General features: G+C 43.3%; 2 protein-coding genes across 8 annotated transcripts; one reads left to right on the forward strand and one right to left on the reverse strand.

Annotated features, from left to right (window-relative positions):
* Window positions 1-25,639: 25,639 nt before the first annotated feature.
* On the forward strand, window positions 25,640-83,822 carry SPEN (spen family transcriptional repressor). Of its 5 annotated transcripts, none has more exons than XM_075605926.1 (15): window positions 25,640-26,114; window positions 38,684-39,004; window positions 42,611-43,084; window positions 58,143-58,303; window positions 58,967-59,167; window positions 61,407-61,558; window positions 63,282-63,407; window positions 64,029-64,142; window positions 64,899-65,012; window positions 66,430-66,530; window positions 68,131-76,075; window positions 78,230-78,616; window positions 79,158-79,352; window positions 80,920-81,078; window positions 82,584-83,822. In XM_075605926.1, the coding sequence occupies exons 1-15, from the start codon at window positions 26,032-26,034 to the stop codon at window positions 82,713-82,715; spliced, it is 10,665 nt and encodes a 3,554-aa protein (XP_075462041.1). In that variant the 5' UTR covers window positions 25,640-26,031; the 3' UTR covers window positions 82,716-83,822. The 5 variants fall into 5 exon arrangements, with proteins under 5 accessions (XP_075462041.1, XP_075462042.1, XP_075462044.1 ...); XM_075605927.1 differs by having other exon boundaries at window positions 58,146-58,303; XM_075605929.1 differs by lacking the exon at window positions 64,029-64,142.
* A 5,727-nt stretch (window positions 83,823-89,549) lies between these two features.
* ZBTB17 (zinc finger and BTB domain containing 17) lies at window positions 89,550-110,550 on the reverse strand. Of its 3 annotated transcripts, none has more exons than XM_075605933.1 (15): window positions 110,451-110,550; window positions 108,532-108,738; window positions 107,553-107,744; window positions 106,982-107,125; window positions 106,212-106,304; window positions 101,068-101,498; window positions 100,610-100,752; window positions 100,149-100,449; window positions 97,767-97,854; window positions 96,074-96,190; window positions 95,145-95,265; window positions 94,783-94,913; window positions 94,349-94,576; window positions 93,524-93,613; window positions 89,550-90,088 (listed from the first exon to the last, which is right to left on the reverse strand). In XM_075605933.1, the coding sequence occupies exons 1-15, from the start codon at window positions 110,455-110,457 to the stop codon at window positions 89,805-89,807; spliced, it is 2,577 nt and encodes an 858-aa protein (XP_075462048.1). In that variant the 5' UTR covers window positions 110,458-110,550; the 3' UTR covers window positions 89,550-89,804. The 3 variants fall into 3 exon arrangements, with proteins under 3 accessions (XP_075462048.1, XP_075462047.1, XP_075462046.1); XM_075605932.1 differs by having other exon boundaries at window positions 106,982-107,110; window positions 110,455-110,547; XM_075605931.1 differs by having other exon boundaries at window positions 110,455-110,547.
* Window positions 110,551-131,820: the final 21,270 nt, after the last annotated feature.

Raw genomic sequence — 131,820 nt, forward strand, 5'->3', positions numbered from 1 at the left:
ATTTTTAAAATTCGCTGCTCTCTGCATGAGGCCCTTAGTAATGGTGGCCTGCAGCATAAATACAGTACACCATTTTGTGTTTGAAATGGTGACGTATTTCCTATATTCGGATGAATATTACATGTAGTTCATTCCTATTTGGTTCCCTTTACCAAATGTCTATGTTTGGCTGTATTCTCCCATGAACGCAGCCAGAGGTCACCTCTCAATATCCATGTTAAACCACAATCAGCTGATTGTCTGCCCTTGTGCCCCCCCTGCAATGCTCTGAAAGAGCAGGCACATGAAACCGGTAACATTGTACAGGTCCTGACAATGGTTTTCAACACCAGGACAGCACAGCAGCCACAGATTATTCAGAAGATGAATGCCACCACCAGCGGGGCTCATTATAGAGAACAACTTTTGGCATCCAAATTTAGCTACCAACGGACAAACTTCTCATGACTCCCAGGAGTGACCATGGGAATAATTTTACCTCAACTCTGGGAAGAAGAAGAAAAGTCCTTTTATGTCTAACTAAACCAACAAAAACAACGGGTTTCCTCGCTCACTTTTAGTTTGTTTTTATATGTTTGCAGAATATGTGATATAGTCGTTTCCACTCATTTTGGATGCACCGCTGCTAAACTGGAGAAACGGTAACCTTTACCTACATTAAAAAAAAAAACTCTCCAATGCATATACCATGGGAAGAGTTAAAGTTAAAACCATATTTTAAAATATTTTTACTTTTTTTTTAATGGTGTTAACTGTGTGCATGTAACGTGTTACACAATGTTTACTTGGGTGTCGAAAGATAATTAAAAAATCATTTCTTTACAACGCCTAAACATATGTAGTAACACCTTTCAAAATTATTTGCATGTCAGCTTTCTGCAACATAAATGACATTGCAAACAAAGATTCTTGATACATGCATTGCCATTGGCTCACTAGCATTTATTCTTTAAATAGTATTAAAAAAAAAATAGGTAAAAATAGACAAGACACCAAGAAAAGGACACTAATAGCCGCATGGCTAAGAGACGAACCTAGTGTCACCATAGGAATACCGCAGAATTAACTTAGAGTTTCCCAGAAAAGGCACCGTCGGCGTATGTTAGGTATAAAGAGGTAACATCAAATGTCCGCCGTACAAATAAAATTCCAATTTTTTTAGGTTGCCCGCTGGAAAAAGAATAATGCCCCACGCCTACACTCTCAACAGGATAAACACACGTCCACAAGTGCCACATGCCCAGAAAGTTCGACATCCTGTTAGAGCAAGGGTACCGTGGGAATTCAGACAGGACCTCGGCAATTACAGTAAACGCTGGGGTGGCCATATTTCACGTCTGGGAATTATATCTACACCCTCAGTGTGGTTTTGCTTGAAGGTAGAGGGTATTTACCTGGTGAGCCGTGCAAATAAGGCACTTGTTCAGCCTTAGGCTACGCTTATAGTGCCGGCGACATCAGGCTGCGGTCGCTGGAAAAAATCAAATAGCGATGACTTCCACCGATCGCGAACCAAGCCGTCGCGTCGCGCTTACTGTCAGCGCACCCGACGGCGGCAATGCATTTGTTTTGACGCGACGTCACTATAAGCTCAGCCTTATTCAACATGGGTAAACAAGGGATTTGCATTATTTAACCTGCAGGCGGATAAATACCTAACCTTTACCCCAGCCACCGGGCACTCTCTGAGCCCTCGTAATCCAGGAGAAAACCATTGCCAGCTAAATAAGGGAGGATGTTACAGGGTTAATGGACACTGCCTTTGCTTGCACCCTACCCATGCGATCTATTAAATGGCTTTAGAAATTCTTCTTCTTATATAGTGCCAAACATGTACGCAGAAGCACCAACAACCTGTCCAGCTCCCCACCTCGGGAGATGGCTGCTTTCGTGTATCTCTGCGGTGTAAAATGGTATAAACAGGGCTGTTGATGCAAAATGTATGCGGCTTCCTTTAAACCTTCACCCCTAGCAAAGGGTCACCAGGACATGTTTCATATCCAACGAGTAAATGAGTACTTTAGTATTAGGCGATATACCCTTGTCATACTTTTATATCCAGGAAATACAGGAAAAATACCAAAAGTGACACCGGAGGCATAGGAACATATAGAGAAAGAAGCCTGCTCTCCCACGTACACAAGCCAACCATTTAGCAGTTCTTTATTTATAGTGCCATGCAACGTATGCAGAATGGAAAAACACAGGCACAGTGAGTCTGGGACATAAGCTACAGAGGGCAAAGGCAAATATACATTTCAAGTGGTGGGCATGGGGTGAACACACTGTTTTTTTATTGTTAATATAATTCCCATCAGCATGTAACTAAAATACCCATTATTATTTGCCTAGGAAAACACTCGCAGTTGCTGTGACGGGTCAAGTTTTTTTTGTATTGTAAACCACCCTCCACAAAAAAACAAGGCAATTATTTGGTCACCAAATGCTGCATATTTGATGTTACACTCTTTTAAATGCAGCCTGTTTGAGGTTTGTTCAAATACTATCTAAATATTGGGGCTTACTAAGCATACACCGGGAGCATATTCCTTGCTTTGTCGCTATACACAAATATGATCATGTAAAAAAAAACAAAAAACAGTTGCCGTCATTTTCTATGTCTGATGTTTTATCAGCAGGGCGTAATGGCAAGCGGTCTGTGCTCGATGTTCTGCGCATGCGCAGCCGGCTCTCCTCGGTCACAAAATGGCCGACAAGAACATTCGAGAAGAATCACAAAATGGCGCCGTGAAGAAGAAAAAAATAAGTACAAAAGAACCGAGCTTGCAACGGAAATAAAGCGCATTAGCACGGTAATTAACCCATTAGAACTCACTCAGCAAGCATTTTCTACACACACCACAGTTATAAAATAAGCAATAAACTCGAAGGGAGTTACTATTGGTATGATTCTATTACCTTGTTTATGTTCCAATGTCTTATTTACTGATGCCAGTCCTTAAAAAGACCGAACTAGCACCTGGAGACCAAATCAAAAGCCAAAACCCGTTTATTTATATCATCCCTATGGATCCGCCCGGCTTGAACCCTCTCCACAGCCGCACTCCACCATAACAGAAAGAAAAACATTTAGCTGTGTATTGGAACATAACTCAGAACACGGCTGTGACTCCTAATATATTCCACACAGGACACTGAGAAAACAACCCAAAGTGAAGAGAAACCTAAAGGTTTTATCGGCTTTTCCCGCAGATCCAAGGATGGGTTGCCTCATTCTTTTCACCGTGTTTTTGCCTCCTCCGTTAAGACTCTGTGTGCTTTATTTTGTTTGTTTTGTTAAGGATTTTGTGACAGGAAAAAAAAAACCAAATGACTCCCCATAAATTCCTCATCATCGTGAGTTTATTAACACCGCAGAGAGAGACTATAATCCGCCGTGTAGTTTTAGGTAATCAGGGACGGGATCTGTTAAAAGCTTTTATTGCTATTCCTCCTCTTTTTCTTTCTCTCTCGACCGCCACCGCTGCCGCCGGACTCTCGGCTCTAGGACTAGGACGCTGCCCTCCGCTTTTCCAGAAGCTTCCACCGCACTCACGCTTCCCCCCTCCCACTTCGCAGACGCGCCACGCATGCGCGTGAGGGGACCGCAGAGGGTCTGTTTGCCGCAGAGCCGCGCATGAGCACTGCAGGTGGGGGGGTGGGGGTGGAGAGAGAGCGTCTCTCTGCGCATGCGTCCTGCGTCCTCACTGCTGACAAGTTGTTGCTGGGTGTTTGCAAACCAGTATACAGTCTTGTTTGTAATACCTGGCTGCTTCATTCGCATTAACCCCACTGGCTTTCCACCGTGTCGAAGCAAAAGGGTGTTGTGATTTTTTTTTATAGCATGTTCTGGATCGAATGCAGACTAGAAACAAGAATCCACCATTGTATATAAGACATTAATTGTATTTATTTATAAAATGTGTTACCTTGAAGTAATACACTTGAGTTACCTCTCATTTTCAAGTATGTCCTAGGCACAGAGTTATAAAAATACATGGAAGCATTAAAAGATTAGAGGTTATACAGACATTTCATGGACAGATAGAGTTGGAAAATTGGGTACAGTGCAAGGGATAAAGGGCTTGTGATTTTCCTATTGAAATAGAGCAGCTTTAACATCACTTTAGCATCAGCAAACGGCTGACATCCTTTGGCCGTGCCAAAGGCTGTCCGCCTTTGGGGCAACGCAGATGTACACTGGGGTGGTTGATTTTCAATGCAGCTGTGAACAAAAAGTTCTTTGGTTAATGGTATAGGCCGTGGTTTATTTAACTTACGCTATGTTAAAAACTGCAATGTACATATTCAGGGATATGTATCAAAGTCTTGCTGCAAAAGCCAGTATACTAATAGCAATCATAAAAAATAAAATCCCAATTACAATGGCCTTTTTTTGTTTTGTTTTTAAACAAATCAGCAGCTGAGGGGATCTTGATATGTAACACCCGTATCTTTGCCGAAGCTGCCAATTGGGCATGTTTTTTGGACGATATTCTACATTGAAGCCCAATTGGCTGGTTTGGCGGACATAGCATAAATCCCATAAGGTACATGTGGCAAGGCAAAAACTCCATATGTATCAGAAAAAAAACTAATTGAAACAAATGGGGTTTTTTCTTTCTTGAACATATCGAGCAATGTTTTTTTTCCCCAAAATGTGCGTCAGTTTTGTCTTGATACATATTATTTATTTATTTATAAAATGTTTTTACCAGGAAGTCATGCATTGAGAGTTACCTCTCATTTTCAAGTATGTCCTGGGCACAGAGTTATGATCACATGGTCATGGTTACAAATACATGGGTAGATTAGGTGAACAGGGTTATACATTATATATAAAGACATTAACTGTTCATGCAAAGATAAAATAAGTTATAGGTGTATGTAATCCTTACAGACCACATTAGATAGCTTTAGTTTTGAAAGAACTTAGACTGGGTGGCAATTTTGAGAGTCTCTGGTAGGTTGTTCCAGTTGTGGGGTGCACGGTAAGAGAAGGCATCCCGGGCGGATACTTTATTGATCCCTGGGTGTCAGATCTCAGGTGATAAGTGCTGTGTGCCCATATGTCAATACATTTCTAAATCAGATTGGTTGACTCGGCAATGAAATCATGTAACAGGCACGTCCTTGCGGAAAGCAAAAATACGTTACACAATCAAAGTTTATAACTTCAAAAAGCGTGCAAGCGGTGTTTAGGATTGTTTACAAGATCTGGGGCTGTTTGTGGCTTGGATTTCTCAACAAAATAATTGCAATGTTCATCCAGCATTGTTGAGCTATATAATGAAACTGAAATACACATGTTACTACAGTTCAAATTATTTTTTGGCTTCGTGTTATTTTTGCTTACATTCTAGAGACTAGAGCAGGGCTGGCCAACTCCAGTTTGCAAGGGCCACAAGGCCATCCCTGCTTCAGCACGGGTGGTTCAGTCATTGACTGAGCCACCTGTGATGAAGCAGGGATATCCTGAAAACCTGACCTGTTGGTGGCTCTTGCAGATTGGAGTTCGCATCCCCTTTTCTCCCTAGTACAGAGGGAGCGGGGATGTTACTGACCTACTCCCTCATCTGCTTAATTAATGACACTGTGCTGATAAAAAAAAAAACCCTTCCCTGCTCCTCTTTTGCTAATCACTAGTAACCAGAACATGAAGAGAAGCAGGGCAGGATTTATCAGCAAACTGGCATTAAGCAGCTGATCGGAGGGGGCAAGGAGAAGCTCACACCCGCAGGGGTATCATGCTTCTCAGCACTGCTCCGAAAAAAATGTAGGAGCCACTGGCAGTGAAAGGGATATGGGGAGAGCTTCACAAAGTGCCAATGCTGGGCACCTCGAGCCGATGTTAAGTGCCATTCAAGGACATAGATAAAGTGGAGACGCTCCTATCTATGGAAAAATACCTTTCCCCATTACCTACGGAGATGCCACCTAAACAGCCACGAGAGGAAAGACACCAGTGGATGTCCCAAACACAGAATGCAGCTCGCAATCTGTGGGTTTCTCTGCAGCAGTTATTGCTGAAGCAGACTCTAGTATCATTACTCTATTTTAATTGAGCCCTTTGATTCCTTAAAAAGTGGGTTTGAGGAGTTTATGGCCACGCTGTCATATCGGCGAGGTCAGATTGCCCACCTTGGACCGAGACCTATTGATTTGAGGACTAAGCAGAGAGAGGAACTCAGCATATATTACAACTACAGAACGCTAACTGCTGAGATGGATGGTTATGAGAATTGCTCTTGCAGAAATAATGTAAGAATCCTAGGCATCTGAGAAGATATTCAAACTAACAAAGGCCTATACTGCCCCTGAGCTCCTGGCTTTGCTGGGGATTGACAAGGGAAAATTGACTTTGACAATTAAACACATTCAAAGGATCGGCTTGAAGGAACAAAATAGTCCCTTAAAGGCAAAAGTAACCATGATTCAGCTCCTAAACTCTGAAGACAAAATGTAACTTTTATGTGCTTATAGGAAAAGAGGCAAATTACGATATAAGGATAAAACATACTTAATACAAATAATACTTATTATCCGGGATTACGCTGCTGAGGTTGGAAAGGAACACATTTTCTGCAGTTTGCCGCATGCCGTTCAAGAGACCGATACACTTTTGGCCTTTCCAGCAAACCCGACACTCTTTTCCAGAGAGGATATACATACCTCTGGTATTCCTGAAGATGCTGATAATATTGTAGAAGACGGTCTGTCAGGGCAGGAAGGAGTAAACCCTATCTCTTATACATCTGTGGAGCCGATGAGAGGCGACTGCAAGTCAAAAATACTCAGATGGCACTGAAATATGTGTGTGTATACACACTATACAGTATTTATCATTTCCCAGAATCCCTTGCTGCAGTAGAGGTGCTGTGTGCTGGGTGATAATGGTGAAAGGCGGGGTTGCAGACCTGCCTAAGACATGCAGATGAGCATACAGTTGTATTTATATTTGCATATATATATACATATATATATATATTTTTTTTAATCAAACACAGCCTATGTTCTAAAAGGATTTACTGTACATGTATTTACATGCTATGTAATGTATATGTCGATGAGATATATTTCCATACAAAAGTTTCAGGTGTTCATTGGAACGTTTGAAATGTTTGTTTGCTGGAGAGTAGAAGGAGGGGAGGTTTGGCTCAGTAGCTCTGGTACTAGCCAGTTGGAACGAGAACAGCTATTGCTCTTCGTAACACGAAACTAGTACAGTATAATAAAAAATAAAATGAAAAATAAAAGCAAGAAAAGTCCCATCAGGTACAAACAAGCCCAACAAAGAAGTAACACACAAGTGCTTGTGATATATTATGCAATGAAAGTGTCAATCAGATATAGTTAGTGGACTCGCGGGGGCATCCTAACACGTTTCACCCCCAATGTGGAGCTTCATCAGAAGGGTTGAGATCAGATAAAGCTTTCACTGACCCTGAAGAAGGCCATTGGGGCGAAACGTTTGTCGTATACCATGTATTCAATAGTTATTTAATCATTGCATAAAGATCTGGAGTGCTCAGAGATCTTCTTTTTAACCTTGCACTGACAAGTAGCTGTTTGTATTTCTTCTGGTTGCACCTGGTAACCACTTTCTATTGTTGTTCTTTTTCCATTGGTGTGCACAATACAGTATATCCTACTATGGAAGTCCTACCATTTCTCTTAACGCTGAGCTTTCTGAGGCATTAAACTCAGCCCATCTAATGCATTTAACGGAAAGTACTTAGCTAAGAAATAAAGGATTGAGGTGCTTTTTACATGTTAGCAGATGTAGATATTTTACATTAGAAAATGCAAAAGATCAGGATGTCTGATGCACACCCAAAAAAAGTAATACGCTCTGATACATTTACCGGTGTGTTTTGGACTATTTAATGTATATGTTTTTTCTTAGTTAATGCCACTTCACTTGAGAAAGGCCAGCAGGCCGAAACGTTGTGTGTTTCAATGGCACAACAAATTCTTTATGATTGAAAATCCACGGTGCCCTTATCCATCCATTGCACTGGATATTTTACAGTAGCACATGAAGCTGGTAGGATGTTGTCATCTGATCAAATCTGCCAAATCTATGATTTTATTGAAGTCATAAATTACCTTGACACCAACATAAAAGAGATATCAGCTCAGTTTGATAATGTTTATTCAGCATTATATGCTCAGGGTGAAATACAGCAATTGATTCTGACTGGTTGCAGTTGTATGGAGGTAGGTGGGACCTCCCCCCCAGAGCTCACTCCTCCTCACCTTTTTAACTTGGGAGGTCTTTTCACTTTGATGCAAGAACAGGATCTACTGTGGTTCTTTCCCCTCATACAGAGGTACAAGGAAGGGTTCACAGTGTAGTGTAGGACCTGCATTTTTGGTTATACCTTGACGTTTGGTCTACAGGCTTATAACGCTTTGGCCAAAGGGTTTAACTAAATAACCAAGTAATTATTATTATTATTATTATTATTGAAGTATTTGAACTTTGTACTTATTACCATATATGTTTTGTCAATTGGATGTAGCATTGGGCACCCCTGTCTTTTGTGAAATACAGCAATCTACAGATTATCTATAGATCTTTGGAAGGGAACATTTTGCAGGTTACTCAGACTTGTGTATTGAGAAAGTAGCTGCCAAGAAATTGAAAGTGTGATTACCACCTTAAAAAGCAGCAATGCTGCAGGTCCAGACAGCATTTCAGTGGAGTTCTTTAAGTTAATCTCACTTCTTTTTTTCTTTTTTCTTTTTTTTAAATGATCATCATAAGGATTTTCTCTCTGAAGGTAAAAGCTCCAGGGTTCACAAACTTGGAAGAGATCCAACATCCCCTCCCTATAGACCCATATCCCTGCTAACTTGTTTTATAAATTTTTTACAAAAATATTAGTGTGAAGACTAAAACACATAGGAGGGTTTTGAGGGCTACTTATTCAGCCAAGATGAGAGAAATGTAATTCTCTATATTACATAGATCTCACTTCTCTCCAGCCATTTATGAATAATGTAAGTGTTTTTTCTGAAGCACAGGGCCTTATTCTATATCTGCTGAAGCATTCGTTCGGGCCCATTATCAGACACAAATCCCTGTACATTTCAATGGTGATTTTTGTTTGAATCCGACCGCTTCTGCAGACATAGAATAAGGCCTCTTATTGTCCAAAGTGTTATGGAACAGAGTAAAATCTTACACATACAGTATGTTATGGTCCTGTGGTAAAATGAATCCATTTTAGAATAAAGTTTGGAAATATGCAGCCATTTTGTTTTTTAATCAAACACAGGACTAGATTGGGGTGTAAAGCCGTCCTCGTCAGAGATACTAGTGCTTGGAAATACCAGGATGAAAATTAACATTTGTTTAAAGAATCATTGCTTTGTTTTACAGCTAGGAAATGTATCCTTAATCAATGGATTAAACCTTCATCGCTGTAAATTAATGAGTTCGATAAAGAGGTTTTTAGTTATGGTTTGGGAAATAATTGATGCCCTAGGCCAGGGGGGGCTCAACTCCAGTCTTCAAGACCTCCCCCCCCCCCCCCAACAGGTCAGATTTTAAGGATATCCCAGCTTCAGCACAGGTGGCTCAATCAAAGGACTGCACCTCTGATTGAGCCACCTGTGCTGAAGCAGGGATTGATTGAGCCACCTCTGCTGAAGCAGGGATATCCTGAAAACCTGACTTTTTGGGGGGGGGGGGGGGCTTGAGGACTGGGGTTGAGCACCCCTGCCCTGAAAGATATAGCAGAAACGTTGGAGACATTTAAAAAACAAAACAAAAAAAATGAAAGAATGATGTCTTCCAATTGTTTAATGAAAAGTACAATTATGTTTTCTTAGCTACTTGCTGTATACAGTCTTTCAGAAGTGATGTTCTGTTGATACTGTAGCTTTGTTTGTACTCTTCCTTTATTTTAGTTTTCTTTCATTCACTTTTCCTTGTTCTTAATTCTCTTTGTTTATTTTTGTTTTCTTGTTTTATCCTGATTGACTTGCTTTATTGTCTGATATTTTCTCTTATTGTACAATGTATTTATTATTATTTTCTCATTTGCTATCCCATTTTTTTTTTTCAATTAAAATTCGGCAATTGAAAAAAAAAAAAAAAAACGAATAGGTGTGAAATATATCAGATTTTTCTCCTTCAAATTGGACTGCAGTTATTTGGATTTTGGGCCTGGAAATAAGCACACGAATGACTGGACTTAATAAGTGTATTTTTATTTTTTTTGTGCTCCCACCATTATCAGGAACTTCCCTAAAGCCGTGTGAAGCAATTTGTACAGGCGCCCCTGGGATGAGGAAGAAAAGAGCCAGCAATTAATAAATCTCTCATGGTCAAACTGTTTGTAGTCGCTTTTCTGATTTTTGGCTCTTTATAGAAGTTTATTTTGGACAGCGGGTGCTTATCTGCGATTGTACACAACGCACACACATTTCACCTGTACTTTTGCATTAAAATAGTTTTGGCTAGTAAGTTGCAAGGGTCATACATGGTGTGACACCCACAAGTTCGATGTCAAGTCCAATTTCCAATTCAATGCATGTTTTCCCCACTTGATTTGGTTTGCAGTGAAGCATTTTGCCGCTCACAACAGGTTGCTTAGCATTTTTTTCTTCTGACCTTCCTCCCACACATTGACTTTTACTGGCTTTAATCTTTCACTTCACTGCTCCACAGTATGCTCGTACATATAATACAAGGAGGAGACACGGTAGACGCACACTTTGCCGGCACGTTGCTTAGCGCTGTTACCTGAGAAACCAAAACATAATGCAGTATGAGTAATTACCAGGGAAGAACTGGGTGTTCATTATGGTTAAGGGGGTAAATATAAAGATGGCTGACCAGTTACAGTTATGAGTATGGATGGATTGCATAGCAATGTTGAAGTGACCTCCAAAACTCATAAAACAACATGGCCTTTTTTATTTATTTATTTTTTGAAACATGGTTGCAGTTATTGCTGTGATGCCCCCATTAAGATGGATATTAGTGGTTCACAATATTCTTCTATATGAGAGTTAGGTAAACACAATATTAATTAACTTGAGGACTACTGCAGTCCCTTTTATTACAGTATTCAAAAGTGAACAAATAAAGGTGATGATAACGCTCAATACCACACAAATAATCTAAAGTAAGCACCAGGTGCATAGGGAAAGTTAACATAGAATGCAAAAAGATGTCGACCGAGGTCACATAAGTCCCTTCTTGCACGCACACATGGTGCAACAATAATGAATAGTAAGGAGGATATAGTAATCCTTAGAGGAGCCTAACTGATGCCAGTCACCCACAAAAGGCAGGGCTATATGGCGACAGGACGTCTAACCTGTTAAAATGAAAATAATAAATGTTTATTAGGATATCAATACGCCGAAACAGGTGAAAAGTATGTATAAGTGGGTTAAAACTTAGAATAAAATATTCCCCAAGCTGGGAGGTGCTAGTGCGGTTAGTGATAGTGCTGGCTAGTAATGACAGGGTTAAATGCACAGCGCTATCATAGTAATGACAGGGTTAAATGCACAGCACTATCATAGCCCTGCCTTTTGTGGGTGACTGGCATCAGTTAGGCTCCTCTAAGGATTACTATATCCTCCCTACTATTCATTATTGTTGCACCATGAGTGCGTGCTAAGAAGGGACTTATGTGACCTCGGTCAACATCTTTTTGCATTCAGTATTCAAAAGTGCCCTTACACAGAGAATCCCACCCCTCACACAAATACACAAGTCATCTACTAAAACACAGACACACAAAACCTTCCCATCCATAACACACTGACAGACTAATCAGAGCTAAGTGAAGAGATTCTCCTGACACATGGACAGGCACAGGACAAGCCAGTGACTCATAGCGTTACATCTGTACTATTTATATTATTGTAATTATATTATGTAAACAATATCAACATACAACATCCCAAGGGTGTCCGCTCTCATATTTTGGGGAATGGTGCTGAAATACATCAACAGCTACACTTTTACAACAGTTACAATGTCTCTATAATTGTTAAAAAGCACGCGTGAGTTGAATTGTTCAGATTATGCCATTTTAACTGCCACGTGGCTCTGGATTTATGGGCTATCTGCAGTGGCCATAACCTGGACGTCTCTCTGTATGGAAGAATTATAATAATTATGCTGTCTATAACCAAAAGCCCTTTCCTGGGCAGAAGGAAAGAAAACGTTATTAAAATCTCTCAAGAGGCAATGAACGGTATGTAGCTTTCTTTCTTCAGGGTTTTGCCATCAAAACAAATGCGCTAATCTGTAATGCAGGTGGTGCCGCTGCGATGTGTGACATAAATCAGAGACAACGCCATGCAAATGCGATGAAATGCAGACAGGCTTTTCCTCAGCCAGCACCGACTGCTTCGGGGCTTCTGGGTTATTTACAGTGTAAAATGAAAAAAACATGATACAGACATTGAATAAACACACTGGAATTACGTGTTGGGAATTATTCTACTTTCATCCTCACCGTCAAAATGTAGGAATGTTTACCAAGACTCAGTTATGCTGTGGGGTAAAATAAATATAACATCTTTTTTTAATTTTTTATAATTTTACATTTGAAGGAATTTTGCCACATGATATATGTATAAAAAAAGACATGGCATACAATGGCCATAGTAAGGGAACAATGGGACTTAACTATGAAAAGTGTCAGTCAATAAAGCACTGTGTATATTTGTTTGCTTTTCCTTCTCTATGGCGACCCAAGACCGGCATGGAAAATACCATGTTTAAATGAAACTAATGTTAAAAGTGAGCTGATGTCCCACGTGATATACGTATATGTAGCACCTCCGGTGAGGGGAAACTGCTAGTTTGTGCCACCGGAGCTCTGCGCAGTATCGGAAGTGTGGGGGCGGCCATTTTGTGCGTCGCCCATGTGCAGAACGGATGCGCGCATGCGCTGTGTACAGAGTGCGGCGGCCATCTTAAAACGGCTCCGCAAGACACACCGTGGGACTACAAGTCCCAGGATTCTCTGGGGGGAGGAAAATACCACCTGGGGCTAGCCAACCAATAGGAGTCGTGCAGGCAGGTGGAAAGGGATATCCTCCGCGCGTGAAAAGCCCTCGAGTCAGTCGGACGGAGGGCGGCAAGATAGTAGGTAGTGTCCAGGAAGCCATGACCTTGGACTAGGCTTGCCCCGTAAGCCCCAGCTAGGCCCTGAGTCACCCTAAGAGGAGTGTTGTAGGGAAGGCCCCAGATAGCAACTCTTCCCTTTATGTGATATTGTTGTCTACACGTGCAGCCCCAATGAGCCATTTAAAAAGCTCTGGTCCCATGGACCTAGTCTGCATGGATTGCTTCTGCATTGAGGCAGACTCAAAGGGTATCGGAAATGTCCTGGTAGTGACAGACCATTACACCCGATACACTCAAGCATTCCCTACCAAAGACCAGAAAGTTCTCACAGTAGCCAAAGTATTGTGGGAGAAGTACTTCATTCATTATGGGTTACCTAATCGGATGCACTCAGATCAAGGGAGAGACTTTGAGAGCAAGTTAATTAAAGAGCTTCTAAAACTGCTCAATATCGAGAAGTCCTGATGTCTCCCTATCACCCCGACGGAGATGCCCTGCTGGAAAGGTTCAACCGAACTCTACTGGATATGCTAGGCACTCTGAAGGTCTGTGAGAAGCCTAGCTGGAGCAAGCATGTTGATCTGCTATTATATGCATACAATTGCACCAGGCATGAATCCACTGGGTACACACCCTATTTCATGATGTTCGGCAGAGAGGCGCGACTACCTGTGGACATTCGTCTCCATGTATCACAAGCCCTTTATCCCCTGGACCCAATTTTCCACTCTATCTGTCCTTGAAATGTCTGTGAATTGACTGTTTAACCCTTTTCTTTTAATGTAACCATGTATTTTTATAACTCTGTGCCCAGGACATACTTGAAAACGAGAGGTAACTCTCAATGTATTACTTCCTGGTAAAACATTTTTATAAATAAAATAAAGTATCCACCGATCATGATGCACTACAAATATGTGCAACGGCTCGAGGATAACCTCCGTTGAGTGTATCAGTTGGCGGAAAAAGCCACCGCCAAGCTGAATGCGAATAACAAGGAGAGGTATGACCATAAGGTCCGCCATCTGGAACTTCGGCCCGCAGACGCAGTTCTCCTGCGAAATGTAGGAATACCAGGAAAGCATATAAGTTAGCGGACCGCTGGCGAGAAGCTCCCTTCAAGGTGGAGTCACAGATGTCGGGCCTCCCTGTATATCATATCCGAGATGCAGATGGAAGGGTAAGGGTCTGGCATCGAAATCACTTGCTACCTATTCCCAAGTGGGGGAAATCAAAGCTGAACCACCCTCAGTAGTGTCGGCAAATGAACTGGAGGAGTCCAGCGAAACCCCGGATGCTGTAACGGCAAATGATCAGGATCCTTTGGAGCGAACCTCTGCCACCACCAATGGAGACTGGTGGGCACCACCAGAAGAAGTAGCGGGTAATGGGCCAGTTCCCCATGTACCCTCCCCAGTGGCTTCAACAAGCCGACCACTCGACCCAAAAAGTCAGAGTTTCGTACCTACTAGAGACTATTTAGCTCAAAATTCACACTCTATGAAAGGGCCAGGGCTTAAGCCGATGGTAGCCTCTCCATCCAAGAAGACGTCAAAGAAGAGACTCGCAGGAGTCAAAGAGTAAGAAGCCCTCCAACGAGAATGGTGTATGATTTGTATGGGGCACCTCACTATGAGTCTCAGCAGCTGTCTCGGAGCAGGTTTACCTCTGTAATGACCATGCTCAATGAACTGTTCAACTTGGTATAGATGTATTGTACATAGTTAAGTTGTATGGATGATATGCATTTTTCATTATATAAGATTCTGTTTATAGCATGTGGTTCCCAAGCGGGGACGTTGGATTCTCCACCAGGAGGAGTATGTAGTAGAGTCCACCTCCTTACCTCCGGTGAGGGGGAACTGCTAGTTTGTGCCACCGGAACTCCGCGCAGTATTGGGAGTGTGGGGGCGACCATTTTGTGCGTCGCCCATGAGCAGAACGGAAGGAACTCATGCGCAGTGTGCAGAGTGCGGTCGCCATCTTAAAATGGCTCCGCAAGATACAGTACCAGACTACAAGTCCCAGGATCCTCTGGGGGGAGGAAAATACCACCTGGGGCTAGCCAACTAATAGGAATCGCGCAGACAGGAGGAAAAGGATATCCTTTTCGTGCGAAAAGCCTGTGAGTCAGTCGGACGGAGGGCGGCAAGATAGTAGGTAGTGTTACGGGAGCAATGTCCCTGGACTAGGCCTAGGCTTGCCCCTTAGGCCCCAGCTAGGCCCTGAGTCACCCTAAGAGGAGTGTTGTAGGGAAGGCCCGAGATAGGGACTCTTCCCTTTATGTGATATTGTTGCATCGGTGACCGGACGGCCATGCGGTGCCCTGCGGCCTGGGACCAGGTCACAGGAGTTATAGACATTCCGTTGAGACCCTCCTGCTGGAGCTCACCTCGTGAGGAGGATCAGGACCCTAAGGAGTGAGGAAATTGGTGTCGGAGGCTCCGCTGGCATGGGACCTGACTGTTCCTTATTCGACAGCTGCACCTGTGTACAGGAGTGCCCAGGAAGGTATACACATGCACCAATGGTTCACAGGAGCGCTACCTCACATTTGGGTGGGACTTGCTGGGAAGGACACCAGGGGTATTGGTGCCACCGCACCCTCAGTACTTTGGGAGAACCACCACGTGTTGGGGTATTGGGTGTACCCTGGGGGTTACAGTTATTTATCTGTTATCATATGTGTGTTCAGTAAACATTAGTTATACATCTTGTGTGTGTAATATTTATTACTGTGATTGGTTCCTGTGAGGGGTTATCCCGCCTACGCTGGGATCCCTCATAGGTGGAGGCGCTGCATTGATAAGGAGAAAGAGCTCACCCCAGGCTCCCAGCGGCGGAGGCTTAGGCCACCTGTGAGCAACAGGTACAGCAGCATGCGTAGTCACCTGCGTAGTTCCCATAGGGAAAGGGAGCTAAATATAAAGCTCCTTTGGATATGATTTCCATACACTGTCAGGGCTACACAAGATGGAATTATTACATTTGCATTAATAAAAACATTGTGTGTCAAAACTGTGCAGCAGGTGCTTAAAACCTGTTGCAAAGATAACAATCGGGAATTGAGGATGCAAATGATGTCATTTTAGAATCCGCACCAGCGCTGCACCTTCAGAATTTATAAACGAGGCCTTTTCTAGGCAGAATATTTCGTTTTAAATGCCCACCCCCGCCTTCCTGATTAATCCACTAAAGTTTGGGGAGTTTTACCCCATTATTAAGATGACTCTGCAGGATGCACTAGTGCAAATCATTATCTAAAACAGGCGTTTGTTTTTGGAGATATTAATAAATGAAATATCCCGTGGCCACCTGGGAACTCAGTTGACCCCAGTGGAATGCATTTGCCTATGTGTACCACCTGCTTCTCTGCATTACAGTCAGCAGAAGGTGGAATGTTTCCTTTACAGAAGTGATTCAGTGGACATATGTTGTAACCCAGGTCACTGTGGTGTTGAGGATTTCATCTCTTACAATAAACCTTGAGTTCTACCTTCAGGTGCACTTTTTTATCTACAGTGCATTGCAAAGGTTGTATTTGGATTCCGTTTCTCTCTCTCTCTCACAACCTGCATGGTTTCTTGTAAAGTGTGTGACAGGAAAGGACAAAGGTTGGCAGTATAAGCTCGGATTGGCAAACACAGATAATTGTGGCCAATGGCTTGGTTCTTTTGATTATAGTCTTAATGGAACGTTGAGAGGGCAATAAAGCACCCTGATTGGTTCCTCTGGGGGATAACTGCCAGCAAAGAACCTTTAACATAGATACTCTTTTGTTTAGAAACAAGACCCCTTGAAACCTTTTTTTCTCTAGATTTAGTGCCCTAACAGAGTAGTACTGACAGTTACAAAAGTCATAACAAAACAGAAATAGACAGCACTCAAAATGAGCTACCGAAAATTACAAAAGTCAGGTTCTATTTCATTTTAGTTTTCTTCCAAAATATATGGGGAGCATAGGACGGCACCATAAAAAAAAGGGGGGGGGGTGAGAACAAACAATAAGGTGAAAACAATTCAGCTGCAGTAACTGGTTAAGTATAGCTCAACCCCGTTATATGCGATCCGTTACAACGCGAATTCGCTTATAACGCGATGCAAGCGTGGCTCCCAATTTTCGTATTTATGAATACTTTACAACACGATTATTGGTATCTTAAATACTTTAGTGTACAATGCATACAATTGTACATTATTTCTAACGCGATCCGCTTATAACGCGATGTGATTCTTTGGACCCCAAGCACAGCGTTATAAGGGGGTTGAGCTGTATTGTAAAGTAACTACTCACAATTTACTAGATGTAATCAGGCATATCACACATATGGATTAGATCTTTATTGATCCAGGTGGATGGGGAGCAGAAGAGAGAGGCACAATAGTGCAGATGATAATGCAATTTTATGTGACCAAATTAAAACCTAAAGATTTTACACTTACAATAATTGCTTTCTTTAGCGCAGTGTTAACAGGACAGGAGTCAGATCTCCTAAATAGAAGACTTTCCCAAGCACCGCCACCTCCGTGGATGTGTATGTTGGCGTCTGGTGAGCAGGCGAGGTGCTCTGTTACTTCCGGTATCGCCCCCCCCCAGGAACAGGGAATGAGTCTTTCACAGTCTCCTCTCACTTCAGACTCTACGTGTTTCGCTGCCGATCAGCTTCCTCAGGACTCTGGAGGAAACCGCTCGCCAGCGAAACGCGTAGAGTCTGGAGTTAGAGGCGACTGTGACGCGTTCCCTGTTCCCGGGCGGACGATACTGGAAGTAACAGAGCATCTCGCCTGCCCGTCAGACGCCGAGACGCCGACATCCACATCCACAGAGGTGGTGAGGCAGGGGAAAGTCTCCTATTCATAAGATCTAACTCCTGTCCTGTATAAGTTTTAATTACGTGCTAAAGAATGCACTTATTGTAAGTGTAAAATCTTTAGGTTTTAATTTGGTCACATATAATTGCATTGCCATCTGCACTATTGTGAGTCTCTCTTTTTCTTCTGAGATCCTCCCCATCCACCTGGATCAACAAGGATCTAATCCATATGTGTGATATGTCTGATTACATGTTGTAAAATGTGAGTAGTTCCTGCAGCTAACGTGTTTTTACGTTATTGCGCTATTGTTTGTTCTCCTTTTTCCGCCTATTTTATGGTGCCGTCCTACGCTCCCGTGACCTTTTGGAAGAAAACTATCTACACTTAGGGACTTGGGAAACCGTTCCTGTTTAAGGGTTTGAATGGAGGTTTTATATCATTGAGTCACTTACACCTTTATCACACTTTATTGTGTTGATGGTCACTGTATTCACTCACTTTTTTCATTTATATTATATATTTTTGGCACTGTTCACAGTATAGTTTAATTAATACCACGTATTATTTGTGTTCCACATTTAGTCACTGGTTAACACTGGGAGCGCCAACCTACACATTTCTGTATTTTCTATTTCATTTTAGAAAGGTTTGACGAGGCAGTCCCCATTAAGTGGGTCCGGAATTTTTCTTCTTACAAAGTACTACCCCCCCACCCCAAATGTTTAATTGTGAAATCATTTTCATCTTGGATAAAAAACGGATTCAGAATACCATCTATTTAAGGACCATTAGAATGACAGATTTTATAAATGAGAAATGTCTTTATGACACGTGCACATATTACTGCACAATTCTGGATATGCTGCTGCATTCTTTTCTGTTCGGTACAAGCTAATACCTAACCCCTCAAAATAAGCAGTATGTCTTTTATACCATCTGGTATGTGTTGTTGTCTGATTTACAGCTAGGTTCAATGACGTAGTGCTGCCACTTACTATTACTAAGTGTGATTACACCTTAAAGTTCCTATGAGTGTATTTACAAAAATGTGATAACCACTATGGCCATTCTAGTGTCTGTCGGTTAACGACAGTTAATAGCTATTGCACTTTAGTGAACATAACCCTTATTCTCACTTCAGTACTCGTCTCCACTGGAAGAACCTTAGTAAATCTCCCTCAAAATGAAAAATGAAACTAAACTGGTTTAGCTTCTCTTGGTGTTTTTCATTACTAAAATAATACCTTGATAAACTCCAATAGTCCTGAGTGTTACTTGCAATGTGAAGGTAGCAGTGTGTGACATGGTGTGCAATGTGCATGCATCCCGGTGGAATGCACATGCATTTACCAGCAGCCATGTTATACTACCCACAGAGGTTTATGTTCATGCCTGGTATGAATGGATCAAAAAAAGGTTACAGCAATGTATTATTTTTTGTGTGTGTGGAAAACTACTATTGCAATGAAAACAGTGGTGTGTTACAAAAGGATCTGTGACTAAATATGATGCCAGTATGTACTAGGCCTTGGGGTGTCATTATTAAAATGTTAAATATCCAGCTGTGCTGTATGTTATTCGAAGACAGGAATGGCATAAAGGATGCCCTTGAACACTGTCATGTGGAGTTCTCTGACTGCTTGCAGAGCAGCTACTTGCTGCTAAATTTAGAGGACATGGCAGTGATACGTGTTTGAAGTAGTCAGCTGGCAGGGACTAAAGCTGGAATCCAAATAATTAGACAAATGTGAGTGTAGCCCCCTTTCCCTATGCCTAAGGGAACTACACGGGCAACTATGCATGCTGCTGTACCTGTTTGCTAACAGGAGGCCTAAGCCTCCGCCTCTGGGAGCCTGGGGTGAGCTCTTCCTCCTTGCTTGCAGCGCCTCCACCTCTGAGGGATCCCAGTGTTGGCGGGATAACCCCTCACAGGAACCGATACACAGTAAAGAATAAAACACCACACAATGTATATAACTAAGGTTTACTGTATACAAATACTAACACATACAATAACAGCAATAACAGTGCCCACAATACACACCCAATGACCCAACACGTGGTGGTTCCCCCAAAGTACTGAGGGTGCTATGGCACCAATACCCCTGATGCTATATCCCAGCAATTCCCACCCAAGTGTGAGGTAGCGCTACCCCCTGAGGATGTAGGTGCACGTTGGGTACCTGCCTGGGTACTCCAGTACCCAGTTGCTGCTTGGCATGGTGGGTTGGAGTGGGTCCCACATAGCGGGGGCCACCAACACAAATCCCCTCTTTCCTAAAGGGTCCTGATCCTCCTCGCAGTGTGAGCTCCAGCCAGAGGATCTCACACAATGTCTCTGGATCCTGTGACCTGGTCCCTGGCCGCAGAGCACAGAGTGGCCGTCCGGTTACTGGTGCAGAAATAACAATAAAGGGAAGAGCCCTGGCCTTTCCGCGCGTGGAGGATATCCTGTTCCTCCTGCCTGCGTGAATCCCTTTGGCTGGGACACCCCCACGTGGGCAGTCCCTCCCTATAGGGATTCTGGGCCATGTAGTTCCGCTATACTCTATGCGGAGCCATTCTAAGATGGCTGCTGCCTCCTCCACTGCGCATGCGCGCCTCGCCGCACTGCACATGCACGGTTCAGAAAATGGCCACCCCCACACTCCCGATCGTGCGGAGCCGGGCAACAGCCACTTAGCAGGGCCTCCAACACAAATCCCCTCTCTCCTAAAGAGTCGTGATCCTCCTCGCAGTGTGAGCTCCAACCGGAGGGTCTCACACAATGTCTCTGGATCCTGTGACCTGGTCCAGGCCGCAGGGCACCAGGTGGCCGTCCAGTCACCGGTGCAGAAATAACAATAAGGGGAAGAGTCCCTATCTGGGGCCTTCCCTGCAACACTCCTCTACTGGTGTTTCATGGCCTAACTGGGGCCTAGGGGCAAGGTCTAGGCCTAGCTCAGGAAGCACTGCTCCCTGGACACTACCTTCTCCTTTGGCTCCTCAGTCAGGACTGACTCGCAGGCTTTCCGCATGTGGAGGATATCCTGTTCCACCTGCCTGTGCGAATCCCACTGGCTGGGACGGCCCCACGTGGGCAGTCCCTCCCTCTAGGAATTCTGGGACATATAGTTCCGCTATACTCTATGCAGAGCCATTTTAAGATGGCCACAGCCTCCTCCACTGCGCATGTGAGTCTCGCAAAATGCTCCCCCCGCCCCACACACTCCCGTTTACGCGGGGGTCAGGGCAATAGTTGGGCAGCTTCCCCACAACGGAGGCAGGGTAGGGGGGCTCAGCAACATGAGGTTTATAGAAAAGGTGTGCAATTTAGGTTGAACTCTGGGGCCTATTCAATAAGCTCAGAAGTGGCTGATCGCATTGTGATCCATCTTGACTACTTTAACCTCTGACATTCAGGGGCTTTTTCTAAGTCAACAGCTTATACAAGTCAATGGAGGTGCAATTGGTCATTTAAGACTATGTAGATTAAGACCCTTAAAGCTGCAGTTCAAGCTCCCATTTTTTTTTTTTTTTTTTACTTCAATAGTTTCATGTGGGCAATCTCTACAGTACTTACCTAAAGAACTGTATAGCTGCCGGTCAATTCGTTCTCTGTCTATTGATCGGCGAAGTTTGGCGACATCTTTAGATCTGGGGAATGTAAATGGTTGCTATAGGAACAAACATGCTTGTTAAAATAGAATACAAGAAAATTGGTCTTTCAAAGTTGTTGTTTTTAAAACAGAAAATGCTAAAAGTATTTTTTCTTACTACAGAACTGATTTATTTAAATAAAAAAAACACATGCAGGATATTGCCTGAACTGCAGCTTTAATGTGAAAGTTCGAGGATATGAGGTGCTGTACTGTAGAATTTGATGGAGATTAATGGCTGGCGTCCAAATTATTGATGAAAAGGTGTATGAGTAAATTAGATTGTTGTCTAAAATGTATGTACTTCTGTAACATTTCTCCATACCGGGGCATAAGTACTCGCATTACTGAGGCCCGCTTGAAAGTTGTTGAAAGTTGCAGGAAACAGTAATGCAAAAAAAGTTACAAAGCGCTAAAAAAAAAAAATACCCCACCCATAGTTATAAAAATCTCCCAAAAATATGAGCATTCTGAATTATCTTGAAAAATATATTTTATTTATTTATAAACTGTTTTACCAGGAAGTAATACATTGAGAGTTAACTCTCGTTTTCAAGTATGTCCTGGGAAAAGAGTTGTGATGACAAATACATGGGTACAAATACATAGTTGCATTAGGTGAACAGGGTTATACATTATATACAAGACATCGCATGCACAGTTTAACATACAGGCAGACCTCGTTTTACAACGCTTCGCTTTACAACAAATGGCTTATCCAACGCTATGCAATGCATACCTCTATTCATTTTTACAACGCTAAAATGGCTTATCCAACGCTCTTACGACGCTTTGCAACGTTGTGTATGTGTGTATATATATACACATTCACATAAACAAAGTTGCAAAGCGTCCTAAGAGCGTATATATATAATATTATACTATATAATATTATACTATATAATATATTATTTATTATGTTATATTATATATAATACAGTATATACACTATATAATTTATGTGTGTGCTGCATATCTTATTGCCTGCATAAAATATTTGGTGTATTTGTTAATATTAATATTTGTTAAAAATGCCTTCAGGAACGGAACCTTTCATTTAAACAGTGATCCTATGGGAAAACGTGTTTCGCTTTACAACGTTTCGGTTTACAACGCCATTTTGAGTAACGCATTGTGTCGAATAACCGAGGACTACCTGTATATGATCTTTTAGGCGTATTAATACAAAATGGTAAATCCAAAATAATTGACGTGTTAAAACCATAAAATCTAGACCAGGCCACCAAGCTTATCTATTAAAACATGGACAAATCATCTTGCAAATTATATATCTTCTTATACTATATTAGTGAAAGCACTGTATGCCTGCCTGCCTGCCTGCCTGCCCGGATGTCCGGTGTCCCTAGGGGAAATCTCATTGGTCCCTTGGCCCGCCCCCACACACCTCTCATTGGCCTGAGGCGGAGTGACGGGCCAAAGGACACACAGGGACACACACACACACACACACAGGGACACACACACACACAGGGACACACACACACACACAGGGACACAAACACACACACAGGGACACACACACACACACACACAGTAGGGGGGGTGTACATTAGCAGCATGTATAACCCGGGGGGTGGGGCTCACATACCCGCTGGTCCCGGAGCCTCCGCCTCTTCCTCCCCGAACATCAGCCTCCACACCCGCGCGCACCTCCTCCTCTCCCCGTGTCTCCCTGTTTCCCCCCCCCTTCCCACCACCTCCCCCCCTTCCCACCACCTCCCACCACTTCCCCCCTCCTCCCCACCACCTCCCCCCTCCTCCCCCCTTCCCACCACCTCCCCCCCTTCCCACCACCTCCCCCCCCTTCCCACCACCTCTCCCCCCCCTTCCCACCACCTCTCCCCCCCTTCCCCCCACCACCTCCCCCCTTCCCCCCCACCAACCCCCCCCCCCCTTCCCCCCTCCAAAAATCATCCTGGATGGCCCTCCGCCGCCTTAAACTCAACATGGCAAAAACAGAGCTCGTCATACTTCCTCCCAAACCTGGCCCTACTACCTCCTTCCACATTACTGTTGGAACTACGCTCATTCACCCAGTAGCCCAAGCACGCTGCCTAGGGGTCACACTCGACTCCTCTCTCACATTCGCCCCTCACATTCAAAACATATCTAAAACCTGTCGCATTTTCCTCCGCAATATAACAAAGATACGCCCTTTCCTCTGTTCCTCGACTGCTAAAACTCTGACTCAGGCCCTCATTCTCTCTCGTCTTGATTACTGTAACCTCCTGCTGTCCGGCTTTCCTGACTCTCACCTGTCTCCCCTACAATCTATCCTAAACGCTGATGCCAGAATCACTCTACTCTTTCCTAGATCTGTCTCAGCATCTCCCCTCATGAAATCCCTCTCCTGGCTTCCGATCAATTCCCGCATCTCACACTCCATTCTTCTCCTCACTTTGAAAGCTTTAACTTCTCGTTATGCACCATCCAGACTCTTGCGTTCTTCTCAAGTATGCCTTCTTTTTTCCCCTTTGTATCTCTAGCCATCTCCCACCTTAAACCTTTTTCACTGACTACCTCACACCTCTAGAATGCCCTTTCCTTCAGTACCCGACTAGCACCCTCTCTATCCACCTTTAAGCCCCACCTTAAGACACACTTGCTTAAAGAAGCGTATGAATAGCATTGGGGATAATATTGGATACGTTACATAAAGCTTGGCCCCCTGCAGACGCACTTACCAGAACTCCCTCCTACTGTCTCTGTACGTTCTCCTTACCTACCAATTAGACTGTAAGCTCCTCGGAGCAGGGACTCTTCTTCCTTAATGTTACTTTTATGCCTGTAGCACTTTTTTCCATGACCTGTTGTTTATACTGTTATTTATTTGATTACCCCGTGTATTACCAGGGTGAAGCGCTATGTACATTAATGGCGCTATATAAATAAAGACATACAATACAATACAATTTGGTCAGTGGCGTTGGGTCATTCAGAATTATAATAAAATAATGGAGATAACAACGTTTTAGCAAAGATATAGTGGTTTATTAGAGAACCAAATATTTAACGTCATCTTAAAAGATTGCTCAACATATTTGGAGAATGAGTAATAGCAATTAATAAATGTGAAAACAGCAATAATCTTTAGAATAGACCTCGGAAGATATTATGCAGTTTTGCTCTCCAACATTATCCTATTATATTATTTTCCAAAAGTTAATGAAGAAAAGCAGGTTAATATGTTTATTTTGCTTCATTAATTAATATTCCAGTCCATGGTGACCATGTTTTGACATCACTGGAATCCTGTCTTTTTGGGGCTTGAAATGGCCAATGGCTGAAAAGTTGAGAAATCAAAATTTCAAGAGAGCAGCAGTTTTTAGAGTACTATGAAAAGACAAATCTGTTTTCAAGTATTTTGTTCTGTGGCACCACTGATGTCAAACAAATGTTTCCTATAATAAAACCTACAGCTTTCATTCGGAAATGAAACGTGACAAATAATCTCTCCCAAAAGAGGCATAACTCCATTGAGAAAAAGTAAAGCTTCAAACACTGTTTTTTTTTTTAATTATAATTTAACAAGAGTGTAATATAATGTTTTATATTGCTATTTTTGGCGCATTTATACTACGCCAATGACAGAAGCTCGGTAGTCATGACGCTTTTAGAGGCCTGGATCTCTTCTCAGCCTCAGGGGTCACAAGAGCAGCCCATTCTTCCCATGGAAGGGTCAAACCAGGAGATACATGTTTCCTGTAATACCCCCAGCAGGGAGTGACCCTCTCATACCCCTGACAGCCACCCCCTCACTGCGCACGGTGAGAGAAAAACAACAAGCCCCCTCAGACGCGCGCTGCCGATGCGACGTTCACGGGGACGCGTATGCAAAGCGCGCCCACGACGGCCGCTTGTCATTGGCTGTTACGTACCAGCCCCCCTCCCCCTTCGACTCCTATCCAGCTCTGCCCCACCCCGCCCTCTCCCCGACGCGTTGGCGCGTGCGTGCTCCCTGCCACGCGCGCCTGCGCAGACCCACAGCCCGCGAGCGCTCCCCCACCTCCCTTCCTTCCCCCCCTCTTTTCCTCAGTTTCCCCCATTCAAGTCGGTGCCCGCCGCGCATGCGCAGAAGCCGGCAGCGCCGCCGCGGAAAGAAGGGGTTGGTTTGTTGCGTGTGTGTGAGTGTGTGTGACCGGGACACGGCAGAGCGCTCGCGAGTGGGACGCGAAAGAAACCCGGGAAAGGGGGAGGAAGGAAAATAAAAAATATAATAATACAACGAAGGACGAGGGCGAACCGGATCCCGCGGGAGATACAGCCGTCACCGCCAGCACCCCTTTTACCGGACACCCTCCCCTGGCCGCCAATGCCGGCCTCTGCCGCCCGGAGCCACCAGCTCCTCCTCCCGACGCTTTGAGGTGTCCGAGCCGCCCCCCCCGGCGGGGGGGGAAGAGAAGAGAGAAGCCACCGAGTGTGCATGAACTGCCGGGACACGGACCCAGCATGGTCCGGGAAACCAGACACCTCTGGGTGGGGAATTTACCCGAAAACGTGCGCGAAGAGAAGATTATAGAGCATTTCAAACGGTGAGTGCCTGCCCCGGCTCTGCGTGTGCTTACTGCCCCCCCCCCCCCACACGCGGGGGGATTCCGCCTCTGTTCCGGGGAGAATACTTTTATATTTAGGGGGTATAACCATAACACGACCCCCCCAGTCTCACTACTCCGGGGGGCGCTGGATTTTCGCCTTTCCATTCCTTTTAATCCGGATTGTTGTCTGGGAACCTGCGAACTGAGGGGTCCAGCACAGGCTCCTCACCCCAGCCCATTTTTTCTCTCGAAGACATCCTGGATATATATTTAAAAAAAAAAAATATATATATTTTTTTCCAGCGTGAGAAATACTGGCAGGGTCCCCTCAGAAACCCATCGTGGACACCTTGGGGATTATATTGCAGAATTATATATATTTTGGAGGGGTGGTTACTAATGATGCAGTTTCTTGTTTCCCTCTGTCTGGAGCGGGATTATGATCTCTTTCCCTGGCACCAGGAGCTGGATGGTGGGAACTGCCCAGTGAATTTAGAAAAAAAAAAAAATAGATATTGAAGCAACCCCCCATAACCCTCCCCCCCCATCCTCACATTTAGGTGCTCATTGCGATTTACAAATAAATAACGGATCAACACTAAATAAAATAAATTATAATTTACACCCACTTTTTACTACACAACGTAATGGTTTGCCCTGTGATTTCTGCCCTGTCCCCTTTCCTAGTTATTTAATACCACGTTTTACAGCGAGCTTTCCAGCAGATGGTTTGGATATAAAATGCAGATGGTTTTGATACAATAGGATTGCATTCTTGTGCCTGAAGATGGGTGGTGAGAATCTATTGTGCTCCTTGCAATAGTAAAAAAAAAAAAATGAAATATTGTCCGGTGTGTGCTTGTGGGACATGTTGGGAACGTTTTGCTTCCATTAGGCTCAAGCATTTCCCTTTGCTTCTCTCGCTCTTTACTGCAGGGAATTATGGAGAGTGGTTACTAGTGAGTCACCATGGGAAAATAGCCTTGCTTGCTAATAGATTAGTATCTGGCACACGGAAATTGCACAGGACAACATATTTCCCCCCTCTCTTGCTAATGGGGGCAGTCAGTAGTATTGTTTGACTTTCTCTCTCCCCCCCCCTCTGTGCTAGTGAATTATTAAACGTTTTGTCTCCCTCCCCAATGTGAGACCCCGCCTGTTATCTGTGGTGGGGGGAGGGGAGCAGTAGGATCTGAATACAGCCCATTCATAACAGCTAATAATCAGGGGGTTGGTGGGAAGCAGGGAGGGAAACCCGGTGGGGTGTTTGGGAGCCTCAGTGCAAGGACATGATCCAAATGCAAAATACACATGATCAGATCATACATCCCCTGAAGGGGCTATTAATAGGCACCGATGTTATAGATGCAAATCCACTGGCTGGGTATTAACGCTGTAGCGTTCTTGGAGCAGGATGATTATTTATTGAACATAATGGTAGATGACCCGGACTGCTATTTATGCAGCTTTAAAAAAAACCTGAGTCGTATATTTTTTATCACCCTTCACCCCCCCCCCCCCAAAAAAAAACCCACATTGATATCACGCGGGTGGGAAAAAATGAGATGAATTGAAAAAATGAAGAGCAGCTCTGAGCTGCACATAACGTGTGCAAACCATCAACGTCAGCATTGTTTATTTTATTACAGCATATTACAGATTGTACCTATTAAAGAAAAACCATGAACCCTGTTTCAAAGGATAGTTGTTCTCCAGCTCACTTCTGCTTGTTTCCTTGTATGGGAAAAATTCTCCTGCATGTTTTTACGAGCGTGCTACTGTCACCCCCTCACTGCGCCGATCCGGCTTTTCAGCAGGCATTGAACCTGCGCTTTGTGCATGTGTTTCCCCCTCTGCCAGTGTTACATTGCAGGGTGCGGGCACATCCTCATCTGGGAACTCTCTCACTGGTTGCAGCAGAGCTGCTGGGTTTGAGTATCCTTAAAATGGCGTCTAGTACCCTCCTAGTTTATGGAAACACTGTGCAAACCTCAGCTTGCTGTCTGTAAAGCAGACACAAAAGCAATTTTAAGACTTAAGTTCTTACCAAAACCAGCAGGCCCCCATGTTGGAATTTGGGCTAGCAATGCATTGCAAGAAAGTGTATTATCAGGTGTCAGTACTATGCTTGCGATTATTACATTTGTTTTTTTGTAATCGGAAAATGTCTCCTTTTTTTTTCTTGAGCATAGATTATTTCTGGAGCATCAGATTCATTTCACATCTTGTAAGCAGCAGCCTTGAGCCAATAAAGCCTTTTCTGTTGCTAGGCTCTCACAGCAACTGAAAAGGTCTTTAAAATATTGTGGTGAAGTTGCCAAGGTACTGTTGCTAAGAGATACACTGGGGGAGGGATTAAAACAGAATATTCACAATAAGTATTTCCAATTTAAAATGCCTGATTTCATTTATAAATGTTCACCTGCTTCGTGCATACATTTTTAGATGTATTGTTGGTATGCATAGAGCTTTTATATAAAATACAATGCCACACATCATAGCTTTCTAAATCGCATCCGTTAAACATTGTTTTCAGTTAAAATAGCAGCGTTAAAAATAGCATCTTGAAATGTTAAGATTACATTGTGATGACTCTATTGACTTGAGGGTTTCCTGCAGAGGGGAGAAGCCAATAACATGCACACAATGCTTTGTACTTTGTTGAATAGGAGTGCCTGACGTTATGAATATTTATGGTACCTGTTTAAAATAATGTTACACGACTTTGTTTCTCAAATTAAATTGTACACATTATGGCAGCCTTTTGAATGTGATGATTTCGGGTAAATGCACTCGTGGTTCCCACACATCCCCCTCCCCCAGTCTGAGCAGAAATACAAAAATGCTTAATTACGTTGAAAGTCTTAGTTGTTAAAGCAAAAAAATAAAGCCTACTGTATGTAGATGCTATACAAATTATCTTAAGGGCACTACGTAACTTTTCTGTATTTTTTTTTAAATTGTGATGTATTGCTTTCTTTTAAAACCGTATTGTCATCCAATATGCGTAAACAACATTGTCTATTGTGTAGGGTGGGAAGTGCGGCTTTTATTGTCCAATATCAGCAGTTATCACATCTTTTGTTGCACAAATGTCCTGCTCTCTTAAATTTTACATTTGAATTGAGCTCTGATTGCTTCAATAGTATGTTTACTGTCATTGATCAGTCGTTAAATACCCTTTAGAATGAAACACAATTCCATTTGATGGCACTTAGAAAATCAACCTTTGCTAGAAAAGCAGATCCATTCAAATCAAACAACCAAAGCCTTTACTGTTAATAGATCTGTACGCAATACATTATTTCAAAGATAAGCACTTTCGTTCAATATGTGCTCTTGTTTACAATTTATTTGTGATGGCAAATACATATATGCTGCTTTTAGTGTTATAACTCTCTTATTTGTGGCTCTTTGATGGAATTACACTATATCTTCATTGTTGTTGTGTTTTTTTTTTTTAATATTACATTTAGCTTAAGGTTCTGCATAAGGTACCGAGAATGGCTTGCACGTCTGATACACACACTTAAAGCATACCATTAGTTATACTATACCTATTATTATAATCTTAATGACACAATTATATTCCAAGCATTAGACCTTAATCAGTTTTGTGGGAGGTGACTAGCAAATGTCCAATGTTACATATTTCTACAAATACTGCATCTTTTGTCTTTAGTAGGATGGAAAGTATTGATTGTAAAAACATGGTTGCCATTTCCATGCAATATTTTCATTAAAGGTTTTTTCCATCTTTCATGTAAATAAGTTGCACAGGAATTTATTTTTAGAGTTTGCTCGAATTTCAGTATCATTTTTAACATTTGCCTGTGGTAAATATGCAAAATGGTGTAGTCTGGTTTTGATATGATTGATTTGCAGCAGCATTTGCATGTCCCTTTTCTAAAAATAAGGAATTACAACTGCATTCGTGTTTAGGGCACATTTGTCGCGTTTGTAAAGTGGTAATTTAACATCTTCTAAGTTCTCTTGGTAAAATGGTTTTACTTGTTATAGCATATAGAGAAATGTTTGATTTTGAAATGTTGATGTACGCTCCTAAAACAAGGGGCCTGAGCGAATAAAATAAAGATTTGGGAAAGAGAGGAACCTGAATCAAGAGGTCAGCTATTGTTGGGTTTGAGGTTACACAATAAATGTTGACAGTAGGAATTACAAGTTGGCCAAATGTTCCCTCTTCTGTGTTTACTTTTCTGTGCATTTGCTTTAGTGCAAGTTGTCTGCCTTCCAAATAATAATGGTATAGTTGCCATATTCGTTGGTATATAGAAGGAAACGTATAATCTGTTTGCATCATTTATTGTATTGCTGCTAAAGCCTCATTGCATGGTTAATCCGGTCCCCAATGTCTGGGGCCTCCCTGAGTGACAAAGGGTTTGGCGATCAGGGGATAGAAAATGGCTGCAATTCGGGACTCACTCTGGGGTCAAATAGAAAGCTGCAGCGACGTTTGGAGATGACGTTGGGGCTCTCTATTGGTGGTCCGTGTGTGTTTGTTTTACAACTCCAAAGAAAAAAGACTGGGGAATCACAGGTAAACTCCGGTGGATTGCTGCTTTGAAAACATAATTTAATACCGTGCAAATTTACAAAAGTGTAAACACAAGGAGATTGCATCTGAATAACCGTTTGTGCTTAATGTATATTTACAATATCTTTGAAGATGGATATCTTTTGGGGGCCAACAGTGATTTAACAATTGTAGCTGAAGTGCTAGTAAGCCTTGTTTTACATGCAATTGCTTCCAGTAATTATTACTGTCTCCGTAAAATCATTTTTTAAGTTATATTTTAATGTCTGTACTTCCTAGAGTACTTGTGTTTTTTTTACTAGGGGATTTCAATTCTTAAACACATTTGTAGAGCATTTTTAAGAAAATGGTGAACTATTATGCAACTAAGTAAGTCTTAACTATCAACATCTATTGTCCAGTGAGTCACTGCAAATGATTTAAAAAGCTGTCAGGTGTTTTGTTTGAAGACGTTGCAATCATCCATATTTTTAGAAGGGATAGGGTGCGTGGATATATCTAAATCTTTAAATCACATGTTTTCTAAATGTAAGGGTGGTTGAAGTAGAATTACATTGGTGAATAAATGTGATAAATCTGTATACCCTCATACACTCTTACACTTCAATTGCTGGTTAAATATAACATTTGTTTTGTGATGAAATCCTTTTTGATTCTGTTGGAAAGCTTTGGCTTTTAAAAATGTAAGATAATTTGTAAATCATCCTCGTTAGTTCATTAATAGATATTGCTTCTGTGCTTTTCGCTTTACATTTGGAAAGTTTAATAGGGTTATATTTGCTTACTGCTTATTATAGATCATAACCAAATGTTGGTGTAATGCTCAGCTTCGACCTCTAGCATTACAGTATTGTTTGTTTCCCAGTACATCTCGCCACTCTTCCTATAAGGCCGTGATGGCTGTTGTTGGACCTCACAAGTCCAATAATAAGTACATGTAAAGGAATAATTGAAACTTTCTGCTCTTATTCTTTTGACCAACTTCCCATTGGATAATGTTTGTTTCGCCTGATGAGTCAGTTTATTAATTTTACTAGTGATCCTTGTACTTTTATTTGCTTGGGTATGTTGATTTAAAATGAAACGTGTGAAATGTAAGTCTCTTTTCAGCATTGGAAAAAGTTCCAGCTTGAGCTGCACATATTTAGTCACTGACCTTAAGGCGTGGTTAATGATTGTTGAAGAGCAGTTACAAAATACCCTGCAGCATTTGCTCTCCATTGTGCCATTTCCTTATTGTAGTTTAACAAAGCATTGACTTTGCTGCTTGTTGTTTTTCTACTATGATTCATTAGTTATTATAGGTCAGATCAAAACTGTAGGGTACTGTTGATTTACTTTTCATTTTATATTTGAAGAGCTGTTTTTGTTATACTATAGAATCCTTTCTATAGTGAGGTGGGAATCTAGAATCTATCAAATCCAGTATGTATTGTATTGTGTTTTTTCCTCAGTTATGCTGTTGAGCATATTTAAACATGTCTTAAATTATCAGGTACTTATTTTAAGTGTAGATAGGTTGTTGGATGGCTTAGGCTTTTACTTCATTGCAACTTCCCCGATTTATATGTTAAATGGGCCTTTGGAAAAAGCTGTTGTAAACTGCTGCTTGGACTAAATTTTGTCTTGGTGAAAGCAATATATATCACATATAATATTCCTTAACAAGTAAAAACAATTTTGGTATGTGTTTTTTAAAATGGCAAAAACATTTCTAAACATTGGTGCTACAAAATACTAGTTGTGTATTGATTGTAGAGCCATTTATTGTTCTCATTTTTAGACCTGTTTTGGAGAGGTATGATTGATGCTGACCAGAGACTGGGTAAATGAATATTATGTGGGATTTTTACAATTTTTAAGTGAAGGGTTTGAAAGAGAACACATAAACTGGCGATTAAATGAAGAAAAATTACGTTTTTTGTTGTTGGTATTAAACTAATGCAGTGTAGTACAGTACAACTGCACCACGGAGAGAATTTCACAAAGCTATCTAACTTAAGTCAACCTGGATGCATCCATTGCTTACTCCAGTGTTTTTCAACAGGGGTTCCTAGGGTTCCCCAGGCATCCATGTATCAAATGCAGAAGAATTTACAATGCATCGGATTGCAGACGTGCTATTCGAGAGGGTTGAGGTACATTACAATGTATCTTATCTCAGATGTGATATTAAAGAGTATTGCGGTTCTTCAGAATTTCACAAAATAATTATTGTGTATGTATGTATGTGGCTTACTCAAACGGAACTAAACGGAACACAACTTATCAGCTGCATTTGATCGAGAGAATCTTCTATTTATTTTTCAACACTGCAACGGTCAATTCTTCTCATGTAATGATATAATTAAAGCAAATCAAATAATTTATCCTATGGCAATTAAAAAAACTGACACGTGAAATTTTCAGCCCCTTCATCTGATTTATCTGATCTTGTACTTCATTTTTATTATGTTATCTGTATGCATGCAAAACAGAGTTTACAGACGTGTTCTCAAAGTATTTTAGGAGGTGAACTGAGGTTGCATAGCTGTTGCTGGTTTTTCTTCTTCCTGTCTTTCCATTTACAGCACTGTTGCACGCGCGCTCCCTAGTGCTTTTGCAACATTACAACTTCTAGCCATTTTGTTAATGTATTCTGCTGCAGCTATCCTGTTTTGCAATTCAGCATTGCAGAATCTTTTTTTCCCCACTTACATTCCAAAGACAAAAAGCATTTGCCAGACGCAGTAACAAATTCTCTAGAGCAGCCAATCAAGTGGGATCTCCAATGAGTGCATGAGACTCGCTGCAGTGAGAAATTAAGGCCACAGGTAATGATTGGAGAAATAGAAGAGAACCTCCATGGTTTTTCCCTCCCTTTTGTTTTGTGGAAAGAAATAAGCTTCGCCTGAAATAACTTCCAGATGTGTGCGCGGCACATGGCAATGTAGCAAAAGGAAATTCCACACTTTCTGCAGTAATGTAAATGTTAAGCAATATCTCACAAAGAGAGCACACCAAATACAGATTAAATCCATGGAATTAATCAGTTGATTAAAAGACCACACTGAAAAAACAATTTAAGGAACCAACAGTGTATTTTATAAGTGTTCATATTTCTTGAACTGCAAAACGTGTCCATATTGTCACAGATGCATGATCTGCAGGTTTGTATTGCACAATCCCAGATAGCTGACCTAAGCACATCCTGTACAAATGAACAAGAAGAGAAGAACCCCTATATTGAGAGCACTCTAAATGGTTGATATACTGATATTTCCGGACACCGGACCCAGAAAAGAAAGTGAGGAGACTAAACTAATTGTAGTGATGAATACATTAAAACATAAAAAATTATTTGGAGAGATCCTCAATTAAAATAATACTAATCTGTATGTGAACCTCGATATGAGGTATACCTGAAACAAATTGCGAATTTAAAATGAAGGAGTTGAGTATATTGAGGGTGAGTGGCCGCACTTGATGTAAACAGTGGGGCTCACAATCACACAGATAACCAGTGTTTAGTTGCTGTGTGAGAAGGCGTGATACAATGTGAGCCAGCCACTATGTTAGACTGTTATTAACACTACTAATATCTGAGTTCTGAGAATGCAGCCAGCAATACTAGTTTCTAACAGATATACACTGCTTATGGTTCACTTTCACTATCCCGTTTTGTTTCCCACATAGCAACTAAACACTGGTTATCTGTGTGATTGTGAGCCCCACTGTTTACATTTATTTATTTATAAAATATTTTACCAGGAAGTAATACATTGAGAGTTACCTCTTGTTTTCAAGTATGTCCTGGGCACAGAGTTAAGACAAATAATACATGGTTACAAATACAGTTACATAAATGAACAGGGTATATATACAAGACATCGCATGCATAATTAAAGAAAATATATATTATGGGCGTATGAAACCGTTACAGACCAGATTAAAATGTGAGACAGCCTCAGATTTGAAAGAACTTAAACTTGTGGTGGATGTGAGAGTCTCTGGTAGGTTGTTCCAGTTTTGGGGTGCACGGTAAGAGAAGGAGGAACGGCCGGATACTTTGTTGAGCCTTGGGACCATGAACAGTCTTTTGGAGTCTGATCTCAGATAAGTGCTGCATGTGGTAGGGGTGAGGAGCTTGTTCAGATAGCTGGGTAGCTTGCCCAGAAAGAATTTAAAGGCAAGACAGGAAAGGTGAATTTTGCGCCTAGACTCAAGTGATGACCAAGTGCGGCCACTCACCTTCCATATACCCACCTCCTTTTATTTTAAATTCGCATTTTGTTTCAGGTATACCTCATATCGAGGTTCACTTACCGATTAGTATTATTTTAATTGAGGATCTCTCCAAATAAAATTTTATGTTTTAATGTATTCATCACTACAATTAGTTTAGTCTCCTCACTTTCTTTTCTGGGTCCTGTGTCTGGAAATATCAGTATATCAACCATTTAGAGTGCTCTCAATATAGGGGTTCTTCTCTTCTTGTTCATTTGTTCAGTCATTTCCCCTGATCGCAACACCTATAGCCAGGCTGTAGCGAGGGTTCTCCTTTCCTCCCCTATTCCCCTGTTTTCCCTGGTTGCATACTAAAAACATTCTGTAAAGAATTCAACCATCTAATTGTTCTCCGTAGGCAAGTGAAATCATGCGTAAAACAAGATAAATACGAATACTACTTTTTGTTTCTTTGGAAATCAAGTACACTTTGGGGTGTGGGGGCACTAAATAGGGGGGAGTTACGTCAATCAACGGCTTTACTTGGTGCTTTGTGTAGTTGTGAGGTGTAATTTGGGGAAGCATAGCGATTATTGACAGCTCTGCTTTCGTAGTGGTTTTTTTTTTTAGTTTTTTTTTTTAGTTTTTTTTTAGTAAGCGATTTTTTCAGCACCAGTCATTACCTCCCAACTTTAAGCTCATCCCGGGCACATGGCTTTTTTGAGCCTTTTGTTATTGGTGCACTTTTAAAGAGAGCCCCACATTATCGGCCCTAGTGTTGGATTCACTTTCTTGTTCTGGCTATACAGAGAACTCAGAAGTTCTATATACTCCTGTTAGGGCAATTTGGGTGGCTATGAAATATGGGTTCACTTCATCCCCGAGAACTGCAGCACTTAAGGGGCACTCGTTTGTGTATGTATGTTTACCCCAAAACAGCCTTTTAATTGTGTCTAATACCCTTCACACTACTTGTTTCAATGGTTGTGTGAAATTGTCTGATACTTGCCGTTCTCAACTTTTATTTGTTACCAAGGAGAAAGTGGGTACAAAAAAAAAACTTGTACCTACTGGGGAATTTAAGGTGTATTTTATAACAAAAGAGAAACATTGTGAAGACCATTGAAAGCATTTGTTTGCCATGTACCCATTAAAACTTTGGAAAACGATTCTCTTTCTCTCGCCCCCCCCCCTAGATTTAATTCAATAAACATCACTGCCATTATATCACTTTAGTTGTTGGTGGTATTGGATTTATTTTTTAAATGACTTATATTTTCTATTCAATAGTTTTTTGGTTTTGTAGTAAAACTTTTGGGTCTAAGTGCAGGTCCATACTGCCTTCGCCCGCGCGGAGGCATTCGCGTCAGTGACATCATCCGCGGAAGCAGATGCGTTTTTTGGACATGCTAGACGTGTTGTCGGGAGGCACGTCAGTGACGTCACGGAGCTGGTTCGCCCTCGTTGGGCAAACCGCTCACATGACCTGTTCGCGCTGAGAAATCAGTTTCAACTGATACCTTGCGTAACGCGCGCCCCCTCCTGTTGTCGCCCGCACGATCTATGGGCGCGATCAATGCTTTAAAGCATGGGAGCGTAAACTTTTGAAGCTGCGCCCCCCTATCCTCCCCGGCCCTCGCGCCCCCCCCCCCACCTTGTATCTGCGCCGTCATTTGATGCGTCACGTCACATGGCCCAGCAGCGTCATTTGATGCTGCGTTGCTATGGCGACGCGTCACACAACTGGCTGAATCCCGGTAAGTGGAGTGTTGCAGGGGCCTCACGCGATCTCCCAGCATTTGCTTAACTGCCTGGGGGAAGACTGCTGGGCCTCTGCAACCGCCCGCGCCCCCCCAGCAAAATCTCCCACCCCCCTGGGGGGCACGCCCCCAGTTTGCGCACCGCTGCCTTAAGGCAATGTGATCGCGCCATGAGGTCTGCGGCAGCATGGACTTAGCCTAACTTTGCAACGTTGGCAAACAATCTAAAAATGGGAGATAATGGGGCATTAAATAGTTAAGGCTTTGTTGCTACGTGGAATGACGTGTGTTTTAAAAAAAAATATGTATGTATATGTATAGGCACACTTAATTTGGTGAGGGGGAAACTCTGTCCTTTTGGTTGAAGAGATTAATTACGTTTCCATATCTAAGTGGAAAGTTTCTGAGCCCCTTCTATTGATAGCCACAAGAGAAGCACAGCATTGATTGTGGATCAGATTATGGCTTGCGGTTTTACTACTTTTTCTCCGAACTTGGAGGACTACCCGAGTACTCCGGTAATAGAAGTCTAAAGGGTAGTTAGTGCATGGTTCATACCAGAAAATGAAGGGTAACAAAATGGAGAAATTTGTGTGCTCCTTAAAAACATTTTTATTTCTTAAAACAGTTTTTCTAAAGGTGTGGGACAAGTGTGTACGTGAAGCACCTGGGTGTGGTTATCTTTGTAGGAATTGGAATAGAAGTATTTTACCTGCCAGGTGTTTGGGATATATTTAACATCTTTTACAGCTATTAGTCAACATCTGGGCTACAATCTTGAGAAGTTATTCACATATACAAAAGGTTACCGTTGAAACGTGTTAAGACTAGATCATGAACTAATCTAAATTCTGCCTGTATGCATGTAATGAATCACATTTTTGGGTGGGAGCAATGCATATTCACTTTTACTTTTTCACACAATAGTTGTAAATTAGGAATACAATGGTTTATATAACAAAAGCTCTAAACAATGTTGGGAATCTAAATAGAAACAAACCGGACAAATATTTTACTCCTTTAAGAGTGAACATGTGTATTACCTCAAGATCTACATTCACCAGACACTTGACATTTTCATTTTTCTTTCAGTAGGACGTTTTGGGCCAGTTATATATTATCCTAGTATCTTGACTAATCTATTTATAAGTTCATCACAATGACCTTCTTTTTTTCGGTTTATCCCAGCAGTTCATAATTGCAGAGAAGGGGTTCCCCATATGATGCACTCAAAGGACCTCCACAATTTTAAGTTAAAATATATCTTTTATTTAATTATGATTAAAACAAACTAAAAGAATTAACTATAAAAACTTAAAAGCTGGTGGAGCAGCGACTTTGACTAGCTTGATGGTCAACAGCTGATTTTATAGTTATCCTCTTAGTTTGTTTGTCATATGAGGCGCCCCTTTTCTGCAATTAGCTATCAATAGTTCATGGATAGCACCCCTTCAGTACGTATTCACATATAACACTGAGCAGGCACCTCTCTATCAGTGTACCCCAGCTGTTCACCTCAATTGTAGCTATATATAGCTCTACTGTACTTGCTATTTATTAGCTTTAAAAGATCTGTTCACGTTTATATGAATGTAATTATGCTACAGCTATAAAAAAAATGTTAATTTTATACAGGTGCATAACTGACGTTTAAATACTTTGATCTGTTACTTTGTTTATGACCTAAATAATTCTGTATTTAGTGGACAGAAAATGTAACTTACCTGCACAGTTCCATGGCGGGGCGCCACTCGTCCACCATGGAGGCCAGTGCCAAAAAGACTGGCTGTTGCGGACATCTTTGGAAGCTGAGCTGTCCATCACCATTATACTTGCCAAATTCGTTCCCCACAATACCGTGCATAGCTCTATACACGGCATCATGGGACGTGACTTCGAGAAGCACATTTTTAATTGACGGTCACGGTCTTTCAGCTCCACAAGCTACCCACAATCTCCAATTGCCGTGGCCAAGTAGGTTTTGCAAACTGTTTATATTCATTCTAACGTTTTACCTTGTCTTTTTTTTTTTTTTTGCTCTCTAGGTATGGACGTGTTGAAAGTGTCAAAATTCTGCCCAAAAGAGGATCAGATGGCGGTGTGGCAGCATTTGTGGATTTTGTGGATATCAAAAGTGCACAAAAGGCACACAACGCGGTCAACAAAATGGGAGACAGAGACCTACGGACGGATTACAATGAACCAGGCACCATACCGGGTGCTGCTCGTGTATTGGATGATACAGTTTCCATAGCAACTCGTAGTAGAGAGGTTTCTGGGTTCAGAGGAGGTGGTGGGGGGCCCACATATGGCCCCCCACCATCAGTTCATGCACGGGAAGGACGTTATGAGCGGAGACTTGATGGGTAAGTTGTAAGGTTTCTCTAGGCAGGTATTTTGTATTTAATATGGTGAGAACAACAAAACTCGCGTAGGGCCCCCAGATGGATTTAAAATTTTGGGAAATCTATTTGCTTCCTCTTGGGTTTCGAAACAGAAGTGATTCTTATCCTAATGGCTGGGATCTTGTGGATCCGTAAAGGATCGTTTCTGCAGCTGGTTGGATATCTACTCTGAGATAATTTGAAATTCTTAAAGTGGAACTATTACTTTGGTTTACATGGATACTGGAATGATCCTTATCGATTTTTACCTTTCTGTGGATAGTACTGCTGCCTCTTTGGATGTATCTCATGGCAGATGGAGTTTAGGGCTGCAACATGAGCTGAAAGTTATCTCTGGGGTGTCATGTGTAGTAAAATCGACAGGCAATATGAAGGAGTCTTGTAGTATTTAGTGCTGGAAATGGATTGTCGCCCTAAAGAGACATTTCTTATAAATGTTATACAAGCAAAGTCTTTGGATGCCGCATACAACAGAATGGAATGTGTTGATGAAGGATGAAGACAGAAGACTGTACACTGTCCATGTTGGATCTACACACCTTTTTGGAATTATTCTACCACATGGCAATGCATATACAGTATGATATTGTTAATACAGAAATAGGGCTTTTATTTGGCATTTTACTCTAAATGATGGAATATGGAACATCTCTTGAACTATAGACTTTTTTTTTTCAATGACTTAATAAGCAATTGATTAAAAAAGGTTATAACAGAAATGGTCAACTGGGAAAAAATGAATGCTCGGGTTTAAAAAAAAAATTATACGAAGATTTTTGCACTAACATTTTGTTTGTGGATGTGAAAACAGCCTGGATGTCTACAAAACATTGCCATGTGAATGAATGGCTTTGTTAGATATTTAGGGAATATGATCCCTTAAACCACCAGAAGATCAACTTACCAGCTGCTTGATTAATACTAGTGGACATCATTTTTATTCTAAAACCCACCGTGGATGAATATGAAAAGTTTTAGGGGTTGGAGAGGTGTATATTGTTATTATTATTTTTACCGTAGGACTGTGCTCGTCTCTGGATTGTTTTCTTTTTTCATTTTTATTTTTATGGTATTGTCACTGAGATTTTTTTTTTTTTTTTCTTATTGGTTCATCAAAAGTGTCATTTGAAACCATTTCCTTTGCCTCATTGAGAAGGTGGATTACCCCTGTAAGAGGGACAAAATTGGGGAAGTTATATTCTCAAATCACCCTAGATTTAATTGGGATTGTAGGTCGTGTTTCCGCACTTGGAAAAGGTTGGTATGTGCTGCCCTGTATATATTAGCCCCTCTCCTAACCCAAGTCACCCTTTTTTTCCACTAACTCCAGTAGAACTTAGTACTAATAGATATGTTACAAAAACGTTGTTAGTACTTGGTCTTCTGAGCCTTGCACCTCTGCTTTCTCCTCTGCCTATGTTCTGTAGTATTTAATGACCGCAATTGTATTGGTGCGTCTGTTACAGCTGTAACATTTTGGAAGCCTTGCTTCTTTTGATTTTTCTTTTAAGACCTAATGCTTTCCTAATACTTACAGTAACATTGAAAGCTAAATCAAATATTTTCATATTGTCCAAAGAGTTTACCAAATTCAAAATTGCCAAGAGCCTATTTACGCAGAATAATATGGCCTGCTTTTTCAGGAATTTGTATTTGATACCAATTTGATTTGAAGACCGTCTTTCTAGTTGTAGTTATCAAGGAGAGAAAGAATGGATATTCTCAATTCTACAGTATAAGCATTTCAGGGATTGGGGTTGATGGAAATAAAGAATCTACGCGAAAAGCATGAAATGGATAACTAACCAAGGAATTGTAATATAAGAATTTACTCTGAACAAGGCCAAGATAATTACTGAAGACCATTCTTTCCCCTTGTGTGGTTACTGAGAAAGTTGTCCACCGTTATCCTCCATCAGTTAATAGAAGAAACAATTTCAGCAGAAGACAGACTATAGTGAGATGGGTAACCACATTTTAGGCAGTATTAATTAGCAATAAGTAATTAGGTGTCTGAGATGTCCTAGTCAGTGATTTTTATAATATGGTATTTCATTAAAGTTCTAATCGTGTGGGTTAGTGGTCATTGAGTTATCTATAATTTCAAACATCTGCCATTTTGTATTTTAAGAAAAGCTTGGAAAACGCCAGCATGTAACTAAACAAAATAAAAACAAAAATGTACATATAACCTTCCAAAATATTACCTGAAAGCATGTCGTCTTGCTTACAGTTCTTGTTCTCTCTGATCTCTAATTTAGATCTGATTTGGTCACTTTGTTACAAACTTGTCTATAAATGGGGTTTTGGCAGTCTCTCAAAATGTAACATACTATCCACATCTAGTTAGTTTGTTGTGCAACATATTTTTATCTTAATATAATCTAAAATATATAAAGATCATTGTTTCCAAATGTAGGTTTTATCTTGTTATATAATGTTGGTCATTGCTGAGTGGTTATATAGCCTGAGTGTAAGCTATGGGGCAGAAACGAGGGGAGGTTGACCCTATGAATGCTAAAATACAGTTATTTTATTTTGAGTAATAAAAAAATAAAACAATGTGCATGCAGTCGTAAAATGTAATAATGACTACAGAACCATTCTTAAAAATATATAGTCAGAAATAACCGGCTGAGCAATTTGTTATAAGTCTCTGCTTTGCTCCTGCTGTTCTTGCTCTGTTTGTCCAGTTAAATCTTCAGTAATTGTTTTTCTCTTTTTAGGATGCATGTTTAAAGTGAAGAAGCAGGGATAAATTACCAAATTCAGCATAACTGAAAGATAGGCCAACTAATAATAGCTTTAGTGACACATGGAGATTATCACATCACAGTTCTATTCTCTCTCTCCTCCCCCTCCCCCCCCCAGCTTTCTTGGTCATTGCACTGGAGTTTTCATGGCTGTTGCAAATTTGGGCAAAATGTTGATTATTCCCTTGTATAGATATAGATCTGTATCTCAGGGCTGGAAAAATTCCCAGGCGTGCGCCTAAAAATCTCCTGGTTGCAGTGCGGACTAACCTGTCTTCAGTCACTACTGTGTCCAGCAACAGCGCAACCTATCCTGCCTTAAGCAGTCGCCCACACCCCCTACCCCCTCCTTCCTCTTTTTTTATTTTTTATTATTAAATAAAGCTTTGGTGCCTAAAAATGTATAGTGGCTCCTAAGTTTGTGTTTGTGTTTGTGTGTGTGTGTGCACTCCCCCCTCCCCTCTGCCCCCTCCCCCCTCAAGAGCAGAACAAACAGATTTTCTGTGTTACTAAAAGAATGTTGGTGTTCAACAAAAATATTGGACTGGACCATTTTTTTTGCCATCAAACAACTTTGGGTGGATCTTTGAGTAACGAATTGTGAGGCGCGCTGGCCATGAAAGCACTAGAACACCCTGCAATGCAGCCTAGGCAGAATGTGAGGCTGCATGCTTTTGGCTGTTTATATCAAGTAAATAGTAAAAAATAAATAAATTATATAATCACAGATGAAGGTGAAATCTTGCATGAACTGCCTTGCTTATTACAAGGGTCCCTTGCTAAATAACTCAAATATGTTTCCCCTCCAATGCAGGGCTTCTGAAACTAGGGAGCGTACTTATGAACATAGTGCCTATGGACACCATGAACGGGGGACAGCAGGATTTGATCGGACACGACATTATGATCAGGATTACTATAGAGACCCAAGAGAGCGGACCTTACAGCATGGGGTATATTATAATTCCCGGCGAAGTCCAACTCGATTTGATGCTAATGATGCCCGCTACGAAGCTAGGTCTCGGGAGCCGTTTACATTACCCAGTGTTGTACATCGGGATATCTACAGGAATGACGTTACGCGAGAGGTACGAGGTAGACGGCCTGATCGGAACTACCCGCACAGCAGGAGTCGATCACCACATTCGTCCCAGTCTAGGAACCAGTCCCCTCAGAGGCTGGCTAGCCAAGCAACCAGACCTGCAAGGTCTCCAAGCGGCAGTGGTTCTAGGAGTAGATCCTCTAGCAGCGATTCCGTCAGCAGCAGCAGCAGTACCAGTAGTGACAGGTAGGTTTTATAGCTTCAGAGAATTTCTATAGGCTAATGGATTAATAATGAGGTTTGTGCTATTTTTGTGTGTGACTGATGTCTGAATAATGTTTGGTGTCTTTTTCACTTTATTTTATATGTATGTATGTATGTCTGAGATGGACACTTCCATAATTTTGAACCTGCTTGTAATTGTCAAGGCAAAGGGTTTTGAGTTTTTGTTTTCTTTGTTTCAATTGTGTTTGCCCTGTTTAGACCATAAACAATGCTGAAGCAAAAGCATCAGTCTAAATATAACTGTTCTAATTTGTATTTATCCAGTTACATTTAAAGAAAATGAACTTGTTACTGAGATTAGTGCTCTTTAAGGACTGTGTTTATTAGTTTGTGCTTCACTGAAATTTTTTTTTTTCATTTTTCAATTATTGTTTTGTTTAAATTGAAGCCCTGTAGCCTATATAGATTGTGAGTCTGTGCATGCTTTTTCCAGGCTAACTATATTCTGGTTCTCGGATTGAACATATATTTATATAATGTGATTATATTGTATAATCTGTGTAGCAAACGTTGAAAAACATGGTAATTGTAGTTAAGTTGTCACAGGTGCTTACTGAAAGGTGCTCTTTACAAAATGTCGCCGGAATGTAAAAATGGCTGTAAATGTTGGCAAACTAGAAGTGAAGCTTTAAGAAAATACAGCTACATCGCTGACGGGAAAGGATAGCAGAAACACAGCACTTTGCTTCACCACTTATTTGGAACAGATCACCTATGTTGTGATTACTAGAAATACAGCAAGATGAAAGGTTTTTTTTTGGGGGGGGGGGTGTTATATTACAAATCCCTCTGTGGGAAGCAAGGCATCTGTTAAAGGTGAGCCACCTCATTTTCAGATCTAGTCCCCCCTGCTCCCCGAGATAGTTACATCTGAAGGCGATGCCGGTTTCTCACTGCTGCTTAAGGGTCCTGTGGCGCACAGGCCAATAAGAAGCCGCAAGGAATTATGTAGCATCTTCCTATTGGCCTGTGGGACTCTGGACCTTTAAACAGAAATTCTGTGTCCAGTTGGAGCAGCTACTGACAACCCCTTCAGATACATCTCGAAGCTGGAGGTTCCTGGAGCTGAAATCAACATGGTTCAGCTCCATAGACCCCGCTTCAAGCCTAGTTAAAAAAAAATAAATAAAAAAAAATTGGGAGTAAAGGCCACTTTGTCAAATCCTTATGCAAAAGCAAAACGTGACATGGCTTTGTGAACTTTTTGGTTGAGTAGAAATGTTGCACGTTTGGTTGTGCTGTGGATGTTTTAAATGTGTCTTGTATTAATTGCTGCTTTGCCTTCAAGTGGATTAACAGTCATGTTTCTAGAACGGTTGCTACAATTGTATTGATTGTGTTGAAGTTTTATGAAGGGCCCCTTTGCTAAGTTGTATAGTATATTCAATGCTACTGGTAAGATGCCATGGCACCAGAGTCCAATTCTGCAAGCAGCAGTGCCGGGTTAATGTTTTTGGGATAGAACTAAAATACACAGCATTATTTTTATTCTTCCAATTCCCATTACAAATAGTAAAAATAAATAATCTCACAGGCTTCACAGTAATTTACTTACTGGTTGACTTCGTATCATGGTCTTTCATATAGAGGCAAGAGTCCCTCCTACTAAATTGTAGAAGTGCAATCACAAGGGTAGTTGCTGTGGTTATATGAAAATAATGTTAAAAATTGGCTATGGTTGGAATCACTAAGCGGCTCTATCCTGCAAAATGTGGTTGCAGTGCATATTTTTCGAACTTTAACCTGCATATCTTTCTCAGCTTTAGGAGACCCAGGTATTTAATTAATAAAACCGGTGTCTGGAATTTTATGCACGGTTCATAAACCTATAGTCAAAGCTGATCTTGTTCTACCTTGATTGGATGTGTTGAATGGCAAGATTATCATCATAGCCAAAAGTAGATATAGAGGTCAGAATTTGTTGCATATAAAGTAACATGTTTGCAAACCTGGTTTTCATTATTTGTGTGTGTACACAAAACAAGTTGTTACTAAATTATGACCACTGCTGTGTTTTTTCCCCCTGAGCTTTTAATAAGCCACTCTGCTGGAAGGAGTAGGGTTTAGCAGAACACTGCATTACAATATGTCAGTCTCATGGCGTTGGAGGGGTTAAGACAGACATATTGACTTGAAGTATACGTTTCTAGCTGGTTCTGATGCGTTGTTAGACCACCATGTTGGTTTTTAACAGATGTAGTTGGGTACGTGTTTATGAAACGTTAATTTTCTCATGATGTACTAGTGCATGGTTGATTTTGGTCTTAAAACAGGTATGGTAAAAAATACTTTCATTGTGTGACAGTTTAGGCTTAGAGCATGAAATAATTTTCATGTGCTGATGCATCAGTAATGCTTGGTAAAATCATAAGTGATAAATCTGTACTTGACTGTTTAGCTACTATGTTCCATATTTGTAGTCCTAGTAATCAGTACCCGCATAATGTGAAAGTAATCATTTCAAACTCTGCCACTTGGATCTTTTGTTCTCTCATACCTATAGTTGCATCTGTGTAGGGCGACGCATATTAAATAACTGCCACCGCTTAAGTACTTAGTGCTTCGTGGTAAATATTTAGCTGACGTAATCCCTTAGATACTATATTACAAAGACCAGAAGACTACCACAATACCACCTGCTTTTTTTTTTTTAGTATAACTGTTGAGAATGTTCTATGAAACTGAGTAGTTTTAGGAATCTTTCATTGTTGGTTAGAAGCATTGACATTCAGAAAAAAAAAAAAAAAAAAACCTTATTTCCTATGGAAAAATGACAACTATATTCTGTTCCAAAAATGGAACAGATGCATGCAGTGATCTCTGCTGCTGTATCAGAATACAGGATGAGAAAGCTTAAAGGGTTTTATTAATAGCTGACATTAACCATATCATTTTACTTAAATGTATTGACGATAGTATCTTGACTGGCAATGTCAAATATTCATATGTAAATTATATATTTTTGTACAATTATCTGCTTTACAAGAATGCAATACATTTACTAGTTATTGTATTGTATTATAAAAAAAAAGGGCAGGATTTTTTTCCTGAGTATTCTGTTGAGTCGCTGACCTAAAGGTATTAAGTATTACTGGCCATAAGCTGATTCTGATTATTTGCAAGTTTTTATTAATAGCTTTTTTTTTTATATTTTTTTTTTTGACTTGAGGGAAAAGATGGTGGTACTGTGAGCTGGTCCCCAAGCTTTGCGTAACGTCATCCCCAGTCAGCAGTTAAAGGAATTTTTTTTTTTAATGCAGTAAAACTTCATTGTACAAAGGGTTAGAACGTGTCACATTATAAATGGCTTTTAGTTGGTTTGGGGGCATTTTCTGTGCTTTTTTTAAAGGTCTTCGTATAAAGACAGGAATGAGAGGGGGAGGGGGCAGGATTAGTGTGAAAGTGTTGAGAAAGCTGCCCTTTGAAATGTCGTTTTGAATGTTTGTGAGAATGGGCCGCAAGTGTGGACAGTTGGTCTGTAACTGTAGTGCCCGTTTCCCCTGGATGGATTTCTCTGGGAAAGAAATGTGAATCAGTGGTCAGAGCCTTGCACAGCTCATAGTTCCTTGTTTGTATGTCTGTAACCAGTCTGGGCTGGAATAATCCAGTTTCATTTGGCTACATGCCACCTCCCAAGGCTGTGCACTTCCTTATTATAGCAGTATTTGTACAGGACAGATAGGGGGAGGGTGACCAGCACAGTCTGCTGTAATGCCCAATGGCGCAGAGACTACTTACTGATGCTGTTGTGTGAATTGGCTTCCAATTAACCCGGATATGTTACAAGGGAAGGTGGGAGGGAACCTTGCTTAGTCATTTAGAGAGACTAGCATGAGGTCCTAGTTGCCTTTTTTTCTCCCCCCCCCCCCCTCCTACTTGCAACAGCTTTGCCCATGGTTTATTTAGCACAGTGCTGCTAGGATTTCTGAACCTTGTTTCTGCGCGTCCCAGAAGCAATGTGCAGCGTTATTGCCATTTGGGTTATCTTTTAAGCATTGCTATTCCTTAAAAAAATAAAAAAAATACAGGGATGTTGTAGCAATTATTCATTTAATACGCTGTTTTTAGAGCTTAGGTGGTTGAAGGAAACATTAACACCCAACCCCCAATCAGCATTAACATGTAAATGTCAAGCACTGCATTATTTTTAACTGTTTCGTAACTTTGTATATTGTATGTTTTGCAGTTAGTCTTTTAGACCTAAATCTAAATAATTATGTAGCAAACATCACACAATTTGCAATACCGTAAGGGGATGTTTAAGAGCTCAGAGCATGTATGCTGAAGATACTGCATCAATTCTCGGGTTGCAGTGATTAAAACATGTTTATAAATTATTACAATTGGTGCATTTTATTCTTGCAGTAAAAAAAAAAAAAGCAGATGGTTGTACAGTATTATAAAGATAAATTGGGTCAGGTTTTCAACTTTAGGTTACAATAGATTAGGTGTTTTCTTAAGGTAGTTCTTTGACACTTATTTGAAGCACTTAATTTGCATTAATGTAGTAGTTGCGGTTGACTGAAGTAGCAGTTCTTACTGGTTCCCTTGATACACTGTATCTTGTATTTTTGTATTAAATTAAGGAGAAGTCCCCATCAGCAAAGGAAAACTAAAGCTGTCTCGCATTTTAATCTGGTCTGTAACTGTTACACACACCTATAATATATATTATCTCTAAGGCTGCGCTTATAGTGCCGGCGACGCGACTGATGACGTCACCGTCGCCATTGCGATAGTTGAATTTCAATTTTAGACGATGTCGCTGGCTACAAGGCCAGAGACGTCAGAAAAGGCGGAGGGCAGAGGCACAGAGAAGCTCCTGATTGGCCGCATGGGGAGACCGTCGCTGAAAAAATCAAATATCAATGACTACCAGATTATTGATAGCACTGTCGCTCCTCCGCTTTGTCGCAGTCGCGTGCACTAAGCGCCGACGACTGCGACAATGCATTTGTTTTGATGCAACTGTTGCATCACTATAAGCGCAGCCTAAATGTGCATGCGATGTCTTGTATATAATGTACTAGCTGATATACCCGGCGTTGCCCGGGCGTGGAAGGGCAGGGGGCATGGAGTGGAAGGGCGGGGGGGGGGCCAAGGGGCGTAGAAGGGTGGGGAGGGCAAAGGGCAGGGGGGCAAAGGCAGGGAGGGGCGGGGGGGGGCAAAGGGCAGGGAGGGGCGGGGGGGGCAAAGGGCATGGAGGGGTGGGGGGGCAAAGGGCAGGGAGGGGTGGGGGGGGGCAAAGGGCATGGAGGGGTGGGGGGGGGCAAAGGGCAGGGCGGAAGGGGCAAAGGGCAGGGCGGGGTGGGGGGGGGGGCAAAGTGCAGGGCGGAAGGGGCAAAGGGCAGGGCGGGGGGGGCAAAGGGCGGGGCGGGGGCAAAGGGCGGGGTGGGGGCAAAGGGCAGGGTGGGGGCGGGGCGGGGGCAAAGGGCAGGGCGGGGGGGCAAAGGGCGGGGGGGCAAAGGGCGGGGTGGGGGGGGCAAAGGGCGGGGTGGGGGGGGGCAAAGGGCGGGGTGGGGGGGGGGCAAAGGGCAGGGCGGGGTGGGGGGGGGCAAGGGGTGGGGGGGGGGCAAAGGGCGGGGCGGGGGGCAAAGGGCAGGGTGGGGGGGGGGCTGAGGGGGCAGGGGGCAAATGGCTGGGGGGGGCAGGTGGGCAGGGAGGGTAGGGGGGGCAGGGAGGGTAGGTAGGGGGCAAAGGGCAGGGAGGGGCGGGGGGGCTGAGACACTCCGGTGAGGAGGTGCTGCGCCTTTCGCGGAGACAGCCGGAGGAGCGGCCTCTGGGACGGGGAGCGGCCTGTGTGAGGGGAGAGCCGCAGAGAGCGTGCTCTGTGTGTGTGGGGGGAGGGGAGAGGGGAAGGGGGGGAGCTGCCCTTGTGAGGGGAGAGCCGCACAGTGCGTGCTCTGTGTGTGTGTGGGGGGGGCGGGAGAGCGAGGGGTGGTGTGTGTGTGTGTCTCCGTCTCTCCTTTGGCCCGTCACTCCGCCTCAGGCCAATGAGAGGTGTGCGGGGGCGGGCAGGCCAAGGAAGCAATCTCATTGGCCTGGCCCAAGGTCCAATGGGATTGCCGCTAGGGACACAGGGAGACACATACAGACATAGCCACATACGACGCTTTCACAAATATATAGTAAGATACCCTGTTAACTTATGTAGCTGTACTTGTAACCATGTATTATTTGTCATCTTAACTATGCCCAGGACATACTTAAAAACGAGAGGTTACTCAATGTATTACTTCCTAGTAAAACATTTGATAAATAAAATAAATAGGGCTGAAACCAATGTTTTAGTCAGGATGGAGTTTTGCATTCTTCACATCCTGAATCTCATCTGTTGGTTAAACTTTATAGATCTTGATTGGTTTGTTAGATGGGTTGCTTCTATAATTAATTTCTGGTCTGACCAAATTACATATGGTTAATTTTTTTTTTATACTACTTATTCGTGGTGTTGGCTTCATTAAAAAGATTAAATTACCCTTAAAGTAACTTTTTTTTCAAATGCTTCAATTTTTCTCTGGGCCCACTGAATTGATACATTTTAGTCAATTATATTCATCTGTGACTAGACTACTCCCCCTTTAGTTTTAAGGACTGACCCTCTTGTTTTTCGACTCCATTGACCGATGGATTTGCTGTTTAGTGCAGAGTACATCTGACATGAACTACAACTCTGTAATCTTTCTAGCACATTCTCCTGATAGCCACCTCTGGTGTCATTTTATAGGAAGTTAGACTAGTTCAGCAAGAATACACTTGTTGTTTTCTTCCATGCTTAATAGTCTTCTGTGTACTTGATCATGTTTTTAATAGCTACATTTAACCCCACTTTTCAATTCTCTAAATTGATATTAATGCGGTAAATTAAATACTAACATATCACAAATGTAAATATCAAAGTTTAATAGTCCTTGTCGGCATTTTCAGGTCACATCAGTATTTTGACACAATGCCTTGCTAAACAATTATGCATTTGGTCTGCTTTTCATGGGGGCAAGGGGATTAACTTTTTTTTTTTACATTTTGGTGTGGGGGGGAAGTTTCAATTCATTTAAGGTTGTCTGTTTGTTTTATCACTGTGCATTGGATTTATATCAAGAGAATCTGAACAGGAAAATAAGCGAGACATTATGGTCTGTTTAAATGACGGAATTGTTTGTGTGCGCGAATGAGACCCATCAATGCAATAAAACATGCTCAAGCTTGCACAGTCTTCTGTCATGTTTAACAATTGTTTAATGGCTTTCCAAATTTGGATTGGTGGAAGATCTGGCCCACCTAGTCTGCTTGATTTCTCTGTTGCTACTAAAATGATAGCTTTTAACAAGATCAATGACTTTATTTAAAAAAAAACCTTTCAATGTGAACCCATCACTAGCCTTCATGGTTTTCCTTGGGAGGCCTCATATTTCTGCTATCGATGCCTCGCCCAAAACATTCTTGGCATTCTATACGATTGACCGATATTATCACCCCATGGAGCCTTTCCTCCTTGGTGCTTTTATCTTTGAGTACAGTTTATCTTCTATTTTTGTTGTTATGGAGTTTGGAATACTAGTTCATGTCTCTATATCTGTTCAATTCGGTTTTTTTTTTGCATCTATAGCCACATGTTGAATATTTTTGTATCTTCAGTGAAAAGGCATACTTTTCTCCTCAAACCTTGCACAGTGAAACTGATAGACTTCGAAGAGGACCTGTCAGTTCTAGTATGGAGCCCTGTGGCACACTACTTTTTGTTACTCCTGCTTCTATAGAGTTGGCTTCATTACTGCAACTCTGCTGCTTATTGCCTAGCCAATTTTACCCACTTGGCTGCTATAGGACCCACTCCTTAGGCTGAGGCCCCAGTACCTCCGCTGCACGCGCGCCCGCGAGACTCACGGCGCGTGCAGCCGATTCCCGGTCTGCAGGGAGCTGCAGACCAAAAGACGGGGGGGCGGCGTGGCGAGGGAGTGACGGGGCGCGGCAGGTTCGCCCTCATTCGCTGAACCGCCGGGGGCGTGGCTTAGCGCTTCGTAGCGAGTCCTGCTCTCAATCTATTGAGAGCAGGAGCAACACGTGCCACAGCGCTGTGGCCCCCTCTCGCAGCGGGCCCGGTGCCATTGAGGGGAGGGCTCTCGTCCCTGCAGCGTCCGCCACAGCGGGCGCTGCAGTAGCCAGCGGAGACCAGCCCTTATACTTGGCTGCTCAGCTTACAAGTCTCCTCTGAGGAACAGTTACAGGATTTACCGAAACCTCATAATTCACATCTACTACTCGAAATATCACACATTTCGCAAAATATATGATCTCATTGTTAACCAAAAGGTCAAGTTGCATTACCAATAATGATCTAGCCAAAAATGTCTGTCACTTTGAAATTACTGCAACATTTTTACGTTTCTCAAAGTTGCAGTGATTTGGGCCAAATTCCGATAATTCAGTGGAGGCAATATGTGATTCAACAATATTTATCAATCGCTCTCTGAAATTGTGAACTACTGGATAATTTCAAATTTGTTATTTAGTGTTAAAATCACATGGAAACATTAAAAAATATATTTCTAACACTACAGTTCTGAATGACTACCCACCTTATGCCAAAAGAAGAATCCTGTTTCTTTGCTATGTCGTGTATTAGTTTATCTGCTGCCTAAAGCTACATATGTCGGTGCATTAAATAAAGATGCCAAAGTAATAAAAACATCTATCCAATGCAGTGGATAAATGGAGTATTTTGTACATCTTTGCAATGCGCCCCCTGTGCACTCCATGCTGTGACACAGCCGTAAGATTAAACGGCTCTTACAGCTTCTGCCTCAAACGTAGAGTATTACAACGCTGCTCATTTTTTGGTGTGTTTTTAAGTCGGCTACTAATGAAAAAACTTGGCTGTCTTTCCATATGTAAATGTCGTTTCCAGAATTACATATATTGCTACTGAAATAGGGAAAAAGTCTTGGCTCCTTTAGGAAATTAATCTAAATATGAAACTATGGTAAATTTATTCTCAAAACAAGGGACCGTTATGCCACAACCACCAATGTCATTACTTCAAGCATGCATGATTAAAACCAAAATACTGTATTGGTGTCAAAATTTGCCACAACCGTAATAAGATGGTAAAGCCGTAGAATTTTTTTCTCTCCTTTTGCTTTTATTCAGAGTTGACAAACTAATTGTAGTCTTTAAACTAACGTGTGTTTTGTGCCCAAATCTAAAGGCTTCTGAGGGCTATTCGTTTATTTTTATTTGTTTAAGCCTTTATTGCATTATAGCCCTGTATGACTAGAATTAAATCCTGTTCTCAGATTCACATTTCCTATACTATACTGCTACCTTATTGTGCCAGTAAGTTTATTTATAAAATGTTTTACCAGGAAGTAATACATTGAGAGTTGCCTCTTGTTTTCAAGTATGTCCTGGGCACAGATATAATGAAAAATAAATACATGGTTACAAGTACATAGTTACAGTGACTGAAAGGGGTTATACAGTACATTATATACAAGACATTGCACGCACAGTTAAAGATAATATATAGTAAATATTTGTGCACTACATTTTCACGGCTGATCAGAAAACAAACCTTACAATAGAAGATTTGTTGGATTCCATCCTGAAGGCAGTTTACCTTTTAAATATCCCGATATCTTGGCATGTTATAGCCGGGGCAGTTCTTTATCTCGCTGAAAGGCCTCCCTTTTTAGTATGGAAGATGGCGCAAGACGGGTTAACTCAGTTTGGGCTTTTAATTTTCATTTGAATTGAATTTATTCTCAGCCCAGGTGACACCCTAAGTCTAAACCAGACTCTATTTATACAATCATGTTGGCGTCACATCTGTGCATTGGATTATAACTATTTCTCATTGACTGTCCTCATCCTTATCCTAGACGTGTTAATCTTCTTACTGTAGGTCTCCTGAAAATGGAGATGACGGCAGAGAGCAGGGCAGGCTCGAGGCCTGGTTACAAGGATCTCCTAAAACGGCTGCTTCACCTCACGCGTACTTAAATATTTGGGCTTTTTTTCTTCTTACTGATTTTAAAGGAGCAGTTCCCTCCTTTCATTTTACATGGTTGGTAACGAGTGGTACCCAGAGCTGAGCCGCATTCATTTTTAACTCTGGGGATCCCCTTGTTCCCGATTTTATACATACCTGTGAAGTTGGCGCCGGTACCTGAAACGGTGATTTAAAATCGACCGCGTTCCTTGGGCCCAAATGAAGCTGCAGCGTCATCCATCACGACTTCATGTTGGGCCACGAGACACGGATTTAAAAAAAAATGCGAAAGTACCATCGCTACCTCTTCCAGTGAGTATCTCAGGAAGCCGTGGTGCACTGGAGGTTAAATTAACACGCTTCAGTTCCTGGGAACGCCTGCTTCCCACCCAAAATACAAGTGGAGCAAAGTGGTGAACTGCACCTCTAACCATTTAAGGAATGTGAAAATTTTTGCTGATACTTGTATTAATTATGGATTGTGCGCTAAATTTATCTCCTCCCAGTGTTAAAATTTTCTCGGTTTGTTTCATGTTGGCTAAAATTGGTTACATTTTTTTTTTAATATATATATTTTGTAAAGACTTATAATATGATGCTGACTTGATTTCCTTTTAATCCTAGGAGAATTTTGCACTGCAGCTTTCTTTCCTAATTTCCATTGTCAGCACAGGCTGTACAGCTGCAATGTTCCTTAGTTTGTTTTGAATGTGGCTTTCATAAATACTTTTTAAAGCATGTGATCATACATCTTAAATTGTGCAAGATGTTTAAGAATAACAGTGAAAACATTATTTAACTGAAACTCTTTAATTGCAATATAAAGGTGCAGTGCCACAATCTAGTACAAAAGCGAACTAATCACAAGGCTGAGAATAGATGGTTTCCTCCCATCCATGGTCCTACCTGAGTCTTTCATTGACTCGTAAACCTGCAACAACCTTTCCAGAAGTTGTTTGTAGATCAGACCTGGTGAAAAGTCATGCTTTGCCCTCCATCCTTTTGGGGTATGGTTGAAAAATATTGCAGTTGTGTAGGCACAATCCTACTTGTCACCAGTTGCAGATTTGAAATAGTTACCTGAAAGAGAGACTCTCTCTCGCTCTCTCTCTCTCTCTTTTTTTTTTTACGTGAACTACAGAAGTTATTGTCACAATATATTAATATAGTTATTTCCCAACCCCAGTAGAAGCAAGTGCCTGACATTGTAACATTTCATCGGGGTAATGGTTCTTTGTGCATAGGGAGGTCTTTGTTCAGCACAGCTTCTAATGACTGGAACCAGCAAGTATCCTGTCGAGTCGGCATTTATGAATGTGCCTTTATCTGTTTTATATTTCTAAAGAAGAAAGGTACCACATTGAACTTATGACCGTTAACCATTTATATAAAAGTGCCACTCGATTGTTCATTGTGCTATTGTAGATCCGAGACGTTTTCAGACTTCTTCATGCATAGTTTTTAATTTTTATGGTATCAGTCATCAAGATTATCACTAATTTAAATAAGCACATGATTATTGAATATAGAAAAAAGTATTGAATGATGAAGCAACCTGAGGATTTTTAATTTTGGTAACATGCCGTAACTCGCGTCATCGGCGTGCCCCTTCCCCACCGGCACATCGTGATCACGCGACTGCTCCTCTGAACGAGCACGCGACCGCAAGAGTTGCCCTCCTCTTTCGGCATGATCTCCCCTAGAAATCGAGCTTGAAAGCCCATGATTGGTAAGTATGGTACAAAAAGGGACGGGGATAGACTTTGTCAGGCTGCGAGAAGGTGTATTGGAGCTCGATCTCATTCATTGCCAAGTCAATGGAAAGTTGAAGTCTTATTCAGCTCTGATACCTCTCTTTGGAGCTTAGTGAATCCTGGTGTGTTAATGCAGGGGTTTCCCATGTTTTTGGGGGGGAATATGGAAGTAGGGGTTTCGCAGAACTGAAAACATGCTACTTTGTAGCTGCCAGGGCCCCCCAGTTCCCGAGATAATTACAGCTGAAGGTAGTAGCATGTTGGTTTAAATCTCCTGCGTCACGTGGGTGATAGGTCACAATGTCATCTGCATGACGGGATTTAAAAACTAGGACCATAGTACCGCTAAATATCTTAGGAACTGGGGTGAACTCCAGTACAGAAAAGAGATTCAGCTCTGGGGGACCCCATTATTCCCATCCTTGTAATAATGAATATATGAATTACAAAAGGTACAGAAGGCGCGGAATGCTACTAAAAACTATATAGGACCAAATTAAATTTATGGCAGTGATAATTAGATTGGTGCCTTAAAAAAATATCGATGGTTATTTGTAAATCATTTTTCGAGCTTTTATTTCTGGCAGAGTTTAAACATTGTAACCTGAACTTTTGGGTGTATCTGATCCCTCTGCCTTACCTGTCTTTCTAGTTATTTGACACACAGTGGGTGTGAATTAATTTGATTGTCTCATCCGTATGTTTCTGGCATTCCTCTGCTGCAGAGTCCCTGTTCCAACTATAGAAAATAAGCAAAACCTTTCAGAAGAAAAACGGCATCTTACAACTCCTTTCCTGAGCTTGTACCATCAATATTTGATCTATTTAACTTCTCTTTCATGCGTTCACTTTGGTTTGAGTTTGCACTTTTGAGTAGGGGGAACCACCTGATCAGCAAATGCTTTCTTCTCAAAGAAGAATGAAGCAGGGGTGACTATTGTCATTTTTATTATGCCTTCCAACTTTGATTGTCCTGTGCAGAGATCGAGGTATTGGGCAGCTTCATGTTGATTCCTAGATGTCTTATAATGAGCTGCATGTGTTTATATACATGTATGTGCGTAAACACACAGCACGTGTTTGTGAAATGTCGTCATTTCCTTTCCCATGGAAAAAGTAAAATGCTGTTGTGGTATTATGAAAAATATCAGGAAAACACATTAACACATCTGTATTTAAGGCACTATTGTTGCAGCTTTTCTCTTAAATCTGAAAATGCTCCGTACCAGAGTAACTAGATAAGGCCAAGATCACCTACATTTTATTCATATAGATCTTGCATCGGATCCCTGAAAGCTTGTACCATGCTTACACTAAGTACATTATCTTACTATATCCAGTTTGTATCTCGAAGGATTGGCCAGTGATTGAACTGTAAATGCAGAGATACTATTTCAAAGCGCTTTGCCATGTTTAATTACGTGTCCCGACTACTTGTTCCTGATTTGATGAGCAAGTTTTTTCCCCCAAGAAATTAAACGTTTGTTGACAAATACGGGCAGATGGTCTGATGCCCGTTGTCAGTCACCTTTTACAGTCCGACCGCTCTCCTTTTTCTGTCTCCACCTTTTATCATTCATCCATGTAATCACATAATCCAGTCTTCATGGGCCACCAGCAGGTCAGGCTTTAAGGATGTCCCTGCTTCAGCACAGGTGGTTGTCATTGACTGAGCCACTGATTGAGCCACCTGTGCTGAAGCATGGATATCCTTAAAACCTGACCTGTTGGTTGCCCTTGAGGACTGGAGTTGACCACCCCTGACAGGTATTTTCCATATTGTGAAAGAGAAACAAATAGGTAGCAACTTGGTCACCATATTGCTACTTGATGAATTTGGCTTTGGTACGTTTCTTAATTCGTATTCTTTAAATATTTTATTTTTTACAAAATACCTTTAGAAGAGAAAAGTATCTGCAGTGCATGCAATGCTTTTGGCAATTGCAGTGTTTAGCACGGTCAGTGTAAGAATCAATAGTGTTGTGGACTTTGTTATATCTCTTCTGTGGCTATTTAACACCCCCTTCTGGATAACAAAAAAACTGTTCTATTTGAGGAGGATGTGTTTCCTTGTCATTGTGCTTCCACAGTACACTTGAAGTTTAGTTTATAATTAAAGAATTATAATGTTTATCCGTTAAAAGCCATCACGGCCCACAAATAATCGTTTCCGAGACAGGTATTTCCTGTCTTATTTTGTTTGCGCTTATTGTATTATAATTCTCTATTGTTTTGTGTCTTTTTTAAAGCCGAGAACACTGTGGATACTATATAAATAAAGATGTACATACATATAAATGAACCGCATTTATGAGAGCTAAAATGGTCAGTGGTTCTTGCTGTGATGACGTGACAAGGAATGCTGCTAGTTCATACTTTCACGAAATATTTCCCTTTCAAAAAACATTACCTGTTAAATGTGTATTTATAATGTTAACAAGAAAAATAATTTGGTAGTACTAGTCTGTCTATAAGTGCTTTTTCAAAGGCAATTTTAAACTGAAGCTATCCTAGAATTATATTAACCTTTTGTTCTATAATATTGATGTAATACGTTTTTAGCTATTTCTGTAGAACGAACGTAAAGAGGCAATCCCGGGTTGTTCCTTTTATTTAAAAAGAAAAAAAAACTAACCTGAGGTGTCGCCTGTGTACCTCCACCATGGACCCACCCATTTCTAGAGATTTGTAGTTGTCAAAACGGGGGGGGGGGGAGGAGAGGGGTTTCAATCTCCCCCCTCACCCCCACAAATGACCGCCAAGGATCACCAGTAGAATGCTAGATGTGACGGGACCTTGATTTGGGTTCCAGATTATACCTGGGATTGCTGTTTTCTACACCATCTTCATAGTTAAATGGTTTCTGTTTTTGTTGCTATTGGCTCATGTAACAACGTAATGATCACCGTCTTTTGCTTTTTATTATACAACAAAGATAAATGACACATTTAAGAGTTTTGTTTTGTTTGTGAATGTAGTGATTAGTTATTTGAGTGTCTTTAAAATTAGTTGGTGGAAATGTTTGTTTTAAATGTTGTGTGTGGGGGGGGGGGGGTTGTTTACGTTTTGCTTTGCCAAAATTTTGCTGCGATATGTTACGAAAAATGTATATAACGGGCTCTCATACGTTGACTTTTTTAATGGCATGGCGAATGAAGCTTGCCATTTTTGTGAATTTCTGCAGATAGACTAATTTTGCTTGATTTGCAAGAGACAATGCCCAAAATGTTCTAGTAGTGATGGTCTAAACTCCTAACATGAGGTGTCTTGTTTACAGCAGTGATTCAAGCAGTAGTTCAAGTGACGAGTCGCCTGCTAGGTCTGTACAGTCAACAGCAGTTCCAGCTCCTCCCTCCCAGCCGCCCATGTCTCTGGATAAAGATGAGCCACGCAGAAGTTTTGGGATCAAGGTTCAGAATCTACCAGTCCGCTCTACAGGTAGTGTGTCTGTCTGTCTAGGCATTGGGTATTTTTTCTCATTGTGCTAGTTGCATCACTGATGATAGCAGTTTGTATTTTTTGAAACACTGCTAAAAGTACCGTAAGGAGCAATTTGATCTATTGAAGCACTCTGGGAAATTGCATTTAAAGCAATATTTGGGTTTATTGCCCAAATTTGGGCTTATTTGGGTTTTCTTTAATATTTAAACCAAACAGGGTTAGGTATTTAAAACTACTAACACACACTCTAGAAAGGAGCGAATTACATCAAAATAAAAAACAAAAACTTTGAATTGCTCCCTTTAGGCAAACTAGGAAAAATGATTGCTAGGAAACATTTCATATGCTCAAAATAATTGCATTTAGAATAATTTTCTGAAAACTTAATCTTGATTTAGTAAAAATAAAAATAATTTGCTTGATTTTTAGATGTCCTATGTACCTCACGGCATCTACTGAATGTTATAAAATAGCTCCTGTCCATTTACATGAGTGGCGAATGGAGGTTACAAGGCACTCGCCAAGATGAGATGTAGGGCTAAAAAAACCTGGCAACTTTAACACATCTGAATTATCAAAATTTGAGCCGCTTATATTCATTATATATGAACTATAAAGCAAATCTCACTTCCTAATTATTTTTTTCTATTCTGTCATTAGATACAAGCCTTAAAGACGGCCTTTTTCATGAGTTTAAGAAATATGGGAAAGTGACGTCGGTACAGATACATGGCGTGTCCGAGGAACGCTATGGGCTGGTGTTTTTTCGGCAACAGGAAGATCAAGAGAAGGCGCTCAATGCATCTAAAGCAAAGCTCTTCTTTGGCATGCAGATCGAAGTCACAGCATGGGTAGGACCAGGTAAGCCATCCATGCCATTTACATGTTATCCAGGAATAAACCTGCATACATAGGGTCTGTGCAGACACAGGCTATCCAAGCTCTCAACTCCTTGATATCTTATGTAATTTTACTCTAGTAATAACTTACGAGAGAGGCAGTTTTCTTTGTGTATTCTAGCAATACAATTGGAAATATTTCGCACAATCCTTTCTTTGCTTGTGGTGGCTCTTTGCACCAAGAATGGGATAATGGTATATATCCTTTAGGCTGCCCGTATGACATGCTTCAGCTGATTTTATGATATACAGGGAATGTCATGGCGGATTTGACTTGTTTTTGTTGTTTTTTTAGAAGAGAGATTGCGTTCACTACTCTATCGAAACGGAAGTGGTGCCCTGTCCGCTAACGTTCATATCACCGCGTTTGTGCCTTTGCGGGTTGTGACCACGTGACCACGTGATCGCTATCCCAAGCAATCATGTGGTCACAATTCTGAAAGCGATGGTGATAATATATATATATAATTTGATATCATGCTTCCAATGATTAAAAAATGCAGTGTAATTTTTTTTTTAGGTTGAAAGTTTTAAACCCTTTAGTGCTGTCTCATATAGTATTTACTTACAAAGTCATAACGTGGTTCTCCATAACATAAGTCATTGGGACTTTACACTTGGTCTCCCGTCAGTCTTTGGATTCATCATTGGGGAATCCTTGTAAAATCCTGCAATTCATTGGTATCTGTTTGATTCTCCTTTGGCTTATAAATATGTTTGACTGCAAATGTGGATAATGGTGCTAAGATTGGAAATGTTTCTGAGGTCTTTAGTATGGAGAGGGTCGTCTTCACTCAAAGTTGGAATGGGAGGTCCCCTCTTTCACTCTTGGCTGGGAATTGCATTCACAAAATCCCACAATTTATCTGGGGTGTAGTGTTTTCCTGACAAATGTCAATTTTATATGGCTGCCACTGGGGGAGGAGCACATGGGGAATGTCTACAAAGTTTTAGTGCTTCGCAAATGGGTAAAGGCACAGCAATAAGAGCCCAGACAAATTCTAGTTTAAAAAAAATGCAATACATTTTTTTTATTAATGCATATATTTGATAAGTGATCAAAAAGCATCTTTCTCTTCCCCCCTGTTTTTCCAAGTGTTAAGAAGCTAATATGGTCAAATTAAAAAGCTTTCAGCAAAGTATTACCAGACACTGAGTGAAGCATAGTGTGTGTGCCCTATTTGTAGTCTGCATTAATCAAATCTAGCGATTTTAGAGAATTTCACAAATTGGCATATTAAATAAAATCCTATGTGCATTAACGTAATGTACGGCAAACCCTCTGCAAGCCCTGACTTTTGAAACCCCTGTTTTCGAGATGCGAAGGGGCCGGTTTCGCATGGTGCGTGACCCAATGCAGAATTTAGAAAGACATAATTACATTTTTACTGTTGGTTGTGCTGGTCACTGTTTGCTGCAGAAGTTCTTAGATTCAATTCACTTCAGTTTTATTTCTTAAGACTTTTCTCAGCATTTGCACTAAAATGTCTGCAATATGTGGGAAGATAACAGTGAACCTGGATAAAATGGTAATCTACAGATTCTGTTAAAAAAACAAAAAAAAAACAACTGGTATATAATTTGGGTAGGTTTATATAGAGAACGTTGTTTTTGTGGCTTGCACATTGTGATCCCCATAAAGTCAACAATTTTCTCAGCACCCCAAGGTACCAACATTCCCTGCACTCAAAGGATTAAAAATTGCAATCAAATGTGCATGGCATGCTGCCATATTCGCATTGAGGATTTTGACCATTTTGAAATATAATTTGAGTTATTCAGAAGGAAGTGGCAGGTCAATTGATGCCTTAAATAATATCACCCCCTTCAGTGTGAATACTTTTCAAAGGCAGTTTGAATACTTTTTAAAGGCAGTTTATAAAGTTATTAAACTGAATCTTGGTAAGGGTTAGGCTTTCATTCTTTGTTGTTGTGTCAAATGTTGAGCAGGAACTGCACTCATTTCCACAGGCAATACAGCACATCCTTGGAGTTATGACAAAAAGGGCTATTGACGGACTGTAGAAAAATTAGATTATATTTTTTAGAACGTTATTTTAGAAAACAAACTTGATCCAGAATTGAAATTTTGCTTTTAGGATAATTGAATTAATTGGGTGGTTTATTGGGGGATCACAAATTATAGCATCATGTAACCTGCTAGTGCTGCCCCTTACACTTTTGTAAAATCTTACCCACAGAAACAGAAAGTGAAAATGAATTTCGTCCCTTGGACGAAAAAATAGACGAATTTCACCCCAAAGCAACAAGGACTCTGTTTATTGGTAACCTGGAAAAGACAACCACCCACCACGACCTGCGCAACATTTTTCAGCGCTTCGGGGAGATTGTGGTATGTAGTATTTCTTGCAATGCAAATCAACATTATTGCTGAGCCTTACATACTACTTTTCAGTGTTTTGGACATTGTTTTTCATCTATACAGTTTTTATTTTCGTAATTTTACACGCAGCGTGCATTTTGCCCATAAAAGCAGCGGCATTTAAAAGGTTTTCTTTGTATGGGGATTGTCATATTAAGTTATTTTATGATGAAATATTTATATAAGGTGTTACACAAACATGAAAATGATTTTTTTCCTGGCAGAACAAATAGTATTTGCTAATTGGTGCACTGCATTAATTAACGGAGTGACCAAGCTGCAGTTTTTAGTGTTTGTTATGCAGTGACAAATGGTTTACATTTTGTCATTAATGTAATAATGTTATGGTTCTATAGCAAACCTTAACAAATCTTAGCAAACAATAAATATGCTCTTAACATTCACTTAGATTGTAAGTTCTTAAAGGCACAGACTTTTCTCAATGGTTACTTTTAAGTAATATGAACGTATCCCTCCCTGTATTGGGAAGTAGCTCTGTAAAATGCTGTATACACAGTTGGTGCTATATAAATAAAAAATACATTACAACAGAATGTTATTGTCATCAAATGGACCCTTTATTTTAGACATGGAAGCATCTCTGTACTATATTGCTATACATTCAGGCTTCTAAACACACACATTTCTGACCGTGAAATTCTAATTATTTAAATGTGCTTTATTCCGACACACCAAAAATATAGTTCTTTATAATACTTGAAAAATTAGATCGCCAGCTTTGCGATGCAGGGATTTCCTTTTCTATTGTCTGTTTGTTTGCACTTATTGTATTTTAATTCCCAGTACGGTGTTGTCTCTTGTAAAGCTCTGCCTACATTGATGGCGCTATATAAATAAAAATATACATACAAGCAGGATTCAACATTATAAAAAAAAAATGTTGCTCTAGGAACCCCATTTCGTCACAATTTCTTCACAAGCAAGAAATGTGTTTGTTTTGTTCTGCAGCCCACCCGCCTTGTATCCCAGCGGGTTCCAACCTTTTTTACACTAAGATTTCTCTCTTCCTCGCCCCCCACCCCCCCAAAAAATATATTTGTTCTATGAACCCCTATGCTCAGACTATTACTAATGAGGCATATAGTGTCCAGAGCTTGTGAGGGGAGCACACACTTAATAAGGCCCCAGACTGCACCTCAGTGTGTGCAGACAGCATGCGGTGTTGGGGGGGATAGCTGTCAATTACTGTGGGAGCTTCCAAAGTCACGCCCCACGGTGCCTTGCCACTCCATTGTGGGGAGTGACTTTGGAAGTTCCTGCTGGAATTGGCAATACCAGCCACGCTAAAGAGCAGTTTGGGGCTTTGCTAAGTGCGCAGTCCCTACACTGGCTCAGGAACACATTAGTGTCTGGAATCCGCCATTACTTATTTGTTGCCAAGCCCTACCTCCATGAACCATTAGGGGGTACCCAAACCCTCTGTTGCACAATACTTGTCTATCCCAATGGCTGCACAACAGTATTCCCCATGAGCTGTAACTGATGTTACTGGATCCTGAGCCTTTACGCTTGGCCTTTATGTTAAAATAGATTGATTAATCCAGAGGTTTTCTTTTGCATCCCTACCCAGTTTTTAAATCTGTTTAGCATGCTCCAGTTTTCACAACTATACATGTCTTCATGCTGATATTGCGCTATTGATCGACTTTCTTCATCTCATTCCCCTGTCCAGGATATTGATGTTAAGAGAGTGAATGGAGTCCCTCAGTATGCATTCCTGCAGTATTGTGATATTGCAAGCGTCTGTAAAGCCATTAAGAAGATGGATGGGGAATACCTTGGGAATAACCGGCTGAAGGTATATAATTCCATCTTGCACTGGGAATAAGCAGATTCCTTTACCTACCTGTTGTATTGGCGTATCATTGTATTACCTTCCACATACCATTGTTATGCACTATGGAAAATGTTGGCGCATTATAGATAAATGATAATAGTAACATATTTCAATCAACTTCTGCATGCTGCTCTTCTCTGGTGATGAAAATGGCTAACATTCTGTGTGGTTTGTTATTGCATGGTCTAATTCGGTGTTTTTCAACCAGGGTTCCTAGGAACCCTTGGGTACTGCGGGCATCTCTTAAAGGTTCCGTGCAATTTTCAGGTTATTTGAAAATTGTACAGAATAATCTACAATGCATCTGATCTCAGACACACTATTAGAGAGGGTTGGGGTTTTGCAGAATTTCACAACATAATTATAGGGTTCCTTAACCAATAAAGGATTGGAAACCACTGGTCTAATTAATGGTTAAAGGTTTAAACTTGGCATAGGAGAGCACCATTTATATATTAATTTGTAGGCACGTTGCCAGCCCTATTATTAAGGATGGTAATGACGATTAAGCGTTAACACTATTCTCTTAACCACTTATTGATCACACATCTTTATTCAACTTAACACTCTTGTTGTTTACAGCTGGGGTTTGGAAAAAGCATGCCTACGAACTGCGTGTGGTTAGATGGCCTTTCACCCAAAGTTACCGATCAGTATTTAACGCGGCATTTTTGCCGTTATGGACCAGTGGTAAAGGTAGGTGGGAGGCTGGGAAGGTGTGTTCTGTGATTACATTGATGCTGCATCTTCTTAAATTCTTTCCTGTCCTTTCCTTCCTTTGATTACAATTACACATATGGTCAGACATGTTAGGCTACCTATAGGGAGAGATCGATCAGATACTTTAAATATTCCAGTATTTTTTTTTTTAAGACTAAAGTCTGACTGTATTTGTAATAGACTTTTGTAGCTCTACATACATAGAAAGTGAACCCTGCATCATCTTTGCAACCCATGCCTTAGTCATGTGCGTTGCTTGGCAACAGGAACCACACAATAAAAATGAACATGTGAACCAACCATATACTATTCTTAAACAGAGGTTTATGAAGCGGGTGCAGTGTGTATTACAAGCATCTATACCATTCCTTATCAAGGCTGGTATCATTCATACCTCAAAACAACAACCCCACAGCTGTCTTACCAGTAACAATAAAAATGCTAGGAATTTTTATATGGAATGGGTTTCCAATCTTAATTTTCTTCCGTCCGAAGAGCCTGAAAATAAATACTTAGTAAACTACAAAAAATGGGGAATAAACATTGACAATTTAGACTGTTCATCATGGTGCCTGAAGCTGGCCTGTTACGGAATCAGTTTTGCTGCGTGGGATACAAGAAGGCCATTGATTCACAGTCATCATTGAAACCAGAAAAGATGAACGCTGATCTCTTACCAAGTCCCTAGTGGACGAGGCTCTTATATGTACTTTTTTTTTTTTTTTTTGACAGGTGGTGTATGATCGCTTAAAAGGCATGGCCCTGGTTCTCTACAATGAGATTGAATATGCCCAAGCAGCTGTAAAAGAGACCAAGGGGAGGAAGATTGGTGGGAATAAAATTAAGGTGTGCAGAGACCACCTTAATACAGAAATCAAAATTTTAAAATACAAGCTCATAAAAACATTCCAAATCCTACTAAATCCTTTTAAGATCTGTCAAGGGGAATTAAAGAGATCAAAAAGCTGTTAAAGCAATATAGCCTCCCTCTAGCATTTAGTAATACATGGAGTTCTTTTTTTTCTCTTTTTTTTTAACCCCCTGACTATTGTACTGACTGCCAACCTTGTGTCTCTAAGCTTCTTGGTGTTGACGTTCATATAAACTTCTGTTGTTACTGGTAAGCAGTTAAACCACCAAACCAAGGTAATCCTGAAACTTGGTGAGGTGCTGATTCATTGAATTGCACCTCCTTCTTTTTTTTTTTTTCCAAAAATACAAGCCACCAATGGGTTAAATATTTTTCTGTTAATCCAAAAAACCTGCTAGTCCGAAGTGGTTCCAGGAATACAATAGCCGACTGATTTTGCGAGTTTGGGGTACTGATGCTTTTTATCGGGATTTACTGTTGAAAAATATAAGCAGATACATTCCACAGGTTAACACAAATCTTTCGAAATGATTCCGCCTATTAACTTTGTATACCCAAGCTTGTTTGGAAAAACTCAGTCCGTGCTTTCACCATATGCTTTCTAATTCTCCCTAAAGCTCTGTCCTTTCTCCCTTATATATTTTGTTCTGGCAGTTTTTCATACTAAAGTAGTTCATTGATGTTTCCCTCTTTTGTGTTTTGGAAAGTTATTATGCACATAATAAACATTTTATTTTTAGATCTGACAATTTATAGGCAAGATCAAGCAATATTTCCGTCATCCTTTGTTTGGGTTGTGGAAAGAGAAGTGCTAACCCTTTTTTGAGTTTAGGTAGTTCCCTTCAAGAGGGAAATGTTCCTCGTTGAAATGCAGTTGGATAATGAATGTTTGCTGCAAGTGATGAATTTCTCTCTACTGTGCAAAACACGATTAGTAGAATTACGTGCTAAAAACTGATCCACCATTCTTTACCTTTGTGTGGCAGTTCTTCAATATTTTAATTTATTTAAAGCTGCTAACTGTTTTGACCTTATTTATAGATCATTTCCAATACTTTTTTATTTTTAAAGTGGGGAATTTCTAGATACAGCTCAACCCCGTTATAACCCGAACCGTTACAACGCGAATCCGCTTATAACGCAATGCAAGCGTGGCTCCCAATTTTCGTATTTATGAGTACTTTACAACACGATTATTGGTATTTTAAATACTTTATTGTACAATGCATACAATTGTACGTTATTTCTAACGCGATCCGCTTATAGCGCGATGTTATTCTTCGGACCCCAAGTACAGCGTTATAAAGGGGTTGAGCTGTATTTGTTTTGTTTACTTGGTTGATATAATGTAATTGGATGTCATTTAAGTGTGTTGCTTCTGTTTCTTTAAAGGTGGATTTTGCAAACCAGGAGAGTCAGTTGGCTTTTTATGGTTCCATGGAGTCGTCTGGACAAGATATACGTGACTTCTATGATATTATATCAGAAAGAAGGTATGTTTTTGTGTTATAATGTTGATTAACTCTGAGATAATGTGACTGATAGATAAATAAACATATTACATTTGGTTTAGATGCTCTTGTTTGAGCATTGCACAACTATTGATTTGACCGAGTGACAATATGATCATTTAATGAATGTGTTCTATAATACAGTGCAATGTATATTTAGTTCCCCAAGCCCTTTGTCTAGGTATTGACTTTTCTTCTCCCCTCACATTAAAGCTAGTTATAAAACTTGCCGCTTCTTGCTCTGTAACATTTCTAAAATACATTCTTCTATATACTACTAAAATGTTAATGCATGCCCTCACTGTCTCCCATATGGACTATTGCAACCTTCTACTAACTAACCTCCGTACCTCTGCTTTCTAGCCTTCCATCTTTTCAAACCGCTGCTGCGAGAATAACCTAACCCCCCTCTGTCACTGCTTCTCTCCTCCTGGTGGCTCCTTATTAAACCATATGCACTACAAAATTAGTTTTCTTTCAGTCAAGGCTGTTCACTCTTCTGCTCCTCATGTCTCGGCTTTAATCTCTTGCTATACTGCTACTTGCTCTCTACCTTCTGTTTGGGCCTGTCATCTCTATCTACTGTGTCACGACAGCTCTCACTACTACAACTCTTCTCACATGCTGCACGCTTCCTATGGAACTTCATCTCGCCTAATGTCTGCCAAGCCACGTTTCGAACGTCAAAACCCATCTAAAAACTCGACTGTTTAACAGTATATTTAAATGGTCCTGAATGGCCACTGCTCACTAAACCTACAGTGTGCTTTTATACACGCTAACCAGTGCACACATTCACTCCTACTTTTTGTTCATCTCTCCACATGCCAATTAAATTGAAAGCTCTTTGGGACAGGGATTCCATTCTCCCAGTTTTACATTGGTCTTGATTACCCTAATGTGTGCACCTGGTTGGCTCTATAAACATACATATCATAACATATAGTTCTAAATAGGCGTGGAGAGATGCTCTGAGATCATAACCATATGTAATCTTATTTTCATTATTGTATATTCTGCATCACTTTACAATGGAAGTTAAATACTTGGAAGTAAAAATAGCATAATAGAAAAAGCATAATAATTTTTTTAAAAAAAGGGGGGGGGGAAATCATATAATTGTTAATTTGTAAAGCGTCAACATATTCCACAGTACAGGGGAGGGTACAGAGAGATCAATTGCATAAACAGAATGACGTAGAAATAAGGACAAACTAGCACAAATGGACACAGAAGATGAGGGCCCTGCTCGTAAAAGCTTAGATTCTAGAGCGAATAAGGGTCAATGTTGAAACAAAAGGCAAAGTGGGCTGTTCATTGTGGGTTAGACTGAGTATGCCTCAGTATGGGGTATGGTCCAGCCGCACAACTTTTCCCGTCTGAGGGTGTGGATGTTAGGAGTGTGTGTTACTAACAGGTTGCTTGTTGGAGTCTAGAACTGCTTTAGTCTACTATTCTTATGGACATTAGCACATTTTCTTTTGCGTGTTTTTGTTGTGTATGGATATGTGTGTGTATATATTCAGTCTTTAAATACTGTTTCTCTTTCTATTTTTCTAAATATATATATATTTCTCCTCAGAGGTGATGAGACGCGGCGAGGATCGTACAATGAATTTACAACTACGGAGCGTACATACTATGACGCTGCTCGGACACCGGGCACATACCAAGAGGATCCAAGGAGAGAGTATCCTGCACGAAGTAGTAGAGAATTTTACACAGAGTGGGACCCATACCAAGGAGATTACTATGATCCACGCTATTATGATGATCCAAGAGAATATAGAGATTACAGAGACCCATATGAACAGGACATTCGTGAATACAGTTGCAGGCAGAGAGAGCGGGAGAGAGAACGAGAACGGTTTGAAACTGACCGAGATAGGGATCATGAACGAAGACAGATTGAACGCAGCCAAAGTCCGACTCACTCAAGACGACCCCAAAGCCCGGCGGGATCCCCTTCCCCGTCTGAAAGAATACCAAGTGACTCTGAACGCAGAATTTATAGCCGCTCTTCTGATCGTAGTGGTAGCTGTAGCTCTCTCTCCCCCTCAAGATTTGATAAATTAGACAAAACTCGAGCAGACCGCTATTGCAAAAGTGAAAAAATCGAAAAAGAACGTCCTTTTGATTCAGAAAGATCTGATAAAGAGAAACGGCCATCACGGAAGGAAAAGACAGATAAAATAGAAAAGGATAAAACAGATAAGGTAAAACGAAGGTCTAAAAATCATTCGCCAAGCTCCCAGTCTTCTGAGACTGATCAAGAAAATGAGAAGGAACCCAGCCTTGAAAAACAGAAAAGTAGCATTAAACAGCCAGCCAAAGAAAAAAACGACAAGGATCCAACATCTAAAAACCGTTTGGAGCTTATGCCATGTGTAGTACTTACCAGAGTAAACGAAAAGGAAGCAAAAGTTTTTGATCCTCCTGGACTGGAAAAATCTGTAAAGGGGAAGTCTGACACCGAATCTGTGAAGTCCCCACCACTGGATCAAAAAATCCAGATATTACGCGTTGAACAGCCTAAACTTGACCAAGTAAAACTGGAAACTATCCGGAACAAAGTGCCAAAAGAGAAAGGGCTCGCCAGCCATGTGGAGGTGGTAGACAAGGAGGGTAAACTAAAAGCAAAGAAACACATTAAGGCAGAACCATGTACAGACGGGGTCACTACAGCAGATCTGGACAAATTAGAAGCTCGAAAAAGGAGGTTTGCTGATGCAAACTTGAAATGTGACCGGCAAAAACTGGAAGTTAGGAGAAACAACCAAGATGAGGAAGATGCTCGTTTTTGTTTAAAAAAGCAGCTAGATGTGGCTATTTCCTCAAGGGAAGTTACTGTGCTGCGGGAGGGGGAGTCTGAGAGGAAAGCTTCTCGGAAAGAACTTAAAAGGGAAGTCAGAAAAATCAAATCTGACAGATTTATTACAGTTAACAGCCCCAAAGATGGGCAAGAACCGATTTCTGTTGGACTTGCGGTGCGCCCTAACTTAGATTTGCAATTTCGTTTAGGAGAGCCAGTTGATGAACCATTTGAAATACCAGAGATTTCAACTAAAAGGGTTAGTGTAATGAAAATCCCACAACTGCATGTACAGTTAACAGAGGATCATGGTTTTGATAAAGAAGTAACAAAAGAAGAGCACAGAAAAATGTACTGTTCACTGTCGAGAGAAATGCTAGGCTTGGAGAGATCTCAGCTATCGGAGACAGAAGAGAGACTTCCCATAGATATTGATTACACACAAAGTTACAGGAAACAAATGGAGCAGAACCGCAAACTGAAGCAGCAGATGGAATTGGAGATATTGAAATCTGAAAAGTTTGGTAGTCCAAACAAGGAAATAGATGACTATGAAAGACGGAGTCTTGTGCATGAAGTTGGCAAACCTCCTCAAGATGTCACAGATGACTCGCCTCCAAGTAAAAAAAAAAAGACTGATCACTTAGAATTTGAAATTGGCACTAAAAGGGAGAGAAATTACCGAAGTTCACGCCAGATAAGTGATGATTCGGAAAGGACTGCATGTTCTCCAAACTTGCGATTGTTTCCTTTTCATGAGGATGAAGATACCATAAGTTCCCCAAGGTTAATGCCAATTAAAGAATTCAAAGAGTCGCCTAAAGTAGACGAAAAGAGTATACTTTTTCCTAATGTAACCATTAAAGAGGAGCCATTCAAGTTAATTCCCACTGAATCGATCAAGAAGGAACAAATTACTGATCCGGCCAAAGTCAAATTGTCTGAAATGAGCCCTGAGGAAGAATGCAGCAAGTGGGATAGCCAAGTAAAACATGAAAGCAGCAGAGTTGATATTAGCTTCCCCATCAATGTAGTGAAGAGAGAAAGCATTAGAAAGCGTTCTAGGGATCTAGAACCTGGTGAGGTACCCTCGGACTCTGATGAAGATAGTGATCATAAATCCAGTTCACCCAAAGTCTTCTCCTTATTGGATAGTTCAAGGTTTTCTTTTTTATTGCGTGATGGAGAAGAGAAAGTACGTGACAGGGAAGATAGGCTATCTAGCTCCTTGGAAAGAAATAAATTTTACTCTTTTGCATTAGACAAGACTATCACACCTGATACTAAAGCTTTGCTTGAAAGGGCCAAGTCACTTTCTTCCTCTCGAGAAGAAAACTGGTCTTTTTTAGATTGGGATCCAAGGTTTGCAAATTTCCGAAGCAGCAAAGACAAAGAGAAGGTTGACTCTGCTCCAAGGCCTATACCATCTTGGTACATGAAAAAGAAAAAAATCAGGACAAATTCTGATGGAAAATTGGACGACAAGAAAGAAGATCACAAAGAAGAAGAACAGGAAAAGCAGGAGTTATTTGCCTCACGGTTTTTACATAGCTCAATCTTTGAACAAGACTCTAAGCGTCTACAACATCTGGAAAGGAAAGATGAGGATACTGACCTCAGTCTCGTTCGACCATATGGGAGGCAAGTGTCTTCTGATGGCATAAGTAATTTGTCTGATATTGTGCAAGAGCCAGTTGTACTCTTTCACAGCCGCTTTGTTGAACTAACAAGAATGCAGCAAAAAGAGAGAGAAAAAGAACAAAGACCTAAAGACATAGAAAGACCAGAAGAAAAGGAGGCCCGGCCTAAAACTCCAGACTCTCTTCCCGAAACCAATGAACCAGAGCTTAAATCTCCTTTATCTACTGTGCCAACACAAGCCCCAGTCTCTCAAGAGCCGACACCACCTGCTTCAGATAAATTTCTGCTTGAGAAAACACCTGATGTTCTTTCAGCAGCAGAAGAAAAGCCACCTGAGCCAACATCAGAAGAACCAAAGCCTGTTCCAGCTGCTGCTGCAGTTGCGATTGACCCACCAATTCCAATGGAACCTATACAAGCTGTTGAGGAAACCAAGGAAGTACTTCCTGCCCCACCTATTCCCGATGTCGTACCAGAAGAGCATCCTTCATACTTGGATACAAAACCACCTACACCAGGTGCTTCCTTCTCTGAGGTACACATTGGTTCAGGAACAGAGCTGGAAAGTGCTTCAAACATATCTCCTTCAAAGCTTATTAAAAAAACAGAGGAGCCCGGTGAGCCCTCTATAGAAAAGCCCTCTCTTTTAACAAGTGCTGATACAAATATATGTCCAAGACATGAGAGAGTTCCAGATGTACAAGCACATATTTCTGAAAATGATGTGGAAGCTGAACCGCCTGCCCCAGTAAAAGATAAAAAAAACTACAAAAGCAAGAGGTCCAAAACTCCAGTTCAAGCAACTGTTATTAGTACAACAGAGAAACCCGCAAGAAGAAAAAGTGAAAGAATTGACCGTGAGAAACGTAATAGATCCACATCTCCACGTGGTGAGACCCAGAAGCATTTGGAAATAAAAAATGAGCCCGAGAGAGGATCTAGGAATGCTGCAAAGTCACCCAGCTCGGTGACTGAACCAGAGATCTCAGAGCCAAGCTTGCCCTTGGGCAGAACAAGGCGCAGAAATGTTAGATCTGTTTATGCTACAACAGGTGACAATGAGGGCCAGTCTTCTGTAAAAGAGCCTGTAGAAGCACCAAGGCCCTCTAGAAAGCGGATAGAAAAAGAACACCAGGAGTCTCCAGTTGCTGTACCCACCACACCAAGAAGAGGACGGCCTCCAAAAGTTCGTCGTAAAACTGGTGAAGAGGTATCCCCTATTAAAGCTGAGGCTATAAAGCAAGAGTCCGATGATACTGAAATAAAAGAATCAAGTGAAACGGCTAAACCCATTGAGGGATGGCGGTCTCCACGATCTCAAAAAGCAATGCAGAGCCATTCTCCTGTTTCAAGTAGCCAACAGGGAAAAAAAGGGAAGAATGAATCTAAACTACCAAACGATGCTTTAGGAGAATCAAGTGAAGAAGGTAATGAAATTACTGAAGCCATTGTTGAAGATGGCAGCAGTCCAAAGTTGGACAAAGAGGAAACCCCAACAATAATCGAATTAAAACATAACCAAAATGAATCAGAGACTGACAAATGTCCTACAGAAAACACTGCTGTTGATGTTACAGAAAAGAAAATTGCTCTTGAAAAGGGTCCCAAGTTCAAAGGTGGAAGGTCTAGGAATGCTGTTGTAGATAAAGCATCTCTGTGTTTGAAAAATGTAGAGATTCGTCTTAATGTGGATGAGGTGAAAGGTGCCATGAGGCCACTTGAAGATGCTGAACCAGTGTCGGTGTCCCCTGTTAAAATTAAAAGCCCCCAAAAGGAAGACCATGCATCACCCCCTTTCACAAAGCAATCAGAGGTGTCCTTCCCAGACACGTCCGACATTGAAATGGCTTGGGAACCCAAGCTTTCACCTGAGGCTGCACAACTAGCACGACAGATAGAGCTAGAGCAGGCTGTAGAAAACATTGCAAAATTCACTGAAAACGCATCTGATCCTGCTTATAAAGATGCCCAAGGTGGGGAGGTTTCGGAGGCTCGTTCAGAGGAAGAGGGGGATAAACCGGCACACCAGGCTAGTGAAACAGAATTGGCTGCAGCTATTGGATCCATAATGAATGATATTTCTACAGATGCAGAAAGCTTTCCTACTGCCCCAACATATCCATCTGAACGTGAAGGTGGGCAGCCAACTGATCCCACTACTGTTCCTCCTGCACCACCACCACCACCTCCTCCTCCTCCTCCACTTCCTCCTCCTCCTCCACTTCCACTTCCTCCTCCTCCTCCTTCCCAGCCAGAACAAATAGAGCCTGAGACAGACCAAGCAGTAAATATCATCTTTGAATCTGAGGCTGGTGGTGGCCCCGAGAACACATCTGCTCGTACCCCATCAGCAGTAGAGTCAGCAGAAAGCAAGGGAGGAGACATGAGCTTCAGTGAGTCTTCAAATTCTGCACAAGAAGCAGAATCTTTGCGAGAAACAGACATCCTTCCCAAACAAAAAGGTAGACATAAGATTACTCGCATAAAACGTAAAAAGAATGTTGGCAAGAAGGTAGAAGTTGTAGATGGCAATGCCTTTGGACATGATAATCTTCAAGGCAGATCTCCCGGCAGAAAAGATGTGAGGAACACGTCAGATGAAGGACTAAATGAGAAGTCCACTGTAGTGTCAGTTTCTTCAAATCCTGAGAAACAGGGTCTTGAGACAAGTCTAAATTCTTCTTCTGAAGCAGTTGCTCAGGATGCTGAACCAGAGTATAAGGATGATGATAATCCAGATCTTAAGAATGTCAGTCAGTCACCTCAGCCACTTCTTATTGATGATGTAAGCCAAACTAGTTTCAAGTTGCGTTCCAGTACTGAAAATGCCCCCATAACTCCCCCTAGTGTCACCACTCCTCCACTTCCATCAGCCACACCAGGAAAAATACCAGCCCCTGTTCCTGCTGCTGTCTCTCATGCAGGTACGGCAATGATGTCTGAATGGATGGTGAGGCATGAAGATAGAACTGCCCTTTCAACTCCACCTCCTGCTATGCCCCCAGATACAAAGGCCTCTGATGTGGATACAAGCTCCAGCACCTTAAGAAAAATCCTAATGGAGCCCAAGTATGTTTCATCATCCAGCATTACCACAACTATTGTCACCCCTGCTATCTCCGAGCCTGTCACTGCTGCACATGTAGAAGAACCTACACATCCTGTAGAAGCTATTAAACCAGTATCTGAAGAGAAACCAGCAGTTCCGCCTACTAATGCTACAGTCCCACCAGCAGCTGAAGCTCCTGTTTTCCAGGAAAAGGTCACAATAGTTGCCCCTAAAGCTACATCTGTTATTAGTAGAATGCCTCACAGCTTTGATTCGGATGAAATGCCAAGAATAGCTTTAGCAAAGCATTCTCCACAGCTTCAGTCAGTTTCTCCATGTATCCCCCCTCAAAAGATCAAGCAGAGGCAGAATACAAATGACAGTCGATCCTGCATGAAACCAACTATGTCCATTATAGAAGACAGGCCCACAGAGACTGGACCCAGTCCAGGTTTGAGGGTGAACACGTCACAAGGGGTTATGCTGTTAAGTTATTCTGGGCAAAAGACTGAGGGACCCCAAAGGATTAGTGCAAAAATCAGCCAGATTCCACCTGCAAGTGCTGTTGACATAGAGATTCAGCAGTCCGTGTCAAAGACCCAAATTAAACAAGAGCCTCTCGCCCCATCTCAGATACTACCAAAAGGCCCTCAAACGCCCACAAGTTACGTTACAGCTCATTCCCTGGTTCCGGGAAATCAACCATATAATGCATCACCTGTGATATCATCCATCAAACAAGAACGTTCCTCTTTGGAGAAGTGTGAATCAACCCACATTACAATCTCAAATCCTTCCTCACAATCTGGAGCTGTTAAAGTACTCGCCCAAACTGGTTCCCCTGTCCTAATGCACAGCCAGATGATGCAGAGTCAAATTGTGTCATCCAGTAGTAAGAAGATTACAGATATAAAAGTAGAGTCTAAGGTTCTTCAGTCAACCAATTTGAACCCTGGTCTTAGTCCTCATCATCCTTCATTGTCTGGCAAAACACAGTCTGACGCAAATCATGTAGGTTCTGGATCTAGTACACCCACAGATAGAGCTCTTCCACATCTAGGTGGCATTAAACAGGAGCCCCATTCACCCTGCACAACAGGTCATTCTCCATCTCCATTCACCAGAGCGTGTCATTCCAATGTCACAGCTTCACCTGCCTTAACTAACAATGCGTCTGTTATGCTGGCTCAAGGAATACCAGTGTCTCCGTACATCCCTAGTATGCACCCAGAGCAGACCGTGATCATGCCGCCTCATAGCGTAACACAGACTGTCTCTCTTGGCCACCTGTCTCAAGGAGATGGCAGAATAAACACCCCCCCTCTGCCAGGCATGCAATACGGCATCCGCCCAGAAGCACTTCACTCACCTAGAGCAGCTATGCAGCCTCAGATTGATGTCAGACCCCAGAGAGCTAGCACGCCTCAGCCAGCACCTATTAGAGAGATGGTAATCTCTTCAATGTCTTCCCAGCATTCCCCTGATGAGGAGATGCATTACCACCATCCTGTTCAATCTGACGTACTGGTCATGCAACCTGAATACCGCATGTCTGCACCAGGTATGCGGCTAGATCCTTATAGTGTACCCCAAGATGTTATGCTAGCTCGAGATGTCCGCATGATGATGCACTCCCACATGACGGCTGTCGGCGATCACCATCAGGAGGCTAGGCAATCCAGAACACCCGAAGGATCTGTGAAAACCCCTCCCACCAGCAAAACACCACAGCCTGGAAAGGATCTGGCCAAACAACCGGATGTAAAAATGGCCCATTCGCCACATAATGAAGCCAGGATACTTAGCGTTCCTCCCAGTGGGCAGCTTACTGGACTGAATTTATCTCAGCCTGTAGTGGGACCTCATGGGGTGCCTCTAATCCACCCTTCTGGAAGTTCTTTTCATGATTACCGCCCTGTATACACGGATATACGGAGTTATCATACAGCTGCCCAGCTCAGTCACCCCCAGTTTTCTGGTGCGTCACCGATTGGCTTACAGTCTCGGAGTATGACACCGTCACAGGTAAGGGAATGATTTTTTATTTTTTTATATATATATTTACATTTTGGGGGTTTCTTTGAGAATTTATTTTAGAATAAATTACACAGATAAATCACAGTACAAACATTAGCTAAAGCAGGGGGTTCTCAACTCCAGCCCTCTCGATCCCCCAACAGGCCAGGTTTGAAGGATATCCCAGCTTCAGCACAGGTGGTTCAGTCTTTGACTGAGCCACTGATTGGGCCAACTGTGCTGAAGCAGGCAGCCACTCATTGAGCCACCTGTGCTGAAGCAGAGAGATCCTGAAAACCTGACCTGTTGAAGGGGTGGGGGGGGGGGGGGTTGGAGGTGAGATCTCCCTGAGCTAAAGTTTATTTTAATTTTTTTAATTAGTATTTATGGGACATATACAGTGGATCAGTCATTTTACAAATATTGATGAAATCTAGTGTTTGTATTGCTTTTCCATTCGTATTTGTGATTAAAGACCATGTACTTTTAGGTAATCGGTTACTGAGAAGCAAAACATTGCCTGATGACAAAATATTTGTAATGGCATTGCGTCAATTTAACATGTAACACTTCATTTTATATTAAGAGTCACTGATATATATATATGCAAATATAACTGTATGCTCATCTGCATGTCTTAGGCAGGTCTGCAACCCCGCCTTTCCCCATTATCACCCAGCATACAGCACTTCCACTGTAGCAAGGGATTCTGGGAAATGACATGCAAATGAGCACACAGTGTCACTTTTTGCCTCAATAACCATTTTTAACATGGTTCCCTATAGGCTTAAGCTTGCAGACCTGCCTAAGACATGCAGATGAGCATACAGTTATATTTGCATATTTGCTTTCCTGTGGAGGGTTTTTGTCACTTTTTTTACTCACCATAACTTAACTCAGTATTATGGTATATATATATATATATCTATATATATAGATATATATATATAGATATATATATATATCACATTTTCTGCAGTGTTAATTGCCAGGTGTGAAGCTTTCAGGTGCCTGCATTAAATGTGCAAAGTGTAAGGATTGGAACCCGCCTGCTACTTTCAATGGAGCAGTCAGTCCAAGGACATAAGTGATCAAAGAACAGTGGCATGTTTAATATGTTAAAGTTTATAAACACATTATTTCAAATAATTACAACTATTTTTAACCTTTTTTTTATTTTTTTTTAAACTTTACATTTTCAGGCTAAACAAATGCTTTGGTTTTTTTTTTAACGCTCTTTATTGAATGTATTTTGGTGAAGAGACTGTTTTGTTTTTGTTTTCTGTATCCTCCCCCATGACCACATATCCCAATGGGGATTTTGGTGCCTCCCAGCTGGGGTAGAGGGCATTTATTCTCCCCTCCTATACCCGGTCAGTTGTTTTGTCCTACAGTAAGTTGGGAAGGATGGGGTTTAGGGACTTTTTTTGTTTTTTTTGTTCTTACCACCGGAAAGTATTTTCGGTCTGTGTCCCACTATGGTGCAAAATTGTTATTTGAACAGTCTGTATGACTAGAACCCAAAGGATCTCGTCTGCCAGGATGGGAAATAAGCTGGAGGCAGGTGTAGTCAGGCCAAGGATGCTCAAGAATTGTTCTCCAATCAGGGAAGCAATAGTTTTCCTATGCGATACATCTCTTAATACTGTGCGACCGTTTGTGAATTTCACTACGCTGTCAGTAGCTTCCAGAAGACCCTTGTGACTCCGTGCCTGGGCAGTAGGTACCCATTACAAGAACACATTAGTTTCTGTTCTTTTCACTGTTGAGGCTTTATTTGGAACCATATTAGATAATAATTGTGTCAAATCTAAAGCCTGTGTAGAAATACAAATGTTGACCGCTTGGGATCAGGACTGCCAGAACACCTGGCAACGGATAGTGTTGTCTGGGCAGGCAAGATAAAGTTTGACATTTTGGATACTGACGAGGAGTCCCCTGCCGTTTCCCTGCGTGCCGGGTTGTGCACTCTATAGGTTTGCAGACAGCGATCTCTCCTAGTAATTGAGATTTTTTTTAAATGGGCTAAATCATGGGATGCTAAAACGGTTACTTTAAGGGTGATTGGCTTATTTAGAAGAATCCACTGACATAAAGTGGTTTTAAAGTTTTTGTATCCTGCTATGTTGGACTGAACCTTAAACTTTCTTTGAACTTTTTCAGGTTGGTCCAGATGGCGAACATTCACATCCCAATCAACCAGCACGCAGCAAAACTCCACAAGTAAGCCAGGATTCCAAGGTACCACAGTCGTCCGTTACTGAGCAGGTCCACCATGCTGCCCTGAACAGACACACTGGGCAAATGGAACCTCACATGCAGCATCTCCAGAGAGCCTCTGTGGACACTGCTCAGACCTCCTACCCATCACCTGTTGCCATTAACTTGAAGCCGGAGCTGCCGTCCCCACATCAGTCTCAGGCAGTTCAGAAGCAGTCTGTGTTCATGGCTTCCACTACAAGCACCAGTGTGCTCTCTCGGACAGACGTCCAATCTCTCCCCAAACAAGACCCACCCCAGCGACCAGTTGATATGGTACAGCTATTGACGGTTAGTATAACTTGCTTAGTTTTCCTTTATTTCTCCCTTGATTTACCTTTGCTTAAAGTTAGAAATGGAAGCCTATTAAAAAAAAAAAATAAGTTTACAATGTTTTTCTGTAAAACCCCTTATCATAATTGTGGTGTTACATTTGACAGGAAACACTGCAAATCCTTTATTAACAAATGAATGCCCTATGCCTGAAATGAAACACCATTCCATTACAAATGTGAAACCCACAAATGTTTGTAATGTAATGCACACTTTGTGTGAACATATGGTGGAGTTTATACAGCTTCTACTACCATTTGGAATAGAAAGTCATGAGTTACCAGAGTGGGAACTCGTAATTCAATCTCTGAGGTTTCAGACTGAAAGGGAGGATGTAATATGCGATCCTGGGTGCTAGTAAGAGGTCGATGTATTATGCTTGTTTCTGATTTCACATGCTTGTTTTACCTTTTCATCTGGCATGTCTTGGAACACTATGAAGCTGCCATATACCACTTTAGTGACCAGTTTCCTTTGCTGGGCTTCTTTCCTTGTGCAGAAATACCCGATTGTGTGGCAGGGTCTCTTGGCATTGAAGAATGACACAGCTGCCGTACAGCTGCACTTTGTGTCTGGGAACAATGTGCTAGCTCATCGCTCCTTGCCAGCACCTGAAGGAGGCCCTCCACTGAGAATCGCCCAGCGCATGAGACTGGAGGCCACTCAGCTGGAGGGTGTTGCTCGAAGAATGATGGTGAGTTATTTTAGTGTAAGCCAGACAAATTAAACACGAAAGTATATATATTACTTTACTTTATTTAGTGTATTTTATACTATTATATTTGAATATAAGGGAGGTAGGGGGGGGGGGGGGAAGAAAGACCATGGATCAGGTGATACTGTGTCCATTTGCATGTCATTTCCCAGAATTCCTTGCTGCAGTGGAAGTGCTGGGTGATAATGGTGAAAGGTGGTGTTGCAGACCTGTCTAAGACATGCAAATGAGCATACAGTAATATTTCCATTTGCTTTATAAATATAAATATATATATATATATATATATATATATATATGTAGCCTCGTTCACACAGTGCACTTTGCGACGCTGTGTCCGCGACTCCGCGCACCCCCGTCTGCTGGGCGATGTGTGATCATCCCCAGCAGACGGAATGATGCGGGAGCGTGCGGGGGGGACGATGAGTTTTCGTGGCACAGTTGCGGGTGCCGTCCCGTGCCCCCCCTTCCCTGTTTTTTTTAATTATTATACTGCGAGAGCTGGGGGGGGGGAGGGGGCTGTGTAAACATAAAAGAAAAGTGTGTGTGTGTGTGTGTGGCAGGGAGCTGCCGATTCTCTGTTCACTTTCAGCAGCCAATGCATTGATTGGCTGCTGAAACTGACGTCACGCTGCTTCAGCCAGGAATCACACTTTCAAAAGACTCCCGCGACTGCAGAAGCATGGACGCCGTGCTTTGCAGCCAATGGTAGTTTCAAGAGTGAACACTACCATTGGCCGCCACGGGTCAGTGACGAGCGCGCGCACGTCGTGAAGAGCGCAGTGTGAACGGGGCCTGTGTCTCTCTGTCTCTATCTTGACACTTTGAACTTAGAAGAAAATTACTATCTAGCCTTTTTTTTCCCCCTGTATCTGTTGCAAATGCAAAACTCAAAATTGTTTAAATCCATTTTTAAAAAGGTATACATAATAGCGAGTGGGCAAGAATGTGCCTTTAATAGCTAAATTAAAACAAAGGATTCAAACGGTACTTTAATCCCACATTATAGTTTCTTCTTTCGTGTATTTTTTTCTCTTGCCAATTGATACCCTTTGTGTTATTTGTGTTGGGGGAAAAAAAGCATATTAACTGTAAGGGTACAAATGTGGATTCCCTCCCTGAAAACAAAGTGCATTCTATATTGAGTGTCTCAACTCCATTTCCCAAAGAGCCTTGTCCTTGAATATAGAGGTTAAATTATCTCGCATCTGCCCCCCAGTGCAATGGCAGGAAAGAAATTACATTTTTAATTCACTACAAATACAAGTTCTATGACTAAAGTCATTCCTTATAATAAATATCTTTAATGGCCTTGAGGGGGGTGCTTACTCATTGCCTAATATTGTAGAATGTAAATTTTTATACAGATTGCACGATTGAATGCGTGTAAAATGAATAATTATTTACAAAAACTATATGGTGGACTGTAAAAAACCACTACAAAGGTGTATTATTAGAATAGCAAATTGTACAAATGTATGTTCTGTATATGCCGATGTTAATATGTTTGAAGGATTACCCGCATACTAACTCCTTCTTTATATAGGTGGAGAGTGATTACTGCTTGTTGCTGGCACTTCCCTGTGGACGCGATCAAGAGGATGTTGTAAATCAGACTGAGTCGCTGAAGGCCGCATTCATCACTTACTTGCAGGCCAAACAGGCAGCAGGGATCATTAACGTCCCCAACCCAGGATCTAATCAGGTATCATTGGGCTATCCACTAGTTTGGATGTAGGCACAAGTGACAACAGGTAGACCAGTTTTGTCTACGTTTTTAGGAGAGTAGTGTAGTGGTTTTTAAAGTGAGGTGCTATTGAACACTAAATATTGTTGGGCATAAACAGATGTACATTAGCTAATTAATTTCCCTTTTAAACAAAAATAAGACCAGTATGAAATTATTTTTTACTTTCGGTATTCTGTCTCTGAAGTTTACATTTATATTTTCTCCCCCTTTCCTTTCTAGCATTTATGTATGTATATCTTTACTTGTATGGTGCCATCCATGGACATTACCACTTCACAGCAGTAATACGTGTGACATAATAATATAACACATAATGGGAACAATTGCTTTAAGACATAAGAAACACTAGGGAAAGGAGTCCCTGCCCCAAAGAGTTCACAGTCTAAGTGGTAATTAGGGAGAGCTTGCATAGACAGTAGGAGGGTGTTTTGGTGAGTGTGTCTGCAATGGGTCAAGGTCAGTGCATGTGAGATTATATAGTATCAGCCAGCGGAGCTACCCATATGCTTCGTTAAAGAAGTGTGTTTTTTAAGGTGGGTCTGGAGAGGGGGTGCTAGTTGGATATTGAGGAGAAGGGCATTCCAGAGATGAGGGGCAGGGAGACAGGTTTTCGGCGGAAGAGGGCTTTAGATACAAAAGACATCCTTGAGCAGAACGTATATCCCCAGTCTGTCTAAACACATTAAATGAGGTCATAGGATAAGAAAATAAGTATTTCAGGGTGCTGGGCTATAATCATTAACATTAACTTCAGGTTACAAACATTTTTAAAAAAAACTTTCAAAAGTAATTAAAAGTACTTGTCTGTTTTTTTTTTTTTAAGGATAAATTTCCTAATTTGACCTATTAAAATATTAGTTTAACGATGCAGTCTAGTAATACTACAAAGTAATGTGTTAAGTGTTGAGAAGAATCTGGGCAGAACAAATAACCCAGCCATCTATCTGCCTTGCCGTTTTATTTTTATAAGCTACAGTATGATAAACGCCTTATTTGCATGCCGAGCATCCCTTGTTGGAAAACCCAAACGATCCATGTGTAATGCTATCCTAGTGGTTTTGTTTGTTAGTAAGGGTGTTATTTGGTTAGAATTAAGGGTAAGGGCAGTTTAAGCTAAATTATTTATTTTTATACTAGATTCAACATGCTCTGAACAGGGAGCAAGATATGAAGGTTTTACTGTGTAATTCTTTGGGGTTCAGACACACTACATTTCCAAGGTTACACAGAGATCACTATTGATTCTTGCTCACAGTTTATGACTTGAGCAAAAGGTCACTCATTCTGTGCCGGGGAGAGTTTAAGCTTTTTATCCACAAAAAAATTGTTCCTGTATTAAGGTTAGGTGGTATTAAGTGGTTCTTTTGTGTATTTTGTGCACAACTTGGTGGAGGCTTAATGGGTTAGAGATGACAAGTACATACATTAGTCTGTATCTCACACAACCTTTGTCTTTTCAGCCTGCTTACGTTCTGCAAATCTTCCCGCCCTGTGAATTTTCCGAAAGCCACCTGTCCCGTCTAGCTCCAGACTTACTAGCCAGCATTTCCAGTATCTCCCCTCACCTAATGATAGTCATTGCATCGGTATGAGCTCTTACGCTGCCATCACTGATCTTTCAAGTACAGCAAAGACAGAACCTAAACAAGACGAAAGATTTTGCCGAGTGACCTGCCTCCTGCCCCGAGGTGCCTGGGAGAGTGGAGGAGGGTGTGATCAACCTCCCGCTGGGTAGAGCTAGTGATGCTGCTACCCTGGATGTTTACATATTGCTTACGGACAAACAGATGCACACAGAAGGCCAGACGCCGAGTGGCAAAGGGGCGAGGGTTCCCACACCCTCACTTGTGGGATATTCCAAGATGGTTACCGTTTGTGTGCTTGTTGTGTTTTTTCTTTTTGAGGAGCTGAACCTGCGTTTGCACTAAATTAGTGACTCGGACCTTTGTACAGTAATTTTCTTCATTTTTTTTATTTTGTGTAATTTTTTTGAGCGACATGCTGTGATCTAGGAATGTCTGGACACACAGTAACAATCGCTGATGGACTAACGAGCAGGAATCTGTGAATTTCGGGCCAGTGACTGTGAAGGGTGCAAGGGAGAGACGGTAAAGCAAACACACGGAAATATATCAGCTGGTCTTCCTGCTTCTGGATGTCACAGCCTGACCTGAATTCTGCCGACTCATCGCTGATCTCTTCTTTTCATTTGGGATGTACAGTTTACATGGGGGAAAAAAAACAACAAAAAAAGCATACAAAAGGAGATCTATTTTCCTTTCCTGGGATATTATAGGACTCCATGGGTGTGTGTATATAAGTATATATAATATATATTATATATATATAAATATATATAATACTGACTTTAAAGAAATCAAACCCCCGCAACATACATTTTTTTTAATCTGTGCCAAAAATGTGTTTTCAGAGAAGAATCTTATTTTCATACTCAGGCGTATTGTCCCTCATTTGTAAGTGCTTTTCATTAAGACATTACCGCTCATCACAATCTGCGTGAATGTTACACACTTGGACAAAAGACTTTTTAATCCCCTCATGTCCCTTCTTTCTTTTTTTTTTTTTTGCAGACACCTCTATTAATTTATGGAATCTTATTCCCTCCCCATTCCGGCGTTTTGTTTTCGTGTGTCCATTGGATTACAACCTTTATTAAAAAAAAATGATACAAGACAGTCTTACACGGCTAAATGTAATTCTCATGTTAAGTGCACACAGGAGGGAGATTTAATCCCTTTGGCTGTGGATTGTTTTAGCTTTTTAATTCTTATGGGTGAAAAACATCAGATAGGTACTTAAGGGCGTACAGAAGTTATTTAATGAGAACCCTGTCCCCTCTTCAAAGAAGTTGGCTACCACTTTGCAGGAACATGGGTGCCTTTTAATGGTACTTATACCACAGGTTAGGTAGCCCTGATAGTATGTACCAAAGCCCATGTGAATATTGGGCCCACATACCTTAATTTTGTTGTTCTGTGATGATAGTGGTCTCTAACAGCGTTAAAGTGTGGCTCTGTTTTTCTTTTTAAATCAGACGAAGTTGTATGCCACGTTGGTATTAGGTTTTTTTTTTTCAGTCCCTCTGATTAAACCTGTGGAAGTTACCCGTTTAAGGTATTAAATCTGGGGGATTTTATTTATTTTTTTAAACACAATTCAGACACCACAGGACTGCCAACCACTTAAGTTGTTTACAAAATATTGTTCTTTTTAAAATAGGAGGGATTGCAACTTTAAAGGACACTCGACAGAAAAAATTACTTTTACTTTACCCTTTAGTTGATTAATTTTTCTATTTGGGGAAGAAATACAGATATTTAACATATCCTATAAAACTTAGCCCAAAGCACTTATGAAGGGTAATACCTTGTTTAATTCAGATACTAAAACAGTAGTATCCACTTCTGTGTTGTTTGTTGTGTAAATGGTAAAGGAACTCTATATTATAGAAGTCGCACCAATGGATGTCGGAATTAGTTCTATAAAGAACTATGATTTGAGAGGAATTAATGAATGTGGCTAATAGTGACATATTGAGTCTTGAAAGAATCATTGGCCTTAGATGCGGCATCATTGTCTGATGTGAATTATTCTGCAATCCAATAAAGTACACAGTACTTTCAACAGTATCTGTACTAGAGGCCTCTGGAACTGAAAGAGTTAACATTGGTGCCGCTAGGTATAAAGTTTTTAGAAACGTCACATGGAGGTGTATCTACTAGCACAGGGGGGCACCAACAGGTCAGATTTTCAGGATATCCCTGCTTCAGTACATTTGGCTTGGTAATAAGAATTGAGCCACCGGTGCTGAAGCCGGGATATCCTGAAAACCTGACCCATTGGGGTAGCCTTTTGTACTGGAGTTGGCCACCTCTTGTGCTAGTCTTCTGGGTGCAAATGAAAGGCAAAACCATTGCAAAGATAAAAGCACCAGAAGTATCAAAGGAAACAACCCCCCCCCCCCTCCCCATGCAACCTAATGGCAGCCATGTAATTCAGTGAGGGAGCTTCAGTAACTCAACCCCATGAAGGAGTCTGGCTTTTAACCTGATCAGGAGTTGCTTCTCCAGTTCTGCTAGAGTTGTGAGAATTAGACAAATTAATATACTGTTTTATTGTGATTCGTTCATACAGTCATAGCTTGAAGGTCCAGTTCTATATAGCATTATAAGCATTGCTGGGCAGTCATATCTGGTACAAACTCAAGGCTGTGTGTGAGCTGCAAAATGTGTCCAGACCAAGGATGAGTGTGGGGATTTTATGTCTCTCCGCTTCTCTTTGGGTAAATTGGCTTTTCCAAAATTTTTATATATATAATCAATATCACGTTTAGACTAACGGCAACAAAAAGGAATAAAGTATCGGGAAAAAGACAAAAAAAAATAATGTTTTTGGTATCATCACTGCAAGTCTATTTGGGTGGTATGTTTCTGCATTCCAGCAGGCCAAGCAGCCATTGTTGAATTAGCGGTGTTACGTCCAGTAACGGTTGCTAGATTTGGCCAACAAGAACTCTACAGCTAAATGTTCCATATTAATTTTCTACCCATACATGATACTCTATTTAAATATAGTAGAAATAAAACCAGTCTTCAAGGTGGAAATAAAGTTGGAAAAATGTTTGTTTTGCATTTATGTAGCAGTCAGGAAGTTAACTGCATTAGTGCTGTCGGAGCCATTGCTACATGTGGTGGATTGTTTTGTGGTTTTAAAGGTGTAATCCAAGCAATATCCTTCATGTGTTTTTATTTAAATAAATCAGTTCTGTAGTATATCATAACTACAAACTTTTTATATTTTAAAATTCAACTCTTAATACCATTCCCCCCCCACAATTTTTATAGAAGATATCCATTAATAGTTTACATTAATGCATAAACTTTTCTTTGGGGGAGGGGTGCCCACATAACATACAAATTAAGTAGGAATTGTATAGCATCTTAATTATACATAAGACAATTTCTTAATGCCATTTTTAATGAGTTTTAACATAGTGAGCGTCCTTTGATTTCTAAAGCAGGCTTTAGCCCACCTCCCCAGCAGTGCAAGATCTTTGTAACATAGATAATTTGCAGCTCAAACGGCTGGGAATATTGGCAACAAACTGCAACAATGTTACCTTAGTAATATAAGAATACATTGTAGCTGCTGAGTTACACTGACCGAAGGATTGATTACAACTGAAAGGCAGCCATATAGTGAATAGACCATGGGAAGCAGGACCTTTGCTGATCATGGGAGAACTAATCTATCGACAGCTTACGTAATTAGTTTTCAATAAAGGTAATCAAATGCTGCATATATTAAAGCAAACAAATGTTTAAGCAGCTTGGATTGCCTCTTTAAATGAAAAGAGTACCTACACAAGTTTTCTTTGTTTAAAAAAAGAAAAAAGCCACTGTCAAGTTTGGGGCCACACTTCCCTAAAGTGACACATTCAAGATGTGCAAATACTGCAGTCTAGGACATTTGTCTGCTGGTGCTTTGCCGTGACACAACTGGCTTCCACTAAGGTAAGTGCCTAATCTGAAGTCCTTACCTGAAAATTCCCTACCCCGAAGTCCTTAGCCTAAAACAAGGCCCTCACCCTAAAAGCCCTTAAATTAACCCCCTAGCTTAAACCATAATAAAACTTACCTTGGACACGACCAGCGGCGGGGATTCCAGCAGCAGCGGTGGTGGATCAGTCTGCGGCAATTTACCAAATGTCGCATTCTGTACCTTCGGATATTAAGACACCAATTAAAGAGTATAGTGCCCATATGCAAAAAGTTTCAAGATATGGATGAACGCCTCAAACCCTGATGGTAGTATTATACACAACGTCTGTGTGTAAACTGGAGAAAGTATTTGAATTGGGTTCCCAGATATCCCTCAATGTTATGCATAGTGTGGAAAAGCCTCTTAAACGTTTTGTGCCCGGGCTTCTGTAAAAATAATTGCAGTGGGTAAAAAGTAAAAGTTGGGCGCAAAGCTTTGTCGTTGCATTTCCCTGTTTGTTTACACCAAGCCACTGTCTAATGGCTGCCGTTAGGTTGCATGGGCTTACACCCCAGATTGTAAGCAGTCAAGGCCATTGGTGTATCTTACCCCCCCGTTGAGGAAAACTGACTAATAACCACTAGCCATATATACAAACCCGGAATGGCTTTTCTGCTAAAGCAATGCGTTGCTAAGCCACTTATCAGTCAACTATTTAGATCAGAGGTGCTCAACTCCAGTCCTCAAGCCCCCCAACATCAGGTTTTCATGATATCCCAGCTTCAGCCGAAGTGGCTTGGTCAAAGACACAGCCTCTGATTAAGCCACCTGTGTTGAAGCAGAGATCCTGAAAACCTGGGGTGTGGGGTGGAGACAAAGACTTGAGTTGCACCCCTGATTTAGTCATACTACAAACCTCTACGTAGTGAAACAAGAAGGGATGAGAATGATTGGATAGATTGGTAAAATAAAATGTGGCTTTCTACTTCCCCCAACACAACCTCCATGAGCACAAGATGGATTGAAATAGTTTTCTTCATCTTACTGCATGGTAAAAAGAAACAATAGAAAGTGTACAAAAAGTTATACAATCCTCCCAGAGTTAGGGAAAGAGACACCTCTAAACACCATTCCCAACCTGCTCAAATAAGGTATTATATCCGTTCAATAACACTCAACATATTACAGCATATTTCATTAACACTATCAAAGCAATAGAGGGTTATTTAAAGTAGCAATACTACATTCCCCTTTTTTTTGTATATGTAAAGCGTGTGGCAATGTACAATTGTACATTCTTACCTAAGCTGGCAATCGTTTGGTGCTCCTGTTATAAATCTGTCAAAATGTGTGCCTAACAATGTCTGTCATCCAGTTTCAATCAATCCTTCAGTCAGTGTAACTCAGCAGCTACAATGTATCCTCCGATTACTAAGGAAACATCTATTCTAGTTAGCAGCTCAAATTTCTGGGAACATTGCCAAACAGGTGTTGCAAAGATCTTGCACTGCTTGGGAGGTGGGTTAAAGCCTGCTATTGAAATCAAATGATGCTTTAAAACTAATAAAAAATGGCATTAAGAATTGAATTTAAAAAATGCAGTAAGTATCTAATACTACAGAACTGATTTATTTAAAAAAAAAACATAAGATTTTTCATGTTTTGCACTTGACTTATCCGATGATACCTGTAAAACTCAATCTTTACAAAAACGATATACCTTTCCACAGCAAGAGCTGTGGAAATCTGGGCAGTATGGCATCACCATAGCAAATTAATATATAATATATATATATAATATATATATAGAGCAACTGTAAATATTACTGTATGTTCATTTGCATGTCTTAGACAGGTCTGCAACCCTGTCTTTCCCCATTGTCACCCAGCATACAGCACTTCCACTGCAGCAAGGGATTCTGGGAAATGACATGCAAATGAGCACTCAGTGCCACCTTTTGTCTCAAGCTCGTATTACACAAGCCAATCCTCAAGCCAATGCATGCTGTTTTAAACACAGCTTTTAAACAGAGGCTGGGATGAGATGCATATATATATACATACATACAGGTAATGAAAAAAAATACCTCTGTAAAAATGCAACATTTCATGTTTGAAGTCAAGATCCTGCAAATCTGTGTTAATCATTTATTTGGGTGCAGTTGTGCATGTATTGCAAAGTAAGCAAATGTGCCTACATACGTACCAGCCATCTGGACAACCGCGTTCTGATGTAGGTTTAATTTATATACTTCTGCCTCTTCTATACCACCTAAAAATCCACTTGTCACATTAGACAGCACCTTTATTGTTGTACACATTACATTGTCCATGGCGGTTATCAAATTATTCAGCTGTGAAAGTCTACACCTTGGGACTACCTAATGATCTCAGGTAGGTGTTGTTTAGGCAGATTTCCAGATGCCAATTGACATTTTGCTTCTACCATCAGATAGAAGCAACAGGTAAGTCACCCAATATGCAGAGAGCTGCAGGGGGAAAAGATTGGGGGGGTGACGGGGGCACAGACATGACGTCACCCGACAGGTTTGCCCTCATTGGCTGAACTGCTGGGGGGGCGTGGCCTAGCGCTCTGTCACGACTCCTGATCTCAATTTTCTTGAGCGCAGGAGTTTGTCGGCACCCGGCCCCCTTGTGGGGCGGCTCTTGTCCCTGTAGCGTCCGCTGCAGTAGCCAGCAGGGACCTGGCCTGTGAGGGAAAAGTACTTGCCAGCCAGGAACACATTCCAAAGCAGCGTATGAATATATTTTCTAGTAGCAAAATGGTTAATTTCATTTCAGCATGGTCAATAAAACTTTCAAGGTAAACTTTTAAGTTACAATTGTAAACCCTTCCGGCACTAATCAGGACCTGGTATGCTTAGAAAAACCATACTATCTGGCACAAATTCCTTAAGACACCGTTTAAAAAATAAGATTTAATGTGCACAGGCGCTGGTACAGGCCGATATCTCGTCACACACATACATTTTTACATCAGTCTTGGCTTTGATAAAGGTTGCTGTAGCACTAGAAGCAATATCAGCTTGGCTGGCAGTAAAGAGTTGAGCGCAGGCTTCCTGCCATGTGTTGTGTATGCTGTCACATTCTCAGTGTCCATTGCCAGTCTCTGCTGTTCCTTGATGACCCATGCTCACAGCATCCTGAGCTGGGCCTGATTAATCCACAGGACTCGGGCACTCCATGACTTGGCGCTGCTCTGACAGCATGGCAGGCTGCACTTCAGTGCCATCTCGTGCACGGAACAGGAGCTCCCCCGACTGTATGACCTGCTCTGTCTGCCATGTTGTAGGCGCTCCGTACTGCTGATAAAAGTCTGTGTCTGCCTGGAACATGACCAGAGCCTGTGCCGTGTGCATCCGCACGTGCTGAGCCAGGCTGTTTGCATCCAGGAACTTCTCCCCGCAGGAATCGCAGGCATAAAGAATCTGGGTGTTGGGGTCTGTGTGGGAATAAAGGTGCAATCGTGATTCTCTTTTAAGGACACATGTATTCTTATTCTACTGTAGAGTCATCAAGCGCCGGTACAGCTTGGAACACCCGATCCAGCAGTAACTCCTATTCAAGTCAATGGATGTTAATGCCCGATGCCATGCGCTAACCCGTACAGACACTATGAATCTGCCTATAGTGTGGTGTTGTGGTTCTAACAGTCAATTTGTGGGTTGTGTTCTATCCTTAGCCACTTGCATTCTCTGTTATATCACCTCATTAGAAATAAGCTTAAAACACAAAGCCTTTCTCCCCTTCCGACATGCGCCATCAGGATACTACCCTAAATCCAGTGGTCAAAGCGTGATGGTATGAGATGGACAGGGGGCAGAGAACCACTTTTTACATTGATTATTTTAACCCCAGAGCACCACTACTGTTGTATTCATTTAAAATATATATTAAATACATTACCACTACTTTTGGGACCATTACAATCACATCTTAAATCTGCAGTTTAAGCAATATCCTACATGTGTTTTTCTTATTAATAAATCAGTTCTGTACCATGAGAAAATACTTCTAGCATTACATTTTTATTTAATGTATTCTAATGTAGCAAGCTTTTTTGTTTCTATAGAAACCATTTACAAAGTCACACCCCCTTTCTCTTCTGAGACAGGCCCTGTCCTCTCTCTAGCAGTGCACCAATTGTATCTAGTGCCTGCCTGGTCACATGATCTTCCACACAGAACTTTGCATCCTGGGTACTCTTCTGTAGCCCTAACAGTGATATAAGGAACCCCCAATTCGGCTATCGATTACAGGAGAATGGATTGATCGGCAATTTAGCTAATCACTTGTCAGTGTGCAGATTGTATTGATGGACATATTGAATGAGATTATTATTATTTTTATTTATTTTAAACTGCAGCTTTAAGTCACTTTAAAAACGCCTCCAGCACCACCGATGTGCTTTGGAAAATGAAGGCATGTTTTAAACAAGGATAACTTTTTCTTGCTGTACCAGGTAACACTTGCGTTCATTTATGCTATAGATCCACCTTTATTTTGACAAGTGTATGAAATGGTTATTGTTGCCTCTACTGGAAATTTTTTTTTTTTTTTATGGCCCAAGATTTATATCAAATTATATATAAAAAGTGAGAAAACAACAGTAGGGCATTTCAACATTTTCATTTCATTTAGGCACACACCGTTTCAAAAACAAGAAATCTGTTCCTGACCAGGGGAAACTGGGGAGGCAGGGTTTTTAGTGAAGAAGAATCAGGCACACGGTCTTAATCATTAATGAAAAGGGGGTTTATTGTGCCAAGAAATCCAACGTTTCGGCGGTAATACTGCCTTTCTCAAGGTGTAGGCAAGGTTTTTAACCATGTCCTTTAGCTGCCTGTGAGACAGACAGACACACACACAAACACACACACACACACACACACACACAGAGACACACAATGTATAACTGCAATAAATCACTCTTAAGAATTCGTTTCAGTTAATCTGAAAATAGGAGCCAAGATCACCACTCATTTTCTCTCCTAACCACTTCATCTGGGGATGTGACGAGCAGAGTTAAGAGACCTGGGCATCTTTAAACATCTAAGAGCCAGGGCTTTCTATGGCACATTGAATTGTATGACAAGCAAGCAAATAAAGTTAAAACAAAGCTGAGAAAGTGTGTGTCTGTGCAAACTGCTAATTTGTAGCGATCGCTGCAACATTTGTAGCAAGCCGATTTCTGTGAGAACCATCTGACAACCCTATTCATTTGCTGTATGATAAAAAACAGCATATATTGCATTTAACAGACATAGGCTAAAGCAGTAAAAAATTCCAGGCATTACTGAAATCCCTGCAATCTGATTGGTCAGAATTCCGGGCATTATTCATTCAGTAATGGCCGGTATTTTTGACAACTCACCTCAAAGCAGAGATGCAGGGGCTCGCGCTGAGAAAAAACCCGGCAAGTTTAAATCTTAACTGCAGCAGCCCTGCTCTCCTCACTGATCACACTGAACAAGCAGCACAAGCAGCCTCTCCCCCCTCTCTCCCACAGCTGCTAGAGCTGTCAGAAGCTGCTGTGTCCCAACTGGTAACTTTGTTGCTTGCAACAAAGTAATGTTTCTAACCACATCTATTGCCTGTGCTACTCTAAGGTAATTTGCATTTCTTTTTATTTAGCTGTAGTTAATATCACAGTCCCCCCACTTCTCTCCCACATCCCGCCTCCATCCACCTCGCCCCCTCTATTCCCCCCCAATTCTCACCCCTTTTCTCCCCTCTCCCCCCTCACCCATCTCTCTCCCCCCCTCACCTCTCTCTCCCCCCCTCACCTCTCTCTCCCCCCCCTCATCTCTCTCTCCCCCCCTCATCTCTCTCTCCCCCCCTCATCTCTCTTAACCCTCACCTCTCTCCCTCCCCCCCACCACTTCTCTCTTTCCCCCCTCCTTCACCTCTCTCCCCACCCCCTCCCCCTTACACCTCTCTTCCCCCCCTAAACCTCTCTCTCCCCGGCCCCTCATCTTCTACTTTACTTCTTTTTCCTACACAGGTATATACACTGATAAAAATCAATGACTACAAAAATGTATCTTTTTTTATGAAAAATTAAAAAAAGCCTACATTTAGCCTATAATAGTAATAATCCCCGAAGAACAGGGCATTACTGGCCAATAATGCCCTGGCTGGGTTACCTCTGCTTCGCCTCGGGCCTTCAACTCTTCCAGCCAGGGCATTATTGGCCAGTAATGCCCTGTTCTTTGGGGATTATTACTTAAATAACCCATGTTAGAATGTCTGAATCAAACTGTCAGTATCTGAACGTGCATCGTTATTAAATCTACTTAGAGTGGAGATAATATATTGTTTGATTTGAGGTATTCTGCAGCATTACATGAAAGACGGGTTCAGAGGGATTGGCTTTCAATGCCGTGCAAGCCCAGATTGCAGATGCTCATTCTAACCATTTCAATTGACCTCCTTAGGGCTGTTATATAGTACCCGCGTGCGCTACGCTGTGCACGCGCGGCACTTATAATTGACTGAGGTTAGTCAGCCCTTCTATACAAGGGCCGCGCGCGCACGGCAGTGAGCGTGCCTCCGGCCGACAGCGGGGAAAATAATCTTTTCGCGCTGCTACCGGCGCTGAAATGTATGTATGCGTGTGTGTATGGGTGTGTGTATGCGTGTGTGTATGCGTGTGTGTGTATGCGTGTGTGTATGTGTATGCGTGTGTGTATGCGTGTGTGTATGCGTGTGTGAATGCGTGTGTGTATGCGTGTGTGAATGCGTGTGTGAATGCGTGTGTGTATGCATGTGTACAATGTTAATAAATATTTTATTTTTACCAAAGTGTTTTTTTTTTTAAATAAATAATAACACGCACGCACGCTCGCTCGCTCGCTCGCTATAGAACAGCCCTTACCTGCTTCCTGCACCTGCTTTACTGCCTTGGTTATTTCCGCTTTAAGTGCTTCAGTCTCGTCGGCCGTCACGGATGCCGCCACGGGAACCACTGAAAAGGCAAAAACCGTACTTAGAAAAAAAAGTTAGTAGGATTAAGGGCTCTTAAGTATGGGAGCAGGCTGCTGCGCGCTCTGGAACAGACACACATGGACTCGCTATCAGACCTCCAGAAGCTCAATGGCAGACTCTTTTCACGTTAAAGGTGGGTACCAATGAGCTTATTAGACTTTGAAGATCAAACTGCAATAAGGGCAAGATATAACCGGTTTAAAAACCACCGGAGGGGGGTGTGGGGGTGATTAACCCCCTTCAACCCCACCCCTCTGACCACCTAACTGAATCAAGTCACTGCTGCCAACGGAGCAAGCTCGTCTAGTACCAAAGAGAACTAATCCCACTGACATTTTTTAGGGGCCTCATCCGGGCGACCGATACCTTTTTACCCATATGTGAAACCTACAAGTATTCGGACACTTGGGAGGGGTTTGATTCCCTCTGGTTACTCCCAGTGCGTTCAGCAAGTACTTGTAGTCAGTCAGAGCCTCCCCACCTCCCTTTAACTGTCTCGGCTCCCTGATAAGGACAGGTAAGGGGAAAGAAAATATGTGATTGACAAACACTTCCCCATTCAAAAGGTCCCTAAGAAATTCAACTGGCCGACGGTGTGAGGTTGCACCATTAAGACCCCATGAAAGTCACAGGACGGAAAGTAGATGTGTCCTGCCCGTCTCGCAGGAGTAAACGGCTACACAGCTCCCATCAGAAAGCCACGCTTCCACCTCACCTGTCAGCTGAGCGACAGCTGTGGCGGCCAAAGCTTCCGTGGCCAACGTGACCATTTCCTCAGGAGCCACGGTCACAATGTTGACCTCCTCTTCATCCTCCTCGTCCTCGTCCCGCTCCAGCACCTTCATGCCGGCTTTGCCCTGGTGCACGGTTTTCACGTGGGAGCGCAGGTTGTCCACGCGGTTGAAGCCCCGGCCGCACTTGTCGCACAGGAACGGTTTCTCCCCTGCTTAAGGAAACATCACCTTGTTACCTCCTGCACCCAGGCGGAAGGGCGCGTGTAGTCTGTCGTCATTAGGGGCAAACAGCGGAACGCGTCACAGAGCTTCCTCTCAGTCGTGCGCCTCTTGTCGGGTCTCCTTAGTTTGGGTGGCTCATTTTCCATGCACACACAGACTGGGCAGCACTCCCCGCATTGCGAGGCTCACTCACCGGTGTGAATGATCACGTGCTTGGTTAGGTCTCCCACGTTGACAAAAGCCTTGTTGCACACGCTGCATTTGTGCGGGCGGATGTTGTCATGGTGACGGATGTGATTGGCAAGCTGACTGGACTGGACAAACCTGCCAGAGGCAACAAGATCCTGCTTAGTTCTCGTCTTATCAGCTCTCAGCCATAGTCCACCTGTGCATTACAACCCACCGACAAGTGTGTCAGAGAGAAAGAGACATACATGTGCAGATCTTAACAGTCATACAGCACCCGTAAGAATGCTTTGCCTTTATGCACCGTGTGGGGACTCTGGCTGCACATCAGAACAGCAAAGGCGGCTCTGTGCAATGCTTTAAGCTCACCTCTTCCCACAGCGTTCACACACATAGGGCTTTTCTCCCGTGTGCTGCCGGACATGAGCAATAAGGGAGCTCGCTTGGGTGAAGGCTTTCCCACAGATCATGCACAGACACGGCTTCTCCCCTTCCAGGGTCAAAGAAAGAGAGTGTGAGAGGGACCACCAGGGAGATGGGGGGGAAGGATAGGAGAGAAAGAAAGATCTATATAAAAAGAGGAAGAGAGAATGAAAGGGAGAGAGGAAAGTAGACAGCAGGAGATAGAAGCAGAGCAGGGGAAGGAGACAGAGGGCCATGTTTACTGAATGTTGCTAATCTGGATGGCCCCTCATTTTAATATCGCTTAAAGCAGCAAAACATGTGAAATCTTGTGCTTTTTGTTTGTTAATAAATCAGTTCTGTCGTTTTAGATAAGTGACTTTTTTTTATATTCAAAATCGATGCCCTTTTTTATTATGAGTTTTAAAGCATCCTTTGATTTCTATAGCAGGCTTTAGCCCAACTCCCCAGCAGTGCAAGATCTTTGCAACACTTTCCTGTTTGTGATCATTTGTTGCCTATGTTCCCAGCAGTTTGAGGTACAAACTGGAACAATAGATGTTACCTTACTAATAAGAGGATACATTGTAGCTGCTGAGTTACACTGACTGAAGGATTGATTGAAACTGGAAGGCGGCCATTATGTTAGCCACACAATCAGGATTTTTACATATTTATAACAGGAGCACCAAACGATTGCCAGGTAAGGTAAGAATGTAGAATTATATATTGTCACCTGCTTTATATATACAAATAATTAAAAAAAGAAGGACGTAGTACTGCTCCTTGAATCGCCCCGCAGATTAGTACTGGTTAATAAATGTGGCCCAGAAATAGAGAAAGAAGTGAGAGAAAAAAACAAAAAAGAAAGTAATGGCAGAACTGTTGTGTGTTACCTGTGTGGGTCCGAACGTGGCGCTGCAACGCACCTGGGTCTGCAAACTGTCTCTTACAGTGCACACATACATACGGCTTCTCTCCACTATGTATACGAAGGTGTCGCTTTAGGTTCCCTGCAAGAGATACAGAACTGTAGGGGCAGCTCAGAACCAAACATCCCCAGATACTGCCGCCCCTACGCGGGGGCAGAAATGCTGCCGCCCCTACGCGGGGGCAGAGATGCTGCCGCCCCTACGCGGGGGCAGAGATGCTGCCGCCCCTACGCGGGGGCAGAAATGCTGCCGCCCCTACGCGGGGGCAGAGATACTGCCGCCCCTACCCGGGGGCAGAGATGCTGCCGCCCCTACGCGGGGGCAGAGATGCTGCCGCCCCTACGCGGGGGCAGAGATGCTGCCGCCCCTACGCGGGGGCAGAGATGCTGCCGCCCCTACGCGGGGGCAGAAATGCTACCGCCCCTACCCGGGGGCAGAGATGCTGCCGCCCCTACGCGGGGGCAGAGATGCTGCCGCCCCTACCCGGGGGCAGAGATGCTGCCGCCCCTACGCGGGGGCAGAGATGCTGCCGCCCCTACGCGGGGGCAGAGATACTGCCGCCCCTACCCGGGGGCAGAGATGCTGCCGCCCCTACGCGGGGGCAGAGATGCTGCCGCCCCTACGCGGGGGCAGAGATGCTGCCGCCCCTACGCGGGGGCAGAAATGCTACCGCCCCTACGCGGGGGCAGAGATACTGCCGCCCCTACCCGGGGGCAGAGATGCTGCCGCCCCTACCCGGGGGCAGAGATGCTGCCGCCCCTACGCGGGGGCAGAGATGCTGCCGCCCCTACGCGGGGGCAGAAATGCTACCGCCCCTACCCGGGGGCAGAGATACTGCCGCCCCTACCCGGGGGCAGAGATGCTGCCGCCCCTACCCGGGGGCAGAGATGCTGCCGCCCCTACCCGGGGGCAGAGATACTGCCGCCCCTACCCGGGGGCAGAGATGCTGCCGCCCCTACCCGGGGGCAGAGATGCTGCCGCCCCTACGCGGGGGCAGAGATGCTGCCGCCCCTACGCGGGGGCAGAAATGCTACCGCCCCTACCCGGGGGCAGAGATGCTGCCGCCCCTACGCGGGGGCAGAGATGCTGCCGCCCCTACCCGGGGGCAGAGATGCTGCCGCCCCTACCCGGGGGCAGAGATGCTGCCGCCCCTACCCGGGGGCAGAGATACTGCCGCCCCTACCCGGGGGCAGAGATGCTGCCGCCCCTACCCGGGGGCAGAGATGCTGCCGCCCCTACGCGGGGGCAGAGATGCTGCCGCCCCTACGCGGGGGCAGAAATGCTACCGCCCCTACCCGGGGGCAGAGATGCTGCCGCCCCTACCCGGGGGCAGAGATGCTGCCGCCCCTACGCGGGGGCAGAGATACTGTTGCCCCTACTCAGGGATAGATACTGCTGTCCTACTCAGGGGTAGAATGTGCTTCCTCTCCTGCCCTCCCTCTCCTGCCCTCCCTCTCCAGCCCTCCCTCCCCTGCCCTCCCTCTCCTGCCCGCCCTCTCCTGCCCGCCCTCTCCTGCCCGCCCTCTCCTGCCCTCCCTCTCCAGCCCTCCTTCCCCTGCCCTCCCTCTCCTGCCCTCCCTCCCCTGCCCTCCCTCCCCTGCCCTCCTTCCCCTGCCCTCCCTCTCCTGCCCTCCTTCCCCTGCCCTCGCTCCCTCACCTGACGTAGTAAACTGCTTCCCGCACATTTTGCATTTCAGGGGTCCGTCAGCAATGTGGATCTTCAGGTGTGCTTTGAGATTCCCCAGCTGCAGAACCAAAAACACACAGCACATAAGTACATGAACGTAGACAAACATGTCCGTCCCCCGCCTCCCCAAAACTTAATAGCCATTGAGGTTACTTAAAGGAATTGTTTGGTTTATGATACACGCTTTGCCGGTAACATGGTATATTTTTGGCCACCCTCCACCAAACCGAGTCTGCTGCCCTGTAAAGCAAAAATGAGTTTGGTGCAGCCCAAGTGATAACAGAATCCGAGAGACGAATGATCCAACTACTTGCCCTGTGCGCAACAGAAAGCGATTGGGTCAGACTTTTGATGCTGGAAAGTCGCGGGCTGAAGGGTGATGTATTCATGGAACCCCCCTAACAGAAGTGGCGAAGGCCAATACAGTAAGAGAATAAACAGAATGCTTGGGATACACATAAGGCGATCATATATGTTCAAGAAATCCAAGCATCAAAAGGGGGCTGAGGTTTTACAACAGAGGAAAAGTTACAGACACGGTAGGCCAAGAGTTTTTAATCTGCTGCAAATTCTGTGTTTTTGTGTGTATTAATATATAGTTACATCAGAGGTTCTCAATTCCAGTCCTCAAGACCCCTTCACCGGGTCAGGTTTTAAGGATATCCCTGCTTCAGCACAGGTGGCTCAATCAGTGGCTATGTCAAAGACAATAAGTATAGATATAGTATAAAGTATCTGTCTAAATTTAGCATAGGTTGAACTTGATGGACGTATGTCTTTTTCAACCTCTTCTACTATGTAACTATGATTGAGCCACCTGTGCTGAAGCAGGGACTGATGGAGCCAGCTATGCTAAAGCAGGGATAACCTGACCTGTTGGGGGGTGGGGAGGGATGGGGTCTTGAGCAACCCCTGAGTTACATAGTAGATGAGGTTGACAGACATGTCCATCAAGTTCAACCTATGCTGAATTTAGATGAACGATACTTTATCCTATATTTGTATTTACACTATTTTGATCCAGAGGAAAGCAAACAAAACCGCCCAGTGACACATCATCCAATACGGCCTCATACCGGGGAAAACAAGGCATACGCGGCACAAGTAAGCACATTATGGAAATGTAATATCCGTATTCCTCACCCAAGCCAGGGCTGCTAGTTTCACACGTCCTTACTGTGTTTCCATACGCCTGGTTAATGAATGCACTGATGCGTAGTGTATACAGGGCACTTAGATGCTATCACATAGGAGAGCGGATTCTTCTAGCACTCTGACATTTTTCAAACGGGAATATTTCTATTCTATTTGGAACGGCTGCCGGTTTTGGCCACTACATGTGTTTCTGAGAGCAACACTCCCACGAGCTACAATGACCAGGAAGGCTGTGTACAGAGCTGCCCCCCAGGCAACTTAACAATAATCAAAATGAAAGTGTTTTTTTTTTTTTTTTTTCCCCTCGCTCTCGCCCCCTTCCTCCCCCACTACCTCTCTCCCCTCCCCCCCCCACTACCTCTCTCCCCCCCCCCCCACTGCCTCTCTTTCCCCCCCCCCACTACCTCTCTTTCCCCCCCCCCCCACTACCTCTCTTTCCCCCCCCCCCACTACCTCTCTTTCCCCCCCCCACTACCTCTCTTCCCCCCCCCCACTACCTCTCTTTCCCCCCCCACTACCTCTCTTCCCCCCCCCCACTACCTCTCTTTCCCCTCCCCCACTACCTCTCTTTCCCCCCCCCACTACCTCTCTTTCTCCCCCCCCCCACTACCTCTCTTTCCTCCCCCCACTACCTCTCTTTCCCCCCCCCCCACTACCTCTCTTTCCCCCCCCCACTACCTCTCTTTCCCCCCCCCCCACTACCTCTTTCCCCCCCCCCCACTACCTCTTTCCCCCCCCCCACTACCTCTTTCCCCCCCCCCACTACCTGTCTTTTCTCCCCCCCCACTACCTCTTTCCCCCCCCCCACTACCTCTTTCCCCCCCCCACTACCTCTTTCCCCCCCCCACTACCTCTTTCCCCCCCCCCCACTACCTCTCTTTCCCCCCCCCCCCACTACCTCTCTTTCCCCCCCCCCCACTACCTCTCTTTCCCCCCCCCCACTACCTCTCTTTCCCCCCCCCCTACCTCTCCCCCCCCCCACCCCCCACCCCCCCTACCTCTCTTCCCCCCCACCCCCCCCTACCTCTCTTCCCCCCCCACCCCCCCCCCTACCTCTCTTCCCCCCCACCCGCCCCCTACCTCTCTTCCCCCCCCCACCTCTCTTCCCCCCCCCCACTACCTCTCTTCCCCCCCCCACTACCTCTCTTCCCCCCCCCCCAACTACCTCTCTCCCACGTTGCTCTCGCCCCCGCTCACCTGATTGAACTTCTTGTCGCAGTGGGGGCACTTGTGCTCCTTGTTGGTGTCGTGGGTCTCCAGGTGGCGCATCTTGGAGGTGGGGTCAGAGAAGGGGCGGCCACAGTACTCGCACTGATAGGGCTTCTCCCCGCTGTGGACCAGCTGATGCCTCTTGAGATTGCCCGAGGTGGTGAAAAGCTTGTTGCAGTCTTCGCAGCGGTATTTGCCGCCCCCTCTGTGTCGCTTCTTGTGCAGGTTCAGGAGGCTGATCAGGCGATAGCTCTTCCCACACTCCTCACAGCTGTGAGGCTTCAAGGGGCTGTGGAGACAACAACTTTTAACAGCTGCATTGCATGTGTTCTCATCCCATCTGGCACTGAAAGGGTAAAATATGCGGTGTGAAAGTCCCTAATAATCATAACGGCAAGAGGCTTTATTTCTCAGGTGACAGACCTTCTGACTCGGGCAGGTAGTGTTACCTGTGTGTCTTCTCGTGGGCTTTGCAGGCTGCGGGGTCGGAGAAGACTTTGTTGCACTCTCGGCAGGAGAAGGGTTTCTCCCCTGTGTGGATTCGCATGTGCCTCTTGAAATTGCCGGTGTGAGTGAATTCTTTACCACAATACTGGAGAAGGAAGTTTAAGGGTGCAGTCAGTCAGGCCCTTTTGAAATAATCCTCTGCAATTACTATAGGAGACGGTACGGGGCTTAAGAGCAATACTCTGTCTCGCTCTATCAGGACACCTTTAAGCATTATTACGTTCTATCATTGTCATGTCTTACATGACATGGTCATCTGAAGGACGCTCTGATAGAGACAGCACTTACAAGTAATTCAACGTTACTATAGGAACTGTGTTTGGGGAAGACTGGGAAAGGGTCAGAGCATCTCTGGAGCCCATTTAGCTCTTGCTCTGAGCTGACCCCTTGCCTAGCTCACCTCACATTTGTGAGTGGTGGACCCGTAGGCTCTGGTCTCGCTGCGGTCTCCTGAATGCAGCTGCCTGGACTCCCCCGAGGTATCCTGCCCAGAGTCAGTGGCGGCAGATTCATTTTCGTCTGTGCTCTCCCCGTTCTCCATCCTGCCATCATCTTCTGTGTCTGTGTCATCCTCTTCCTCCTCCTCCTCAACTTCCCCGTGTTCCTGCAGACATGGCTCTTCTCCCTGCTGGGTCAGCCGAGGAGACACCTCCCCCTGCTCACAGGCTGGCTCCTGTGCTTGCTGACATGATACCCCTCCTTCCTTCGCCTGCCGGGCTGCTCCCTCTGTTGCTTCCGACCCAGCATCACTCTTCTCTCCAGCAAGGGAGTGCCAGGCTTTTGGGCTTGCTGAACCTCCTCTTTTCAGGCTCTCCTCACCCAGTTCAGCATCTGCAAGACCATTACACAGAACACAATGGCAGTGAGAATCCTCCCTTCCTCTCCACTTTCTCACCGGCAATCACAATGTCAGTGACCTATGTTAAAGTTGTAAATCCCTGTAAAATCCCTAAAGAGAGGGGAGGTGCCACCAGGTGGGCAAAATGTTTTTAATTTCAAGAAGATGATTAAAAGTACCCCCTTTCAAGTGGTGCGTTCATGTGGGCCTAATATTGAAAGTGTAACCCGTGCTCAGCATTGATATGGGGGCATCGTATCCCGGTATATCCCCATCCTCGAGGTGAGTACTTGGAGCACCACCCGGGCCAAATCCAGCATCAGCAAATATTTCGCTCAAGTGGAGATATTAAAGGGCTGTTTGGGTTACCGATTCTCGGGCTGCTTTATAAGTGGAACATATTGCTCAGGAGCCTGCTACATTGTTTAAATCAGGGGTGCTCAACTCCAGTCCTCAACCCGCCCCCCTAACAGGTCAGGTTTTCAGGATATCCCAGCTTTAGCACAGGTGGCTCAATCAGTCGAAGACTGAGCCTCTGAGCCACCTGTGCTGAAGCAGGGACTGATTGAGCCACCTGTGCTGAAGCTGGTAGTAGACAGTCTGCTATTTGGAGCACAGTAACAGGTCTGACTGTGATACTTTGTTGCCAAAAGGCAGAGCTCAAAATGGTGTGTTTGAGAGAGCCTGTTTCAAAAGAAGAAGCGGATGTGAATGTATAAATGGTTGCTGCAGCAGCCAAATAATGATCAGTTCATCAAAGAAATCATTAAAAATGGCATTAGGAGTGGGAAAAAATGCAGACACTATTATCTAACGCTACAGAACTGATTTATTTTAAATATATATAAAGGAATTTTCCCGTTTTGCTGCTTTAGCCCGCCTCCCCAGCAGTGCAAGATCTTTGCAACACTTGCCTGTTTGTGATAATGTGTTGCTAATGTTCACAGCAGGTTGAGCTCTAAACTGTAACAATAGATAATGTTACCTTAGTAATATAAGAATACATTGTAGCTGCTGAGTTACACTGACTGAAGCAGCTATTATGTTAGGCACACTATCAGGATTTTTTACAGGAGCACCAAACGATTGCCAGCTTAGGTAAGACTGTAAAATTATACATTGTCACTTGCTTAACATAAACAAATGATACGGTAAAAAAGTTGAAAAGTAGTGTTGCTGCTTTAAGGTTCATATTTATCCAAACTGCCAGCAACAAGACTAGAATGACTGAACATCGAGTCTGTTTGTAGCACAAGGTAACAGACAATCATTCTGCGATATGATGTATAGGTGCAGCATCTAGTAACAATGTTATTCTATAAATAACAAATAATACAAATAGCACATAATGGGAATAAGTGCTTCAGACATAAAAGTAACATTTAGGAAAGGGAGTCCCTGCTCCGAAGAGCTTACAATCTAATTGGTTGGTAGGAAGAACGTACAGAGACAGTAGGAGGGCGTTCTGGTGAGTGCGTCTGCAAGAGGCCAAGGTTAATGTATGAGGTGTAAATTATCAGCCACGGAGGTACTTATATGCTTCCTTAAGCAGGTGTGTTGAGTTGGGTCTTAAATGTGGATAGAGAGGGTGGTGGTCGGATATTGAGGGGAAGGGCATTCCAGAGGTGTGGGGCAGTCAGTGAGAAGGTTTAAGCTGGGAGAGGGTTTTAGATACAAAAGGGTTAAAGAGAAGAAATCTTTGAGCAGAACGCAAGAGTTGGGATTGTGTATAGCGAGAAATTAGGGCTGAGATGTAAGGAGGGGCAGAGGAGTGTAAAGCTTTAAAAGTGGAGGAGGAGAATTGAGTGTGAGATGCGGGATTTGATAGGAAGCCAGGAGAGGGATTTCAGCAGGGAGACTCCGAGACAGATTTAGGAAAGAGTACAGTGATTCTGGCAGCCGCGTTTAGGACTGTAGGGGAGACAGGTGAGAGGCAGGAAGGCCGGACAGCAGGAGGTTACAGCAATCAAGACGGGAGAGAATGAGGGCCTGAGTCAGAGTTTTAGCAGTCGAGCAACAGAGGAAAGGGCGTATCTTTGTGATATTGCGGAGGAAAAAGCGACAAATTTTAGAAATGTTTTCAATGTGAGGGGCGAATGTGAGAGAGGAGTCGAGTGTGACCCCTAGGCAGCGTGCTTGGGCTACTGGGTGAATGATTGTAGTTCCAACAGTAATGTGGAAGGAGGTAGTAGGGCCAGGTTTGGGAGGAAGTATGAGGAGCTCTGTTTTTGCCACGTTGAGTTTAAGGCGGCGGAGTTCCAATCCAGGATGATATAGCAGAGAGACATTCAGAAACTTTAGACTGTGCAGCAGGTGTAAGGTCTGGGGTTGAAAAGTAAATGTGTGTCATCAGCATAGAGGTGATATTTGAACCCAAGAGATGTGATAAGGTCACACAGAGAGTGTGTCAAGAGAAAAGAGAAGCGGCCCCAGGACAGAGCCCTGGGGCACACCCACAGAGAGATCGATAGAGGAGGAGGTGTTAGCAAAGAGACACAAAGAACAATGGGAGAGGTAAGAGGAGATCCAGGATAGAGCTTTGTTACAAATACCTAGAGTATGGAGAATGTGAAGGAGAAGAGGGTGGTCCACAGTATCAAATGCTGCAGAGAGGTCAAGTAATATGAGAAGAGTGTAATGACCTCTGTCTGTGGCAGCATGGAGGTCATTAGTTATTTTAGTGAGGGCTGTTTCAGTGGAGTGAGCAGTGCGGAAACCAGATTGTAGAGGGTCTAGTAAAGAATAGGTGTTGAGAAAATGGAACAAGCAAGACAATACAAGACGTTCAAAGAGTTTAAAGGCAAAAGGAAGGAGGGAGAGACGTCGATAGTTAGAAAGACAGGTAGGGTCAAGCTTGCTGTTTTTGAGAATGTTATAACTGTTGCATGTTTGAAGGAAGAGGGAAAGGTTCCAGAGTAGAGGGAGGAGTTAAAAATGTGTGTGAGCGTAGAGATTATAGTAGGAGCAAGAGGTTTTAGGAGATGGGAGGGAATGGGGTCAAGAGGGCTTGTGGTAGAGGGAGAAGAGGAGATCAACAGCGACACATCCTCCTCCATGATAGTGGATAAAGAGTCAAGGCATGCAGGAGGAGAGTTAGGAAGAGGTGTAGGATGGGGGAGGATACAGAGGGGATGGCTTGACGTATGGATTCCACCTTTTCCTTGAAATAGTCGGCAAAGTCCTGAGGAGAGATGGAGGAAGAAGAACAGGCAGCAGAGGGTGGTCTGAGTAGGGAGTCAAAGAGAGAAAAGAGTCAGTGTGGATTAGACTTGTGCGTGTTGATTAATGAAGAAAAGTAGGTTTGTTTAGTTTAAAAGAGGGCAGAGTTGAGACAGGATAGCATAAATTTGTAGTGAAGGAAGTCTGCGAGAGTGAGATTTCCTCCAGAGGCGTTCAGAGGAACGAGCGCAGGAATGCAGCTTGCGCGAGTGGGAATTTAGCCAGGGTCTGGGGTTTAATGGCGAGAACGGCAGAGAGAAAGCAGGGCATGTAGATGACAGATAGAGAGGAGGATAGGGCAGAGTTGTAGTTCCTGACCAGGTTGTCAGGGTCTGGAGCAGGGCTGAGAGAGAGAGAGGGAGGAGCGTAAAGTAGAGTCAAAAGCTGGTAGGTTAATAAAGCGCAGGTCTCTGTAGAAACGAGTGATAGATGGAGGTGAAGCAGGGGAGAAGTGAGAGAGAGAAGATGAGGTGATGGTCAGAGAGGGAAAGGGGAAATGGAGAAATCAGAGAGAAAAGTTTAGTGAAAACCAGGTAGGTCTAGGTAGTGGCCATCCTTGTGGTGCTGGCTGCAGTCCACTGTTGAAGGCCAAAAGAAGAGGTTAGAGAGAGAAAGCGGGAAGCCCAAGGGAGAGAGGGACAGTGTGAGCCTCAAAGGAGGGAAAAGCAAGAGAGGGAGGAATAGGAAGGGTACGGTAACGGCAGAGAGAGGAGAGGAGTAGCCCCACGCCTCCACCCCTTCCATCAGGGCGCAAAGTGTGGGAGAAAGAAAGGCCACCATAGGAGAGGGCAGCTTCCTGAGCAGAGTCAGACTGAGTGAGCCAGGTCTCAGTTATAGCAAAGAGAAGCAGGGAGTGAGAGAGAAAGAAGTCATGCACAGAGAGGCACTTGTTGGAAAGGGTGCGAGCATTCCAAAGGGCACAGGAGAATGGGAGAGAGGAGTGAGAGTGGCGGGGGATGGGTATGAGGTTTGAGGGGTTAACACCAGAAGGAGTAGAAGTTGTATGTGGAAGGCAGGGACGAGAGCATACAGAAATAAGGCAGGGACCAGGATTGGGAGCGATATCCCCAGAAGCATTGGTGATATTTGTTCTCATGTATACGGCATTCATGGTAAGAAAATGTTTTATGGAAAGAAAACTGCAAACAATTCCCTTAATGTAATATTATGAATTAATTTAGTCTCTTTAACTGCACCCTAAGGGGCTTTGCTCTCTTGGGAGCACGGGGCAGTGTGTTATGATACCGATTATATCTGCAATAGCAATGCAAAAAGAGATTAATAGTAAACACTGAGGTGGGATGTGTCAAGTTTTCCGAGCATTGCTTTAATGGGATTGAGAACATCCCTTTGAAGAGATAACTGATCAGTTTCTCCTCTCTGTGTCCTCGAGTCCATCTATACGCTTCAAACCCATTCACCTTGGTGCTACCTTCTTGTGCTTTCTGTAATAACAGCACCGATGCCCCATGGACACCCAGACGCACCTTGCTCTGTGCTGTTCTCTGCTGCCTCCTCTAGGGTCTCGATCTCTCGAGCGACGCCTTCCTCTTCACAGGAGTCTCCCTTCCTCACAGTGCCTGGGTAGAGAGTGAGGGGAGACGGGCTCAGAGCGCAGTGTGGGGAAGATTGCGTGAGGGTTCACAAATGACGTACAAGGCTACAAAAGTTGGTGTTTTCCCGGCTTTAGACCTGCTTCTGTTGGGAAGTGTTATAGGGATTTGCCGTTAAAAAGTATAAAGATTTGTGGGTACAGTTATATATAGCTTCAGTTTGGTATTTTACCCATTTTCGGTGTGGCATTAAGAGGTTAAGTCTGAGCTGTGTTAAACTGCCCTGTTTAGTTCTCTTACAGGAGGTGCTCAAGCTTTTCCTTTGCACTGAACCACTTTAATGATAATCATTGTGTGTAGTGCACCCTACTTACTTAACTCCTTCATCGGTATATTAATACATAAGAATAACATACATAATAAACATACTGGATGAGAAGAAGAGCAGCTTCTCAGCAGTGACAGACCAAAACTGTATGACACAGGTGCCTGGTGGGAAATTTGATGCATTTCATGGACCATATTCTAAGAATCTCTGCTCTAACATAACACATAATTGTCACATTTGATGCAGGTGCTAAAGGATGCAACTGGGGCTCCACTGCGTTAACCTGTTCGCTGCCAAACATGTTGCTTGCCCCTCTGGCAGGGAAGGAGTTAATCCAGGCTGCTTAATACTGTGCACAGACATTTATATCACTTACCCTCCCCACAGGATTCTTCGCTGTACTCTCCATGCTGGTATATAACTGGGACCACTTCGCTTCTCTCCATCTCGCTGCCATCAACCGTGGCTGGAGCTGCCAACTCTCCCTCTGACGGAGATACATCTCCTGGAGAAACCAGGACTGCAATGTAATTAAATTGTGGAATTGTTTATGGTTTCTGATGAAACTTGACCATGACCCCCTCCCCTTCCCCAACTGGTCAACAACTCCTGGTCCCCAAGAGTTGTGGTGAGCCTACTAACAATAACTCTACACTTTACCAGCACCCAACAAGTGTTATATTGAACTAAGAAAATATACTAAATGATATGCATGGGGTAGGAAACCCCAAACGTGGCAGACGGGGTCCTTCAGTTGATAGTTCTGTGGTCACTAGACAGTTCTACTCTGTGCGATGTTTGATCATGGACAACCTCATTTCTGCCGTTCTCCGCTTCCCACGGTTGTAGTGAACACGCTGTCCTTCCCTCCCCAGATTCCAACTCCCCTGGGGATGGGCTCTTTGGCCTAGAAGGACCGGATACAAGGATGTGATGGAAGACTCTACCTTGGTCTAGTGCAAGGGCGCCCAAGCTGTGTGAACCATCTCCTGGCTGCATGCTGAGTGATTTCAGAGCGGTGCAGGCGTTGACAATCTCTTGCATTTGAAGGAACCCTGCCACAGCCAGCACATCCTCCACATTCTCCAGGGTCAGGCTAAGCCGGGCCGTATACATGAACTCCAAGACCTGACCCAGGCCTGACGACCCGGAGAGAGAGGAGAGTTATAGGAACATAGAAGGGTACTGAACATGTGGATACAGGGTGTGTTACGAATGTGCAGAATGGGTTGTGGGGATAAGGTGTTACTGATGGACAGACATTGAACAGCTTCCCAAACAGACAGGCATAGTCCCAACCAAATACAGTGTGTGAGATATAAATGGAAAGGACTGTAAGCTGAGAATGTCACCGTTACCGGATATAATACCTGAAAGGTGGTGTGGCCTTCTGGTTAAGGCGTTGGCCACTGAAGTGTGAGACCCTAGCTAGAGATGTAACCTCAGCTCCATTTAACTCCTAGTAAATCACTTTCCTGTAGCTCAATATTCAGATTATAATGTGACCTTATCTTATAATATAAACACCTTATTATTTAAACCCCTGTATTAAAAGTAGCAGTCTGGTTTACATTCTGACACTGTGTTACTGCTACTCTGGCACCCAAGGGGTGAAATATGGAAAGAGCAGCCACACAATACTCAGGAATTCAATATCTGGTGATATTATCTTGAGGTTTTCTTTTATAGTACTGCAGTGTATGCAGTATGAAGCATAACACTCTGAAGTCACTATTAGTCTCAACCTCGAAGAGCTTCCAATTAAACGTTTGAGACACAGGGAGATAAAGTGACTTGCCACTGTGATTTGAATTCTCCCACTTCACCATAGTTTGCTCCTATTTTATCCATTGATGCAGGCACAATGCCCATGTGAGAAATCAAGCAGCACACTCCCCAGTTCTTTGATCTTGAAAGCATATATACCTGCTGCATTGCTAATGTCCAGGTGAACCACATCCTTCTGTTCCACAAACAGCATCCTGAAGTACTGGCTGCAGGCCGCCAACACCGCCTTGTGCGCCTTAAAATCAATGCCATCCACCACGAATGTGCAATCACACAGCAGGCCCAGTTGCCTCTGCTGGTTCAGCTGCTCCAAAACCAGCTGGCTGTGCTGCGGGAAATCCATGGCTATGAGAGAGCCCAGAAAGATTCATAAGACGCATCATCTTTACAAGAGCCTCAGACACCTTGAGGTGCTACTGGAGAAAATATAAGTGTGTGTGCCTGTAGAGCGAGTCATTTACTCTTAAGGCAATCAAATACTCCAACATTGGGACATGATAACAGTATGTTTATATAATGACAATCCTACTTCTTTAAATATTATAAGAATAAATACTTCCACAAAATGCAATATCACAGACCATTTGTAGCAAGTTCCAGACTGGAAGAGACAGGATTAGCTAGAATTAGATTTATAACTCACTCTCGCAATACAGCTTGTTGCTCCCCATAGCACTCTATAAAATATGTCGGAAAATGGAAGACCAGGACTGAGCAGACTTGTCTTTTAGAATATGGTTAAATCAAGAACTGTAACAACTTTATACCAGAGACACATTTAGCAGAGAAATGTATTTGTTACTGATACCACTAAGAAGGGGGAGAGATGTGTAAACATCGGGGGTAAGGGAGTTGAGGGGGATTAAGGACTAATCACATCAGACCATCATGAAAATTAGAAAATGTATTCTTCATGTTTCATCTCGGTAGTAAAACTAATTTCATATTTGTACCAGAAAGTAAATAGTTACTAGTGACACTGTGTGGATTAATGCATCAAATTCTAATGGTGTCTGAGATGAGTCTTGTAGCAGTACACAATCATTAATTACAACAGAACAGAATGAGACCATCTCACCGATATGTCTAATATGAAGAACATACAGTAGTACATCCAGCAAACTTGAAAGCAAACTGGCACATTTGGTTCGCGAAACACAAACTTTGCAATGTGCTTATTAATAACACAAGGGGCAGCACGTCTCAAAATCCCCAAATAGTGTAACCCACTGATGCAAGTTTCGGGGAACCCACAACATATAACAAGTTTCGGGGAACCCACAACATATAACAATGTAATTGCATAGATGGAAACATGTGCTATATGGAGGATATGTACAATACTGATGGATTATTGCCAGGGTTTAGGTAGAATAAATGGGAAGTACTTTGATGTTAAGCACTGGGGATGGGAGTTATACACCTCCAAACACTTCAGAGCCAGAATCAACAACAACACTCCAAACTTTCAGAACATGAAACACCACATCTCCCATTGTCATGAATAATTTACTTTTTGCAACTTTCAATGACAGCACCAGCCAATTCATACAGGCCTGTCACTCACTTGATGCAACTGTCACTCACTGGAAGGAAGTCATTGATTTTAGAAGCTGTATTTAGAGTCTCACTTTTCCAACAGTGAGTACTTCCATGAAGATTACTTAATTATTATTTTTTAACATAGGCCAAAAAGTAATCTTTCAGCATTTTCATGCCCTGCTGGTTATGATCACAGCAATTCATGTGCAGGATACAGGTGCTCAGAGTTTAAGGTGGATGGATAACATGGATATTAATATCTCCCGAGATTGGGTGTGTGTGCATACATGTCACACTCCCCTCCTAGATGTAAATCAGTGAGAGCTGACAGTGACATCTGAACCTTCCTCTAGCTGAGGGGAGTCGCAGAACAGATGGACCAGCAGCAATATAACAGGAAGAGGGCAGGTTAGTCCCAAGCTGCCCCCGGGTCTCTTCTCTGCAGGGGCTTTGAACTCTGCAACCTACCTCCTCCCCACACCCCCAATCATACTTCCTTGCCCTTCCCCTGGTACCTGCCATAACGGAGCTGCCAGGATATCACATCACACCGCACACACCGAGTGCCGGACAAAGGGCGCCGCCATCTTGGGAGGGGGCGGAAGCGGGGAGCTGCTTCCGGGAAGCGGAGTGGTTCGCACTGCTGGGAAGGGACGTAAAGAAGTGTGATAGTCGTAAACCCAAGGAGGGCTACGCGGCCATTCTGGTACATGGCAAGTGCCCTTAAACTCTCCAGCTGTAGTGGCAACATGTGGCTGTCAGTGACACACAGGAGCTCCACACAATGAGTGTGTAGAATAAGACACAACTGCTGTTTTATTGGAATAGTTGCCAAACATCCCAAGACATTAAAAGCTCCAACCTCCCTGATAACAGGGGGGAACTGTCAAGCCAATTCATGAATTAAACATAGAAATAGCCAATTCATGATATCTGAAGTGCTTCTTCGCCTTTCTTTTTAGAATGGTGTCTAATGATATTTGTCTTTTGAACCCCTTCAGTGCCGGAGAGGCTGCGAACCTACAGCTTGAAGATCATTAATTGATTTGAGAATTGATGAGGGGAATTTTAACTACTTTTACTTTATGCATACATTTGTATATAGGAATACATTCAGAAATACAAGTGTTCTGATAATAAAACGATCCTTGCGTGTAATAAATGACTGTGGCTTTATAGAAGGTGCTCACCTCCTTGTCAGCTCCTGTAGCTGTATCCCATGTTAACAGAAACTAAAGTGTACCGATTGTTATGTGCCCAGTGAATCAGTATTAATCATTTTTATTGTCCGTGGAGCTCACTGATTTAAGTCAGGAGCTTTTCATTGATCACTTCAGTGCAGGAATGCCCACGGAACCAGAGTGCCACAGACATTCCGCCACCAGGGTCATGTGATCACTTGTTTAGCCATCATTTGGCCTGTTTCTGCCCAGTGTAGCCCCTGCTATATATATATATATAATCAAAAAATAAATAGATGATACCGTTCTGTGGCTAACGAAATGCTTTTATTTGTGCGAGCTTTCGAGATACACTGATCTCTTCTTCCGGCGATGTTACAATGAATGAAGCAAGGATAACTTAAAAACAGTGTCTCTTGGAATGTTATCTGTGCTTCTCCTTCCCCCGGTGTGGATGTGTTTTATGGCTAGAGGTGTCAAAGGGTAACTGAAAGCAAGTGAAGAAAGAGTGTGTATGTGTATCAGTGTGAATAAAAATGAACGGAGAGCCCACAGTATAAACAGTGCTCTACACAAGGTGTGTGTGGAGTGAGAGGGATATAAATGGTGTGGGTGGGTGTGGAAATGTGAGAGTTTGTAGCACAACTAAAAGTGTGTGTGGATACTATGTGGTCCCTATTGGTGTATATGGATGGAAAAATAAGGAGTATTAGTATGTGTGAGAGACAGCTGTGTGTGCATACATATAGCACAGTATGTACAGACATGGCCTTTGGCGCTCATGGGAAGAGAGTTCGCTAGTGTCAGTAATGACTCATAAAATTTCGATCTCTGTTTAGGCCACTGCTAAGTGTCCCGAACAGTTGCATAAATTTGTATTCATGCAACCGTCTCTCTTTCGGGGTTTTAAGATTACCTTTGAGTATGGCAACCCTCAGATCGTTCATCTTATGGCCAGAGTCAGAGAAATGTTCGCCAACAGGACTGTCTCTTGTTCCGCGTGTGATGCTGTGGCGATGCAGGTTCATTCTCTTGTTTAGCCCCTGTCCTGTCTCACCTATGTAGTAGCAGCCCCCTGGGCATTTCATGCACATGATGAGGTACACGACATTGCTGGAGGAACAGGTGAACCCTCCTCTGATTTTGTATTCCTGATTCTTGTGTGGTATTTGTATTGTGTCCGCTGTGTAGAGCATTGCGCAGGTTTTGCATCTTGGGTCCTGGCATGGTTTTGTCCCGCATTCAGTTGTACTGCTGAATACTTTACTCCTCACCATAATATTCTTGAGATTATGGGGTTGTCTGTATGATAATAAGGGTGCTTCAGGGAAGACCTGTTGCAGTCTTGTATCTTCCTGGAGGATGGGTTGTAGTTTCCTGGCGATCTTGCGTAGGTCTCCTAGGTGTGGGTTATATGTGACCACCAAAGGAACCCTGTCGCTTGTCTCCTTCTGTTTGTATTCAAGGAGATCACTTCTTGGTATTCTGGTGGCTTTGTGAATTTGCTGGTCTACAATTCTGTGGTTATATCCACGGTTTATAAAGTCTGATCTCAAGGCTTTAATCCGCTGGTCTCTGTCTGCTGTGTCGGAGCATATCCGGTTGTATCGTATGGCTTGACTGTAGATGGTTGCATGTTTGGTGTGTGTCGGGTGGAAGCTGTTGTCCCTCAAATAGCTGGCTCTGTCTGTAGGTTTGCGGTATACAGAAGTCTGTAGTTGGTTGTTCTTTATAGTAATGGTGGTGTCTAGAAAATGTACTTCATCCGGGGAATGGGTGAGTTTGAGGTTGATGGTCGGGTGGAAAGTATTGAAGTTGTCATAGAACTGTAGGAGGTCCTGTTCGCCAGAGGTCCAAATCAGGAGGATGTCATCGATGTAGCGAAGGTATGTAAGGGGTTTCAAGTGACAGGTGGACAGAAAGTCGCTTTCCAGTTTTGCGCAGAACAGATTGGCATACTGTGGCGCCATCCGAGTACCCATAGCGGTCCCGGTTGTCTGGAGGTATGTGTCATTTCCAAATGTGAAGTAGTTATGGGTCAGAATAAATTCAATGCATTTAGTCACTGTCTCTGTGAGTGGCTCCTGCGATCCCAGAAAGTATCTGCAGGCTGAAATCCCATCCTCGTGGGGGATGTTTGTATAAAGTGACTCTACATCCATAGTTGCTAGTAGTGTTCTTGTTGGGAGGGGGCCAATGGCATTCAGTTTGTTTAGCAGGTCGGTGGTGTTCTGGATATAGCTGGGTGTGTTCCTGACAAGTGGTTTTAGAATGCCCTCCACCCAGCCAGAAATATTCTCGGTAAGTGTGCCAGATCCAGAGATAATAGGGCGCCCAGGGTTACCCTCTTTGTGAATTTTAGGGAGCATGTAGAATGTGCCAGGTTTTGGGTTAGCTGGTATCAGGTCCAGAATTTGTTCTCTTGTGCGGATCGGGAGTGTTTTAATGATCCTGTTGAGTTCTCGCATGTATTTTTTAGTTGGATCCTCCTGCAGTTGGGTGTAGTACTTTGAATCAGAGAGTTGCCTGTGTGCTTCCCGCAGGTATATATACACACACACACACACACACACACACACACACACACACACACACACACACACACACACACAGTGGTCGACAAATCCCCAAAAAATCTACTCGCCACCTAGTACCACACGTGTGCTGCTTGGGCCAATAGGAGCTCGCCACAATGTTAAATCCACTCGCCCGGGGCGTGCAAATGTATAGGTTTGTCGAACACTGTATATATATATAAAAACAGGGCTCGATAAACTCGCCCCACCCAAAAGTAACTCACCCCCCCCCCCCACCCCTCACAACACTTACCTGCGGCGGGGTCCGGCTGCGTGGTGCGGCGGGGTCCGGCTGCGTGGTGCGGCGGGGTCCGGCTGCGTGGTGCGGCGGGGTCCGGCTGCGTGGTGCGGCGGGGTCCGGCTGCGTGGTGCGGCGGGGTCCGGCTGCGTGGTGCGGCGGGGTCCGGCTGCGTGGTGCGGCGGGGTCCGGCTGCGTGGTGCGGCGGGGTCCGGCTGCGTGGTGCGGCGGGGTCCGGCTGCGTGGTGCGGCGGGGTCCGGCTGCGTGGTGCGGCGGGGTCCGGCTGCGTGGTGCGGCGGGGTCCGGCTGCGTGGTGCGGCGGGGTCCGGCTGCGTGGTGCGGCGGGGTCCGGCTGCGTGGTGCGGCGGGGTCCGGCTGCGTGGTGCGGCGATCTCCGTCTTGTCCCCTGCAAATTGTAATGTTTCCACTGCAGGTCCTGAAAAAATGGCCGGAACGCATTACCATGGCAACGGGACGCCGTGACATTACAGCGTCACGCAACGTGGCGCCGGGTGACGTCACGTAGCGTCCCATTGCCATGGCAACGCGGCATCATTTGACGACGCACACCCATTTTTTCAGGACCTGCAGGGAAAACATTACAATTTGCAGGGGAGAAGATGGAGATCGCCGCACGACACAGCCGGACCCCGCCGGAAGTAAACACTCGACAGTGGCCAAAATGCAAAATGCGAGTGCATTTGTCGAGCCCTGTATATATATATATAAAGCAGAAAATAGCCGTGTTAGTCCAGTTGCGATAGTGCAGAATAAATGAGTTCTTCAGTATTAGGTGATACCTTTTTTATTGGACTAACAATTTATGTCATAGGACAAGCTTTCGAGAGTTATCTTGTCTTCTTCAGGTCAGCAATACTGATATACAAAGGATTCAATGGCTAAAACAGTGTAGAGAGAGGGGGGGGGGGAAACCCAGATATTTACTGTAGATAAGGTAGGGTGTTAAATGTGTTTGAAGCCAGGGGACAGTGTCAAAGAAAGGTGGGGAGGGGGAGGGATACTGGGGGGGAGAGAGAAAGTGTGGATAAGAATAGAGGCAAGCAGGATAATTACAAGCAATTTTGATAGGGTGTGAGAAAACCCATGTCTGCATTAAGTCCTTTGGTTTTGGTGTCAAAGAGTCTTATCATTCTGAGTTGAAATGTTTTCCGTTCTTGGGTGCTTTTAAACATTCCATTGAGGATTTTGATTTTTAGATCATTTATGGAATGATCTGGTTGTGAGAAGTGATGTCCCACAGGTGAGCAGTATCTTCCTTCTTCGTGATGGAATATAGAGGGTCTGTGCATATTCATTCTTCCCTGCCAAAAACTACAAGGAAGAATGAATATGCACAGACACTCTATACTCCATCACGAAGAAGGAAGATACTGCTCACCTGTGGGACATCACTTCTCACAACCAGATCATTCCATAAATGATCTAAAAATAAAAATCCTCAATGGAATGTTTAAAAGCACCCAAGAACGGAAAACATTTGAACTCAGAATGATAAGACTCTTTGACACCAAAACCAAAGTCTTAATGCGGACATGGGTTTTCTCACACCATATCAAAATTGCTTGTAATTATCCTGCTTGCCTCTATTTTTATCCACACTTTCTCTCTCCCCCACAGTATCCCTCCCCCTCCCCACCTTTCTTTGACACTGTCCCCTGGCTTCAAAAACATTTAACACCCTACCTTATCTACAGTAAATATCTGTTTTTTCCCCCTCTCTCTACACTGTTTTAGCCATTGAATCCTTTGTATATCAGTATTGCTGACCTGAAGAAGACAAGATAACTCTCGAAAGCTTGTCCTATGACATAAATTGTTAGTCCAATAAAAAAGGTATCACCTAATACTGAAGAACTCATTTATTCTGCACTATATATATATACATGTAGAGGTATCAGTACCGTGTTAGCCGAGCTTCAATAATCAAAAAATAAATAGATGATACCGTTCTGTGGCTAACGAAATGCTTTTATTTGTGCGAGCTTTCGAGATACACTGATCTCTTCTTCCGGCGATGTTACAATGAATGAAGCAAGGATAACTTAAAAACAGTGTCTCTTGGAATGTTATCTGTGCTTCTCCTTCCCCCCCCCCCCCCCCTGTGGATGTGTTTTATGGCTAGAGGTGTCAAAGGGTAACTGAAAGCAAGTGAAGAAAGAGTGTGTATGTGTAGCAGTGTGAATAAAAATGAATGGAGAGCCCACAGTATAAACAGTGCTCTACACAAGGTGTGTGTGGAGTGAGAGGGATATAAATGGTGTGGGTGGGTGTGGAAATGTGAGAGTTTGTAGCACAACTAAAAGTGTGTGTGGATACTATGTGGTCCCTATTGGTGTATATGGATGGAAAAATAAGGAGCGCTAAAGGCCATGTCTGTACATACTGTGCTATATGTATGCACACACAGCTGTCTCTCACACATACTAATACTCCTTATTTTTCCATCCATATACACCAATAGGGACCACATAGTATCCACACACACTTTTAGTTGTGCTACAAACTCTCACATTTCCACACCCACCCACACCATTTATATCCCTCTCACTCCACACACACCTTGTGTAGAGCACTGTTTATACTGTGGGCTCTCCATTCATTTTTATTCACACTGCTACACATACACACTCTTTCTTCACTTGCTTTCAGTTACCCTTTGACACCTCTAGCCATAAAACACATCCACAGGGGGGGGGAAGGAGAAGCACAGATAACATTCCAAGAGACACTGTTTTTAAGTTATCCTTGCTTCATTCATTGTAACATCGCCGGAAGAAGAGATCAGTGTATCTCGAAAGCTCGCACAAATAAAAGCATTTCGTTAGCCACAGAACGGTATCATCTATTTATTTTTTGATTATATATATATATATATATATAATATGTATAATTTATAAGATGTATAATGTGTAGACACATGGCTCTAGTAACTAACTTTTCATCACATTCCAATGGAAGTAGCTGTGGGGGTAAAAGGTAGTATTGAGTGCCTAACACCATATGTTTACAACAAAAGACAGGGGTGCCCAATGCTACATCCAATTGACAAAACATATATGGTATTAAGTACAAAGTTCAAATACTTCAATAATAATAATAATTACTTGGTTATTTAGTTAAGCCCTTTGGCCAAAGCGTTATAAGCCTGCAGACCAAACGTCAAGGTATAACCAAAAATGCAGGTCCTACACTACACTGTGAACCCTTCCTTTTACCTCTGTATGAGGGGAAAGAACCATAGTAGACCCTGTTGTTGCAGCAAAGTGAAAAGACCTCCCAAGTTAAAAGCTAGCTGGGAATGTGTGTTAACACCATATGTTATTTACATGCTGTCCCTGTGGGATGCAATACATAGGGAGAAGTATACGTTCTCTCAATGTTAGATGTCTGGAACACAGGAGAAATGTGGCTAGAAATGTATCCAGACATTTTAGTCTTTTTCACAACAAGTACCCTGGACTCTTGACTGTTATGAGAATTGAGCATGTTCCTCCCTCTTTTTTGGGGGCGGGGGGGGGGGAGGGGGTAGGTTCAAAACCCTGTGCAAAATGGAGTCCTATTGGATATATAAGATGGGTACGCTGGCCCCAGCCGGTCTCAATGAATGTACAGATACCAGCACTCTGGTATAAACATCTCCTATCCTGTGAGAACAAATACGTTTTGTAGTCATCTGTATACAGTTCTTCCCCCTCCTCCCTTTTCCCTCATCCTTGTTCCTCCCCCCTCCTTTCATCATTTTCCTATTTCCCTTCCCTCCCCATCCACATCCCGTCAGTGGTTGGTTTGAAACCTCACATGTTTTTACCCAGGTCCTTCCTGATTTTTATTATGGTGTCATTGAAAGACACTATTTTATTATTACTATTATTAGAATCTCTTTGGTTATTGTTATAGTGCAATTGGTGTACCCATTGTGGTTGTCTCAAGTAGATGTTTTTGTGATATGACAATAAGTAAGAGGTTTCTTAATTTATGCATTGATTTTATATGTTCATCAGTATCCCCTCGTTTTATAATGTTTTCTGCTTGCGTAAATCCCTATTTTTATTTTAGTTGTTACTGTATCACCAATATGATTATTCATCTAAGTTTAGCTAATTTGTTGCTTGTTTATATGTGTACTGCGTTTTTCATAGATTCTAGGCGGGCTAAATTTTTCTCGGTTAGGGTTATATAATTCAATATATAGAACAGCTGTTTCTGATGGCTAATACAGGCTATATAAGGCGCATTGAAAGCCCTGTATTTGATTCCCCTGACGAAGTCACGTGTCTGTGATGAATCGCGTAGGGACCCGTATGCTGAGACATACAGTATTACAACGTCACCACGAGGAGTTAGTGTATCGACACACTTATTCATTCCCAGCGTGGTAGTAGTTTACTAATGTGATTTTATAGCTACACAGTTGCAATTTCATCTCATTGCCCTATCTTGATTGTGGAGGCTCAAGGACTGCTACATATGTTTCTTTACCACCCTCGGAGACCTGATGCAGAGTTTCCTGATGCTGCAGGAGATGTTCCAGATGAGTATCATCTCGCTAGAGATTGACTGACTGATTGCTTACATTTAAGCTACACTTGTGTGTGCTTTTTAATTATCTACTTTTGAGAAGAAATATACACAGATTTATGCTATGTGGCACGTGCCTTTCTTCTCTTTTTTCTGATAGATATATATATATATATATATATATATATATATATATATATATATATATATATATATATATATATATATATATATAGCTGCAAAGAAAATAACCTCCTATGGTGAAGTTTGTCTTTATAAAATATAAATCAACATAATTAAAACTCCAAAATGGACACACAAACGTGTAAGTAAGTGTGCATATGTAGAGCAAAACCTGGCTCCTCAGTCCTGTGTCCCAATCTTGGCACACCTCCGTCCGTCCTCAGCTCCCCTCTCTACGAGCCTCAGATCTTCCGGATCGTGTCCTGGTGATGCCACTACGGACGCTAAAAAAAAAGCACGTGTTTCTCAGAATGTTCATCTGCTTCATCAGGGGTTTTGCCTAGATACAAAAGGGGTGGACAGAAGACATCATTGAGCAGAGCCCAAGAGTCGGGCAGGTGTATAGCGAGAAATTAGGGCTAAGATGTAAGGAGGGGCAGAGGAGTATATAGAAGGAGAATTTTGTAAGTTGTAGGGCATTCAATAGGAAGCCAGGTTAGGGATTTCAGCAGGAGAGACACTGAAACAGATTTAGGAGAGAGTAAAGCGACATATTGTAGGGGAGACAGGTGAGGGGCAGGAAGGATGGACAATAGAAAGTTACAATAGTCGAGACGGGAGAGAATGAGGGCCTGTGTTAGAGGGTTAGCAGTAGAGCGACAGAAGAAAGGGTGTATCTTTGCAATTTTTGGCAGGAAATATCGATAGGATTTAGCTATATTGTGAATGTGAGAGGAGAATATGAGGGTGTAGGCAAATGTGACCCCTTGCATCATGCTTGTGATACTCTGCGTATGATAGTGTTGCCAACAGTAATGGAGAAGGGGGCAGTAAAGACAAGCTTGTGAGGAAGTGAGGAGCCCGTCTTTGATGTGTTAAGTTTGAGTCGGCGGAGGCCCATCCAGGATGATAATAGTAGAATGAGATTCAAAGACTTTGCTCTGTACAGTAGGTGTAAGATCAGAGGTGGAAAGGTTAATTTGTGTCGTCAGCATAGAGGTGATATTTGAACCCGAGATGTGATAAGGGCACCTAGAAAGAGTATATAATGAGAAGAGAGCAAAGGTTCCGGGACAGACCCCTGGGGTACACCCACCGAGAGATCGATAGAGGAGGTGTTAGTAAACGAAACGCTGAAAGTATGATGGCAGAGGAAATCCAGGATAGAGCTCTGTTACAGTACCAAGAGTATTATTTATTTTATTTATTTATTTTATTTATTTATTTATCCAATGTGTTACCAGGAAGTAATACATTGAGAATTACCTCTCATTTTCAAGTATGTCCTGGGCACAGAGTTAAGATGACAAATAATACATGGTTACAAATATAGTTATATAGTGAACAGGAAGTGAATCCCTGCGCTTCTCCCATAGGGATAGCAATCAATGGGGAATATATATACAGTATATATGTATGGTGTAAATACCTATAAGAAAAAAGGAGACTTTTGGTATACATCCTTTGATCAAATCTTTTCCTTCACTAGCTGCATGCTCTTTACATGGAGAAGCGCAGTGATTATATTTGTTTTACATTATTTGTTGGGCCGATTTTAATCCTTTGCAGCACGCTCCTAGAGGGCAACACTACTATGGTGATTTGAATATATTTAGCCAATCACCTGCAACTGCTTATTGAGCAGTTTGTGGCAGGCCAGCCCCTCCTCTTCTAGGTATATAATCTCCTAGCAAGGTCCCCTTATTCCACTTCACTTACATGTGAGTATCTGTACTGGTATATACCAGTTTTTAATGGCACTAGGTTATACAAGCATATACTTTGATATTTTAACCCCTTCTGGGCTTATTTCACATAACAGTAGTATGCATTTAGCGTAGGGACCTGCTAAAGAGACTTACCTTGACGTGGTTAGCAGGCTTGGCATTATTTGATCAAAGGATGTATACCAAAAGTCTCCTTTTTTCTTATAGGTATTTACACCATACATATATATATATATATTCCCCATTGATTGCTATCCCTATGGGAGAAGCGCAGGGATTCACTTTCTGTTTTGCACATTTGTATGGCCATTTCCTTCACTAGCTGCATGCTCTTTACATGGAGAAGCGCAGTGATTATATTTGTTTTATATAGTGAACAGGGTTATACATTATATACAAGACATTGCATGCACAGTTAAAGAAAATATATATTATAGACGTATGTAATAGTTACAGACCAGATTAAAATGTGAGACAGCTTTAGTTTTGAAAGAACTTAGACTGGTGGAGACTGTGAGAGTCTCAGTAGATTATTCCAGTTTTGGGGTGCACGGTAAGAGAAGGAGGAGCGGACGGATACTTTGCTGGATCTTGGGACCATGAACAGTCTTTTGGAGTCTGATCTCAGATGATAAGTGCTGCATGTGGTAGGGGTGAGGAGGTTGTTCAGAAAGATGGGTAGTTTGCCCAGAAAGTTTTTGATGGCAAGACAGGAAAGATGAACTTTGAGCCTAGACTCTAGTGATGACTAATCTAGTTCTTTGAGCATTTCGCAGTGATGTGTGTTATAGTTGCATTGTAGAACAAAGTGGCCTATTGAATTGTAGAGGGTGTCATGTTTGCCAAGGTGGGTTTGGGGTGCCATGCTATATACTATGTCCCCATAGTCGATAATTGGCATTAGCATCTGCTGTGCAATACGCTTTCTGACCAGCAGACTTAGGGAGGATTTGTTCCTGTAAAGTACATCTAGTTTGGCATAGGCTTTGGATGTCAGGGTATCAATGTGCATCCCAAATGTTAAATGGGAGTCAAACCATATGCCCAAGTATTTAAAACTAGTAACAGGAGTTAGGGTGGTATTAGCGTTGGTTCTGATCTGGAGCTCAGTCATTGGAAGCTTTACAAATTTAGCCTTGGTCCCAAATACCATTGTTACAGTCTTGTCAGTGTTTAAAAACAGTTTGTTTTGGGAAATCCAATATTCAAGTCTCAAAAAGTCAGATTGAAGTATGTGTTCAAGGTCGGAGAGGCTAGGGCTGTGTGCAAATAAGATTGTGTCTTTTACATACATGTGTATTGAAGCTCCCTTACAAGCTATAGGATGATCATTGCTGAACACTGAGAAGAGTAGGGGCCCCAGAACAGAGCCTTGCAGGACGCCACAGGTGATATCCAAGGGGTTGGAGTTAGAGCCTGAGATGGACACATATTGGGATCTACCTGATGGGTAGGAATAAAACCAGTTTAAAGCATGCTTCCCTATTCCAGAGTACTGGAGTTTGTTAAGCAAGATAACATGATCAACAGTATCAAAAGCCTTTGCAAAATCTAGGAATATTGCACCGGTGAGTTGTCCCAGTTCCATTCCACTTTGGATTTCATTGCAAACTTTTAGCAGGGTAGTTACCGTGGAGTGTTTGGGGCGAAAGCCAGATTGGAATTGGCTAGGGAAATTTGTCTTGGTATAGTAATCACTTAATTGGGAGTGAACACATTTTCCCATGACTTTGGATAGTATTGGGAGAAGAGAGATTGGCCTGTAGTTTGAGACAGTGTTTTTGTCCCAACTTTTGAAGATTGGGACAACTCTGGCAGTTTTCCAGGTTTTAGGGATATGGCCTGCAGACAGGATAGAGTTGACTATGGAAGCAATTGGTTTGGCAATGGCTGTGGCACCAAGCATGGAGCACGTGAGGGAGAAGAGGGCGATCCACAGAATCAAAAGCTGCAGAAATGTTGAGTAATATAAGCAGAGTATAATGACTTTAGTCTTTGGCAGCAGTGAGGTCATTTGTTGGTGAAAGCTGTTTCGGTGAAGTGAGCAGTGGGGAAGCCAAATTGCAGAGGATCTAGGAGAGAATAGGAGGTGAGAAAATGGAACAAACGAGAGAATACAAGGCGTTCAAGGAGTTTAAAGGCAAAAGGCAGGAGGTAGACAGGACGATAGGTAGAGAGACAGGTAGGGTCAAACTTGCTGTTTTTGAGTCAGGGTATAACTATTGCGTGTTTGAAGGAGGTGGGAAATGTACCAGAGGTGAAGGGGGAGTTGAAAATATGTGTGAGTGTGAGGATTAGAATAGGAGCAAGAGGTTTGAGGAGATGGGAGGGAATGGAGTAAATGGTAGAGGGGGAAGAGGAGATCAGGAGCAACACAGAGGAAAAAGAGCAAAGGAAGGCTGGAGGAGAGTTAGGAAGAGATGTAGAATGTGAGGAGAATATAGAGGAGATGTCTTGAATGGAATCCACCTTTGTCTTGAAATAGTCAGCAAAGTCCTGAGGTGAAATGGAGGAAGAAAAACAGATAACAGACAATGGTCTGAGTAGAGAGTCAAAGACAGAGACGAGTCGGAGTGGGTTAGACTTGTGAGTGTTGATTAGTGAAGTAAAGTAGCTTTGTTTAGCCTGAGAGAGGGCATAGTTGAAACAGGATAGCATACATTTGTAGTGAAGGAAGTCTGCGAGAGGGTGAGATTTCCTCCAGAGGCATTCAGAGGAACGAGTGGAGGAACGCAGCACGCGCGGGTGGCAGATTAGCCAGGGTAATAGAAGGGAGAGAAAAAGAGGGGCATGTAGATCAAGAGAGGAGGATATGCCAGGGCCGCCAACAGCGGGGGAGAAAGGGTACTGGTGTCCCAGGCCCTGTAGGTCAGGGGGGCCCGGCCGACCAGGTCCCCTGTGTGGTCGGGCGGCAGTTGATTAAATAAATTTAAAAAATAAAAAAAGTTTTTAAAAAATGGCGGCTATTCCCCCGCGGTCCCGGCGCGCATGCGCAGGGCCCGCTCCCAACGTGGGACAGAGGGGGAAGTACCAGCTCCTCCTGCGGCCTGCTTCCCCCGCGGCCAGCTTCCCGTGGACCCCCCGAGCCAACCTCCCGTGGCCCCCCCCCCCCCGTGGCTTCCCCCCGAGCCCACCTCCCGCGGCCCCAAGCCCACCTCCCCTCCCGGGCAACTGCCGCGGGGATATCGGGGGCAGGAGGGGAAAGAGTCCGGTGACAAGCTGCACCCACCCGGTCAAGGTAAGTCACTGTCACCCACGCAGTCACTGTCACCCATGCAGTCACTGTCACCCACCCAGTCACTGTCACCCATCCAGTCACTGTCACCCACCCAGTCACTGTCACCCAGTCACTCTCTCCCACCCAGTCACTGTCACCCACCCAGTTACTCTCTCCCACCCAGTCACTGTCACCCACCCAGTCACTGTCTCCCACCCAGTCACTGTCTCCCACCCAGTCACTATCATTCACCCACCCACCCACTGTCATTCACCCACCCACTCACTGTCATTCACCCATCGTCATTGACCCAGCCACCCACTGTTATTGACACAGCCACCCACTGTCATTGACCCAGCCACCCACCCACCATCATTCACCAACCCACCGTTAATCACCCACCCACACACCGTCAATCACCCACCCACCCACCATCATTCACCCACCCACCATCATTCACCCACCCACGGTCATTCACCCAACTGTCATTCTACTGACATTCACCCACCCAGTCATCCACACACCCACTCACCCACTCACCCACCCAGGCAGGCAGTCACATGTATTTTGTTGAAAATATAAAAATAAATAGGTTGCATTGTAATGTTTTTTTCTGTATCACAATAAGAAAACAGTTAAGTAAAAGTTGCGCGCTAAATAGGGTGACCACCCGTCCCCCTTTTGCCGGGACAGTCCCGGTTTCTCGAGAGCTGTCCCGGTTTCCTGTGTGTCCCGGAAATGTCCCGGTTTTTCCTCCATGTGTTCCCTTTTTTTTTCCGCGTTGCCGGCGGTGCGCTAGTAATTAGTTGCGGTGCGCTGTTTGATGTGCGCGAGTATGCGGCGGCGCGGAGGAGGAGACTGCAGCAGCCCGGCTGGTAAGTATTTTTTTTTTAATGCCCCCCCCCCCCCCCCCGGCAGTTTCCTACCTTGTTGGCCAATCCCCTGCGTCCCGGCATTAAGCCCCGCCACCCGGCATCATCCTTAACCAAGACCCGGCATGTGGGAATGGATGGAAGGAAGGGTGCCGTGGGGGTGGCAGGGCCAGGGTTCCTGGGGGCGGGGGGCAGGGCCAGCGTGCCTGGGGGCGGGGTGCAGGACCAGTGTGCCTGGGGGCGGGACCAGTGTGCCTGGGGGCGGGGCTTCCGCTTGCTGCGGCAGAGCACACGTGGTGTGTGTCTCTGCCCGCTCCTGGCTCTTCTGCGCGGTGTCTCCCCCCCCCCTCTGCCCGCTGGGGTGATATGAGGTGGGTTTTTGATCTGTTGCCTCCTGTCCTGGCGCTCTCTTCCCCTACAGTCCCCTTGGTTCGGGAGATGGGCGCGGGGGCGGGCAGTGGTGGCTACGCGGTGTCCCCCCATTCTGCCCCGGCAACCCGTGGCTGCCCGCCGGGGGAGGGGGCACAGTTTGTACCTTTGCGTCCCGGCGCTCCTATCCACCCCCCCCCCCCCCTTGGTGCAGGAGATGGGCGCGGGGGTGGGTGCAGGGGGAGGCGGGGAGCCGCCTGCTCGTGGCTGCCTCTGTCTGTACTCCAGTGTGTGAGTGTACCTGTGTGTGTGTACCTGTTTCTGTGTGTGTGTACCAGTGTCTGTGTGTGTGTACCAGTGTCTGTGTGTGTGTACCAGTGTCTGTGTGTGTGTGTGCCAGTGCCTGTGTGTGTGTGTGTGTGTGTGTGTGTGTGTGTGTGTGTGTGTGTACAAGTGCCTGTGTGTGTGTACCAGTGTCTGTGTGTGTGTGTGTACCAGTGTCTGTGTGTGTGTACCAGTGTCTGTGTGTGTGTACCAGTGTCTGTGTGTGTGTGTGTACGTGTGTGTGTACCAGTGTGTGTGTGTGTGTGTGTGTGTGTACCAGTGTGTGTGTGTGTGTGTGTGTGTGTGTGTGTGTGTACCAGGGTGTGTGTACCAGTGTGTGTGTGTGTGTGTACCAGTGTGTGTGTGTGTGTGTGTGTGTGTGTGCACACCAGTGTGTGTGTGTGTGTGTGTGTGTGTACCAGGGTGTGTGTACCAGTGTGTGTGTGTGTACCAGGGTGTGTGTACCAGTGTGTGTGTGTGTACCAGGGTGTGTGTACCAGGGTGTGTGTACCAGTGTGTGTGTGTACCAGGGTATGTGTACCAGTGTGTGTGTTTGTTTACCAGTGTGTGTGTGTGTGTGTACCAGTGTGTGTGTGTGTGTGTGTGTGTGTGTGTACCAGTGTATGTGTGTGTGTGTGTACCAGTGTGTGTGTGTGTGTGTGTACCAGTGTGTGTGTGTACCAGTGTGTGTGTGTACTAGTGTGTGTGTGTGTGTGTGTACTAGTGTGTGTGTGTGTACCAGTGTGTGTGTGTGTGTGTGTGTGTGTGTGTGTGTGTGTACCAGTGTGTGTGTGTGTGTGTACCAGTGTGTGTGTGTGTGTACCAGTGTGTGTGTGTACCAGTGTGTGTGTGTGTGTACCAGTGTGTGTGTGTACCAGTGTGTGTGTGTGTCTACCAGTGTGTGTGTGTGTGTGTGTGTGTACCAGTGTGTGTGTGTGTGTGTGTGTGTGTACCCGTGTGTGTGTCTCCCTCACTCCCTCTCTCCCTCCCCCTCTCTCCCCCACTCTCTGTCTCGCCCTCTCTCTGTCTCGCCCTCTCTCTGTCTCGCCCTCTCTCTGTCTCGCCCTCTCTCTGTCTCGCCCTCTCTCTGTCTCGCCCTCTCTCTGTTTCACCCTCTCTCTGTCTCACCCTCTCTCTCACCCTCTCGCTCTCTCACCCTCTCGCTCTCTCTCACCCTCTCTCTCTCTCTCACCCTCTCTCACTCTCACCCTCTCTCTCTCTCACCCTCTCTCACCCTCTCTCTCTCTCACCCTCTCTCTCTGTCTCTCTCTCTGTCTCTCTGTCTCTCTCTCACGTCTCTCTCTCACCCTCTCTCTCTTTGTCTCTCTCTCACCCTCTCTCTTTGTCTCTCTCTCACCCTCTCTCTCTTTGTCTCTCTCTCACCCTCTCTCTCTTTGTCTCTCTCTCACCCTCTCTCTCTTTGTCTCTCTCTCTCTCACCCTCTCTGTCTCTCTCACCCTCTCTGTCTCTCTCACCCTCTCTGTCTCTTTCACCCTCTGTCTCTCTCACCCTCTCTGTCTCTCTCACCTTCTCTGTCTCTCTCACCCTCTCTGTCTCTCTCACCCTCTCTGTCTCTCTCACCCTCTCTCTCTCTGTCTCTCTCACCCTCTCTCTCTCTGTCTCTCTCACCCTCTCTCTCTCTCTGTCTCTCCCACCCTCTCTCTGTCTCTCTCACCCTCTCTCTCTCTGTCTCTCTCACCCTCTCTCTCACCCCCTCTCACCCTATCTCTCTCTCTCTCTCTCTCTGTCTCTCTCTCTCTCACCCTCTCTGTCTCTCTGTCTGTCTCTCTCCCTCTGTCTCTCTCTCTCTGTCTGTCTCTCTCTCTCTCACCCTCTCTCTCTGGCTCTCTCATCCTCTCTCTCTCTCTCTCTGTCTCTCTCATCCTCTCCCTCTCTGTCTCTCTCACCCTCTCCCTCTCTGTCTCTCTCACCCTCTCCCTCTCTGTCTCTCTCACCCTCTCCCGCTCTGTCTCTCTCACCCTCTCTCTCTCTGTCTCTCTCACCCTCTCTCTCTCTGTCTCTCTCACCCTCCCTGCCTTATCTTAACTGCCGTATACCTACACCGAAGTAACCTACCCTTCTTTCTTCCAGATCTGACTCAAGTTTCACGCGGGAGACATCGGAAGACAGGTAGGGAACACCTCCCCTCCAGTATAGTACCTCGAGGGACTGCGGATAAGGTAAGATCCCAGGCGGGATTGCTGCTTTAGAAATTGTGAAGAGAGGGCATCCTGACACTGGCTAAGGGGTTCAGAATCATTCACATCTGGGATTTTTTTGTTCGATTAGTGAGGTCAACACACACACACACACACACACACAACTATGTAACATGGACTAAGGGTAGTAAGTATAAGTGTACTACAATAAATAAACTGTTATGTAAAAAAAAAAAATATCCCGGTTTTTCATTTTCAAAATCTGGTCACCCTAGCGCTAAAAGATATTTTTTCGTGGTAGCTGCGCTATGGGTTCGGGGGGGGGATACGCTATGGGTTCGGGGGGGGGGCCTGCTCCTTTCATTTGTCCCGGGCCCCAAGATTTCTGTTGGCGGCCCTGGAGTTGTAGTTCATGACTAGGTTGTCAAAGTCTGTAGCGGAGCAGAGAGAAAAGATAGAGGAGCGCAAAGTGGTGTCAAGAGCCTATAGATTAATGGAACACAGGTCTCTGCAGAAATGAAGGGTAGATGGAGGGGAAGAAGAGGAGAAATGAGAGAGAGAAAATGAGGTGAGATGATGGTCAGAGAAAGGAAAGGGGGGAATGGAGAAGTCAGAGAGAAAAGTTTTTTGTGAAAACCAGGTCCAGGCAGTGGCCATCCTTGTGGGTGCTGTCTGCAGTCCATTGGTGAGGGCCAAAAGAAGAGTAAGTGAGAGAAAGTGGGAAGCCCAAGGGGGCGAGCGGTCATCAACATGGCAGATAGATACCTTTATCTATTTACCCATATTTCTCTATTTATCTAAAGATCTGTCTATCTATATGTCTATTTGTTTATCTATCTATGTATCGCTGTTTGTCTGTTCTTAACTGCCTTCTTATTACCTGATTGACTAACTATTTCTGTGGGAAATGATCTAACTTTGTAACTGTTCCTTGATCTAAGTGCCGATGTGACTACTTTGGGGCATTACAATTGAGTATGAGAGTCATATGGCAAAGTCCTGGAGAACTACTCTATGGCAAAGTTGCATTGGGCTGGAGCAAGTGTTCCAAGCAACCCCACAGACTGAATGCCATAAAGAAGCTGGAGCAAGCGTTCTAAGCCACCCCACAGACTGAATGCCATAAAGATGTGATCACATATCGTTGAAAAATAAAAAATAAAAATTTACCAAAATTCAACCAGTCCTTTGTTGTATTGAATCAGCGTAGTGCCATTCTGGAAAAGTACAAGGTCTGTGTGAAGTGCAAGTTCTTGTGTCATTTCCACGACATTACAAGAGCATTAAAGCAGATTTAATGCACTTGTTACACATGCTGTGGTCTTGCACTCGTTTGACTCCCCTATGGGAGCAAATTAAGGATTTGCTACAGAGGATTTTGGGCCTCGTAATCCCAATGGACCCGTGGCTGTTCTTGCTTAACAGACCTCTACAGGGTATATCCAGATCTAGCGCTAAATTAATTGCCCACTTTGTGACAGCAACGAGGTGTGAGATCGCGGCGTTGTGGAAACAGAATGAGATCCCAACAGTGGCCAAAATTAGGAATAAAATTTGGTTTGTGTGCCAGATGGAAAAACTAGCAAGTTTGGTGAATGACTGGCAATAAATTCCAAAAAGTCTGGTTGCCGTGGCTGGCCCAGACGGACATCCCAGGAGTGAATCCCGCCACGATACTGCTTTGATAGTTCTTGATGCTTCTCCTTTGACTCATAATGGGGGTTTTGGGACAGAGAGACTGGGACTGGGACCGCAGAGGAGCCAGAACAAGCCATCTAAGTTTAGACAACAAAAGACAAAATGGATCTTCAACACAATCCCCCCCCCCCCCCCCCATCCCCCATTTCCCTCTGGTTATTTCTTTATGATTTGTATATGATTTTCATGATATTGGAGACTACCAATGCATCTTGTTTGAAAGATTGGAAGGAAATACGATATGTCTGAAGCCAAGAATTTCATAAAAAATGTAAATTACAAAAAAAAAGAAGCTGATTGAATGCATCGTTGTTCAGGGGGGAAGGTGGGGTCACTTGGACTTTTGGAAGTTAATACCTTTGCTTCTCCCCTAAAAGAACCTCTCCATTATTTTATATTTATCATAGAGTGCTGTTAGAACCCACATGCAAGAATGAGTGGAATGGAGCACTGGATTAAAGTGACATCACTGGGTTAAATTATAATTCTGGAAAATACGTTTTGTGCCCGCTATTTTAATTTCATTTTGCTGAAAGACTGACAGCCACCCTCCCAGCTGTCCCTGCTGAGCCATCTGCCTACCCTATCTGATGATGGATCAATAACTCGCTGTGACTCTTCTGGCAACAGCTGCATGTTTACCCATCAAAAAGTAACATAGCAACAACCCAGCGCTTTACCTGTCCCTGGAAGAGTGAGACTCAGGGGAGCATGCAGCAAACAGTGGCATTTCTTTCAATCCATATTTCTGTTTGCACAACAAACAACATATTGTATTATCCGGATCACTGTTTGTTGTTGGAACTAGGCAGAGGCTGTGTGTGTGGGGAGCCATCTACCTGCTGCCAGGTGAGAACCTGACGTTTAACTCTTCTGCTGCCAAGATTGGCCAGCATGGTATTGCAATGCAGCGCAGGGGTTACAGGTCTGTGTGATGGGCACTCCCAACCTGGATGAGCAGGCGGGTCAAATGGGAAGTGTGCGTTGTGGGGTGCAGAATGAGGTTATTTCTGGTCGCTTGGCATGAAAGAGATTTGGTGCAGGGTTGTAACAACACAGTTACATAGTTACATAGTAGATGAGGTTGAAAAAAGACATGCGTCCATCAAGTTCAACCTATGCTAAATTTAGACAACAGATACTTTATCCTATATCTATACTTATTGATCCAGAGGAAGGCAAACAAAAAACCCAAGAGTCATATCATCCAATGATATCTCATAAGGGGAAAAATAAATTCCTTCCTGACTCCAAGAATTGGCAATCGGATTAATCCCTGGATCAACATCCTTCCCATGTTTGCTTATTTGGTATATCCCTGTATACCCGTCCTTTCTAAAAAGATGTCCAACCTTTTTTTGAACAAATCTACTGTATCTGCCACAGTGGCATAGCTAGACATTCGCAGGCCCCCGAGCAAAAAAATATTTCAGGGCCCCATTAATATTAATACTGACTAGAATTTTTTCTCCCTCCCTCCCATTCTCTCCCTGATCCTCTATCTCAGGGGTGTGCACGAGATTATCTGCGGGGGACGCGGGGTTTACAGAGGCCCCGCGTGCTTCCCGAAGGCACTTAAATTAAATGCCAGGGAAGCGGCAAAGGCCTTTGTAAACCTCACTTACCTTGGTTCAGACAGCTTCTGGGGACGCGTCGCCATGGCAATGTGTCAACACGTTGCTATGGCAACGTGACATCATGACGCCCAGAATGCCGCAACCAAGGTAAGGGAAGGGAGGTGGAGAGTGGGCACAGGAGAAAAAGATTGTGCTCCCCTGCTCTATATCATCATCCCTCATCTCTCCCCATCCCTCCTCGTCATCATCCTCTCCTCATCATCATCATCTCTCCTCCCCTCATCATATCTCTCCTCCCTTCCCTCCCATACACACACACAAACACTACACCATATACAAACATACCAAACATGCAACATTAGTGTAACACACACATACCATACACATAAACATTACACACATATACATGCACATAATGCATGAAACAGACATATGCATTACAAATACACACACATCAACATACACTTATAAACACACACACACACACACACACACACACACACACACACACACACTTACCAACACATACATACACACACACTTACCAACACATACATGCACACACACTTACCAACAAAGACACACACACTTACCAACACACACACACACACACACACACACACACACACACACACACACACACACACACACACACACACTTACCAACACAGACACACGGAACTGGGAGATGAAGAGAGGAGCAGCAGCAATGGAGTGATCTGCAGTGCCACCTGCTGCCTGAAGTGGTTAAGCAGGAAGACTGCTCTTCTAGCCTCCTCCTTCCAGCTGTTCTGTGATCAGCTCTGCACTCTGCAGTCGCATCCTCCGGTCTCCTCCTACCCTCCCAAGCCTATCTTTACAGGGGGGGGAGAGCGGCCCCCCAATAGCGCGGGCCCCCAGGCTTTGCACGGGCTATAGCTGTGCCCCTGATCTGCCATCACAGTTCTGTAAAGAACCCTTTCCTTTGTTGCTGGTGAAATCTCCTTTCCTCCAACCTTAAGGGATGCCCCGAGTCCTTAGTACTGCCCGTGGGATAAATTGTTATTTTGAAAGCTCCTTGTATTGTCCCCGAATATATTTGTATATAGTTATCATATCCCCTCTTAGACGCCTCTTTTCTAATGTAAATAAATCTAATTTAGCTAGCCTCTCCTCATAAGATAGATTGCCCAGCCCCTTTATTAATTTGGTGGCTCTTCTCTGCACTCTCTCTGGTTCCATAAT

Source organism: Ascaphus truei, chromosome 6 (assembly GCF_040206685.1).
Source record: "Ascaphus truei isolate aAscTru1 chromosome 6, aAscTru1.hap1, whole genome shotgun sequence".
In the NCBI taxonomy this organism is placed as follows: Eukaryota; Metazoa; Chordata; class Amphibia; order Anura; family Ascaphidae; genus Ascaphus; species Ascaphus truei.

What these genes read in the sequence shown, in the direction of transcription:
- SPEN (XM_075605926.1), top strand. Translation starts at nt 26,032, where the DNA reads ATGGTCCGGGAAACCAGACACCTCTGGGTGGGGAATTTACCCGAAAAC. An exon ending in GTTATGGACCAGTGGTAAAG is followed by an intron (nt 64,143 to 64,898) that starts GTAGGTGGGAGG and finishes TTTTTTTGACAG; the next exon opens with GTGGTGTATGATCGCTTAAA. An exon ending in GTGTTGCTCGAAGAATGATG is followed by an intron (nt 79,353 to 80,919) that starts GTGAGTTATTTT and finishes TTCTTTATATAG; the next exon opens with GTGGAGAGTGATTACTGCTT.
- ZBTB17 (XM_075605933.1), bottom strand. An exon ending in CCACCACTCACAAATGTGAG is followed by an intron (nt 100,753 to 101,067) that starts GTGAGCTAGGCA and finishes TTCCTTCTCCAG; the next exon opens with TATTGTGGTAAAGAATTCAC. An exon ending in GAAGCAGTTTACTACGTCAG is followed by an intron (nt 96,191 to 97,766) that starts GTGAGGGAGCGA and finishes TATCTCTTGCAG; the next exon opens with GGAACCTAAAGCGACACCTT.